Raw genomic sequence first — 121,896 nt, forward strand, 5'->3', positions numbered from 1 at the left:
TCACAGGCTTAGTCTGCCTTTCTTAGAGTATCTCCGCCTCCCAGCCCCACCTTAAAAACAAACCAGCATTCTTGTATTTACCTGCTGCAAATATAGCTGTTGCGAAATCTGTGCTGTAGTGTAATGGACTTCTCCAGACTGTAGTTTGATCCAAGGTCTCTGCAGACCTTCTACACCACAAAGTTAGAACGTTCAGAAAACAACTGGAGCTGCTTGTAGCTTCCCAACAGAGGGCATTCTAGCATGACCATGTATAAAGATCATGTCTAGGAACTCAGAACTGGACTTTCACAGGCAGTGCTTACTGCGAGAGGACTATATATGTAGAGGAAAGAAGAAAGCCCCTGAATGTTGCACTGGCTTGGCTTGCTCTCTTTTTATGCTTAAACATAGAATATGGTGTCAGAAGTGTGCTCATCAGCACCTTCATATGTGTGATGGCTGCATCACATTTCAGTAACCATGTCCATACTGGAGCTGGGCGATTTTTTTCCCCCCTGCATTTTTCAGGGCACTAAAACTACTTGCATATTTTCAAATTCAGGTTGAGTTTGGGAAATAGCTTTGCCTAGAAAAAAAGAGACGAACAAACAATGCAGATGTTTCTAAACATTTTGTTTTGACATTTTCTAAACAAACACTTTAGATATTTTGTTTTGAAAATGTCAATTTGAACTAACGTTCAAAATGGTTTGCTTGACCTAAATTAATTTTTTTTTCCAGATTTTTTTTTTGGTGAGAAAACCCCCAAATTAGTTAGTTTCAGTTCTAAACTGATTTTTTTCATTGAAGCAAAGAATTTAATTATTTGATCCACTCAAATCCACTTCATCCAGTAATCGCTTCAGGGGTTCTGAAACACTGATGGACATGTTTCAAAGTTTGCGAAATTTTAAATCAGAATTTCATTCTGACAATAACAAAAGCCACAGGAAAAAAAATGTTTGCAGAAAATTTGTTTTCCCCTCCATTTTCAACAGGCTCTAGGACGCAGAGCCTTGATTTTAGATGATAGGTAATTATAATAGAGTAATATAACAAAAATATTTTATATAAGTAACATAGTACATATATATTTCAGATACAAAAGAATTCGCATGATGTTGGAGTAATTTTTTTTTCCCTTTCCAAACCTCACAGCTTCTTCTGTATCTTAAATCCCACTTCAGTTTTGTCACCTCATCTTAAAAAATAAAGAGGGAAGAAAAAGAAATGACCAAGGAAGAAAGCTAATGATAATTATTGCAGGCATTGGCATTTCCCTTTCCCCCCTATGACCAGTGGTGTGTTAATGGGCCACTTCACCTTGAAATGTGTGTTAACTACTTATGCTAAATGATCTGTTTCACCTTGTATTTAGCTGTGACACCCTGAGTATCTTTCCAAGACCTAAAGAACAGCTCTGTGTGGTTCGAAAGCATGTCTCTCTCACCAACAGATGTTGGTCCAATAAAAGACATTACCTCACCCACCTTGTCTCTCTCATATCCTGTGGCCGACACGGCTACAACAACACTGCAAACATGCTCCTAAGGCAGATCCATACACAGACATCTGCTGGAAGGGAATTTTGGATATGGAGGGATTTTAAAAGCTAGAATGCTTTAATATGGACAGGAAAAGTGCAAGAGGAAATATACTAGAGGGGTCAGATCTTCAGCTACAGTAAATTGCCATCACTCCAGTGTGGACTGACGACAATTTACACCAGTTGAGGATCTTTCTCAAGGTATATAAAACAATGAATGTCACAGGAAAGGCCAACAAGTGTTTTACAATGCAATCATTGTAAATAAATATTTCTGTATGTAATGTATAAGTACCTTATGGAACCCACTGCTGGAGAATATGGTTGAGACAAATAGTACGATTTTTTTAAAACCAAGGTTAGGCACTCAGAAATAAATATAGCATCTGCAATTATAGCCAGCGGGAATAGCAATTAGAAAGACTTTTTTCAATCCTCATGCTTCAGGGTATAAACTAGCTGGGATCAGGAAGGATTTTGACTCTTGGGTGCTGGTTCACATCCATCTTTAATTTCAGCTACCTTTATAAGCATGTCCCTAGTTTTCTCTCCAAATGTCTCTCTTTAAAATGCTGGCAGGTTTGACTAGTGAAAATTTTCCCTCAAAACTTTTTTGATGGAAAATTGTTTTACTGTCTATTTTCTTCAAAAAAAAATAGAATTAAAAAAAAAACCAAAATGCTCATCTGAATAAAACAAACATTTCTGGAATTTTGGCTGGAAATTTTTTGGGTTTTGGACAATAGAATTATATCCCCTTCCCCTCCCTCCCCCCCAAATAAATACATAGATTTTCCAAAAAGTGTTTGTTTGTTTTTTTAAAGAATTTTGAGGGTTTTGATCTTTTAACAAAAAGTCAAAGTTTTCTGCAGAACCTCCCCCCCACACCCCACCCCTCATTTTCCAACCAGTCTTCTGATAGGTCTACAGCAACTTTTCTGCTTGCAAGGTTTAACACTGCCTTTCTGATTAGGTTTATGGTAAGGGTTTTTTTAGGCACTTGGACCCATTTAAATTGTCCCTTGCAATTTAAATATAGCTTATACAGGAATTATAGCAAAGATTTTCAGATATAGAAATAAAACGAGTATTTGTTAGGAACTATTATACTTTAACTATAGATTAGATACTAGCAGAATCTGCTTGTGCCTATACTAAATACCTAGACCCAAATCCTCAGAGCTATTTAGGCTAGGGTTGCCAATTTTCTAATTGCACAAAACTGAACACCCTAGCCCCGCCCCCTGCCCTGCCCCTTTCCAAGGCCCTGCCCCACCCCACCCCTTCTCTGAGGCCATGCCCACCACTCACTCCTGCCCCCTTCCCTCCATTGCTCACTCTCCCCCACCCTCATTCACTTTCACTGGGCTAGGGCAGGGGGTGGGGTGCTGGAGGGGGTGCGGGGTCTGGGAGGGAGTTAGGGTGTGGGAGGGGGTTCCGACCTGGGGCAGGAGGGTCAGGGTGCGGGCTCCAGCCAGGCAGCACTTACCTCAGGTGGCTCCAGGTCCAGAAGGGCTAAGGCAGGCTTCCTGCCTGCCCTGGCTCCCCACTGCTCATGGAAGCAGCCAGAATGTCCGGCCCCCTAGGATGTTCTCAGCCAATGGGAGCTGCAGAGCTGGCACTCGAGGCAGGGGGCAGTACGCAGAGCTTCCTTGGCCGCCCCTGTGCCTAGGGGTCACAGGGACATGCTGGCCGCTCTCGGGAGCTGCGTGGAACCAGGGCAGGCAGGGCGCCTGCCTTAGCCACACTGACCGGACTTTTAACGGCCCGGTCAGCGGTGCTGACCGGAGCTGCTAGGGTCCCTTTTCGACCAGGTGTTCCGGTCAAAGACCGAATTCCTAGCAACCCTAATTTAGGTTCCTAGCTAATAAAACACAAAAAGGCCCCACTCCTGCAAATGCTGCTGCACCTGTGAAGAGCACCACTGAAATCAACAGAGCTCTGCGTGGGCAGAGTGTAATTAGGGTTTATTTTCAAAGCAGGAGACCCAGCTGCCATGCTGTCTGTTGCGATTATTTTATTTCTGTTGGACCACACAAGCAGCACGCTGTCGTCTCAAACTCTCTGCTGTCCTCCAAATCCCTCTGCTCCATCAGAGCCCTCAACCACAGATGTCTGGAGCAGGGAAGAATCACTCTTGGATCTCGGCAGCACCAGCTTACCCTCCCTGCGCCGTTAACCCCATCCCACCCTGACACCTGTTTGCATAGGACATGCATCCAAATGCTTAGAGAAATAAAAAACAGGCTCAACTCAAACACCCTCTGGGTCCCCTTGCCAGCATCTGCTGGCTGCCAGGCCTTCCCACGTCAGCAGCGTTGATTAATGGGCAATTAAATACCTGGCTTTGTATTTTCTTCTTTTTTTAAAGCAACAAAAATGCCTCCTCAGAGCAGAAGAAACAGGTTTGGATGGTGTCTGAGACCTGATCAGACTTGCAGACGTTGAGCGCTCTCCAGCTTGATGTGGCTTTGTTTCTCCTGGTTCCCACCAATGGGACAGCACGCCATGCATGTTGGCTGTATCTCCTGGTGGTGCTGCTGGGGACACGGCTACACCATAGTCACCAGGTGTTATTACAGCTCATACAGACAGACCTGAGCTAGCTTCATCCAGCTCGCTCAGGTACCGGAGCACTGAAGCTGTTAGAGTATGGGCTTCAGAGCAGGCTAGCGATGCTGGTAATTACCCAGAGTTCCAGGTGGGCTTGTACCCTTCCCCTCCCCCACACACATCCCTGGACCCAATTTGGCAACAGAGATTAAAGCTAGCTCAGGTCTGTCTGCACAAGCTGCAATCAACCCCATGACTGCAGTGCAGACAAACCCTTCGAGACCCTGCTTCAACGAACCAACCCCGCTGGGCTCAGACAGAGAGGGGAGATGCAGCCAGGATGGGCAGGGATGGTGTCCCTAGCCTCTGTTTGCCAGAAGCTGGGAGTGGGTGACAGGTGATGGATCACTTGATGATAACCTGTCTGTTCACTCCCTCTGGGGCACCCGGCATTGGCCACTGTCGGAAGACAGGATACTGGGCTAGATGGATCTTTGGTCTGACCCAGTCAGTATGGCCGCTCTTATGTTCTTATGTTCATCACAATCATCCATAGCTTTTAAGGCCAGAAGGGACCATTATCATCATCTAGTCTCACTTCCTGCATTCCACGGGCCATAGAATGTCACCGACTGCTTTAACTCCATAACACCTGGCTGACTGTCACCGACTGCTTTAACTCCATACGTCTAGAGCGTATCTAGAGTAGGCGGAGTCCTTACCATTTCTATATTATACCCACAGATTGGTAACAGCCTCCTACAATCTCCAGATCTTTATTCCTGCAATTACTTGGTCCTTTTTCACTTGCCAACCTTTGATCTCATTCCTCTATTGCTAATCCTGGTTAGTTAAATGGAAGGTAACCCACTGCATGCTACCAGCAGAGCAGAGTTTCATTCCCCAACTGCCCATTGGTTTTGCACTAGAGGCAGTGATGGAAGCCTTTTTGTTTAGGACTTTTAGCAGCCCAAACGACATATTGTAAAATGGACAGGAGGTAACAATCCAGCACTAACAGAAAGCAAAGCCCTGTCCTGTCCTAACAATAGCTCCTATTAGAGATGCAGTGAGGGCCAGTGGCTGTGTTTTTGCTCCCAGCTCTGGCACTGAGCTGCTGTGTTCTCTGACCAGTGACGGCAAGTCATTTATTGCTGTTGTTTCTCCTCCCGCCCTGTGGCTGCTTTGTCTATTTAGATTCTAAGCGCTTTATCTCTTACTGGGTGTTTAGCATAACAGGGATCTCACAAGGCTTCTTGGGGCGGCAAGAACACACATTTCATCTGTTTGAAACAGTCCCGCAGCTTAACACAGCCTTCCTTTTTTACTTACTACTTTCTTGTTCTGGATCAGCGTAATCACTCATGTCAGCGCAGCTCTAGGAACCATTTTTCACTGTTGCAAAATAAAGACCAAGTGGAGACAGCAATATTGTTGTGTAGGACCTACACAAAACACTGATCACAGCATAAGAACAGTGGGTTTTTTCTTTTAATTAAAATAGTTCTACTACAGAGGACACAGCCTAACAAACTCTCAGAGCATTATAGGAACTTTCGTTCCATATCGAGTCAAGGCACTTACAGTTTTGTTTTGAGTACTGGCAATACAAAAATATGCCCATAAAATCTGCATCCCTTGCTCAAAAATAAACATGTGCTTAAGTATTTTGCTTAATCAAGGACTTAAATTAAGTGGTCATGGTCCCAATCAAATGTGCTATTGGGCACATGTAACTACAGTAGCTGAAGAGCTGGCCCACCTTGTTTTCAATCCTTTATTGCTTCTAATCACCACATGTGGCTCAATACAATATTAGCCCTCTCTTTATTTCTTGCCCTTTGCCAAATATGTTTCAGGTCATAAATAAGGCCTGTTAGAATTTATGAACCAAAGAACAAGACATATTCAGCTCATAACTATATTGGGGAAAATATGATCTCTTCAAAACATGTTTTCTGAATCAGATTTGGTGCAGAGGCTTCTTGGCATTGGTTCTTAAACCTGGAACAGCCCATCTCGTCTATTTTGGGGGCCTTTATTGTGTTTAGGGCACAGCCTGCTTGTTAAAATGAGCCCTCCTGGGAAAGATCAAGCAATAATTTAAATGGGTGAAATTCTCCCTGGGTGGTGGGCCAAGCTGAGGCTTGTTCCTCTGGCAATAACGAACGTGGGAGGCGGACAGAGTTGAAGGCAATAGATTTTGACTGAGCAAAGTGAGAGGCCAGTAGTAAATGCTGAAGCTCTGTTTGACTGGTAGCAACAGAGACCAGTTCCACTCTTGAGCCTCTGGTGCCACACCACCGTAGGTCCCTCCGGAAAGCTGCCCCTCTTTCCCAGTTCCACCCCCCATATTGCAGCCACAGATGAAAGCTCCGTGCTGTCTCTCTGCCCAGAAGTGAATTTCATGCTGTGTGATCAAGGCAATCCAGGACCATAGGCGGACCACAACATGAGGTCCTCCCCTTTGAAGTGGCCAATGAGAGGCACAGGACAGTTCCCACCTCTGAGAGCAGTCGTTGCAGGATGGCTGCAAACTCAGTCTCTGCACCAATTACACTTGGTTTTCCCTTTGCAGGATAGCAATTTATTTTTACATGGGAGCTGAGGTCCCAAAATAACCAGCTGCCTGGGAGCCACCAAAAGTTCTTGTTTCCAATATTCCCCCAACTGGGCCGGTTTATTGCTCCGCACAGTGCAAGACAGCCCTTCAAAGCCCACCGTCCATTTATCCCATAGTGCCCATAGTTCATAACCGTTCCTAACACAGGCCAATGAGACAGCAAGTTACCCCTCTGCTGGTCTTCTCCCCTCAGTCCTTGCCAGCCATCCAGCCCTGGTTCACCAGCCTCTCCTGCTCAGGAAGGTCAACAGACGAGGACTCCCCCTCCCCGTGCTGGTCTCCTATCCTCAGCCCTCCCAGGGAGCTCCCTCCAGACAATTCCTCTCTGCACAACTCCCCACAGGTCTCCATCCACCTGAGCCGGGCTCTTCCTTTTAAGCCCCTCCATGGCAACCTGCCTCATACTCCCCATGTCTCAGTTTAGGCTAAGTCGCTCATTTCCCCCCTTCCTAGTTCCCATGCCTGAGAATCTCCTGACCCCGCCAGGTACTGCCCAGTCCCTCACCAGGCCTGTTCAGTCACAAGCAAACTGGGCCACTCTTTCTTAAAGGAGCTCAGTCACCCTTTGGCACGCTGGCGGGGCAGAATGGCAGGATCTCACACCACAGAGTGGGGTCAGAAGCCATGCTGAATATCTGGCCCTAGATTCCTGTAGGCTGGGATGGAGGGGACACCATGTCCCACGGGGAAGGAATAGCAGCCCTTCACCCCCCAAGTCTGCGGGTGAGGCAGGATTTACCGGTCATGGTGGGTCACAAAATACAAGAAAGGTGAGTAGATTCCTCTGTGGTGGGCCAGCTCCGTGACAGGTGTTCAAATACAAGGGAGTGCCAGGTTTTAATGGAAAAAAAATTAACATGACACAGACAAACCCTGCGGCTGTTCTTGTTCCCGTTTGTGTGTGTGTGTGAGACATGCTGAACTTGCCTTCTCGTGGAGCATGCTTGGCCGCCTCCCTGCATTGCCTCATCCCTGGCCTTGTATGCACATGCACTCCTCTACCGTGCGGAGCAGCTGCAACCGGCTGTGCACAGAGCAGAGAGCGGCACGCAAGCGGGGTGCTCTGGCAGGGTTTGGCTGTTGCCTGGCTAATTGCATTAGCAGTCCTTCCCATTCGCTGCCGCTAATTGGATGGGCCCATCAGGCTGAGCAAGCGGTGCCAAAGTCAGTCTGGTGAGGGCAGCATGAGGGCACAGGTGCCACCCGGCTGACGAGTGCCCTGCGCCACACAGCTTCTGATGCACACCCCACTTAGTCATGTCAGCCATCTCCAGCCTGATCTTAGTGCAGCAGGAATGGATTAACCCTTTGTTGTCCTTGGCCGAGACTAAAATCCTTGCTGCCGCCACACCCACTCCATTTCAAATCAAGAGAGAAACCCTCCCTAGCTCCCTCCCTCACAATCTCCATCTCAGCTTCACTCCACAGCTCTTTCTCTTGCCATCTTACCTCCTGCTCCCTTGCCCCCTTTCTTTCTCAGGTAGCTGATCCCCTTCTAACTAACCCCCACACCCCCCAAGACCCCCCACTCATCAGGGCACTAATATACCATTTTCAGCCATAACATTGGTGACTTTACTGCTGTGTTCTACCCCTTTCCCCTACCCCGTGTCTGTCTGGTTGTCACAGGGTTCATTCATGCCAGGTGGCACCTCCTCCTGGCTATCCTGGGAATTAGCTCTGGCTAGGTGTTGTGGCCTCCTCTGGCAGCGTTCCTCCCATCGTCATCTCGCCCTGTGGCCCCTCTCGCTCCAGGAACCGCATCCGAAGAAGTGGGCTGTAGTCCACGAAAGCTTATGCTCTAATAAATTTGTTAGTCTCTAAGGTGCCACAAGTACTCCTGTTCTTCTTTTTGCGGATACAGACTAACACGGCTGCTACTCTGAAGCCTCCTCTTCGTGACTCGGCCCCTCCGGCCAGGTCATTACATGGTTTCCCCTTCTGGGAGTTACCCAAAATCCTTCTGCACAAACCGGCTTAAGCCGTCTTCTCCAGCACTGCCCTGATGGTGCCACTTCCCCAGTGGCCAGTAGGGGAACCCGGGCCTGCTCATGACTCCAGGTTCCAGTCCAGGGACCCTCAACTCAGCCATTCTGGGCTTTCCTCTCCCAGCCCTCACTGCTCCTTCCCAGGACTGCTTCCAACAACTCCTGGTTCCCCTCCTGGCTCTGGGAATACCATCTCCAAACCCTTCCCAGGGAGTGACTGCTGCCCCCTCTCTGGTGCCAGCCTCCTGGCTTATATAGGCCCCACCTGTTCCTCCTCAGCAGTTAAGTTACAGCCCTCCCTGGCTTCTCCTTTAGGTGCAACCTGAGCAATTAATAGGCCTACCTGGCCACCTCCCCTTCCAGGCCTGTGTGGGATGGACACCCCATCACACTGGTCCATTTAAATTGTAAGCCCTTTGGAGCACTACCACCTACCACTTGGTGTTTGTACAGCACCAAGCACAATGGGGCCCCCATTCTTGGTTGGCCCTTAAGTACAATCGTAATAAAGATGATTAATTATAATAAAAGTTTCTTGCCTTTGCCCCGTGGGGAAGATGTGACATTAGCACTGAATTTTGCAAACCGACTAAGTCTCATGTAAGGATGCACTGCCCCAGTGTCCAAGTGATTAGGGTGGAACCACAGAGAAATATGCACCAGAGCTTAAAAAAGAAAAGGCAAATGTTATGAACAAATCTGATGTCACCCTTTGCCATCCAGCCAGCTGCCCATTAAGAGAGAAATCTTTATTTATTGTTGCCTTGGGGCAGCCAGTTCTTAGGGTGACGTGTCCCTGTTACAGCTGGATGCAGGCTGCAGTGAATCTTCCATGAATATTACCCTATCAAATCTGATCTATTCCCAGCATTGTAGTATCTTGAGCACAACAGCAGCAGCCAAAGAAATGTCATCATCCCTCAGGCCTTCAATGGCCAGGGACCATCCCTCCCTACAGGACTCCAGGGCTAATGAGTAAGTGGACAGCCTTGCTCCCTTCACCTCTAGTGCTCACTGCCTGAAACCACTCTACTGCTAGGGACTTTGTGAGAGGCACCATCTTGGCTGACACACCAGGGACTGAAGCAGGAACTTCCAAAGCTGAGACCATGAGTCTCCACTGCTTGAGCTAAAGAGACTCAGTATCTTAGGTATTTACATCCCCCCCTCCGTAACATCCAATCCCATCACAGTCTTTACTGCATTTAGCCTCACCACCCCCTGTGAAGTAGGGCAGTGCTATTCCCAACTGAGGCACAGAGAAGCTAAGTGACTTGCCCATGGTCACACAGGAAGTCTGTGCAGAGCAAGGACTTAAACCCAGGTCTCCCAACTGCTAGGCTACTGCCCTAACCATTGGCCCTTCCTTCCTCTCACACTGAGAGTTGTCACAGGCTCGTATCCTCTATGGAGCAGGTACTGAGGGGAACACACAACGTGCACTGACCAAGAGAGTAGCTACTTCACTTCAGCTCTGGGCCTGGGAGGCAACCTGTCTCTGAATGACAAAGCAGAGCATGGGGTGGCTGCCTATGCTACACAACAGGTTGTGTTTTCTCTTTTCAGAGCAGCTGCCACAGTCCCAGGTGCGAAGGAGGTCTGGAATACATCCGTGAACTGAGGGGCTGAAGTACTGGCTGAGCCAGCATACCAAGGAAAGTGGATGGAGAGCTCTCAGCAGCCAGGTGGAAGGAGCTTAGTGGGGTCTGGAAAGGGTCATGTATCTCACCTTCCCAGCAGAAATCCCTGTTCTAAATCCTCCAGGAAGATCCAGTCACCCTTAGACCTCTGATCTTCACTATTCCTCAGTTTATCATAGCATGAATTAGGGCTGTCAATTAATCACAGTTAATTGGCGTGATTAACTCAAAACAAATAATTGCGATTAATCACAGCTTTAATCGCACTGTTAAAGAATAGAATACCAATTGAAATGTATTAAATATTTTTGGATGTTTTTCTACATTTTCAAATATATTGATTTCAATTACAACACAGAATACAAAGTGGGCAGTGCTCACTATATTATTTTTTATTAGAAATGTTTGCACTGTAAAAATGATCAAAGAAATAGTGTTTTTCAATTCACCTCATACAAGTACTGGAGTGCATTCTCTTTATCATGGCTCTCTGACAGGGAAGCAAAGGGAAGCCACAAGACAAGAGGAGTCATGCGACAGTATGTTCCGGGTGCCCAGGGCAGCTGGCAGAGAAGTAAATCACTGTGGGACAAGGGGTGGGACTGGGGAAGACCTGACTCCCTACCCTGAACCGGACTCAGCTGCTAGTCCTGGCTGGGCAGGACGGGACTTCCTCTTCCCCTGCCCAGCATCTGGGGCTGGGTCAGACCCACCCCCGCCCCGATTTCTCCCCCAGCTGCAGGAAGCTCTGCAAACTCCCCCCAACCCCACTTGTGCTTCCTGCACCCATCACTCCTCAGCTGCAGGGGGAGAGATCCTTGTACAGGATCCTCATCCACCCAACCCCCATGCATCGAGACCCCCTGATACCCAGACCCACCCACCGATCCTCACCCCCCTGCACCTGGACCACCCCGATAAGCTCCACTCTCTCTGTGCCTGGACCACCCCAACGTGCCACCCACACCCAGATCCCCAGTGAGCCCCAATCAGCTGCACCTGGATCCCCACCCCTCTGAACCCCACTCCCCCAGCATCTGGAGCCTCCACCTGGACCCCCCTGCCAAGCTCTATCCCCCCACATCCAGCCCCCTCAGCTGAGCCCCATTACCATTGCACCCATAACCCCCCAACAAGCCCCTGTCCATCCAGATCCCACCTGTACCCAGATCCCCCACTGAGCCACCCGCACCCAGATTGCCCCACACAGAACCCTCTCAACCCACACCTGGATCCCCCCACACTAAGCCCCTCCACATTCAGATCCTGCCTTGCTGAACCTGCCTGCCCACACCTGGTGCACCTGGCATGGAGGGGCATGGTCCTGGGGTGTTTCTGGGGCAGGCCCGGTCCTTGCGCTGTGTCAGGGTTGGGTGCAGCATCATAGTTAAGTCTATGTCCAGGATGGGGGGAGCTGCACAGTGGTCTCCCACCTCTGTGCAGCCAGTGGCCTGTGCGCCCCAATGCCATGCAGGAGCCTCCACATTTATCTGACAAATAAAATTTGCAGAATTTTAAAATACTGTGTGCAGAATTTTTAATTTTTGGTGCAGAATGCCCTCAGGAGTAAACTCCTGTCTGAAGAGCAGATCCGGACTTTTAAATTTTCTGCGCTGGAGAATCCACCAAAAGCCTTTGTAAATTTTCCTATGATCAGTCCCTCTTGCTGTTAAAAGTGTACACCTTATTTCAATCTCAACGTGTCTAGCTTCAACTTCCAACCATTGGATCTTATTATACCTTTGTCTGCTAGACTGAAGAGCCCATTATCCAATATTGGTTCCCATGGAGAACACAAGCGCCTAGTCAGAGCCCTGTCTCCTCCCAGTCCATCCAGCAAGCTGTTTACCAGTTGTCCTGACAACCATGTACACAGTGTTAAGTTTCATCAGGGTGAAAAAGCAAAAGAGGCTGGAAATGCTATTGAAGGGTTAGGGACAGGGGAGGGGCTAGTGCAGCTGACAAAGGAAATGCTGCTCTGGAAGCAAAAACCCTATGACCTTGGGGAGAAAATTGCCCTGGGGGGCCCCCACTGCTGAAGCCAGTTCTCTTGCAGACCAGGAGATGCCTCCTCTAGGGGCAGTTCTGACATGTCCTGAGCTGCTGCCATCTGACCAGCTTCCAGCACACAAAGCTCCCAGCCTTACCTTGTTTGACCCAAGCAGCTAGCTGATTTTCAGTGTCCTGTGGTTGGGAGGAGAAGCTGCTGACGGAACCGGGTATTTCTTTGACACCATCCTGTTTATTTACAAATAACATATAAAGTGCAGTGTTCAAGGAAACAGAAAGAATTGACACATAACTCACAGCTCCAAGCCTATTTCCAGCCAACACTCTGCCCAAAAGCTCTCTTTAGTGGGACCCTGAGATAGTGCTACCAGTGTTTCTGTGGCTGTGTCCTTGGCTTTCTTCTGCTTTTCACATGACACACCAGCCTTCATGTCAGTTCCCAGGAAAATCCCTTGGGCTACTTAGTTCAGTTTCTACTCAAGCCTTGCGATCTTCCTGTGCTTGGTGATGCTCCTATCGTTTCAGCTCTGTGGTTCTGTAAAGAAGATCATCTGCTTTTTACGCTTACCTTGGATGAATGGGTCTTCTACACACACCAGCTTGGGGCTCCTCTCCACTATAGGACCCTCCCTGCCATAGGAGTTAACCCTGCCACTGCCAATCCCAATTCCTGAACCTTTCTTCAAGCCCTTCCCAGGAAGAGGAAACCCCTCCAAACTCCTCTCTGCTAAGTCTATCCCCTCAGCTGAGCTCCTTATACTGCCTAGCTCTGCCTCCTCTGGCTAGGCGGCCATTGCAGAAGGTTTTGCTTCACACAGAACTGTGACCAGAGCCCTGTGCTTTTTGGTATGACACCTCCACCAGTGGCTGAACTGAGATGCCACGATGATACGTGAAGTATATAATGGGATGGGAGTTATGTATAAAAGAAATATTACCTTAGAACTTTTTTTTTTTTTGACAGCGAATGCTTTTTTGGACCAAAGTGAACATTTTCACAAAAATTTTCCTTCATTTTGGTAAAAATAATATATATCTATATGGACTTTCTAAAGGAAGAATTTTCAGGGAAAAAATTGTTTTGTTTTGGTGGAAGGGAAAAAACAGCATCACTTTTTCAAAAAAATTAATAAACATGCCTCTTTATCCCAGTGCAGGGGGGAGAAAAGTTAAAAGGCACAAGAAAGTTGGGGAACATTCATTTCAAACTTTTCACCTAAAAAATAAACAAAAAAATTTCAACCGAAACAGAAGAAAATATTGTAATTTTTTTCACAAAATATATTACCCCTTTTCCCAACCAGCTCGAGCCCAGACTGAGCTGTGATTGGGTGTGTGTTCTGATTTAATAGCTCTATCACATTGCCCCATGAGTGTGCATTGTGCTCGGTACTGCACAGCCAGAACAAAAGGACGATCCCTAACCCAAAGAGCTTAGTTCAGGGGTGGCCAACCTGTGGCTCCGGAGCCACATGCAGCTCTTCAGAAGTTAATATGCGGCTCCTTGTATAGGCACCAACTCTGTTGCTGGAGCTACAGGCACCAACTTTCCAATGTGCCGGGGGGCGCCCACTGCTCAACCCCTGGCTCTGCCACAGGCTCTGCCCCCACTCCACCCATTCCCGCCCCCTCCCCTGAGCCTGCCGTGCCCAGCTCCTCCCCCCCAGAGCCTCCTGCACGCCATGAAACAGTTGATTGGGAGGTGCAGGGAGGGAGGGGGAGGCACTGATTGGCTGGGCTACCCGTGGGTGGGAGGCTCTGGGAGCGGGGTGGGGGGGAGCTGATGGCGGGGCTGCTGACGTATTACTGTGGCTCTTTGGAAATGTACATTGGTAAATTCTGGCTCCTTCTCAGCCTCAGGTTGGCCACCCCTGGCTTAGTTGATATAAAGAGCGCCATCTGCTGGTGCATAGTGTGCAACATTGTTCATAAATTTGTTGGCCCAATAAAGTTCTCTCAGTTTTGGACCACAGCAAATGGTGTCCTGATCACACCGCACTGAACAGATGGTAAAGTGCTTTGAGATACATGATGGGAAAGTTGGTCCAGGAGACACACCAAGGAACTAGTCAGGGTCAGGGATATGTCAGGAGATTCAGCATTTGTTAGGCCTGGGCTGCTAACAGTCAGTGATTCCTGTAGAGGCCCTGATTGCCTGGGATGAGAGCAGTTCTTGTGTCCCAGCCAGAGCGGTTCTGTTCCATAAGGTCAACAGGGAGCAATGCTGGACATGAAGAACCTGTTTTCAGAGGAACTGACCCCAAAAAGGAGGTCATGGACTCTACCCACTGGGAGAGAAGTCGACTCAGCCTATCTACTGGATCAACCCAATTGGGTCCCCTGCCAGTATCTCTGAGGAAAGAGTCACCATTGTCTTTGCCAACTGAAACTGGCCGCTCCAGCAGCTCAGCGACTGCCCCAAACTGCATTCCACTGCCCCAAACTGCATTCCACTGCCCAACATCATGCTGGAGTGATTGTCCTGCCAGCAGGCACGGACACACATGCGCACACACCCCTCTAGTTCTGGGGCCAGAGCAGCTGAGCTGAAGAAAGAGGCTGGAGGAGTTACATTACGGCCTTAGAACAAACCAGGGGTCACCCAAGTGAAACAAATTGATGGTTACTCAAGGGAAGGGGGATGAGTTTGGATTCTTCCTTGGAAATAATAATTTAGATGAGATATTTGCATCTTATCCCAGCGTGCAGTCCACAGACAGAGCCATATAGACCATAGAGAAACTAACCTTGCAGTTAGCAAAGTTACTGTTGCATTCAGGGCATTTTTAGGACAATTGTTATCACCGTGTTTGGTTTGATTATTTACCCTTTCAACTACCCATTTTGCGCACATTCTTGTGGTAATTGTGCATTTTGGATGCACTGATGCTCACCTAAAGTGTTTGAAAACCTGGTGCTTAAAGTGTCACTGCTAAGCTTAAGAATTAGCACCCTAATCAAGCTGAAAGAGGAAAGTATTTATTTCTTTGAGCTCTTGTTTCAGGCTGTCGGCCCACATCACTGTATCGGTTACACTTGGCTTCCATTTGCATTGAAATGTAGCTGGAGTTTTTTAAGCAAAAGTATGCATTCTGCAGAAGCTGGATGCGTCTTGGGGCTAGATCAAGACCTTAAGCCAGCCAGACCCAGTCCATAGGGAGGGGCCTCAACACCATGCCTCAAGCAAATACAGGAGCAGGTATAAATACATGAAAGGATGGGAGTTGCCTTACCAAGTGTGAGGTCAGTCTAAGGAGACAATTCAGTTAACAGCAGGATACCAAGGGAGGAAAAATAACGTAAGTACTAGTAATTAGAGTGGCCCATTTCAAACAGTTGACAAGAAGGTGTGAGTAACAGTACGGAAAATTACTAGGGTTACCATATTTTAAGTGTCCAAAAAGAGGACACTCCACAGGGCCCTGGCCCCGCCCCAACTCCGCCCCCAGCCCTGCCCCTTCACCGCACCCCGCCCCTTCCTGGCTCTGCCCCAACTCCGCTGCTTCCCGCGAACATTTGATTCATGGGAAGCCTGAAGCAGGCAGGCAGCAGGCAGCAGGTAAGCTGGGGCTGGGGCTGGAGCGGGGAGGTGCGAGGAGGCGCGGCCCAGTCCAGCCCCCCCGTCCGAGTGGCTCCCTTGGGCAGCCGGCCGGCCGGCCCAGGCCAAGAGGCTCTAGCCCCGGCGTCTCCCGCCCGGCTCGGCTCGGACCCTGGGGCGCCGGCCCCCGGCCGAGCACCACCGGTCCCTCCCTCCCTATTTTCCCGGACATGTCCGGCTTTTGGGGATTTCCTCCCGGACGGGGATTTGAGGCCCAAAAAGTCGGACATGTCTGGGAAAATCCGGACGTATGGTAACCCTAAAATTACTATTGGGAAATTAGGTTTAGGTTTTGTAATGATCCAACCACTCCCAGTCTTTATTCAGGCCTAATCTGATGGTATCCAGTTTGCAAATTAATTCCAGTTCTGCAGTTTCACGTTGGAGTCTGTTTTTGAGGGTTTTTTGTTGAAGAATTACCACTTTTAGGTCTATTATTGAGTGACCAGGGAGAATGAAGTGTTCTCCTACTGGTTTTTGAATGTTATGCTTCCTGATGTCAGATTTGTGTCCATTTATTCTTTTGCGTAGAGACTGTCCGGTTTGGCCAATGTACATGGCAGAGGGGCCTGGCTGGTCCTGGGTTGCTGTATCAGCCTTTTGCAGCCACTGGCAGCTGGAGCACGGATCTGACACAGCCAGCCAGCCAGCCAGCCAGCTCAACAGCAAGGCCTCTCTTGCCACTTTGCATCCCCCTGCCAAGCTTTACTAGGCCCCTTCTGGCTGCAGCCACAGCAATAGCCATGTGTGTCTGTGCTGCACTTGGCTGGCCGCTGGAACGACCCTTTTCTCTTATCTATAAGGGCTTTCAAGGACTTCTTTGGAATCCTGAATATTTGGTTTGTTTCTGAGTCCGGGCCTGACTCCAGCCCCAGCCCGTCTCCTCACCAGGCTGAAGCAGTTTCAAGGAGGGCCCATGGCAGTGTCCACAGAGGGCACTGGACCCTTTGCTATGAAACACACACAAAATATCTCTTCTGTATAAACAAGCACAGACATTCCTAACCAAGCAGCCCAGCACAAACACCCCCGATCCTCCGGGGTGGAGGAGCTTTTCCCAGAATCGCTAAGGATATGCTGGACACTTCTTGCTGGTCGCACACCCTCCCCTGCTGCTACCATCATCAGTCACACCTTAGAGCCAGCACCGTTACCTGTGGCCAGAGGTTTGGGAGCAATGCTACAAGCCACCTTAAGCTGGATTTTAAAAAGCATGGAGAAACCCTGGATCCATTTGTAATCACTGGGCACGCAGGTTGCATGGTATTTCTGAAAGGCGCACCCCCCCACCCCCGGAACTGATGCACCCACAAATCACTGGGCATGATTGAGACTTTGGGTGTAAACCTTTTGCAGCTGGAGCTAGGCCTGGCCTGCCCCTACTAGCCTCATTTCAGCTGGGTCTCAGGTTGGACAGTTTGCCTAGTGGTAAGAGCTCTGCCTTCAGTACCCCCACACGGCCCCTCCCACCCACCTGTGCCAAGGCAGCCGGCTCCGCCCTTGCAGGGATGGGGTCTTTCAAGTCACACTAGCATCAGCCACCAGCAGCTTCAGCCTCATAAGCACTCGGCTGGCAGGTTCCTGGGGAAATCGCCCCCCAGCCCACCTCTGGTGTTGTTACGTGGCACTGAGGGGGGGGCTGGGAGTGGGATGCTGAAGCTAACCCAACACCTGAGCAGCCAGAGTGCTGCACAGAAATGTTGTCTAGTGGGCTGCAAGGATGCCCCATGTTCTAATCCCAGGTGTGACACCGACTCCCTCTAGGTCCTGGGGAAAGTGACTTGAGCTCCCCCTGCCTCAGCTTCCCTCTCTGTAAAATAGGGATAACACTGCATCCCAGGTAGCCAGTGCTGCATGTGAGGTTAAAGATCTGCCATAGTCCCCCATAGTGGACTACCAAATGTTGCAAGTTATAGTTTAATCTGTGAAGTGCTTTGAGATCCACTGATGAAAAGCCCTTAGAAATGGGCAAAGAATGATCATTAATTATCCCAGTGTTGGGCACATGGATCAAAAGCGTTTAAAAGAACCTGCCCATTTCATAGGATATTTATGGCAAAAACTTCTGCAACATTCAGACCGTTTGGTCCCTTCTGTGCTGAGACAGAGCTGCGGGAGCAGGACTGGGGTTGTATTTCCCCTCCCATAGCCAGAGCACATGGGACTGAATTGTTTAGAATCTCATAGACTTTGTCAGAAGGGACCATCATGATCATCTAATCTGACCTCCTGCACATCACAGGCCACAGAACCTCCCACTCCTGAAATAGACCCCTAACCTCTGGCTGAGTTACCAAAGTCCTCAAATCATGGTTTAAAGACTTCAAGTTACAGAGAATCCACCATTTACTCTCATTTAAACCTGCAAGTGATCCCTGCCCCCATGCTGCAGAGGAAGGCAAACCCCTCCCGGGTCTCTGCCAAGCTGACCTGAGGGACAATTCCAAATATGGCGATCAGTTAGACCCTGAGCATGTGGGCAAGACCCACCAGGCAGCCCCCTGTGAAATAATTCTCTGTAGTAACTCAGAGCCTTCCCCATAAAGTGTCCCATTACCAGCTGTTGAAGATATTTGCTGCTAGCAGTCACAGATCGGCTACATGCCATTGTAAGTAGTCTAGTCCTACCATCCCCTCCATAAACTTAGTCCCACTCAGTCCTGAAGCCAGTTAGGTTCTCCCTCCCCCCGCCCCCTGCTCTCCTTGGAAGGCTGTTCCAGATGTTCACGCCTCTGATACTTTGTCTAGCCTGTGCTCGACAGACACAGGCCAAAGCCTGGTTTGATGGGACTTGGCCTAACCCACAATACAGGTAGGCTCTTGAATTCAAAGTTCACCACATTCAGATCCAGGGTTTGAGGGTTCAGGTCTATCTCAGCTTTTAAGCTAATTCTGCCAAACAGGGTTTCATCCCCAGGGCATATGGGATGGGACGTGCCTAGTGAACAGGGCCGGCTCTAGGCACCAGCAAACCAAGCACGTGCTTGGGGCAGTACATTTTCAGGGGCAGCATTCCGGCCATCGTTTTTTTTTTTTTTGCTTAGGGTGGCAAAAGCCTAGAGCCGGCCCTGCCAGCAGCAGTGCGGGGGCGGGTTGCCCTGGGAACGCTGTGGTTCGTGTCAGGGAGCAGCACCCGCACCTTGTGGCTGGGTTGAGCGGGCTCCGCGCGTGAGACACTCAGGCTGGGAGCCACCGAGCGGGGGGAGCTGCCTGCAGGTGCCACAGGGCAGCCGCCCCCCAGCGCCGCAGCCGGGGCTGGGCGAAGCGGCCCGAGACGCCTAGGGACTGCGGCAGGGCGGCCAGGAGCAGCAGCAGCAGCGGGGCCATAGTGGGGACCGGTGCCTGGGGCGCTGCCATGTGGGGCCTGCATCCCGCTCTCCGGGGCTCCGCTCCCTCTGGGACTACCCTGCCCTAGCTCCTCAGTCCCCTGCCGGGGCAGTCCCCCAGCTCTGCCTTCCTGGATCCCAGCTGGTCCTGGAGGCAGGAGCCCTGGCTGGAAGGGCCCTGGGCTGAGGCGCGGCCCGGGAGTCCCGCTGCTTACTCCAACCCTGCCAGCGCCGGACCGGCTGGAGATGAGGTGGGAGCGGCTGGAGTCAGCACGGGTCGGGGGAGCCCAGAGCTGGGGAGGCAGGGGCCTGTGTGGGGGGCAGCCAAAATTTTTTTTGCTTGGGGTGGCAAAAAACCTAGAGCTGGCCCTGCTAGTGAAAACAGGTGCCCTGGACTCAGGGCTCAGCTGTAAGGAAGGAAGAGAGAAATGGATCTGCAGAGAGTGAGACTAGACGTATTGATCATTTTTAGGCTGCATATTTCTCTCCATCTGGCTTGGTTCACGGGAGAGGAGACTGGAAAACAACTGGCTCCATCTCTGTTACAATCAGTGATATCCCTTGCCCCCTTTCATAGCATAGAGGGGATATTAATCATGTCCCCACACGATGGCCTGTCTGAAGTTCAAAGACACTTTGGCCTTGCCTACTCTTAGATTCCCCCCCCCCCCCCTCCAAGTTTACCAGTGTGGCTCCTGGCAGCTCGGCGCCAGCCATAGCTGGAAGGGTGAAAAGTCCCTGTGCCTCCCACGTACCACCATACCATCGAAGCCTGCTCTGCATAGGATCAGACAGCATGGTGTGCAAACAGCCCCAAGCTCTCCCACTGGCAGGAGCGCTGGTGGACCATTTTTCAAAATCTTGGTGTAGGCCCAGCCTGTACCCTCCAGCCTTGCTAGACGACAGGGCAGTGTTGGGATGGGGACAGCAGACAACCATGCTGCGAGCCTGTCTCAAGCCCTGGCTGTAGCTGTGGTGCCGACAAACCCTCAGAGCAGAGGCTAGTGGTGTCCTAAAGTCCCCAACAGCTGCAAAGAGCCGGAAGGTGCTGTAAATGCTACTTCATCTTGACTTCCTGCAGGAATGAAGACGCTGCCAGAGTCGGTGCCCAGCCTGCCTGTGGAACAGCCGTGAAGGGGGCGGAGCCTGGCTGATTAGGGGGCCTATAAAAGCGGCCGCCCAGCCAGGCAGCGGCACAGGAGGCAGCAAACAGGGCTGCTAACAGGGGAGTTTGAGTGGGAGTTTCATTGGAGGAGGTGGAAGGGGAGGTAGGAGGGCGCGGTGTCCCGTGTGCTCTGTTTCCCCAGGTGCAGTGGGCAGAGACTACAGCAGCCATGAGCCAAGCAGCGGGGGACACAATGCAGATGATTGCATGTGGAAGCTGCAGTATGTACATGGTGCTAGTGGGGGAGCCTGAACAGAGGTATGTCTGTATGAAGTGCCGCCTAATAGAGCTGCTGGAAGAAAAGATCCGAGTGTTGGAGATGCAGGTAGATGCCCTGGTGGAGTTTAGAAGGGGGTTCGAGCAGCTGATGGAGGAAAGGCAAGGAGGGGCTGAAGGGGAATGCTCAGGGATTCAGGTGGAAGCAGGGGCTAAGGTCTGTGAGGGGGGAATATCAGAGGGAGAACAAGGGCAGTGGAAGCATGTGACCGTGAGAAGCAGGCCAAGGAAAAGGAGGGCTAGTGAAGGGGAAATAGAACTCAGGAACAGGTTTGGGTGTTTGGATAACGAGGAGGGGGGGCAGCAGGTGGTAACTGAAGGTGGGAGGGTGAGGAAGAAGAGAAGAGCAGCTAGTCCAATAGAGAGAGGGGAGGAGTTGATGGAGACAGCACCAAATCTGGGCCCTGGGAGGATACAGGATGGCACAAGGGGGAGTATAAGGGAAAATAGGAATGGACACAGGTTATGACTAGAAGGAACAGAGGATAGATTAGTAGATCGCACTGTCACCAGGCAAAGGCAGGTTTACGTGATTGGGGACTCCTTACTGAGGAGGTTAGACAGGCCTGTGACCAGGGCAGACCCAGAGAACAGAAGGGTGTGCTGTCTACTGGGTGCTAAGTTACGGGATGTGGACCTACGGTTGAAAAGGATCCTAAAAGGAGCAGGTAAGAACCCCTTGATAATCCTTCATGTAGGAACGAATGACACGGCTAGGTTCTCGTTAGAGAGAATCAAGGGAGATTATGCCAGACTGGGGAAGATGCTCAAGGAAATTGAGGCTCAGATCATTTCAGTGGGATTCTGCCTGTTCCTAGAGAAGGGCAGCAAAGGGCTGACAGGATTGTGAGGATAAATAGCTGGCTAAGGGAGTGGTGCTATAAGGAGGGCTTTGGGATGTATGGCCACTGGGAGGCTTTCAGGGACAGACAACTGTTCTCACGGGATGGACTTCACCTGAGTAGGGAAGGAAATAGACTTCTGGGAGGGAGGCTGGCTCATCTCATCAATAGAGCTTTAAACTAGGAATTTGGGGGAGACGGTTGGGAGATGTCCAGTTAATCTCCACGCCAGATTCCAACATTGAAAAGGAGGGTGATGAGATAAGAACAGATATAGCTAGGGGGAAGGGATTGGACATAAGAAGGAGAGGGGGGGATGAACAGTAAGGGGTCCGTACCAAATTGCATAACTAATGGGAGACGGGCTAAACGGCATACATTAAGATGTTTATACACCAATGCGAGAAGCCTAGGTAACAAAATGGAGGAATTGGAGCTCCTGGTCCGAGAAATGAAACCGGATATCGTAGGAATAACCGAAACCTGGTGGAACGGTAGTCATGACTGGAGTACAGGTATGGAAGGGTATGTGCTGTTTAGGAACGACCGGAACAAAGGTAAAGGTGGGGGGGTGGCATTGTATGTCAATAATGAGGTAAGCTGTAAAGAAATAATAACTGATAGAATGGATAAGATGGAGTCTGTCTGGGCAATACTCACACTGGGTAAAAGAACTACTAAAGCCTCCCCTGGGATAGTGCTTGGTGTGTGCTATAGACCGCCGGGATCTACCCTGGATATGGACAGAGAACTATTTAATGTTTTTAGGGAAGTAAATACTAATAGGAACTGTGTAATCATGGGAGACTTTAACTTCCCGGATATAGATTGGGGAACAAATGCTAGTAACAATAATAGGGCTCAGATGTTCCTAGACGTGCTAGCTGATGAATTCCTCCATCAAGTAGTAGCTGAACCAACGAGGAGGGATGCCATTTTAGATTTGGTTTTGGTGAGTAGTGAGGACCTCGTTGAAGAAATGGTTGTAGGGGACAACCTTGGCTCGAGTGATCACGAGCTAATTCAATTTAAACTAAATGGAAGGATTAACAGAATTAAATCAGAGACTAGGGTTTACAATTTCAAAAAGGCTAATTTTAATAAATTAAGGGGACTGGTTAGGGAAGTGGATTGGGCTAACATATTTATGGATCTAAAGGCGGATGGCGCCTGGGATTATTTCAAGTTGAAGTTGCAGGAGCTGTCGGAGGCCTGTATCCCGAGAAAGGGAAAACGGTTAGTAGGCAAGAGATTTAGACCGAACTGGATGAGCGAGCGTCTCAAAGGGGTGATTAAGAAAAAACAGAAAGTGTACAAAGAGTGGAAGAGGGGAGGGATCAGTAAGGAAACCTACCTTATTGAGGTCAGAGCATGTAGAGATGGAGTGAGAAAGGCCAAAAGCCGTGTAGAGTTGGACCTTGCGAGGGGAATTAAAACCAATAGTAAGAGGTTTTATAGTCATATAAATAGGAAGAAAACAAAGAAAGAAGAAGTGGGACCGCTGAAGACTGTAGATGGAGTGGAGATTAAGGATAATCTAGGCATGGCACAATATCTAAACGAATATTTTGCATCGGTCTTTAATGAGGCTAATGAAGGGCGTAGGAATAGTGGCAGCGTGATAGAGGGGAATAAAGGAGGGGGGATTGACATTACCGTATCCAAGGTAGAAGCCAAACTTGAACACCTTAACGGGACTAAATCGGGCGGACCGGATGATCTTCATCCGAGAATATTGAAGGAACTGGCACGAGAAATTGCAAGCCCGTTAGCGATAATTTTTAATGAATCTATAAACTCGGGGGTGGTACCGTTGGACTGGAGAATAGCTAATGTGGTTCCTATTTTCAAGAAAGGGAAAAAAAGTGACCCGGGAAACTACAGGTCGGTTAGTTTAACATCTGTAGTATGCAAGGTCTTGCAAAAAATTTTGAAGGAGAAAGTAGTTAAGGACCTTGAGGTCAATGGCAATTGCGACAAATTACAACATGGTTTTACGAAAGGCAGATCGTGCCAAACCAACCTGATCTCCTTCTTTGAGAAAGTAACAGACTTTTTAGATAAGGGAAATGCGGTGGACCTAATATACCTCGATTTCAGTAAAGCGTTTGACACGGTACCGCAGGAGGAATTATTGGTTAAATTGGAAAAGATGGGGATCGATATGAAAATCCAGAGGTGGATAAGGAACTGGTTAAGGGGGAGACTGCAGCGGGTCATACTGAAAGGTGAACTGTCAGGTTGGAGGGAGGTCACCAGTGGAGTTCCTCAAGGTTCGGTTTTGGGTCCCATTTTATTTAATCTATTTATTACTGACCTCGGAACCAAATGTAGGAGTGGGCTGATAAAGTTTGCGGATGACACAAAGTTGGGAGGTATTGCCAATTCGGAGAAGGATCGGGATATTCTGCAGGGAGACTTGGATGACCTTGTAAATTGGAGTAATAGAACTAGGATGAAATTTAATAGTGAAAAGTGTAAAGTGATGCATTTAGGGATGACTAACAAGAATTTTAGTTATAAGCTGGGGACGCATCGGTTGGAAGTAACAGAGGAGGAGAAAGACCTCGGAGTCCTGGTTGACCGCAGGATGACTATGAGTCGGCAATGTGACGTGGCCGTGAAAAAAGCTAATGCGGTCTTGGGATGCATTAGGCGAGGTATATCTAGTAGGGATAAGGAGGTGCTGCTTCCATTATATAAGGCACTGGTGAGACCTCATTTGGAGTACTGTGTGCAGTTCTGGTCTCCCATGTTTAAAAAGGATGAACTCAAACTGGCACGGGTACAGAGAAGGGCCACTAGGATGATCAGAGGAATGGAAAACCTGTCGTAGGAAAGCAGACTTGAGGAGCTCGGTTTGTTTACCCTAACCAAAAGAAGGCTGAGGGGGGATATGATTGCTCTCTTTAAATATATCAGAGGGATAAATACCAGGGAGGGAGAGGAATTATTTCAGCTCAGTACTAATGTGGACATGAGAACGAATGAATATAAACTGACTGTGGGGAAGTTTAGCCTTGAAATTAGACGAAGGTTTCTAACCATCAGAGGGGTGAAATTTTGGAACAGCCTTCCGAGGGAAACAGTGGGGGCGAAAGACCTCTCTGGCTTTAAGATTAAGCTAGATAACTTTATGGAGGGAATGGTTTGATGGGATAACGTGATTTTAGTCAATTAATCAACAGCGTGCCATCACTGGTAAATAGTATCAATGGTCAATGAGGGTCTGGCTGGAGAATCTTGCCTGCATGCTCAGGGTTCTACTGATCGCCATATTTGGGGTCGGGAAGGAATTTTCCTCCAGGGTAGATTGGCAGAGGCCCTGGAGGTTTTTCGCCTTCCTCCACAGCGTGGGGCCGGGGTCGCTAGCTGGAGGATTCTCTGCGACTTGAAGTCTTTAAATCACAGGATTTGGGGACTTCAACAGCTGAGTCAAGGGAAAGGGGGTGGGTCAGCTTTTGTGGCCTGCATCATGCGGGAGGTCAGACTAGATGATCATAATGGTCCCTTCTGACCTTAAAGTCTATGAGTCTAAGAGCAGCAAGCCCTGCGTTAGGCCGGATTGCCCTGCCATGGCGCAGCCTGCCTTACTGGGCCGGAGGAGACAGGGAAAGGCAGCGGGAGCACATGGGGCTCCTGACACTACAGGACAGGGAGGCCCAGTCTCCACCCCATCAATGCTAGAATGCCCCAGTGGGAGCAGGGGAGGGGGAATTATAGGCAGTCATGTGGGACATGAGATGGGGGTCAGACAGCAGGTAGGTCTCTGTAAAGGGATGGAGGTTGGGCTTGGCCTAGATTGTCCCCAAAGGGGAAGCAGCCAAATCCTCGCGTCTCTGCTCAGGCTGCATTCTCATGGACATCCATGGGAGTTGTAGGTGCTCAATCGTGGGGGCTCCTCTGAATGAGCTGATATCCTAGTGTCGGCAACAGCAGGCCCAAGACCTACCCGGCGTGGAGTGCCCTCAGCTTCCACTGACGTTACTGGGAGAAGCAGAATGAGCCACTTGGTAGAGTCCTGGCCTGGGACTCAGGAGAGCTCTGCCGCTGACCTACTGTGTGACCTTCCCTGCTCTGTGCCTCAGTTTCCCTTCCTAGCCTCCACCTGTCTTGCCTAGTTAGCCTGTAAGCCCTTTGAAGCAGGGACTTGCTTGCTATGTGTATGTTTAGCACCTACCATGACAGTCCTGAGGGAAGCCTCTAGAAAACTACTGTACAATAACTAACAGATGTTCAGTATGTCTCAGGATCAAGGCCTGAAACCAGAAAGGCATTTGGAAATTAAATTCCTGCCCTCTGTGGAAAATGAAGCCATCGGCAGCCTGATCGGGGTGGGGATATTCCGACTTCATTTGAAACTATCAAAGGGGCAGCCAGTTCCCAGGGCCTCTTTCCCAGGGTTTGTGCTGTGCCCAAGGCATGCTAGGACAGGACTTTGGGAGCTTAGTCCATGCTGGGAGGATACTCAGGCAGTGCAGGTGTGATCGATGTGCCCCTAATTTTGGAGTCCCAGTACTTCTATAGAAGTAGATCCCAGCAGCTGGGGATATAAGGGCTAAGATCCCATTGGAAGGAAAAATAAAACGATGTTCCCAAGTTTAAAATACCATTTTATTAATAAAAAACCAACAACAGTACAACAATCAAACTGGATAAGATCACTCAATACACAGGGTCACAACAATCGTCCCATCCAAACCACTTCATCTTCTCTGGGCTGTAGGAGAGCAAGGCCCCAAAAGGAGGTTGGGGGCAGGGGAAGGAGCGATTGCTTGGCCATGCGAACCTACTGCAGGCTTTTGCTTTTCCAATCAGTCTTTCTGTAGGGCTAGGATCTGGCTCGGAGCCACTACTGAACTTACCGTTTGCAGGGTGGGATTGCGTCCGTATGACACATCACTAAAATAATGGACCCAGGGAAAGATAAGGAGCAGCAGCAGAAAGGACGCAGAGATCGAGATCAGCTAAAACAAATCCACAGCGAGCAGGGAAAGAACTAGCCATGAACAGAAAACTCAACCGGAGTTGCAACAACACAGAGCCAGCCAAATCTCCGTTCCCAGCATGTTCCACTGGTGCCATTAACTCTCTGATTGTCAGTTAGTAACAACACACATTAAATGCCACACCAGTAGGGCCAAGAGGATCTCCCGGCGGGGCTGGGAACACAACCCAATTGGAGGTGGGGGAAGAGCGGTTTCGGTTTGATCCAAAAATAAGAGCAAACCCCGAGAATTTGGGGAGCTGATTTACATACCCCCCTCCCCAGATGCCAACAACTAGGGCAAAAGGGTCCTTGACAGAGAACAGCGAGGGGCCAGATTTACAATAAGCACCCCCCAGCTGAAGGCAAGCTCAGTGAGGTGCTTCTCTCAGGGCAGATGATGCCAGAAGCAGCTAGTGGGGCAGGTCTGGGGAAGCAGGTCTGAGCTGCTGGGGGTGGGAGTCCCATTGCAGCGTCTCAGCTGTCTGGGAAGCACCAGACCCAGGAAGCCGGCATGATGCACAGCTGGAAAGGCGAGGGTTTTGAATGGCATCGCACGCCACTTGCACTAAGCATCCATCATTGCAGCCTTCACATCGCCTGCAGCCCACACAAGCCCACGGCACGCGCGCACTTCGTTATAAGTTATTTAATATTTTAAAATAAAATAATAATAATACTTTGCACTTCATAGCACCTTTCATCCGAGGATCTCAAAGCACTTTGCAAACATCAAAGGAAGCCTCACAACACCCCTGTGAGGTAGGTTAAGTATTATTATCCCCATTTGACAGATGGGGGAAACTGAGGCACAGAGAAAAAAATGACTTGCCCAAGGTCACACCGCACATCTGCGGCACAGCTGGGAATAGAACCCAGGAGTCCTGAACCCTGCGTTTCTGCTCTAACCACTAGAGAGCACTGTCTTACCAAGTGAAAGTTGGAGAAAGGCCCAGATCCTCACAGGTGTTTAGGCGCCTAACTCCCATTGATCCTAAATGCCCGGGAGGATCTGGGCCCAAGGAGATCTGCCCCTGTTCAAGCCATTGTCCCATCGCATGCAACTCACATTTGGACCATGACATGTGAAAAGTGTGATCCCCAAAGCTCCAGCCCTCACCCAATTTCCGTGGTGGGACGGGGTAGGATGGGAGTAGTGAGGGCTTTGCTCAGCCTGCACCCACAACCCCATTGTGGCTGGATGTTCCTTCAGCTCAAGTAACCAGCACTGACATTGTTCACAGATGCTGACACTGAATGAGTCATCATTTCAGAGTTAACGGTTCATGGATGGGCGAGGCAGTTCACACCTCTGCGAGCTCTAGTTTCCCGGCCGTGTATCCATTGAGTCAGAGACACAATAGTGGATCAGAAGATGCAGGAGACCTGCTCAACCCCAGCTCACTCAGCCACTGAGCAAGCGCCAGGTTTGCCTCATCCCCCTCCATAGCATTTTCCCTTCTGAGCCGTGTGCAAGCGGAAGCAGAAATTAAGTACCCCCGTTCGGCTTTAAATTGGGAGAAAGTATGGTCTGATTGTTCAGGTGTGCCAACAGACGATGCCCTAAACTGCACCCATCTACACTCCTGCATGCCCTGTCTACAAACATAACCAAGTTTCAAAACACTGCTGGGAAGCCTGATTTGGGCCCGTGTGTGTTGGAAACAGGGTGATTTTGGGAGGGGCTCCAACTTGAGACAGCTTAAAGGGGCTTAGAAGTGCTCAAAACCTGCCCTCCGGAAATCAGGCCCCTTTAAAAGGAGTCTGAAGCTGGTCACCTAAAAATTGAGGCACCCAAAGTGACTTTTGAAAATCTTGACTCGGGTATTTTTGTCCCCACGTGGCACAGAAAAAACCCACGGTTATAATCAGGGCAAGGAACTCAGTTCTAACCGTGGTAAATATCTAGACAAGAACCTGGGGCCTTAACTTTTCCTCCCTCACCTCGGGGTAAAGAGGCAAAAAACCAATCCGCACTGAAGCAAACCATATTTCACAACAGTTTAAACACACCCTGTCTACACTGCAGTAAAAGGCCCATGACACGGCTGCAGCTGGCCTGGGTCAGCTGACTCGGGCTCATGGAGGTCGGGCTGCAGAGCTATACAATTATGGTGTAGACATTAGGGCTGGAGCCTGGGCTCTGAGACCCCACGAGGGGGGTGGGCTCTGAGACTCGGTGCCGCAGGTTTTTATCACAGTGTAGACATACCCAAAGGGCCAAATCCTTTGCCGGCGTAAAACTGTCAGTGGTCTATTGACTTCCATGGAACTACGACCATTGACACCAGCTGAGGATCTGGGCCCAGACTGCCAAGGTATTTAGGGACCTAACGCCCATTGATTTCAATAAGAGTAAAGCACCTAAAGACTTTGGAGGATCTGGGCACTGGCCCGTAGGGCCCAATTGTCTGAGATTCTGAACACCCACAACTCAACTGAAATCCATGGGAGCGGGGGTGGGCTTGGGGACTACTTTGAAAATCAGAGTTCTGGTTATTTTATTTTTCATAGTGTAGACGAGGCAGTGAAGCCTCCAGCAGTTTGTCCTTGCATTCTCTCCTAGCTACTGAATCCACCAGGCAGCTGGTTAGTAGTTTAAGGAGAGGAGGGTGGAATAGAGCAACTGAGCAAGGCTCAGAACCGACTAAGGCATCAATAACACCATCTTTCAATGTTCGTGTATTAGAGCTGGTCACAATTTTTTTGCATCCCAAAAATTTGTGCATGTGCAAAAATTGTTCTGGAAACTTTTCATGAATGTTTTATTTGAAATGTATTGTTTTTCTACTTTTACTTTTCTCCTTCTTTTCTTCTGTCCCCCTTTTTTTCCTCACCCCCTGCCATTTTCAATAGGAATGGGGAAAAAATGAGTTTGTTGAAAAAAGACAAATTAAGGGGCGGGGGAGAGGAATAGTGAAAATAAATGGGTTCATTTTGAGCCTTGCAAAAAGAAAACAATTTCAAAACTTTTTCACAAAACCAGCTCTATTAATAATATAGTCTTGGCTACTAACACCATCTCGGATCATGATATCTGAAGACAATTTGAAGCATCCCATTCTTTCCCATATCATTTGAGTCTGTAGGCAGTCTACAGTTCTCCCTGTCTCAACATTGCCAACCCAAGAGGTCAGTTTCACTTCTGCTTGCAGTCCTTTCACTTCTGGGTTCCCATCCCTGCAATGTTTGGGCTGCAAACACTTCAAGGGAGGGTCTTATTTGTTTAAAGAAATTTTCAAATGTCTACTTCCAAATTCTAAATGTAAATGCTATTTTCTTTAGAATTATATTGTTAAAACTCCATAGAAATAGGTCTATTGCTCTTAAGTTTTGTAAAAGCCTTTTTTATTTATTTATTTGGAGTGGGGGGGGTGGCTGAAATCTAAATTTTGGAACCCCAAACTGTAGTTGACAACTTCTTCCCTTTATAGAGATCATGCCGAGAACCAGGAAAGGGGGATTTGTTTTTATGTAGGATTGAAACTACAGCCTTTTTCCTCCCACCAACCAAAAGATAAAAAACCTCTTTTTAAAAGCAAGACACACACCAATAAAATGCATCTACTTTCCATATTATTCCCATGTAGAAAAACGTCAAACAGTTTTGTACAAATATCTCACAGCTCAAGATTTTAAAATTTCATGGTAAAAATCCCAAAGCAAAGCCTGCCCTGCTCAGACAGAAGGGAGCTAATGTTCCGTTTGACGTCTCTTACCCTCCTCGCTTTCTTGTTGTGCTCTGTTGTGTGTGTGAATGTGTGTGTTTTGCACTGACACTCGGGAAACAGCAGATTGAAGAAATTAAAATCAAAATACACAGCCTGTCAGCTTCCGAGATCTCATCTCAGTATTGCCAACCCTGAGCGTTCAAAAATCATGAGTCAAATCCCCTTCCCCATAAAAAATCATGAGATTGATTTAAAAATCATGAGATTTTTATAAAACAGTTGGGGGGGGCTTTTTTCTCTCTCGGAGCCTTTAGAGGTCACATGTTCAAAGTTTGCTCCACAACCAGGAAGGTCGGAAAAACTTTGCTTTTCAATGAAAGCTGAGATTGTCACCTGAGTCCAGGATCTGCAGCTTTAAGAAAAACACCCAAAACAGCCAGAGTTGGCAACACTGAGGCCACCCAGGTAACAGGAGTGTGGGGGATGGGAAAAGTCCAGGCAGATCTGTGTTCCTGGTAGGCTGAGGATTGAAGTTCGGATGAAATGAATTTACTTCCCCATGGAGCTGCCAGCTGCAAAGTGACCCAAATGGAATTTCAAATACCAGCCCATCTGGAACCACATCCTGCAGTTTCGAACTCTGGAAAGGGCAGCAGGCCCTGTGGGATTTGCCCTCATGCAGGAGGACTTGTTCACACCCTTGGAGGAAGGGGCAATGCCTAGGGAGATCATTTCATAGGGGGGCTGGCCTGCATCAGAGACAGGGCTTGGGATCTTGCTGCACAACCCACAGGCATAGATAGCGGCCACATGCCTTTTCCTTCCCTGCTATGGACTGGCTCCAGGTTCCACAGAGGTGTGAAGGAGCTGCAGTGGGTGGCGAGTTGATCAAAACACAGGCACTCACTTTTGTTTTTGCGGATGGGTGCTCCTCTCCGCCCCCTCCCTCCCATGCGAGTAGCAGGCAGGGCTTCGGGGGGGGGGGGGGGGGAGAGGCCAAGCGAGGGCGGGGCCTCAGGGCGGAGCAGGGGTGGAGCAGGGGGTGGAGCACAGGCGGGGGCCACGGTCCAGGTGCCAGGGCCCACAAAAGATTCCTCAGGACCTGCAGCTGCTGGGCACCCCCTATTTTTTTCAGTGAGTGCTTGAGCCCAGGGGCACCCACAGAATTGGCACCTATGGATCAACAGCCTTCTTAAATGAAAGGGATGCGAGGAAGAAAGAGAATCTGCCCAGTGAAATGCAGTTGGGGGGCCTACATGAACTCAGTGCTGAGATGGATTGGGAAGCAAAGGGGAAATAATGTGATAAGCAGAGCCAGTGGCAGCACCAAACATTTAACGGGACTCCCCAGTCTCTCCCCTTCAGCATATACATCGTGTCAATACCAGGATTGCTGGCAGATTCTTGGCTTTAGCTGGAACACCACATCCCTAGCCCAGGCTGGTGGCAGAATGAGGATCCAGTTTGCCTCATCTTGATGATCTTCTCCTTCCCGGCTCCCTCCCCTCACCAATTCCAGCCACTGCACTCGCCCCCTCTCCCGAGGGCAGCACAGATGCTGTCTGGCAGGTGCACTCCATCCCTGCATTTGCCAAACTCAAATCCATCAGAAAGAAAGATGGAGACACAAAAAGGAGCATCTGGAAAAACATCAGGTTCTTAGCTCCGCCCCTGCAGAAGGGAAGGGGAAAAGTAATTCTTAAAAAACTGTGCACGGACGTATTTCCAGCCCTGTGGCCACCCCGTCAGCCCCCGAAGATCAAGTCCAAAACGATCCAGTACAGAGCCCCGAGTCCACCCAGAGCGCAGCGCCGGCTCAGCCTCTGCAGGCCAGATGAGCAATAGAAAAATGCAACAGTCCGTGTCCAGGCTGCTAGGTTTAAGTTAGAAATGCATCTACTGTCCTATTCCTTGGCCCTGCAGCATGGGCAGAATTCAGGGTCCCCAACCCACCCACCCCTAAAATCAGATAAAATCATCACAGTTCCATGTTCCGCAAAGTTTTCCCTTTTCTTTGTTCCTCGGGCCCTCCCTCCTCAGGTAACACCACAAACCCCTTGTCCTCACATAATGAGGCCTCTTCGTTAACGGCCAGTTACCCACGTGTTCATAAAAGAGAGAGATCAAGCTAAGGCCAGGCGGGCTCTCCAATGCCAGCAGTGCCTCGGGAGCTCAGGGAGTCCAATGGACCAGCTAGGACAAGCCATGTATGACGTGTCGTGGAACAGGAGAGGCGGCAGTGCCAGCTTCACCAGAACAGAGTCCTATTGCATCAGCCCGTTGGTAGGAGACAGCCAGCCCCTAGCCATGAGCCAAACTCCCAATCCAACCCCCAGCAGCAGCCTTCTGCCAGCAGCGATGCCGTCCGGCCAGTCTGATTCGTTCGCCAAGGCCAGGGTCGCGCTGGGACAAGCTGGGGCTGTGCACACACGTGCCGGACATCCTCTGTGTTTCCTGACCCAGGAGGGGGAGGCAATGTGCAAAAAAATCGAAGCCAAATGAGGAGCTGGGTGTCATTTCAAGGAATCCTGGAGCTTTCCAGCCACTGAAGGAAGGGGAGGTGAACAGAAGAGAGGGAGCAGGGCATCTCTCCAGAGCCTCTTTCTAGCCCTCGTGTGCATGGTAGAAGGTCTGCTTTCTCAGGTGTGGGCAGCCACAGGTGCCAAGCTGGCATCCAGCCTGCTGCCAGGCTGAATCAAGCTGGGGACGGTGCCTCCCGTCTCGCAGTCTCTTTGCCGTGGCCGGTGAGGCGGGGGTGGGCGGCCAGGGGCGGTGGAGGAGCTGGAGGCCCCCCTCCCCCCCTCACATCATGATGTGCCGCCGGCGGTGCAGGGCCAGGTGGTCCGAGCGCGAGAAGCTGCGGTCACAGTCCGAGCAGCGGAAGGGCTTGATGCCCGTGTGCTTGCGGAAATGTCGGGTGAGCTCGTCGGAGCGGGCAAACTTCCAGGTGCAGCCTTCCCAGGTGCATTTGTACGGCTTCTCTCCTGCACAGGGAGCAGAGGGGACAGCTCAGTGCTTGGGCACACATCAAACTTCTACCTATTATGGCAGCACCCACCGGCCTCAGTCCAAATCAGGCAGTATCTATTAGGTGCATTATGGTATCACCTATGGCCCTCAGCAGAGATGAGGCATTATTACTTACTAGGGGCATCACAGCAGCACATACAAGCCTTAACCAAGATCAGATATTAAAGCCTGTAGGCTCTTAATTAGTAATAATGCCTGATCTCAGTAATTTATTAGGTGCATTACAGTAGCACCCACAGGCATTTACCCAGATCAGGGCCTCATCCTTGCTACACAGTCACATGGTAAGGACACAGGCCCTGCCTCTTTTTCTCCCGAGAAGCACCAGGAACGTCTGCTCTCTCCTGGCTCTGTTTGAAGACCTCAGGGAGGTACAAGCAATCGGAGTACGCTGTGGCTTGGTGGAAGGGAGGAGGCTTTTGCACCTTTAATAGAAACTTCCCTTCTCCAAAATGTTATTTAGTCATTGACATTAAGCAGGTGTAATAACAACATAAAAAACAATCCACAATAAAAACTGCTATAACCATCTTGGAATGCCTCTGGGCTGGCATTTCCGTCACCTCATGCTGTAGGTTTGCCAGCTGGAGTCTAAACCTGAAGAGGTATCTGAGAGGCTCTGTCAAGACCTAGGCAATCCTCGGCTTGAAGGAGCCATGTACCTCTGCAGAGGGTTGTTATTATTGCTGGCGTAAGAGAGAGGGGGATGAGCTTCCATGAGACAAGGGGCTGGAGGAGTTGCTAGGATACCGGAGGGGCTGCTAGGATACTGGCCTGGGTTGCTAGGATACCTGTGTGGGGGGGAAGAGGATGGGTTGCTAGGATACTGTTATGAGTGTTGTTAGATTATCAGGGCAGAGGTGGGAGTAATAGGACATCGGAGTTAAATGCCCCTCAGCTGCAGGGGTTATGCACATACCACGCAAGCATTTCAGAGCATCCGAGTGCTGTTCACAGCCCCTCTCCCATGGTATGAAACAGGGGTGGGCTGGAGAGCAGGGCGACGTCCTTTTGTATAGAAATGGTTATTTTCAATTATTTAGGAGGTTTAGAACTGTATTTGTTTTCTCTCTCTCCAGCTGGGCTCCTGATACGGAGACAAAGCAGCTTTCAGGTAGGGGGATATGAAAAAGAAACAGTGCTAAGGAACACTTTCAGAATTCCCCACAAAGTTCAAAATACACTGTTTGCTAAAACACATGGCATGATCAATAGATGTAATCGTACCCAAGGGGCTATGGCTGTGTGGACAGAGACCTAGAACTGGACTCAGTTCACTGGGAAGATAATGCATGGAGCAGAGCAACTGGGGTGGCAGGTTTTGCTTGTTAGGGCCAGAGAAATCCAGGACAGAAGAGACCTGTTGATTAGCCATCCCTTGGCCAGTGCAGGAAGGTTCTCTACTCCACGCCCCCCATGGTGCTGTCTATTCAGGTTAGACTCCGTCCCTTCCCTCTATCCCACAGCTCTCCCTGTTGGTTTCAGGAGATACACTCGCATTCTGCCTGCCTTCGCTGAAGGGGGTTCAGTTGAAGAGCGGCTAGTTCTGGATGCTTGCAGAGAGTATCATTAGAAGTTGGAGAGGAAGGCTGGCACTAGCCTGGGCTGTGGCCCAGCCAGCTTCAATTCCCTGCTCTGCCATTGATTTCCTGTGTGACCGTGGGCAAGGTACTTAGCCACTCTGTGCCTCAATTTCCCCCTCTGTACAATGGGGATAACAGCACTGCCCTACAGCGCTCGGGTGCTGTAAAGACAGTGATCTGGTCAGATGCTGCAGTGATGTGGACCAGAGAAATACCTAAGACAGAAAGGATCAAGCAGTACAATCCCTGCCTCAGTCTGACTGGGAGCAGGCAGGCTTTCTAAGTCTTGGCACAAATGGCCTTGTCAGCTTCAGCTGGATTTGCGTGGAGTAATGGTGCCATCTCGTGGTCAGATGGATTATTATAATGCGGTGTTCCTGATGGCTCTCTAAAGGAATGGATCTTTCATCCATGTGCCCCAGGGATTACAGGATAGTGGTCCCAATCCTGCCTTCAGTTACACCCATAAAACCCCATTCAGAGTTTGGGGGACCCCTTGAGCCTACTGAACAACTAATTTGAGGGGGGATCCATCCCCCCTTGAGAGTATGCAGGCTTTCCTGTATGCAGGGATCAGCTGCTGGACTGTGGGGGGCGCTGCCCTGAGATCAGGGCAAGGTAAGGAAATGGATGGATGGCTGAACAGCCCCCTGATTTCTGCAGTCCAGGGAGAAGTGTCCCGAGCAGAGCCTGTCAAGTGGAGGGGATGGAGAGGGTGTGACTCCTCTCGCTGCACTGTACGTAGCCCTATATATTACAGCCTCGCTGGGCAGGACCAGATGCAGCAGCCAGGAGGGACAGCACTGCATTCTCAGAGAGAGAGAGAGAGAGAGAGAGAGAGAGTGTGTCCCCATCTCCCTCCCCCATGAAACAGAGCAGGGATCAGCCTAGGGGGATCATGATCAGCAAAAATAAATCCCCTTCTGAGTCCCAACGGGCTAATGGCCGTGAGCCTCAAAGACATTGATTCCGATAGGACTTAGGTGCCTAAATGCCTTAGAAGATCCAGGACAATATCCCTTCAGTAAGACATGCCATATGTCCCAGTCAGCCTGCTCCAGCTCATCTGGAAGCCCACGGCACCCAGTCACAAAGCTCCTCTAGTCCCCAGGGCATATGAATCTTCTCACCCTCACCCCTCAGCTTTCAAGGCCGCGCATTCAAATCGAATGACGACCCAGCACCTGGAAGCTGTGTCCAGAAGGGAGATGTCTGCCCCCTGGTGGTCATCTGAGAACTACACACCCATGCAAGCAGAGCAAGGACAGAACCATACGCAGAGTGGGTCAGGGCCTGCGCAGACTGTGGGTGGGTTTTTGTGAGCCCGGAGCAGCATGGCTCCTTTCACAATTAACCCTGAGGGCTGGCAGCTGGAATTGACTTCTAATTAAAAAGCTCCCCACCAGTGCAGTCTGGAGAAGGTTGCACATGGCTCACAGCTTCCCAAACTGAGAACCCTGGACTGGAGTCACTGGGCATTCGGGCTCTCTCGGCTACAGGACATGGCCCTGCGCCCACCAAGCCAGGCACACAGAGAGGCACGAAGCCAAGGTGGAGAGGAGCTCAGGGTCTTGGAGATGCAGGGCATGATCACAGAGGAGTCCCAGAAACGCTGAACTAGGGCATATCTGGTTTCGTAGGAGGACTTGGTGGGGGTCTCAGCCGTGCTGTCTCTGAGGCTGGAGAGCTCACAAAATGAGCAGGGCTGCTGGCCTTTTAAGAGAAGTCCTTTCTCCAAACAGTTCACTAGCCATTGGAGTTAAGCCAAGGTGAACAAAAATAAGCCAAACTGAGTTGTGAGTTCCCTGTTACCCCACAGCACTGCCCACCCTCTGCCTCCTCTGGGGATCCCAGCCCAAGTGCACTGTGTAGGAAGGGACACGTCAGCTCCCAGTGTGGCTATCTTTGTGCTGGTACCCAACTACCCCTGCCCTGGTGGGGCAGGGAATCTCAATCCATCAGACACTGCCACTCATGGATTGTACTGGAGCCAATTCAGCGCTGGTGCAAGGTCAGCCCTGCAGCAGCCCCTCCACTGAGCAGAGTCAGCACGGGCCCTGGCAGGGCAAGGTTCTGCCCTGCTGACCTTATCCTGTCTCTAGCAGTAAGGGGACCTCAGCGTCCACAGCCCAGCCATGCCTTGGTCTCTGCCATGGTGAGCAGAAAGGCCGTGGGGGGCGATGGGCCTGTGTGGGACTCGTCGTCCTCCCCCACAGCACCGAGGTCCCCCGGTTGGGCGGTGGGACGGTTCTGGGGTGTAGCCACCCTGGGCTGGCAGCAGTGTGCCACAGGCTGCCCCGCCCAGCCCTACCTGTATGTATCCTCCTGTGTGCTTTGAGGTGGGAGCTTTTCGTGTACACCTTGTTGCAGCCCTCGAAGTCACACTGGTGAATCCGCCTCTTCTTCAAGTCGGGGGACTCAGCCCGCTGCATCCGGGCCACAGGCGACCGCGACCTGGGCAGGGGGAGACAGCAGTGTCACCCAGCGCTGGGTTCCTGGGGGCCCCACCCTCTCCCTCTGGGCTGGCACAGCCCCTTGCAGCAGAGTAGGCCTGACTCGTGGCAACCAGGGAACCATCCCCCCACCCTAGGGCTGGCCTTACCCATTGTGGGGGTGGAATCTGGCTATGGTAGGTATCACCATGCCAGTGCCCTGGGCAGTCATTTATGAAGCAGCTTTGTGCAGCCTCATCAACGTGGGGGAGGGAAAGCTGATACTCACTCCCTCCCCTGCTGGGAGGTGCCCATCGTCATTAGAGGCGGATGTGACGTTGGAATGCTGAGACCCGAGGGCAGTGATGCTGCCAGGGCACCCCCATCATTGCTGCTGCAGGGTCCTGGCAGAGGAGGGACAGGCCCAATAGGCAAGCTCTGCTTCCTCCGCCCCCCAGCCCCGTGCTACGCAGACGCCAACCCCAGCGCTAGCACCAAGAAGTGGGCCCACCCTAGCCATAGTCCAGGGCAGTGTGTGGCTGCCACTCACTCTCTCTGCAGGTCCTGGAAGGGGGCTGAGCTGCTCTCTGTGACGCTGTCCTCGCTGTCGCTGTTCATCTCCAGGGGGTACATGGAGCTGGGGTCAATTTTCACTGGGGAGGAAAGAGACCCACTGAAACCAGAGACAGACCCAGAGCCACGTCCCCTTGCTCTGTCCCCAGCTCCGCCCAGGGACCAAAAGCCACTGCACCATGGGATAACGCTCCCCTCCCTGACCCAGAACCCACAGGGTCCTTCCCCTGGGCTGCAGGGATTGGTTGCCTCACCCCTGCCCAGAGCTGTCAGTGACATTGGCCCCCCCAGCACCAGAGCTCTGAGCCCCCTCTGAACCCACGTCTCCTGCCCCTTGCCCAGTCACAGGGTTATGAGCCAGCAGCACAAGAGAGCTGCCTGGCATGGCAGGGGGATGGCACTGGATGGGGTGCGGGGGACTGGACAGACAGGGCAATTGGGGCAGTGGGGAAGGTTCCCAGCCTGAGCCCACAGCACTACATGCAGCCCCAGAGCCCAGCTCACCCCAGCTCCGGGGAAAAACCTGCTGATCTGTCCAGTGGGAGGCAGCACCCCAAGCTAGCAGTGGGTTGGCAGCATCTCAGCCCCCACCAGACACTCGTAGTGGGCTGAGACAGGCCTACCCTTGCTCTGAGGGGACAGCGGGGCCTTCAACACGTCCAGCACAGGAGGCGGTCACAGAGCTGGACAGGGTCCGGCTTGCATCCCAGAGCAGGATACCTGGCACAGCTGATGGGGTTGGAGGAGGGGGTTGGCAGCCTGAGCAGGGATGGGGCACAACAGTTCTCCCCCGCCCCATCCCTGAGATCCAGATCCAAACCCCACGACCCAGGTCCAGCCTCACCACCTTATCCCCTCCCCACCCCCTGGGCAAGGCACTGGAGCGTAGGTGCAGCCATCATAAAGACTCCCCCTTCCCCTGCTCCTGGTTCATTTCAGCTACTCCCGCCCCCCACTTCCACACGTGTCCCTGGCCAGAGGGGAACCAGCCAGGGCCTCCAACAGGAAGCGCCTGGGAGTTCTTTGCTTGCCGGATGGGAGGCAGGAAGTGCTGGGAGTGGGGGGAGCCAGTCTAACTGGAACCAGAGCAGCCTTGGAGCCAGCCGCGCGGGGGGGGGGGGGGGGGGCCTGGGAGGAGAGGTCAAGACCCCACCCTGCGGCGAGGGAGAAGACAGCCTGCCAAACTGCCCCCCTTCCCCCACTCCCCAGGATGGAGGGCAGACAGACAGCCTCCTCCCATGACTGACTCACGGCAACTCGACCGCAGAGCCAGGCGGCTCCCCGGCACTGGGGGGGCCTGCCCCCACACAGTCCCCTCAGGCAGAAATCCCAGCTCTGCCATGCAGCTCCAAGCAGTGTGGGAAAGAGACAGGCGCTGAGCCCAAGGTGATGGGCGCAGCATGAGAACTGGAACAGATGCGGGGGAGTGGGGCCTGCCAGGCAGTTGTGAGGGGTGGCTGATCCCCTTCCCCCAGCTGGGAACCACCCAACACCTACCAGTTCTGATCAGCTAGCTGGGAATCAAACCCACCCCCAACACACACAGAGCTGGGACTCATCCCAATCCCACCCCCTCCCCAGCCTCTGACAGGAATCACACCCATCCCCCGAACAGAGAGCTAGGATCCCGCCCAACCCACTGTGTGTGTGTGGGGGGGGGGGGGGGGGGGGGAGGAGGAGGAGAGAGAGAAAGACAGGGAAACTCCCTTCCTCCAATAGGAAACATGTTCACCTCCCAACTGGCAAAACTCCCCTCCCTCCCCCAAACAGGAACACCACCCTGCCCCTAACATACTTAGCCAGGAAATAGCCCATTCAGCACCTCCCCTCCATCCTCCGCAGGTGGTCCTGAATTCTGGGTATCCAGTTTCACAGGGCCCTGTTGGACCCGCTAAGGGGCCCCAAGCCAGGTTCCCAAGCACTGAGGCAACCAGAGTCAAGGACCACCTTTGAAAGTGTGGCTGCAAACCCACCCCTTTCCTGCAACTGGGGAGCACCCCTTGTCCCTCCCGACCAGTCCCAGGCACACTGAAGTGCTCCTGCCAGGAGCTGAGTGCCACCCCATATCCCCAGAGAGCAGCTCCAGGGCAGCCAGGGCTCTCAAAGAACAGGGAAGAAGTCAACTGAGCCAGGCTTTTAGGGAGAACCTCCCGCACACACACTCCCCCACCACCACCATCAGCTGGCAGGGCAGGGGGGAAATCTGAGATGGGACTCACACAGACACCCAGGGCTCTGGCCAGAGAGGGGCCAGCGGAGCAGATCCCAACTACGCTAGTGCAGCCAGGACACCCAACAGCCTCTCTGATTGCCGGGCCGGGCTGCGCCTTCCCAAGCACACACTGCATTTCCTGGGAAGTGACTGAGCACCCGGCACGGCTGACACAAACAAGCCCGGCTGGAACATGGAGTTAGACACCCAGCCCTGCTCCCAGGGAGTGGCTCCCTCTTGCCTGGTTTGAACTCAGAGCCCGTGGAGAAGGAACAGCCCACCTGCCACTACCACAACTGGTCACTTGGGGTCAGGGGAGCATCATGCAGCATCATGCACCTATAGGCGAAGCAAGGAGGCAAGGTGTTTGCCCGCTGGGCACCACATGATGCCTGCCCATTGCAGCAATGCCGGCACGCCAGGCTTCCTCCCACACCCAGACAGATGGGCTTCATCACGCTCTGGGAGCGGAGCCAACAGGACCTTATGAAGCCCTGGCTTGGCTGCTGCCTTATGACGCTAGCCCTTGTGAAAGGTACCAGATGGACAGCTCTGCCATGGAACTGGGTCAGCGGCAGGGCAATCTTCCCACATGGTACCTTCAGCCAACGTGCTTCAGCCCTGCCCAAGAAGGATCCCACCTCCAGGGGTCCAGTCTCCATGGTCCAATCTGTCCGTAGCTGGGCCAGTTCTGGGATCCCTCCACGGCTCTGACAATACCCCTCAAATCCCAAACTGCTGCTTCACCCTGGGCTCCCCAAGCCTGACCCACAACCCCCCTCTCCCATCTCTCAGTGGTTCCTGCTCTGGGCTCCCCTACTCACCGACCTCTGCTGACGCTCCTCAAATCCTGACCCACAGCCCCGCACACACAGCTCTGCCAACACTCCTCAATCCCAACCCACAGCCCCGGGAAGGGGAAGTGAGCCCTTACCGGATCCGGCGTTCTTGCCATCGCCGCCGATGAGGGGCACGGTGATGGCAGCGGTGACCCCGTCTGTGGGCATTGTGGTGTAGACCACGGGTAGGGACTGCACCACCACTGGGATGGTCTGCAAGTTGCCCATCTTGCTGGGCAGGTTGACTGAGGGGATTGTGTGGATGACGTGCAGGATCTGCTGGCCCCCGCTGCCCTGCGTGGAGGCCAGGATGGAGCCAGGAGACAGCACAGCGGGGATGGCGGAAGAAGAGCCCAGCCCCGTGGGTGACATGGAGACCACGGGGGCCTGGATGGGCGGTGCCACCAGCATGGGCGAGGACCTGATGGAGGAGGGCAGCAGGGTGGAGGACTGCAGCGACACCTTGGGCTTGTTGAGTGACAGGTCCACTGGCTCAGCCTGGGGCTGGTTGCAGTCGCTGGCCAGCAGCTCTTCAGGGGGCTCTGTCTTGATGTCGGTCAGCAGCACCGGGGGATCTATGGAGCTGTCCTCCAGCAGCGATGAGGAGCTCATCTTGGGCAGCACCTTACTCTGGACTGAGCCTGCAGCCTGGGAGAGACAAGAGATCAACAATGAGGGCACTGGGGCGTGGACTGAGTGAGGCCAGCACATGGCACTTCCCAAGCCCTCCACTGGGAGGCACTGCAGCAACTGGGAAGGGGGAAACTGCTCCACATCCTGGGAGGGAGGGAAATCCCAGTGTCCCCCATTTTACTCATGGGGAAATTGAGGCACAGAAAGGGGGAAGCGACTTTCCCAAGGTCACCCAGCAGATCTAGGAACTGAACCCAAGTCTCCAGATTCCCAAGCTGGTTCCCCATCCACTTGGCCCCACTGCCCAGCATGACATAAGCTCCACCCAGCAGGGCCAAGGGGCTCTCGGGAAATGCATCCCAGCATTATAGCTAGTCATAGACAGAGACACACAGGGCGCTGGCTCTGCGCGGGGGGGGATGGTGAGGTAGCTGGAGCCAACCACTTCTTCCAGGTAATTTCGCTGGCAGATCGCTAGCGTCTCCCCCTGGTGCTGACTCACTGCACAGGGACAGGAGGGAGCTGGACTGCAGCCATCAGACACACAGCAGAGCTCAGCCTCCCAACACCCATCTGTCCAGGTACTGCCTTGGCCCTCCTCTCTGCAGCATCGGAACACCTGGGGAGGCAGAGGCCATCACCCCCGTCTTAGAGATAGGGAAACTGAGGCACAAAGGACCAGTGAAGGTTTCCTGTTGGTCACAATGAATCACTGGCAAAGCTGGGAGGGAGCGCCGGAGTCCTGGCTCCCAGTGCTGTGCTCAGACCACACTGTGGGCATGGGCATCTCACTGCCAGCGCCACGCTGGATTAGAAGGGGGAGCAGATGCCGGAGACATTCACCCTGCCGTGTTACGACGCAGCCCCAGACATGCCTTGGCATGGGCGGAAGAACCTTTGCATTAACCCTTGTGCTTCCGGAAGGCTTGCATTACCCCCATGCCCACCAACATACTTGACCTCCCTCAGGAATGCGGCATGGGAAACAGCAGCCTTCAAGGGGTAAACTTGAGAAATTCCTATTCTGGCTTTTTCTGCATTTCGTTTTTAAAAGGAAAGAACCCCCGCCCCGCCAGTTCCAATGGAATGATCCTTCCAATGCACCCAGCCAGTCTGGCGTCCTCTCAGTCAGGGGATGGGACGCAACCGCAAGAGTCATTCGCTGCGTGTGTGCCTGTGTTCATGCAGGGAAGGGATCCCAGATTGAGGGGGAGGGGGGACAAGGAGTGAATCTGGGTCATGGGATGAGCCATTTGGAACTTGAGCATTGGGACCAGGAGCCAGCCGGGTGGAGCAGCCACACAGAGCTGGCGGAGGGCCAATAGACTTTAGGCTCCCGATGTGAGTCAATGATTCTCTCTTGCACTCACTGCTTCAAAGCACTTGCTAAAACACTCGACAAACACTCCACAGATGCTGCTCCAGGTGCCACTTTACCGAGCTTCCTGGTGTGGGGAGAAAAGGCAGGAGAGGAGGGGAGAGGGATGACTTCAATCTGCAGCCAGACCCTCCCTCCCCTGCCACTGTAGAGCAGACGAGGGGGCGGGGAGAGGAAGCACAGCGCCAGGCAGCTCCGAAGCCCTGGCCTTTGAGATCAACGTGCTGGACACGCTGACTAAAGGCAATCAGAAAACGAGACTCCCCGCCCACCCGCCGATGCAGCCTGGTTCCCCGGCTAGGCCTGCTGCAGGGTGTGGGGGTGGCTCCACAACTCTCTCCAGTAGGGAGACTGCCACATGCTGCAACATGCAATCAGCTCATTTTATACAACGCCTCTGTCACAATCCAGGCCAACTGCACCTGTAGCCAGGGCCCCCACCTGTTAAACTCCTTAGCCATCCCCACTCTTGGGTGCAGACCCGCATCTCGCTCCCTCCTGGCCAGGGTTTTCCAGGCTGCACAGCTCCCTGCCTGCACTGGGATATTCTGAGCAAGCCAGACTGCCTGAACAAGCCAGCATCTGCTCTTTGCTGGCAATTCCAGCTCTTCGGAGAACAAGCAATCACAAGCTACCATGCAGCTCTAAGCAAGCACATTTATTCTTAAGGTGAAAGTATCACAGAGACCACGTTTTAAAAACAGTAAAGAACCTATACACATGCTTACCAGAGCTCACCCCCAACTCCAAGAAGGGCTCTGGTAGGGATTAGCCCTTCAAACCCCAACACAAGGTTTTTCCTGTGGTTACAAGTGTACAACAGTCTCAATCAGAACCAGAACAGTTCAGTCTGTCCTTTGATCTTAGCCTCATGTAACAGGTGATCAGCAGACAGAGGTCCACCCATTGCAAAAGACTGGGATTGTGCATAACCGGGAGTAGGAAATTTGTATTCATCTCCCCCTAGAAATTTCCCAGCAAAACCACTTAATTCGTGTCTGCCACATTGTTCAGTATAGTCCTTGGATTATCCAGGCCCATAATAATACTTAACCTTTGCAACTCCTAGAAGAGACTCAAACGGTACTTGAACTTAATCCAATAAGGTTTTTCCAAGGATACTACAGGAAACTGCCATGTGTGTCACAGCCTCTCATCCCAAAGGGCCCCACTATACACAGGCAGAAAATGCAGCCACTTCTGGGGTTCAGAGTAGCAGTCAATGAAAATGCAGCACAAAGAGATGGGAAGAGAGAACAGAAGTGTGTTACCAAGGCTATAGGGGCAACCACAGAAGGCCAGGGAATTCTGAATATCATGCAGAGCGGAAAGGACCCAGGTGACGAAGGTCTCATCTGAAAAAAATTCCACCCAACCCAGCAAAACGTGGTGGAACGCCACTGATGCACCTGGGAAGTTTAGTTTGGCTGACTTGACTCTGCCAGGATCTGAACCAACCACAGAAGGGAAACAAAGCAGTTCACACTTGATGCTTCAATCAGTAAGTCATCCCTTCAGTGCTGAGTTAGCCACTGGAGTGACTGACACGGACGAGCAACATTCGGGATGGGTGCTGCACTGCACACCTCTACATAGCTGCATCTTATGCCGTAAGCATCCAGAAGAGGCTGCCTAGCCTAGTGCTTAGCTATTTGATGAGTAGGACAAGAAAAGGGTGATTTTTCAGTTTCCCCACAAGCTGCTCTCTGGAACGCTCTAGGTGTGATTGCTGAGCGCTATTGGACACCTTCCACTCCCAGTGACCTTCAGCCATCAGCCTGTGGGTTATGTAACACTGCGGGAGTAAGGCTAGCACGAGTGTGGATTTTGTTTAAAGGGCAGCTAGCGTCAGAGAGTCATTCGCTCCTTGAGTCAGATCTGCTTCTGACACAAACAAGTTGCTATTCCTGTTTGCTCGGCAAAGCCAAGACAGCGGCCTGCATTCTAGTCAACCTCGTGTATCATCAACACCATTGCAGCCGATTGCAGCTCCCGGCTCGCCGTACAGCAGAGAAGATGAGTGGATTTTCTGATCCCAGGCCTGGTGGTTAGAAATGTCATCTCCTGACATGCCAAGCTGATGGAGAACCCCTTGGGAGGCCAGGGAGCAACAGAGAGACCGGGGGAGCAGAGACAATGATTAACAACATGTCGCTTCTGACTGGAGCATTTGTTGGCACCAGCTTGGGACCAATGTGCAACGCCAATATGCCAAGTGTGGGCTAAGGATCGCACCTGGTCATCACAGTGCTGGCTACCCGTAGGTGAGGGTAGCCTGGGAACTGGACTCCAGATACCCTCTTCACTGGGGGGATGGAGGATCTTGTGCTATGGGGCTCTCCTAAGCCCCACTGGAACGGTACCCAGGTTGGTCTGCTTCTGCCCAAGATAGAAAAGAGGGTGCCAAATCGTAGGCACCTAGCGCTACTGGTCTCTCAAGGGCTGAGCACTCTCAACTCCCACTGACTTGAATGGCAGCAAGAAACACTCAGCACCTCCCAGGATCAAGCCACAGAGCCCTAAGGCTCCAGGGCAGCCTGTAAAGAAGGCAGGAACATACTGAGAGCGTCCAAGAATGAGCTGTAACACCATGGACGAGGGCTCCCAGGCCCAGCCACCCCATCCACGGAGTCACACTGCTCCCAGTTCAAGCCAGCAGGGGAGAGGGAGGTGGTGTTATTTTCTGGTTGGTGCAGATGGGCTTGGAGTCAGGACTCCTGGGTTCTATCCCTGCCTCAGTGAGTCATTGTGTGACTCACTCTGTGCCTCAGTTTCCCCACCTGTAAAATGGGTCAGGTGATACTCAGCTGCCTGTCAGGAGGTGGCATGAGGTTTAATTAACATTTGGGAAATGCTTTGAGGCCCTCAGCTGGAAATGCAGGTATGTCTGTTTCCACAGAGCAATCTAATCCCATGATTCCCTATGCGGTGACACGGAAATACCAGGCACTTCCATTGGAGGACAGCACTCTTCATAAACACTCATTGACCCGCCCCTCTCCACACCCCTGGCATACACTGACACGCCCCATCTGCCTTTTACACACATGGTAACCAAGGCACAGAGAGGTGACTGACAAGCCAAGGTCACACGGCGACTCCAGGGCAGATCTGGGAATACAGCCCAGGCTTCCCACTCCCAGCCTGGGCCCTAACCACAGCCCGGGCCCTAACCACAGCCCCGCCCCGCCCAAAACAGCAGACATCCCTGAAGCACAGTCCTCAGGACACTTCTCCCTTGATTTCTGATGTGTCGTCTGGTCCTGTTCAGCGGGAGTGGGTCGGCGGGGGGGGGGGGGGGGGGGGGATGAGGGAGGAAGCTTGGCAGAGGGATTACGCTCAGTAAATCCTCTGTATGGACGGATGCACTCCCTCCCCAAAGCATGGACAGATTCGGGACAGCAGCAGTAACGTGGGGCACAGATCAAGGCTCCTCCATCCTGCTTGCTGGCTTTTCCAGCAGTAGCAACTCACTCCCAGCCCTTTGGCAGAGGCTGAACTGCAAAGGAAGAACCAGAGGGACAGAACAAGGAGTAATGGTCTCAAGTTGCAGTGGGGGAGGTCTAGGTTGGATATTAGGAAACACTATTTCACTAGGAGGGTGGTGAAGCACTGGAATGGGTTACCTAGGGAGGTGGTGGAATCTCCTTCCTTAGAGGTTTTTAAGGTCAGGCTTGACAAAGCCCTGGCTGGGATGATTTAGTTGGGAATTGGTCCTGCTTTGAGCAGGGGGTTGGACTAGATGACCTCCTGAGGTCCCTTCCAACCCTGATATTCTATGATTCTATGAGGTGGGAAAGGGTAACACTGGGAGAGGGAGGGAGATGGAGACAACCCGTGCTCAGCTGGGAGGTGGCACAGAATGGCTTGACACTAGGGAGGAAGGAGTCCTGGGGGCTTGGAGGAGGTGATTCAAGAAGGAGGCGCTGGGATTTTATGCCACAGGGAACGTTAAATAATGGGCACAAACCTGCCTCCCCCTGAACACCACACGCTATTGGCAGCCTCAGCAGAAGCATGGTGACGCCCTGGAGATGGAGCTCCCCTCTAGATCAGGGTGGGCAGGGAGGAGCCAGCGTCGCCCAGCCTGTCCCCGTTCTGGGGATACAGAGGCCTCCAGCGCTGGCACCTGGGGGCCTTTCACCAGCACTGCTGCATTCAGTTTTGAAAGAACAGCTCTTCCCCCTCCCTTTGCCTAGCAATGCCCCTCAGCCAAGTGCAGTCTAGAACCAGCCCTGACAGTAGCCAGGGAAATGTATTCTCTGCCTGACCCAGGAGTCCAAGTGCTGAGAGCTTACCAGAAGAGCTGGGTGCCCTGGATCCGAGCCAGAGAACCCAACTGCCCCCCACTTGAGGCAGGACCAGGCTACTGAAGACCAGGGCCTGCTAGTAGATCTCCATGGTTAACATGGCATGATGCTAGCAGGGCCCCAGAAGTGTCCTGATTAGGGCATTTCTGTGCCATGAGTGCAGCTGGCCTGGTTCATCTCATGGCAGGCTGGTACCTGCATTGCAGGGCCTTAGGAACGTGAAAGGTCTCCTAATGAACCTCAGTCCTAACTCGTATCACCCCTTACTATTCCAGTCCTGCGCTTCTTTGCCTCGCACTGCTGTCCACTGCCCCTCAATCCCAACCCACAGCCCCCACTCCCATCTCACCCCAGCCCTGGTGGTCCTGGGCTCCCCACAGATAGCTCTTTGCCGCCACTTGTTCTAGACTAGCTGGTTGGGAGTTCAGGTCCAGTCCTGACCCCTATGCAGCTCACTCCAGACAAGACCCCCTGCCATTCAACACCCGAGCCTCTGGATCAGAACCTGGGAACCGGGCCAGTCTGGAGAGTGGCTTTGCAGGGACTGTGACGAGGCTGCCACGGTGGATTTCATGCAGTACCTCAGCTAGGATGTGAGCCTTGATCTCTGAAGGCAGAAAGCCAGGGCACTGACCCACCGCCTCAGACTGTAGTGCAGGCCCCGAGCAAGGGGCAGATGGCTGTGTGCGCACCTTCGGAGCAATGGAGGGGGGGGGTCTGCATCATACAAACACCAGCCCCACTCCTATGCAGCCAGACTCCTGCCCCACTGGCTCTGGATGCCAGCCCGCCCTGGGCATTGTGTTCCATTGCAGGGCCTGGGCTGGGGAGAGGCAGCAGATGGAGCTCACGCATGCTGAGCCTCCACTGGGGAATGGGCGGCGGAGTGGGAGGGAGAGAAGGAACAAAAAGCCCCCCCAGCACACCCCCAAGGCATAGAACAGGCCTGCAGGTTGCCATGAGAACTAGATCACGGCTGAGCCCAGTGAGCAGCTCACATGTCCACACTCCATTCCCCTGCAGAACAGCCAGAGGTCACTGGGGCAGATCCAACCCCTCCCTCTCAGTTCCACCAAGCACCCAGCTTGTCGGCCCTGTGGTTACAACTTAGGGCTGCAGGGGGGAACCTGTCCCCAGCCCGAAGGGTTAAAGGACATGGCCAATCACAGCCCAGAGCAGCAAGGGTGAGCTAGTGGGGTGCTCAGCTGCCCCCTGGCAGCAATCAGGGGGTCCCTGGGTGGACCAAGGGGGAGCTGGGCTCAGAACTCTGGGCTCTTTTCTGAGGCTCCCATAAACATTTACTTGGCTGCTTCCAAAGTAACCTCAGCCATGCGGTGTGGGGGGGCCCCCCAACAGACCAGGGTTGCCACCCCCTTCTTATAGGCAGCCACAGCGTCCCAAGGCTGGGCACACTGGCTTCGAGTACAAGACGAACTGGCTGGGGCCTGCAGCCTGCACGTGGGCCAAGCCCCAGAGAGGCGGATGGGGAGAGCGCTGGATCGGTTCATCGTCCCTGCAGGCCCAAGAGATGGGCCAGTGGGGTTGGCCCTCAAGGAGACGACCCTCATGGAGCTTGCGGGACGTTTGCCAGTCGCTGGCTGTGAGGGGGTGCTGCGATGAGAGAGGATGAGGGCTCCCGCCCAGGCTTATTCGACTCCTAGGAGAGGGGCACCCAGCTGCCCCTCCCACAGTAGATACAAGAGCAGTGATATCCCCTCCCTGCTCACTAGGGGGTGCCCATATGTCTCCCCCACAAGATTCAGTGGGGCAGTCAGCGCTGTGTGTCTCTGGAGCTGCGAGGGGGCCCCACAGCCCGGCTACGTGACACAGAGATGCCCTCCGCAGTGGGCGGGTCTGGCTGGCAAGAGGGGAGTGGGGAGAGGTGGGAGTTCACTATCTGATTCTAGGCAAAGCTGTGCTGAGCATCTCCCTGGGGGCGATTGCTTACCAGTCTGCTGAGGAACACAAGAGAGCCACACCCAGCCCCTGGCCAGCAGGATGGGGACTGCCCACGGGATGTCAGGGATCTGGGGGGGGATTATCCTCAGGCACAACATTAACCCTTCAGGCACAGGGGTGAGTTGCACCATAAGGTGGCTCGGTTGTGAGGGGAGGTCACCGTCCCAGGGAAGAAGGGGTCTGCAGCCAGGAGGCTGGATTGGGAGCTGGGGGTGGAACTGGTTTTACCCCCAGCTTGGCTGAGAACCAGGAAGCAGCAGGGACTCAGTGGCGGCAGAAGTTGTCACCACCTAGCATAGAGCCCAGGAGCGCTGGCAGCTGATGCCCAGGTGGGGGGAGGAGCAGGATGCGTGCCAGCCACCCAAAAGCTTGCAAGGGCTGTGGGCATGGCTGGGAGGGGAGGCATGGCCAGGGGAGCCAGAGGCTCAGATGCAGCCCTGTCTTCAGATCGCAAATGGGCGGGCGGTGAGGGTGGGCACTGGGATGAGACGGTCAAACTCACACCCTAGCCCTGCCCTGACTTCAAGTGCATGAACCGCCCTCCCCCAATCCCTGTCACTGTCACCTCCACGCGCCCAGGATCCTGGCCATACAGGCCACTGCTCTGGATAGGTGCAGTGTCCTGGGCAATTCTGATGCGCTGCCTGGCCGCGGCCCAAGCCCTTGCAGCCGGCCTGGTGACAAAACAAATCCTTCCTTTGGCAGGCAAGCTGAGGCGGGCCCAACCCACGGCTGTCACTCCCTGAGCAGAGCCACCCACACAGAGATCCTGTTGAGAGCCCGCCTGGCTGCTTGCCTCTCCCCTCCCCCTCCCTCTCCCTCTGGCAGCCACGTTAGCCCCACTGGCTATGTGCAGCCCCAGGCTCCACTCAGGGCGTCAGCCAGGCTAGGGATTAGCTGTGCTCTGCAGGCCTTGCCTCCCCCCAGCAGTTACAGACAGAGCTGGGCTTGAATCCCAGGGGGGTTTAAAGCCCCCCGGTTCAAGCCACCCACCCCCAGTCCACAGACTGGCTGATCCACCCCACAGAGCCCTTCCCCGCCACAGCCTATCCGACACCCCTTGAGATTTATGGCCTCATTCAGCCATCCCTCTGCTTCCCTTCCCATCTGCTTTCCACACCCAGGCAGAGCACAGATTTCCCTTTGATCCAGGCCCCCCAGCTCCCCACAAGCCTTTCATCTCCCAGCCAGCCCTGCCTCTCCTGTCAGTCCCGCTCTGCGCGGTGCAGGTGTCTCTGACAAAACCATCCACAACAGTTGCTGTCAGGCCTTTCGCTTCACATCCTTCTCCAAAACCAGATACCAGGATGGGATTCCACAGAGCATCCCCCGTCCCCTCCCTGTTAACTCCTTCCTGCACACACTGCTCTGCACATCACTGAGCAAGCTGCCCCACGCTGCTCTCTGTCCCCTCTACCGCCAGGGGCTCAGTGCATCACCCCCACCAGCCTCCAAGTTGGAGAGAACAGAGGCTGGGTCCAAGAGTGGAAGCAAGCTGTTGTAGTCAATCAGGCATTACTGCTCTGGGCCACCAGGGACAGCACACGGCCAATGCAGGCCAACTCTCAGTGGAACAGCAAGGGGCCACCATTGAAAGGATCAGCATGAAATATACAAAGAGCAGTGGGGACAAGGGGTGTGTGTGTGTGAGGAGTTACGGATTGAGTCTGGGGCAAAGGGGCAGTCAGGCTCGTTCTGTTCGACCCAGGCAGAATCCAGACACAGAGCAGATCTACCTACGCAAAGCGAAGTTGGCAGTAGCAGAGCCTTTCAAGACCCAGTGGTACGAGCTGTTAACGCTTAGGAAGCTTACTTAACACAAACATATGTGAATAGGATTTTGTGAGTTTAAGTTCTAAGGGTATTTCTTTCCCCTTGAGCAGTGAGTGAATTTAAAAATTCCCTGGCTGGGATTCCAAATATCGAAGCTTTGGGCTACGGTCAGAGGGAAACAGACTGGAGAGGGAACGTGAAACTGACCAGCCCTGTTCCAAAGTGCTTGATGGTTGAAATTGAAGCCAGCTGCCTCAGCCATTAAAAGGAAATCCATGTTTAAAGCTATTTTGTTGCAAATCATCTAACCTGTTAGCAGGAATACCAGGAGCATAGGAAGTGCCAGACTGGATCAGACCAATGAGTCCACCCAGCCCGGTATCCTGTCTCTGACAGTAACCAGTAATGGATGCTTCAGAGAGATGTGCAAGATACCCCGCAAGAGACAGTTATGGGAGAACGTGCCTCTACATGATATTTTCTCCCAGCCCCCGCGGTTATGCTCTGAAACAGGAGGGTTTAGATCCCACTCTACAGTTTATTGAAGGAAGTTTTTTTTTTTTTAAACCACCGTCCCGTAAGAAAAAAAAGAAAAAGAAAAAAGGAGTGATGGCCCCAACTGGCTACCACTGGAGTCAACGGAAGATTGGGCACAGATGTCAAAAGGAAGCTGAATTGAGCCCCCAAAAGAGCATGTGCTCTCCAGTTAAGGCAGAGCTATTCACTGCCTCGTGGTGCACAGATCCCTGTGGGGATTAGGTGATGTGCGAGAACCAAGGTATGCTGGTTTGACATTTCCTTGCAATCACCTGGAAATCCAGCAAGAATGGCTGCGCATGCGTGGCTGCGGAACAGCAGCCTAGGTCAGCTAAATCTGAAATCATCAGCCTCCTCAGCCGCGAGCACCATCTCCCACCCCACCTGCGGCTCAGCGCAGCAGGAGAGGGGTTAGATAGGAAGTTGCCATGGGCTACAAGTAGCTGTAGCTTTCAACCAGCAAGTGGGATGCACGTGCCAGAAACCATCAGTTTTTAACCACTAGGGGACTCCAAAGCAGCATAGGAATCCTGCAGCCCTCCCCTGGGGGCCTCTGATTTAGGGGTACCATTCCCTGGTTATTGACCCAAATGGCCAGGCTGTGTTTGAGCACCACTACCGGATGTAGTCAGAACTGCCCAAGTGTGTGTCATAGTCCCTAGACATTATCAGCAAAAGGAGATTCTCCTTGAGCTCCCTGGTAGTGGTCTGTGCTGTTGGAGTATCACAGTCGCTACCAATTAGTCACAGCACGTGGCCCTGGGAGGCTGTGGAACAGGACTCTTAATTTCTAGACAACACAGGCTTATTATAACAGTCCTCAGCCCGCCACTGAGCAAGCTGTGTCCCCACAGCCCCAGAAATGGAGGACTGGGAACCTGTCCTCGAGCCCCAGGTCAGGAACCCAGCAGGCTCCTTTGAAGGGAAGGATCACCTACAAACCTGCCTCAACCTCCCTGGGAAAGTGTGAATGGGGAGCCCAATGCCCCTCAAATGAGCGAGAAGGGGAACTGCTTTTAACGTTCGATCAGTCGCAAATGAACAGCAACGGACCCCAGACCCAATCCCTGACGCAGCAGCCGGGAGGCACGGAGGGGGGCAACGCAAAGGGCTGCCAGCCAGGCTTCTGTCCAGCAAACAGGAGCTCACCTGGCATGAAGAGCGTCTGGAAATCCCTGTGCGGTCAACACCATGTTATCCTGCTGTTGTGCTGCCTCACTGCATTGCCATGTGGCCCTGTGACTCCATGGGACCGGGGTCCAGCTGTCCCCTTCAGCAGTGACCCACAGTGCACTATGCAACGCAGCAGTTAGCAAACAGCCCCAGGGCTCTGTCTGCACTAGCAGCCAGAAAGATGCAAGTGCCTAAGCTATATTAGGGCTCCTATCATTGCTACCTCTGGGGGATTTGAACCGGGTGTTAGCAACGGTGGGGAATTCGGAGCACAGACGCTTAGTGTGGACAGAGCCAACAGAGCACATTGATCCCATGGGCAAGATACAGAGACCCCATAGAAAACCCATCTAGAAGGACCCCCACAAGATGTCCTACAACAGCTGGTAGCAAACTAGCAGCCCAGTCCAGCCTTCCAACCAGCACCAGCTTCAATGACCTTACCATGAGGCTAATCGTCACCCCAGGTTCCAAGAAGGGCAAGGAGGCCTCACAGGAGGGAGATCCCAGGCTCCCAGCACCAAGGGTCAAAGGTCATGGGAACCAAGCGAAGGGATGCATTCAGAAGTGGCTCCAAAGCAGGAAACATCACGAGCACTCTCAGATCCCAGGGATCAGCAGACATGGAGATGCCAGGAAACTACAAGCCAAGATGCAGCAAAGCCCTTTATACTGGAGGCTAACAACACTGGGAGGCCAGCAATTTCCACCAAAACATTCCACAGGCCTGGCACAAACGCACCACAGGTCCTGAGCATCAATGCGGGGCTTGAAATCCAGTCTGCAGAATCCTAGCAGTGTATTTATATAGGATTACCATACGTCCAGATTTTCCCGGACATGTCCGGCTTATTGGTCCTCAAATCCCCGTCCGTGAGGAATTTCCAAAAAGCCGAACATGTCCGGGAAAATAGGGAGGCATGGTAAGGGGACCTCGAGTGCGAGTGGCTGCAGCAAAACTAACAACTCCCCCGATCTGCCAGGGCACAGAGGCGGCGGGCAGCATCCGAGAGCGCAGCCGCCTCCTCCCCGGGCTCCAACTTTCCCAGCTCCCGCTGCTCTCCACCGCGGCAGGGGCCGAAGCAACTTCCCCAGCGCAGCAGCAGCCAGAGCCTGGGGGGCGGGAGGGAGGAGGGGGAATGCGGGGTGCTCAGGGGAGGGGGCAGAGTTGGGGCAGGGACTTTGGGGAAGGGGTTGGAATGGGGTCGGGGGAAGGGGCGGAGTTGGGATGGGGCCAGGGCCCCCATGTAGTGTCCTCTTTTTTCAGTGTTGAAATACGGTAACCCTAATCTATAACATGCTCATTGCTGGGGTATCCGAGCTCAGCCGAGATGAGAGTTTCCTAGTTCATTCTCGCTATTTCCTTGGGGACGCAGGAGGCGGATCCATGCACAGCAGAGAAGAGCACACTAGACCTGACACAGAGCCAAACCTTCTGTCCCACACCCATGCACTTCAAAGCCCTGACTCCTTCCTAAAGCAAGAGATGAGGCCCATAGAATGGAATTGCCTCTCCAGTCTGCTTCAGCAGCACCTTTCACCTTCCCCCACCCTCACACACAAACAGCACCAAGGGGGGGGGAAAAACATAGGAGCTGCATTAACATACTATGCCCCAAAACTCCCTATGAGACGGAGGATTCGCACCGCCTGCAACAACAGCCTCATTCCCCACATTCCCTCTCACTGGCATCCAGTAGAGATTCAGGCATCACGCTCAAAGCCACAGAAGCTTACATTTCTTTAGTGCTCGTCCCCAAGGGCCATTCCACACACAGAATGCAGCCACCTCTGGAGTGAAACGTGGCCACTGTTCAACAGCAACATTCAACAAGAGTTCAGGACAGGAAGTGCCGGAACAGAGAGTGTCAGATCATCCAGTCTGACCCGCTGTATATCACATCAAGCCCAATACCCAGAATTCAACCGAAGTACTGCAGCCCATGGGCAGAAAACAGGAGGGACCAATGTGCACCAATGCCGAGGCCCCTGCAATGGCAGGGAGTTAAGTAAGATCTGCCCCGATGATCCTAGCAATTGCCCAACAATCCCATATCCAGTTGAAACTGCTGGGGAAATGTAGGGAGACACTATGTAGCTGTGGTTAGCAAAACTGGAATAAACCCCCGTGTTAGGGTTAGTATGATGGGATTTGTAATTCTGGGGTTGGACTGACCATCCCAGTATCTCTGCCAAGTTTTCATCTGATGCTCCAAAATTTCAATTTGCACTAAAGTAAGTAAGGCCATGTCTAGACAGCAAAGGCTGCACTGATTAATCAATTGTAGCCTAACCACTGCATCCGCCTAATGTGTGCACACTTCAATCAGTTTACACTTGGTTTGAGTCGAGTTAGCACAGGCCTAGTCTACACTAGAAAATTGGGTCGGCATAACTACATCAATCAGGAATGTGTAAAATCCACACCATAGTTATCCCAGTGTAGACAGCACTAGGCTACTGCCATCTCTCCTGATGGGAGTGTCTACAGCCGCGCAATGGTTTAAGTGTGGACATGCCCTATGTCTGCAGAGAGCCTGAGACAATAGCTCTGAGAGCTGTGAACTGCCCCATTCCCCTCAATGGTGTTGGAACTCTGATGGCCCAGGAATGATCATTTAAAGGGCAGCACTGTTAGCTACAGAGGAAGCTTCCTGCTAGTTGTTAGCAGCCCAGCCAAAGACACTTGGGGGGTCCCGAATCAGCAGAACTCAGAGCCCCGAGGTCCCTATGGATTTCTTTGTCTGGTTTTCCTTGACTCAGCAGTAACCAGATTTGCAGAGGACACCAAAGTGGAGGGGGAAGTGCATATGGGAACCTGGAGAGATTGGAGCAGCAGGGGTTTCAGGCAACATGGGGAGATTTGGTTACTAACGAATGCAAAGCTCCTGGCCCCCAGAGAAGAGATAAACACAAGGGGGCGGGAGGGGAGGGAAATGTATCCAAACAGCTGCACCCATTGCTTTAAGGCGAGTTTATTTTCATCCTGTCCTCTTAGCACTGTCCTGACATTGCCTTTCCATGTAATCAGGTGCTAGTCGAGTTCTGGTGGAGAAGCTGTGGAGGCCACAATGGGATGACACTCAGCATTAGGAGTAGTTCATAAAACACAAAGGGCTCAAGACTCTGCCTTGGGAAACAGCTTTGCACAGACCCAGCATTCGGCTCCACAGCAGGCTCAGCTTACCTACCACGGGGGAGAGGGCATGGGAAAGGCCTGGCAGGCTTTCAGTGACAACGCTGGAGCCTCAAGCCCTCCGTGTCTCCATGGCACAGGGACAGCTCAGGCTTCCCATATACCAGTCCCGGCTGAAGTTCTGACCTAGAGAGACTGCACTGGGCTCCACCACTGCTGCCAGCTGGGAACACCTGGCCCCATTTCCCACCCGGCTCAGCAGAGATCCACCAGCTGCTGATGGATCTCCGTTCCACCTAACCAGGACAGGACAAACTCTAATGACCATGGGGAGAGAGGCCCCAATCCCATCCCTGACCAAACCATAGCCAAGGACACACTTTCTTTGGGACTCAAAGCAGATGGGAATGGCTTCTGGTGGAGCTGGGGACTCAGCGCGGAGCCCAGAAGGGCTCTGGTGGGAAGGGGAGATCTGAAGTCGGGAGACTTCACACATGGCCAGTCCCACAGGGGCACCGCAGATCCTCCCCCTAACCCCATCCTCATCCTCAATGATCTCACAAGTGAGAACAGACACAGGACATAAATAACAGCCCAGCATTGCTTGTGTATACTCCCAGGAGGGCCCTTCCAAGGGCTCCCCAGACTGGCCTGTCCGGCTGGGGGGCAGCACAGAGAAGGGCTTCTTGGGAGCAGTTAGGGGTATCACTCAGGAGAAAAAAGCATTCTTTTATCCCCTCCTTCCCAAGGGCTTTAGCAGCAGGGAGGTCCCTGACTCTTTCTACACCAGGGGCATCCAACATGCAGCCCGCAGGCCAGATCCAGCCCTCGTGCAGTATTGGTGTGGCCCACATGAAGCATATTCAGACTGTGCAGAATTGTGGGGTTCATTTAAAGTATGTTTCTAGCCCTCCTGGCTGCAGAGAGAAAATGGGGCCCGAGTGCACAGAGAAGGCACAAGGTCTGCCTGAGTCTGCAGACAGCCTTAAACAATAACTCCAAGGGGTGAACAGCCCTGCCCCCTACTAATCTCACTGGGGTGTCAGCTTTAAGGCTGAATGACAACACTCTACGTCAATATTCGCTATTCCACTGCCGGATGGAACGGGAAATGGGGGGGGGGGGGGGAGTGGTGCCCTCCAGAGGTGGGAACTGGGAGCTGCTGCAGGGAAGGAAATGCAGAAGGGAAAACAGGAGAGGGCGAGGGAAAGAAAAAGAGACAAAGGGGCAGTGGCAGCGCTCTGATGGGGAGCAGATCCCCCACTGCGTGATGCACAATGCAACAATAACCATGTGAGGCTGCGAGTCCCCCTTGGTCTCTGTGCAAACCTCCCATCCACACTGGGGGACCCCTGCAGAGGGAGGTGTGTACATATCCTGGACCATAACAAAACCTGGAATCCAGCCCAAACACCCCTTCTCCCTGCCAGGCCTCCCTCCTGCTGCTGCCACCCAGTGTCAGCTGAGGGCATCAGGCTCTTAAAGAGCAGGGGAGGCGAGTGGGTGCGGCACACCTTCCTCCTCCTCCCCTCCTTAAAGGAGCAGTGCACAAGCCACAAATTGTTCTCCCATCTGCTCCTTAAAGGTCCCCCATGTCCCAGCCCTCTCTTAAAGGGGCAGTGCACCCTGCTGCCTCTGGCCTTGCAGACCCCTGGAGGTCTTTCTGCTTTGGCCTCCCATGCACCGGCTTTGGGGGAGGAGACAGGCGCACACCCATCCCCCTCTCTGCACACACCCGCCCGCCCTCGGAGTCCAAAGGAGACTGAGACTCAGAGCCCTCCAGAGCTGAGCAAGGCAAAGCTGCCCCACCCCCATCCCATGGCTTTAAGGCCCAGTGGGCACCCCCCTCCTCTCCAGGGCTGCTATGGCAGAGTGGGGAAGGAATAACTGGGGCCATGCCCAGGACTGGTGCATGTGTGAATGGTGGGGAGATAAAGGCTGTTAAAAAGGAGAAGGGCAGGATTGGGGATGTACCCGGCGAGGGCTTGGATGAAATGGGGGGCTTGGGGAAGATATCCTGACCCCCCAGGAAGTAGCTCGCTTACACCATGCAGCCCTGGAGCACAAGAGTGGAAAATGCCACCCCAGCATTGCCACCTGCCCCAAGGGGAGCATCACGGCCCCCAGCCAGAGAACCATCCAGCCACTTACCGCCCAGCCGGCGCGCGGTGGGCTCCTCCGGTACTGCACGGCGCTCATGCTGTCTGCGGGGAGGATCATACTCCTGAGCCGGGCTCCAGACGGCTGCCCCTCACCACGCGCGAGGTCTGCACGACGCTCTTGTTCCTGGCAGCTGGGAGCAGGCAAAGGAGATGGGATACCAGCCCGGGCGGGTGCAGTCACTGTCTTCCTGCAAAACCCAGTGCTCTGCCAACTGGCGGTCAGGGCGAGTCTCCCGTTCTCCCTCACCTCCTCCGGCCTGTACGCCTGGCAACTTGGCACACTGTCGAGGTCCCTAGATCCTCAGCCAAGTCTCTGCCCCACACGCCTCTCCGGTGAATGGAAGAACGAGGAAGGGGAATTTAAAAAAAAAAAAAAAGGAGAGATGTGGCCGATAGCGGCTCCTTATTATCAATACACGTTCACGTTGGGGTCTGCACAGGCCCACGCCTTCAGCCTTCCACAGAGACGCACACCCGTGAAGCAGTCAGAGAGCTCTGCTCCTCCACAGAGGAGTCTCTCTCTGAATAAAGAGCTGCCTGCTGCTGGTGTGTCTAGCCTGCCAGTCCTGAGCTGTGAGGTGTGAATAGTCTGACAGCTCCACCCTGGCCTGACCCTGGGTGGAGCTCCTTAAAAGGGACGGGCTGCAGAGAGGAGAGGGAAGGGAGGGGCTGAGTGCCAAGCCAAGCCTGCGGCTGTCGGCTCCTCCCCTGCCGCCAAAGCATGTCAGTTCGCCCGTCCCCAGGTGGGGAGGCCTCGCGGAGCAGCTTTCGGCTCCTTCCCCCAGCCTCCATCCCTTGGCACCCACGCAGGAGCCGCAGCAAAGTGGGTCGTTCCGCCAGTGAGCACCCGGCGTTTCGGAAGCCAGGAAGGGGCAGGCAGGGAAAGGCAGCCTGACAACTGGTTGCAATATTTAGACACAATGCTCGCCATGGCAACGGCGAGTGCGCGAGATCCAGCAAGGACGGGGAGGTCATGGTGTGCTCCCCGCAAGGGGACAGACAGGGGAGGGGATTGACAGGGGGAATAATCAAAGTCTCCCCTTAAAAGAGATAGATCTGCTGCACACTGTCCCCCAGGGAAAGGGGGGAACCTGTAGGTCTGCAGCCTCCCCTCCTAGCAGAAAGGCAGTCCAATGCATGTCTGGCTAGGAGATTCCCCTCAGGGCTTGTGCTAAGGGGGGGATGGCCCTGGGACACCCCCAACATTCCCTTCCAACCACGTGCAGGCCATGCACACCAGGCCGGAGTGGGGCAAGAGAGAGATTCACACATGCAAACCCTCCCCTTTAACCGCGGCTAAGACCCCAAAAGGCAGGAGCCCTGAAGGGTCCCTGTGGGATGGGGTGATGAGGGAACTCCCCCCAGTCCACCCTTCCCTGAAGCCTGTGGCAGGGGAGAGGGCCCAATAGCAGACAGCATTGAGCCAGCACCATTTCTAATTGACTTACACCAAGGAAGCTTCTTAAGAGGCAGGACTGCAGTGTCTTAAAATCAAACAGCTGGGGCTGCCTGCCTCAGCGGAGCAGACAGCTTATGCCAACCCGTTGGGCATGCAGCCTGCCTCCCAGCCGAGAGTCGGCTACCAAAGGCTACTGCCCAGCCCACCCAAATCAGCCGGATTTTCGGGCCTGTCTGTGCTACAAGCACAACAGCATTGCCAGCTGGCAACGCTCCTTTGACCCGACCGCGACACGCACAGCTTGAGAGAGTTGCTTCTGCCTGGCACCCATGGCTGAGCCGTGCTGGCAGCAGGGCATGCTGGGAAAGTCTGGGCCGCACTGTCCCTGCGCCTGCAAAGCACCCCTGGGCTGCCTAGTGCACACAGCAGGGAGGGAGGGAGGAAGAGCCGAGCTGGTGGCATAGGTACCGTTAGGGGGGGTCTGTTCCCAGCACAAATGGACAGTGGGCCAAGCTGGAAGCCAAGGATGCGCCAAGCTGAGGCAGCTGGCAAGGGGGATACAGGGTGGAAACTGGGACAGCAAATACTTGTGTGCACACAAGCTACATCTGGGAGGTGATCACATCCCAAACAGATACAGGCTCGGAACTCTGTAGGGAAGACAATGCCTCTCCCGCCCACCCCACACACCTCCCTAGGCTGAACGCTCCTGAGACACCCCACTGCACCTAACTACAACCCCCCCCACACACTGCACTGACACCCCCCACACACCACCACACTGAACCCTCGACACCCCGTTCCACCTACTTGCAATGCCCTCTTTGCACTGACACACCCCCTACAACAGCACCATGCTGAACCCCCCTGACACCCCACTGCACCTCCCTACAAACACCCCCTCACTGCACTGACACCCCCCCACCACAGCACCACGCTGAACCCGACACCCCATTGCACCTCCCTACAACACCCCCGCTGCAGACACACCCCCTACAACAGCACCATGTTGAACCCCCCCCCATGCCCCACTGAACCTCCCTACACCACCCCACATTGCACTGACACCCCCCCACCTACCCCCACGCTGATATTCCCCTGGCATCTCACTGCACCTCTATTCCACACAATCTCACTGCACCTGCATACACTGACCTCTCCCCAAAGCCCATGCCCTCATAACCCCTCCCCATTACACCCACACCCTGCTCCACCCCCACTCTCCCAGGCTCCAGCGCCCCTGCTGCTATCTAGTTTTAACCCCTGCCATGCCACCCTGGCCTGAGGCCGGCTCAGTGACTTGGCTCCAAAGGCAGCATCTGCCCCTCCCGATGGGCTGAAAGAGGCAGATGGGGGTGGTAGGCAAGGGTTAAACCAAGCATGGCCTAACGCAGAGCAGCTGAGAGGTGTGGAGCCAGACACTGCGCTGGGGGGCCCTGGCTGCTGCTGCTGACAGGGCTATTTCTCCAGCCCAGGCTGGCTCCAGCAGAGCCCTGCCCAGGCTCTGGGGTGGGCGAGGCAGGGGAACGAAAGGCCTCCCTGACTCCACCCTCCCAGCTCCCAAGCTGAACAAACAAAACCCTCTGGAGCTCCAGCTGGGCAGGAGGCTTGGGGTGGGGGAAGGCAGAATAGAGAGGAGCCTGTGTTCCCCCGGCACCGCTATTCACCCACGTCACCAGGGCTGGCGCAGCGGCTCTGGCCTGGAACGCCAGCGCAGCCCCGGCAGCCGCCTCCTGCGGAACCAGGCACCACTCGGCTGGGCCAGGGCCATGCCGGGCCCACAAAGGGCACAGCACGGGGCCAGAGCTGTGCGAGTGGCAACGGCTGGAGCAGCACCCAAACCGGCCCTAGATCCTGGCTTCCCCGATCCAGGGCCAGGCTGCTGGACGGCGAAGGGCCAGCTGAGAAGCCTGGGGTCTTTGGAAGCAGCGGATTTGGTTGGGGGCCCATCTCTAGTGACAAGGAGAAATAAATCCCATAGCTGCTGACATGAGAGGTTGGGGTGGGTGGGGAAGAGTAGGAGACGGGGGGCTGGAGTTCCATTCCTTGCTTATTCTGCCAGCTGGGCAACTAGGTCTCCAATAGAAAGGCCACACAACACACCTCTTTCTGCTTCTCTTGGCAGACAGCCAGGGCCAGCCATATGGGGAGTAGAAGCTGGTGGTCTCAGGAGGCATTGAGCAGCGAGGGATAAAATCGGATCCAAAGATGCAGTGGGCATTACTTCCCACTGACAGGTCACTCTGTTCCCTTGTGATCTCTTTAACTAGAAAATGCCTGGCCCATGGGGCAATGCCCATTCCCAAACCAACAACCCCTCCATGTCACCAACCCACTGCCATGTGCTCCCGGGGACGACGCTTAGCAATGGCTCCACCCTGGAGCTGAAACTTTCTAGAGCAGGCAACCTGAACAGGCAAAGACAGCGCTGCCATGCAGACAGTGCCACCCCAGGTTATTGGGCAACCAAAGACATCATCCCACCAATGCCAAGAGCACCAATTGCCACCGAGGCCAGCACAATGACTACATTCTATCCTCAGAGGTATTTCGGATCTATTTCAATGTCTCGCCAGCCGAGCTGGCAGGGAGAAATTGGTTCGGGCAGCAACCCCACCTCTGTACCATGGCGAGGCTGGGCTAAGGGGGAATCCCAAAGCTTCCATTGGGCGTGTGAAAATCCCCACTCCAAATTCTTCTTCTGGCACCCTGCACTCGAGACTCAGTGGGTGCCCCCGTCCACCAGCCCTGATGGCCATGGCAGCTGAGCAGATCAGTGGTCACAGACCAGGGCTCTCATCAGACTGCCCCAAAGTCCTACTGGCCACAGGCTGCCACGGGGGAGCTCTGAAAAGGGCGAGGAGCCCTTGGCCACTTCAGGCTTTAGACACATGATCATCTCCATGATTTTGGGGGGCATTAGGAACCCAACCCAAAGGCTGGGAGCTACCTCGATATGCTTGGAAAGCAGATTTGTTCTGGTTTATGTAGGATCAGGCTATTTAGATCACGGATGCCTCCTTCCCCCAAGCCAGCCACAGGTAATCAGACTGAACCTAGATTTAAAGTTATCCAGTTTCCTAAAGACAAAAGGCCTTGGCTTGGCTGAGTTTAGGTCAGGCACAACTACCACGAGCCATCTATGCCCCAGCAGCTTCCCATGATTGGGCCTACTTCATTCCTGTGAGTGCCCAGAGTCCCTGCAGAGACACGGGGGAGGGAATTCACCCGTACCCAAATGGAGCCCTTCTGAGCATCTCCAGACTAATCATGAGGGAACTCATAGCATGCACACGGCCCCACCCTCTTCCCCAGCAAATGGGCGTGATCAGCTTTTCTGCTCTGCAGAGCTCCCATCCCCACTAGAATGGGCACTCTCTGACCCCACCCTGCTCGTAAATGGGTGTGGGCACATTGAAAGCTCTGGGCATGTCCTCATCCATACCCGCGACTGGGCGTATTCCCCTCCCCGCCCTGCTACACCCTCCCGGGAATGGACACGGGCACATCTTGCACGCAATCCCAAGTGGGGCTCATTTCCTACACACCCTCCCCCCCCCACTCAACCGCAAGCAAGGGGTGCAAGACAAGACTATGCTGAGATGAAGAGTCACTGACACCAGCTGCTGTGGCCCTTAAACAACCCACACCCAAGGAAGGGCTCGGGGCCGAATCCCTGTCCTGCATTATCGTCTTGGCCCATGAAGTGCTGAGATGTGTGCAGCCGGGGTTCCCTGCCAGGTCGAGGCTGCTTCATCTATGTCTGCTGCAGGAGCTCCAAATCCACCCAAGAGGGGCCTACGGCTACAAAGAGGGACCCCCAGCAAACCCTCCTGCCATCTTAGCCCTAACCCATTGCTGAAGTGGGGCCATCAGCCGAGTAACTGGCATCCTGAGCCCTTACACAGCTCTGCCCCGGCCCTCAATCCCGCCCTGCACCCTCCCTGCTATCCCAGCTCTGGGGAGCCACTGCTCGAATCACGAGCTGCAACACATCCCGCTCGGGCTGGGAAATATGCTTGGACATGCACCGAGAGCCACGGAGCGGCATGTTTTAAATAAACTGGAATAAGTAAATACTCCTGTGCAGAGACTAAAATCATATTAATCAATAGGAAACACCCCCAGGGAGTCTGATCCTATAACAGCTGGCCCATTAAGACATCTTCTTGATGGGCTCCATATCCCTCTTAGTAAAGAAGCAGACTCACTGGGGTTCTAACCCCAGGCACTCCCCATGTCTCAGTTTCCCCCATCTCTAAAATGGAACAGTGACACTGTGACCCTTCCTTGGCAACATGCTTTGAGATCCTCACATGGCTGGGACCCTTGGAGCACATCATCAGAGTAACTTCCCCTCTAACATGTGTTCTCAGGCTGTAGTGAAGCCTCCCAGGACTGCAGCTTGCCCAGCTCTAGCAGAGCTAGGGCATCAGTGCTTTTATCACCATGCCACCCATTTCTGGCAGTGGATCTAAGCGTAAAGATGCCCAGGCCCCATCTGTGCTGGGCCGAGTGCTCCCCAAGGACTCTGGCATGGAGTAGGCTTGTGTGACCATTCAAATATCTGCTCTGCCCAAGCAGAGATCCTCCCACCCCCTCTGCAGCAGCATCTCTGTACAGAGCAGGGCACATTCCAGTTGCTCTCTTGCCCCTCCAGACAGCGGGGGAGGGGCCCTGGCAGCACAAGCTCCCCACCCTAGGGTGACCAGACAACAAATGTGAAAAATCGGGATGGGGGTGGGAGGTAATAGGAGCCTATATAAGAAAAAGATCCAAAAATTGGGACTGTCCCTATAAAATCGTGACATCTGGTCACCCTACCACACCCTCACCTTTGCTTGAGGTCAGTGGCCAATTCCCATCCTGCTCCCACTGAGCCGTGGGCACACCCACTTCCTGCACCTCCCAGCCCCCACCAATCCTTGCGGAGCCCCATCCCTCCTGATCTCCTGTCCCCCGGGTGGGGGTGGGGAGAGTGCTGAAAGGGATGAAAGCACATTCCTCTTTTGGGGGAGGTTCATTAGCTTCATGCTGGGCTTACTATGTGTGCCCATCTATGGGGACTATAGGGAGGGGGCCTGGCCACTTAATGAGGGAAGCCTATAGCATCCATACATCCCACCGGCCAGGCAAAGGGCCTTTGTGGGGAATCGTCCCTGAGGCTGTGTTCATTAGTTTTACAAACAGCTTTCCAAGGCAGTCACGCCTGCGTGCACTTCCCATCTACGGAGGCATCAGGGGTCCCCATCTCACACAGATCCCCGGCTCACCTGCCACTAGCCGAAATGGCATCAAACCCACGCAAAGGGCCTAAGCTAGAGAAGTGGTTTTAGATCAGGGGTAGTCAATTATTTTTTGTCAAGGTACAGTCAAGGTCCAGACTCCAGAGAAAATAATAATTTAAAAAATGATAATAAGTAAAAAAAAAAATGTCAGGGTACGTTCAAAAGCGTCTGGCAGTCTGCTTATTGATGACCCCAGTTTTAGATGCAGTTTAGCCCCCTACTTCATGATGTGTGCCGCATCCTTAGCTGGTGGCGCCATGTTTAAAACACAGCTAGCTCCCCAACTCTCTTTCTAGGCCAGCGTGCACGCTCCTAATCCACCCCATCACCCCCCACCCCATGCAGGGCTGCACTGGTGAAAACGTCCCCTTTAACATGCCCTTTTGCTCTGGGCCATTAGCGCTTTCCAGACAACTGGGCCCAATAAGGCTAGTTAGGGAGGAGCCCACTGCTGCATAGGCATCGTAAGACTGGCAATGCCACAGGGAGCATCCCTGGCAGTGTGCAAGCAAGCCAGACACACTCAACCACATCCCACCCCCCTACGGACACTGGCCTGCACCTCCAACACCCATGCCCCTCCTTTGGGTGGCCTGCCTTTGTTTCCTTTTGTTGCCTCTGTTTTCCACCACCACCACCACCCACAGCACTGCTCAGACCTCCTGAGCAATTTTCAGCCAACAAGACAGGGACATCACTGTCCACCCTTCTGCCAGCCACTCCCCACTGCCTCAGAACAGCATCCTGTACCCAGCGGAAAAAAACAGCCCACAGGAAAAACACTGCCAACCCCACCCTCTGGGATAACCTTACACAAGGGCACAGGCCAACAGAGGTTGTATCTATCCTCAGGACCATGCTGGCTGTAGCATTACAGGGGTGACACCTGCTTTAACTCAGCATGGGCCAGTCCTACATGCTGCCTGACACAGACCCCGACCCCCTGCACCCTAGCAGAGTGGATTTCTTTGCCAAAGGTGCTGCATCATGGGATGAAAAATGGGGATTATCCCATAGGGCAGCACCTCCATTGTCTTCCTCAATTGCCACCTAGTCAATAGCTCAAAGATTATGGATCAATTAAAGGAAGGGAACAAGGCAAAATGTGATCCTGCCTCAGCAAATCAGAACGCTTAGAATGCTAAGGGTGTGACACATAACCTATCTAGATGTTAATCCAAGGGCTTTTCTGTCTGCCCAGGTGGCTGCTGTCCAACAGAAAAGGCCCTTCTGAATGGGATGGGGTTATCATCCCTCAGTGCTGAAGACCAGAACCATGTGGGTGCTATTGCTGAGCACTGAGTCACAGCTCTGGTCATTACAGTGACCTTAGACCTCACTCATTACTCCAGAGCACTGGGAGATGCCTGAAACTTGGTTCTGCCCTATATTTCAGGATATGTCTACACTATGGAGATTATACCAGCATAGCTATGTCGGCATAGCTACACCAGCATAACCCCATAGCGTGTAGATGCTTCCAACACCAGAGAGAGTGTTTCCACTACTGTAGGAACACTACCTCCCTGCATAACGGTAGCATTCTTCCATTGATGGGGGGTTTTAAGCCTAGGCCAGGCCTTAAGGTTGTGTGTGGGACTACTCCTCAACATCTACTGCCCCACCCCAAGAGGGTTCTCAGCTCCCTGAGTGCACTGTACCCCAGGATAGTTAAAGCTATATAACTTGCTAGTGTAAGGGTTTGTCTGCAGAGGAGTTATACCAGTCTAAGGCCTTGGCTACACTGGCGCTGTACAGCGCTGCAACTTGCTGCGCTCAGGGGTGTGAAAACGTCCCCCCCGCCCCCCGAGCGCAGCAAGTGCAGCGCTGTAAAGCGCCAGTGTAATCAGCGCCTGCAGCGCTGCACGTTCGCTCGCAGTGCTGCAAGCTACTCCCCTCAGAGAGGTGGAGTACATACAGCGCTGCGAGAGCTCTCTCGCTTCACAAATTCCCAAGTGTAGCCAAGGCCTGACAGTCTAACTAGACAGTTCTAGTTATACATCAGCATGACACCCCCGATCCCCTTGTGGATACTAGGTGGTATCAGAGGGGCCTTTTTCCAGGTTAGCCACTGTTGCTTTGGAAGGGTTTAAGTGAAACCAGAAGAAGGAGACTCTGATAATGATAGTGTCCACCCGGGTGTTAGACTGGTGTGACTACAGGAGTTGAAATTCACACCTTATCTTACACCACTATAATATCCCGTGTGGACAAATCCTAAGGGACAGCCTACGTTCCCGCTCGTTTCCAGGGCAAACTTCAGAGGGGAGAGTGAAACGCTCCTGCCGCCTTAAACCAGCCTTGAAGGAAGAGGCTGCAGATCCAGGCTCCAAGACACCATGGGGTTCCTTAGCACGTGAACTATAAAACCAAAAGGGGGGGGGGAGCACACTGCCATGGGAGCAGCAGTGCCCCACTAAGGCATCACTTCTTAAGTGGCAGCCCCTCTCATCCCACCTTTGCTTATTCCCAGTAGGCCAGGCCATTCTTCATCTCCTCCACAGCACAGACTTTTCCCATGATCTCAGACTCCCTACCCCTCCCCTTTCAGCACCTGTGGGCTCTTCCTCCAGAATGGGAGGATCTCAGCACAGCCTCCTTCCCCCCATGCCCAATCCAGCCTTGTCCTCATTGACAGCCACCCGTTGAGGTGCTTTATCTCTTATCTAGGATCCCTCCCCCTGCTGCTGGATTTCCAGCTGGGCCCCACCTGGCAGCATTTTTGTCAGGTCTAGGGGGAGGGACTGCTCAGGCTTTTACCCAGAGGGCTGTAAGGGGGCCTGGCAGCTAGGGAACTGAATGGCTGTGGGGGATGGTCTGGCTAGGGGCAGTGGGAGAGAACCTACAATTGTGAGGAGGGGCGGGGCGGGGCTGGGCTGGGGCTACTGTCCAGAGAGAAGAGAAAGGGTTAAACTGCAGGAGGCAGGATGCGTGTAGGGGGAGGGGACCAGCAGTTGGGAGCAGGGAGGGAGGGGAGACTAGGGTTAATGTACAGCACAGCCTCTGCCTGATATCGATCTCCTGGGGGGGTTTACACCTGTAGAACTGCACTGGCAAACAGTGGAGTCGCTCCTGATTTACACCGGGGCCCAGAGAGGAGAGCCAGGGCCTCCCACTGTATGGAAAGAGGGCTGCTCTGATGCTTCTGCCCAGCTCAGTGCAGAGCCAGAGAGATGGAGGCTGAGCCATGGCAGCAGGCAAGGGTCAGGAAACAGCTGCCTTCACGGCTGCCCTCTCCCTGACCGGACGGAGAAAGGGCAGCTCCCACTGATCCCCTCCCCAGCTGAGCCGGACAGAGGCCCCAAGCAGGTTTCCCCCATGGAGCCAGAGGGCAGGCGTTAGACCCCCTTTATTTGTTCAGCCTACGTCACAGAGATGCTGCTCTGTAACTTCTTATACTGACGAGCCAAGCTGAGCTCCCTGCACCTCCCAAGGCAGCATTACCTTGGAGGGCCTCCAGCCACTGGGGGGGGGGGGGGGAGGGGCAGCCCCTGCTGCCCCACATCCCTGCCCCTGAAGCGCAGATCTTACAAACACTGTGGCGCTAGGGCCACCACGCAGGGCTCTGGGCGCCTCGCCGGCTGCGTTTCCGCTCGGGGATGAAATCCGGTTGAACTTCCTCTGACTCCTGCTCTAAGGCTGCGGAGTTGCTCTTGTGACTCCAGCAGAGAGTGGGGATCGGGTGAGCGCTCAGCGGTTACAGCAACAGCAAACAAAAGACTCATTTTCTCCGGGTTCAGTGGCAGTCGAAACCAACCCCTACCTCCCCCTCTTTGCTGGGCATCTGCGCTGCCTCTCAAAAGGCTCAGTTTCCATCAGCAACCCCCCACCGCCACCACCCACCCCTTCAGTGGGGAACCTCTCCTGCAGCCAAACGCCCGCCCCACCCCATTATGCCCGGCTGAGCCAGCTCAGGCCCAGCCTGATTTGCTGCTCTCTGAAAGGTCTGTCGAGGCTGACCCCAGGCAGTTTCCACTGGCAGGTCCAGGAGGACCTTTCACGGCTGGAGGGAGAGAATGCAGCTGAGCAGTCACTGGCTAACCTAGTCTGCATCCAGATCCTTTATCCCGTGGCTAGTGTAGCCAGCTCCCCCATGCTCAGCTTGGCCAGGGCTGCTCAGCTGTTAGCTACCCAGGTGGCAGTGGGGCAAAGATGGTTCTTTCCATCAAGCTTCTCAAAAAAGGGCATGGACTTTTTTTTATGGCTCCAGATGGTACTGCAAACCCACCAATGGCCTCCAAAAGACACAGGGCAACACTGGAGACCAACCCCCTTTGTCTTTTGCTGCTTGACGATGAAGGAGGCCTGGAAGGGTCTTTGCAATGAAAAACTCTTGCTTTCCAACGTCCCCATTTTCACCGGAGGATCAGTGAAATCTTCCCCACCCCCACTTCCATCTCTTATCCCTCTGCACTGCTGGTGACAGCGGCCCTGGTTGGAAGGGGTAATCCAGACACAGAAGTGCGGGTAGGAAATAATCCCACTTCATGGCAACTAGGCCAAGCGCTAGGCTTTGTCCGCCTTGCTGATGCCAATCTGCCACGGTCTCCCATGGGGTTTGCATGCCCCACTAGCACAAAGGGTCTGTTCAAGGAAGCCAAAAGGCCACTTTTCATCATCAAGGACCACCTCAGCACAGGTGGATTTCAGGTAAGCCGCCCTCTGCCAGGACTCCCCAGGCCACGACCACCTACAGCCAAAACCAAGCTCGTTAGAGCCGGGCACTGGGATCCAGGACACCTGGGTCCTACTTCCTGCTCTGCAAACAACTCTCAGTGTGACCTCAGGCAAGTCACTTCCGCCCTCAGTCCCAGTGTCTCCCCCACCCTCACTCCACAAATCTAGAACATCAGGAAAAAAAACAACACTAACCTGCCTCGCTAAAGCACAGTGAAAGCCTAGGAGGAAAGGACCGAGATTGGCGCAGGAAGGAGCCTCCTTGGCACCAGAAGGCTTCAAACGTGATCTCCTTCAGCACGGGCTGGGAGAGCCGTGTCTGAGCTGCCAGACACTATTCTACAGTGGTCTCCAAGCACAGACTGGGCTTGCCCATGCTGGTGCTCCTAGAACCCCAGCAGGAATTGATGCTTTCACAGCCATAGCCAGCAGCCACCTCCCTTGGAGCCCCACCAGGCTGTGCTACATCAGAGAAGACAAACGCAGCTTCTCCTTAGAAAGAGTAACAACCCCAGACAGGTGGTGAGACCTAGGGCCCAGGTCTAGTCATAGGCTGCCTTACCTCCATTGCCTGGGGGGTTCCTGCTCCTTGCTGCGGGGCTGGAGGGGATCAGGATCGAGCCTGGAGCATTGGGGCACTGTATTTATTAGAGGTAAAAGGGAGCCACCCAATGGGAAGACACCCACCCGCTCTCCATTACTGGCTGTCTTTAGTACTGCAAATGGATGCTTTTCCCTTCATCCTGGATGTAGTTTCAGCTCTGCATCCCCAAACCGAATACTTCTTTGGAGAGGCCCCTGGGTCGCCCCCCACAACACCATCCGCACGGCCTAGGGCGTGGGTGGGCTGCGCTGTTCGCAAGCTGGATCCGGCCTATTGCCCTGTGCCTCCCACCCCGACGCATACCCTGCTGCAGGGCCCCCGCAGCCAAGGAAAGCAGCAGAACATGGCTGTTCTCCCCTGGCTCCCTGCCTGGGGCAGGCCCCCCTCATCCTGTGGAAGCCAGAAACTGGCGTGACTTAAATGAAATGAGATTGAGTTGAGAAGGTAGGAAATTCACTCCCTGGAGAACAAGCAGCCCCCGGCCTTCAGAAACAGAGCGGAGACATCACATGGGAATGGAGTGGGGTCAGGCCTGACGGGCAAAGGGGGAGCCAGGGGGAATGGGCAGCCGAGTCACAGGGACATGGAACAAGGGTTAGAGATGCAGGGAAAAATGGAGCAGGGACCAGAGATGCCAGCGGCAACCGGGACCCAGTGCAGTCGGGTCACAGGGCAGGGCCAGTCAAAGGGGCACCTGGAACATGAGCAACTGTAACAGGACTCCCATCTAACTGCAGCCCTTGGGAGCCAGGCCCAGATCCTCAGGTATTTAGGCACCTAACTTCTGAGTCAGATGCCCGGGCTGAGGACCTGGGCCCCTGAGGCTCAGCCCCAGCACCCCTCCATTAGCCTTCACGTTAGAGGGAGGTTCTTGATTTGCTCCAGACCAAACACCTCCAGTAATTGGCGAAATCTAACTGGATTAGAGGGGGGCGCTGGGTAAAAATGTCTGTAAATGGCTAGGAATTAATTGGATACAGTCTAGTAATCGGATTGTTGGGCTGTAACCGCCCCGCCTGCTCTGCAGAGCCGCTCCCTGGCTTCCTCCCTGCCCACCCCCGCCCATCCCCTCCCTGGGGGGGGAAATCGGGCAAGGAAGCTGCTGCAATGCCTGTGGTGAGGGCCCCTCCCTCTCCCACTAAAGAGTCAAAGGCTCCCTGTGTGGAGGGGAGGGCGCCAGCCTCACGCCATTCCGGCACAGGGGACCGAGCCGTGGGAAAGCAGCCATCTGACTCCCCTCCTGGCTCCATTGGGGCCTCGCCTCTATTCCCGGGCACAGCTGGGAGCTGCAGATATCTGGGCAGCCCTCACGGATTTCATGAGAGCCAGGCTGTGCTCTGCAGAAAGGAGACACACCCTGCCTCTTAAACGTCCACACCTTCTGCAGGAATTTCCTCCCAGCTCAGCCTCTCCCTCCCTCCTCCGCAAGCAAAACCCCTCTCGCACACCACCAAGGGATGCCCTTTACCTCTTCGATTTTAGTTAGTGCCAGGGAGGGCAGAAGATGGGTGCAAGAGGCAATCTTGGCACAGCTAACACCCCCCAGCACACCCCAACGCAGCCTCCGCTGGGCCAGATCCTCAGCTGGGTAAAGGAGCATTGCTCCCTTGAAGTCAGCTAGCACCAATTTACAGCAGCTGAGCATCTGGGTCACAACAACAAAAATATCATCCAACAAAACAGAGAGAGACTGTCCTCGATCCTGCCAGAACCAGGCCGCTAAGACGTAAGAGGGCAGAATTTGGTGACATATTTTATTAAGACATCTCCTTATGTGTAGAATTAATGCCACTTTAGATTATAGCAAACTAGGGAGTCTACTCTGTAGCATTGGTGTAGCCATGTTGGTCCCAGGATGTTAGAGACACAAAGTGGGAGAGGTAATATCTTTGACTTGACCAAGGTCTGTCTCTCTCACCAACAGAAATTGGTCCATTCGAAGATATTGCCTCCCCCACCTTGTGGCTCCAATATTTAGACAGTTTGTTTACGTCTTGCAGTTCAAGCAGCCCAGGCAATGAAAATAAGCTTGTCAGTTTCACGTTGCTACACACTAGACCAGTGGTCCCCAACCTTTTTCGTCTTGCGGGCACCAGACGATGAGCCACCGCGGACCGTGGCCAGCGGACGAGCATCCGCCAAAATGCCACCGAGAAGCAGCAACGTCAATAGGCGTCGCTGCCGAAATGCCACCGAAAATCGATGCTCGTCCGCCAGCCAGTACGCGGGCGCACATAGATGCCCCGGCGGGCGCCTGCGGGCACTGCGTTGCGGATCACTACATTAGACTGCTGCAAGACCCCAATTTTTATTGTTTTCAATAAGTGGCCCTTTGAATGTTGAGAAACTAAGTCACAGAGACATTTCTAGTGATGGTCAGTCTTGAAACAACTTGTTTTTACAAGACCTAACTTTGGGGTTAAATTTGGGATGTTAACATGTGCTGGCTAACCCCCCTTCCAAATCCTGCCCTAGACACCTGAGGGCTTGTCTACATGGGGGAATTGACCTGACGAGTTACTGTGTAAAGTTCTCAAGGGAGTCACTTTATTCCAGAATATAGTTAGTACACTTCCAAAGCAGAGTAATTATTCTGGATACAGTCATTTATTCTAGAACAGACTGTCCCCATGTGGAGCTATTCTAGAAGAGGTATTCTGGTCAATTTCCTCCTCACTGATGTCTGGGGGAGGTTTGCTCAAAGATCAAGAGTAGAATAGTCTCCATGTAGTCAGCATACCCTGAGTTCCTTTTCTTCCCCCCAACCCCATACTCCTTTCTTCGTTTCTCTCCCTCTTCCCCATCTTTTGATCATTTTGGTTCTTCCCTCTTCATTTCCCTCCCTGCAGCAACTCCCAATTCCATCTCCGCCCCTACTCTATTACAGGCTTCACGCACACTCCTGTCCATTGCTAAAATGATCAGCAATTAATGCTTGTGCCAAATTTACATAATTAGGTTCCAGAGTTAACATTCCAACTACAATTACTGGAGGCAGGGGAATTCTCCGCTCCGGGTCACTGCTTCAGGCTGTCTGCAGACTCAGGCAGACATCACTGCCATCAGTTTATACTTGGCTCCACGTTTAGAAGATTCTGTTTCTAACCTCAATGTCTAGAAACGTACTTTAAAAAAAAATTTAAAAAATTTAAAAAAAGGGCTTAGATTTCAAGAAGCTGAACGTGCCACGTAGGCCACATAAATACATCAAGCAAGACAGGTGGACACCCCTGCTATAAAGAAATCAGTTAACCCAGAGGTGGGCAAATTACGGCCCGCGGGCCTGTCCTGCCTGGCCCTTGAGCTCCCGGACAGGGAGGCTAGCCCCTGGTCCCTCCCTCGCTGTCCCCCCTCCCCTGCAGCGGGCAGCGTTCTGGGCAGCGGGGCTGCGTGCTCCTGCAGGGCAGCGCAGCAGCATGTCTGGCTCCAGCCAAGAGGCGTGGCTGCCAGACATGCTGCTCTGAGCGGCATGGTAAGGGAGCCGGGGCTGGGTCCCGGGGGGCAGTCAGGGGACAGGGAGCAGGGGGATTGGATGGGGCGGAGGTTCTGGGGGGCAGTCAGGGGATGGGGAATGGGGTTGGATAAGCGTGGGAGTCCAGAGGGGCCTGTCAGGGAGCGGAGGTGTGGATAGGGGTTGGGGCAGTCAGGGGACAGGGAACAGGGGGGAAAATGCAGCCACCTCTAGGGTGGGGGAAACATAACAGCTGTTTAACAGCCACACAAACTCTGCACAACAGGTTAGAACAGGAAGTGAACAATGCTCCTGCCATGTTGATTGAATAGGAGCAAGCAGAACATAGTTCAACCAGTGGAACACAGCTAACACCTCTGTGAGATTATATGTATGCACCCCCACCCACTAGTCCTCACACAGAGTTTATCATTCATGGCTGTGGAGTAACTCAGAGCACAAGCAAAGCTTAGGACTCACAGCTGTGCTGGACAGCGAATCCAAGTGTCACTTTGGGCCACTCATTCCTTTGGTCCAGTGGTGCACGAACAAGGACCATGCTGGGAGCTTGCTAGGAGCCTCTGGGAGGTGCCTAATTTGCATTGTCATTTACACAGACTTAATCATGGTGGCAGAGAGCAAACCCACTTCTGGGGCTGCAGGAGAAAGGACGTCCATGAGCAGAATGCCAACGCCACTCTGAAACCAGTAGATATATGAAGGGGAAAGGAGTGTGGGCCAGTGACTAGGGCACTGGATGGATGTGCAGCACTCAGCACAGTGGGGCCTCTAGGCCCTACTAGAATACAAATAATCATCATAAAGATGTTAATTAGTGAAATTTAGTAATACTCTTCTCCCTGTTCCCCCGCACTCTCCGGGGTTGGCCACTTTTATTTCCTGTGATTTGTCCTGTCTGCACCAAGTCCCATGTAAAATCACATAGATTATCTAATGTGTTTTAACCAATTTGAAAACACAACGGTTTTCCCTAGCCCATACATGCCCTTGACTGTGTGTCTGTGCTGTGCACTCAGTCATCTGAGAATGTAAGGCCAAATCTCAGACAATGGCTGGCAGCCCCCCGACCAGGTCCTCCCCCCAGTGCCTCCCGTCCACTGTGATCAGCTGTTCCGTGGCATGCAGGAGGCACTGGGGGGGAGGGGGAGGAGCAAGGGTTGGGCGCACTTGGGGGAGGGGCAGAATGGGGCAGGGTGGGAGCACCCCCTGGCAACTTAGAAAGACAGCGCCTTTGATGGCAGGGGCCCTAGGGTGACCAGATGTCCCGATTTTATAGGGACAGTCCCGATTTTTGGGTCTTTTTCTTATATAGGCTCCTATTACCCCCCACCCCCTGTCCCGATTTTTCACATTTGCTGTCTGGTCACCCTAAGGGGCCCAGACTGCTCAGGGGGCCAGATGTCTTCCCTGGTTCTAGTGACTGCTGCTCCACCCTCTGTTGGAGACTGTCTGCAGGCTCAGGCAGAGGTCACTGCATCAGTTATATTCTTCCCTCCCTCCCCTCCCCCAAGAGTAATTGTGCCAGGCTCTCCTCAGATTCAGGCAGACATCACTGTGTCAATTACATCACCGTCAGGTTTTAAAGATTCACTTTGCAAATAGGAGAGCTAGAAAACAAAACAAAACAAAAAACAAAAAAAGAAAGCCAGGATTCTGACCGGACTGTGTGATAGACCTGGAAACAGGTCTATAGAGTCTCAATCTGGCCCCAAGGTTTCCCTTCCCAAGGCTCAGATCAGAGCAGCATTAAGTCAGTCAATTCCAGCTGAACTTTGGCCTTAGCTACTTTGGCTCCAGCTGGGAAGGAGGGCTGCAGCCAATCTGAACAGGCATGCTTTGTCCTTTTGGACTGCTGATCAAGTGAACCTGGTGCTCAGACAAAATCCTGCAGGGCGATGGGAAAGCCTGATCCTCAGTACAAAGGGTTAACGGAGGCTGCAGTGAGCCAGGAAACAGAGACAAAGAATGTGCCCAAATAAAAGGGGGGAACTCAATACCTGGATGGCAAACCAGAGTGAGAAAGAGTGTGCCGCCTGCCCCGCTATGCCAGTGCAATACCACTAGATGGGTTGTTGGCAGCCAAGACCAGACCTGACACTTCTGCATCTTACAGCACGAGCCTCAACTGCCTGAGCTAAGAGACCCAGCTCTGCTACCCACACTGTAGTTGGCTCATCACCCTCTGTATGGGGCCCAGCCATCACCGGAGAGGGACAGAGGGCCACACTGAGCGGGCAGGGGCTGTGCCTCATCAAACCCTTCCCAGCCTCTCCTCTTTCCACCTGCCCCGGCACCACACCATGCTGCAACGCACCTCCCAGCATCCCACTATAAGGCACCACACTACCCAGCCACCTGGCTGCAGTTCCAGGTTTACAATGGCGCCAATGGCTCCATGGAGCCGGGCTGATGCTCAGAAGGGGCCCCAGCCTGTTCCACTTGCACTGGGTCCTGAGACCCCATCAGCCCGCTGGCTCCGCCCCCCCCCCCCCCCCATCATTTGCTCCTCAGGCCGAGGGATCCTCTCCACCGCCTGGCCCCACCTGCCGGCTCCTCTCAGCTCCCTGGCTGGACCCAGTGCACCTCCGGCTCTGGGCAGTCTCTGCTTCCCATCACCTGTGGCACCTCATCTGTCTCCCCAGAGCTGAGCTGCCTGGGACTGGTGCAGAAGCCTGGGCAGTCTCAGCCAGGTGCGGATGGGGGGCGGGGCAGATGACAGTGTGGGGGGGCTTGCCTGGGCCCCTCCAGGCAAGTGCGTCTTGAGAGAGCCCGGCCAGGGCAGGCCTTGGCCTGGCTGATCGTGCCACTCCCAAGGGGCCGGAGCGATTCCCGGCCCTGGGACCAGCCTTGGCTGCGCTGCCAGCTCAGCCCGGCAGACTGGGTGTGGCCGTGAGGCAGGGGCTGAGGAGTGGGTCTCTAGGGGGTGCTGGGCTGGGAGGTGGCGGGGAAGATGTGTGTGTTGAGGCACTAGGCAGCGGGGGTTCTGTGGGGGGTGCTGGGCAATTGTGGTGGGGCTGTGGGCAGGGGGGCACTGGGCAAGGGTGGTGTTGTGCAGGGTGCTATGCATATGTGGGGGGGTGCTGGACATAGTAAGTCCAGGGGGGCTCTGGCCACAGGGAATTGGGGGGAGGGGTTCCGGTGTTGGGGGGGGGGGGCTGTGTGGCACTGCATGGGCCCGCCCCTGAGGGAAAGGGGCACGCTGGCAGCACAGGGCCGGCCGGGCCACTATGCATCTGGCAACTGCTGGTTTGTAAATGGTGCCCTCGCCAGGGCAGGCTCTACCATTTTTGCCACCCCCAGCAAAAAAAGCTGCCCGAACTGCTAAAGCAAAAAAACCCAACCACTCAGACTGTGCTGCCCCAAGAATAGACGGAATGTTGCCCCTTAGCATGTGCCGCCCCAGGCACGTGCTTTCTCCACTGGTGCCAGGAGCCGGCCCTGGCCCTCCATGGGCCGGGGCAGAGCGGGGCCACCCCTGCCATGCCATGCTCCATTGCCTCTGGCTGGCCCCTCGCTCTGGGGACTGACATCCCTGCAACATGCTCCATTGCCTCCATGGGGGCCCACAAATATATTTGGCGCCGGGCCCACAAAAGGTTAATCTGGCCCTGCCTGGCTGACCCCGCTATTAGGAACCCCTCATCAGGGGGCCCAGGCCCACTCCATCCATGCCTCACTCCCCCATGGGAGGTTGTTCATAACCGCCTCTGCTGAGACGGCAACTCTGGAAGGGGCTAGGGATCCCTCAGGAGCGAGCACCTTCTGCGCCCGGGTTGGGAGCTGGAGCTGGGCCAGGCCTCAGGGACAGGCAGGGAAAGGGTGTTTTACCCCCCTGTGGTTGGAAGCTGCCACGGCTCATGTTGCCCTGCCCCCCTCCAGCCCCAGGGACAGCAGCATGGGGTGTTCCAGAGAGAGACTGGGAGCCAAGCATAGCCTAGCCCTGGGAGGATGGAAATCCCAAACAGGGGAGGGGGACCTGTATGCAGTAGAACAATGCTCCCACTAGTCCCACAGTGATTATCCCCAGACTCCCTGGCTTTCTGGGACACCTAGACATCCTCGCAGCCATGAGAATTAAAGCTGGAAGGGGGTGGGGGAAGATATACGTCTTTTGGGGGAATGGGGGAGAAACCCCTACAATGCTGGCAACCTGCATACAACCAAATCACCTACAGACCAGGGAGCAGAGTGTGAAACTGACCAGCCTGGCTTCCGAGTCACACCCCAGCACAGAGCAAGCTGGGACCCGCACACAAGCCGGCCAGCCTGCCCTGTGCTCCTGCAGACGGAGGGGAACGGCATGGTGGAGGTTTTAAAATCCCTCTCTCCAATTTTTATCACGATGGTGTCACTTTAAATACGTTCTTTTTATAGCTTTTTCCGCAGGCAGTGGCGGGGGGAGGGAGGCGGGGAAGGGCGTTGGTGTCATGGCAGCAGAGCTTAACCCATCTACATACAGGCCACTCCACCCAGCCACCACCCACCCCCACCAGCCAAGCCTGCCCTTCCCATTAGATTAGAGGAGGGATGGGTAATTTGGCTTGAAACTCCTGTCATTTTCCCCTACAGTTTAGGGCTTGATAAGTGCCGGCACCTCACCCAAACCCACACTCCTTTCTGGACGAGCCTGGGGCCTACACAGTACCATGTAGACAGCTCAGGGGTCAATCCCCAAGCCCTGAGAGGAGCTATCTCCACTCCTAGGGCAGCTGCCCAAGGAGATAAAGGAGCCCTGGCCCCGAAGATCCCCCCACCAGGCAATGCATGTTAGGTGTGTTAGGTGGACTGAGAGGGCCCGAGGGAGGGAAATAAAGGGGGGGGGCGCAGTGTAAATTAAAGTGGGGAGGGTTCTTGAGGCAGGGCTGAGAACCCATCGCCACCCCCGCATGCCGTAGGAGGCAAACAGCAGCCACAATCCTAGCCCAGCTGGGCAGTTCAGCTACTGTCACAAGAGCCCCCTCAATCCCTGGGGCACAAGAGACTTCAAGGGCAAGGTAATGATTCACACGGCAAGGTCCCCAAGAGCATGCTGGGAGAGGAGAGTCAGAGAATGGGACAGCCACCAGAGACAGTCTATGCCCCATTCCCGCCCAACCTGCTCTCCACACTGCCCCCTGCTGGGCTTGGCTTTGTCAAAGCAACATGAAGATACCAGCATGTGGCTCTAGCCTGCTCCCCAGACACAGCTGCAAGGCTTCCTCTCTCAGGGCTGCTCAGCCCACCCCTAAATCTTCTCTCCCCTAGTAACCCAGAGTGGGAGGGGGGTTCATGAGGTACCTCCCTCAGAATTCGCACGTGCTAACAAAGTGGGGGGCTGACAGCCTGCTACAGCCAGTGTGATAGCAGAGGAAGTGTTGGGATTTCAGATTACCGTCCCCTGGAAGGTACAAGACAGGCCAGCCCTCACCCCACCCCCAAACTAGCATGAGTGCCTGTTTAAACACTGCCCTCCAGGGCCCAGTCAGCATCACGATGCTGTGTCAGCACATGGAAACTCGAACATCAGGATGCTCACCAGCTCTGGAGCACCTCGCCAAGACGGTTTCCCACTCCCCCGGGTCTGGCTGCCCCCGCCTTACCCTCAGCCACTCCCATCCAAGCACCTCAAGGTGCTGCACAAAACCCTGCACTGTGGGCAAGCACCACTGTCCCAGTTCCCCCGAGGGGGAAACTGAGGCACGGAGAGGGGACGGTCACACACCAGAGCCAGAAATTGAACCCAGACACACAGACTCCCAACCCTGCCCTTAGACATCCAGACCACCCTTCTCCCCCCAAAGTCCCACCCATCCAGCAGCTGCCCCATCACTGGCCCAGTGGGGTGCACTCGCTCATGTGCCAGCAATGCCCCTCTGCCATGTACATTGGCCAAACCGGACAGTCTCTACACAAAAGATTTAATGGACACAAATCTGACATCAGGAATCATAATACTCAAAAACCAGTGGGCGAACACTTTAACCTGTCTGGTCATTCAATGACAGACCTGCGGGTGGCTATCTTACAACAGAAAAACTTCAAAAACAGACTCCAAGGAGAGACTGCTGAGCTGGAATTGATATGCAAACTAGATACAATCAATTTAGAATTGAATAAGGACTGGGAATGGCTGAGCCATTACAAACACTGAATCTATCTCCCCTTGTAAGTATTCTCACACTTCTTATCAAACTGTCTGTACTGGGCTATCCTGATTATCACTTCTAAAGTTTTTTTTCCCCACTTACTTAATTGGCCTCTCAGAATTGGTAAGACAACTCCCACCTGTTCATGCTCTCTGTATGTGTGTATATATATATATATCTCCTCAATATATGTTCCATTCTATATGCATCCGAAGAAGTGGGCTGTAGCCCACGAAAGCTTATGGTCTAATAAATTTGTTAGTCTCTAAGGTGCCACAAGTACTCCTGTTCTTTTTTCCAGGGGAGAGGTTCAGGAATGCAAGCAGAGGCAGATTAGGCTAAATCGGGCAAGAGGTAAGTGTGGGGTGTGGAGCCACCCCGCCTTACGGACACACCCGCCTCACCACCTCTCCATAACCCTGGACACAACGCTGCCAGCAGTGGAAAAACACACCGAGTTGCTGCTTCCCAACCCAACCCGGCCGCTGCAGGCTGCGAGCACTACCCAGGGCTGCCTCTGCATGCCAGGCCTTGCAAAGGAGTCGCGCCTGCACATGGTTGCCTGCGGGGGCAGGCCTTCCAGCTGGTGCTTGCAATCAATAGGGGAAGAGGCAGGGGAAACAGGAACAGAGATGGAGGGCATGGGGGAGCGGGGAGAAAAGAGATCTCTGAACTATCAGAGGCATTCCAGTCTCTGGATCAGTCATCTTAAAGAGGACCTGCCCTTTTCTGCTCATTTTTGATGGGCAGTGGGGGGAAGGGAATTAAAAAAGTTCCCATTTGAAATTCTGGTCCTGCCTACCCTCAGAGACCGTGGAGTCTGGAGATCTAGTGAAGCGATGACATCACAAGAGCCATCACCAAGCGAGGAGATGGGATTGTTGGCCGGACTTTTTCTAAACCATGCGTTGGCTTATATTTAATTCCAATGCCTAATAAACATTGTGGAGAAAGGAGTATTTGTTAAAGATCTAACATCTCTGCCCCTTCAAAGGGGAAGGTGGGGGGAAGTGATCTAACAATAAACATCCCTGAGGCCACTCCAACACATCACCCAAGACCATAACGAATATTCCAAATTGTTCTGAAGGGGGGAAAAAAAGCAAGAAAGAAAAAAATGGACAGCCCAAATTGAGGCCTTCTTTCAACACTATAAGGAAAAGGAAAAACTGGGCTTGTGCTCCCTGCCCTGCAAAATGCTTCGCAGGTTCCCTCTAAGTTTCCCTCTCCCCTCCCTCCATCTAATGATCCACTATTATGTGGCCTGCACATAGGTACGCTGGACAACCGGGGGAGATCAGAGCCCCAGCCACAATAGGTCTGTTCAAGATAAAACAGCTCAGGCACAAAACAAGTGATATTAAGAAGCACACAGAGTGGATGCTGCACGCTTTACTCCCCCCAAAACGATGGACTCATCAACACAAGCCCACGTCTTACCTTGCTCCGCCATCGGGTCAAGTGATCCTCTCCAGCCAAGTAAGGAGGGGCGCCAGAGCTGGCTTAGTGTATATAGCATCACAGTGTACCTGGTGCCTACAGCCCAGGGAGAGGGGTTACAGCCACACAGCCCATCCCCTGGGGTAGCCCCTACTACATGACATGCCACCTCTAATGTTTCTGGTGCCGCACCCTTTGTGAACGGACCCCCATGCACTCTCTAGATCTCCCACAGCACGGCTGCTTCTCTGTCTCCCCCAAACCCTCAACAGTAGATATGTCAGCGAGAGAGCATCAGGGGGGTGTTTTTTGACAGTCAGGGATGTGAAAAGTTTTATCGACAAAAGGCCTGGTGTAGACATAGTAGGGTTACCATTCGTCCGGATTTACCCGGACATGTCCTCCTTTTTGTGCTAAAAATAGCGTCCGGGGGGAATTTGTAAAGCACTCACAATGTCCGGGATTTCCCCCTCCCCCGGCAGAGCAGAGCGAGCGGCTGGGAGGGCTGCAGGGAAGTCCCGGGCTGGACTCAGGAGCAGCTGTAGAGGAGCCGGATCCGCCCTGCATTCTGAGCCGGCAGCTCCCTTGCAGCCCAGTCCGGCAGCACTGTGCAGGGCCAGGGACCGGGTTTTGTTGTGCAGGGCCAGGGATCGGGTTTTGTTGTGCTGGGGAGCTCAGCCACGTGTCCGGCTCGGCTGCACAGAGCCCAACACTCTGTTCTGAGCAGCAGGGTAAGGAGGTCAGGGGGCAGGAAGGTTCTGGAGGTGGCAGTCAAGAAACGGGGGGGGCTTTTGGGGGGGAGTGGAGAAAGTTTTGGGCAGTCAGGGTACAGGTAGGGGGTAGGGTCCTGGGGGGCAGTTGGGGGGGGTCTTAGGAGGGGGCAGTTAGGGGACAAGGAACAGGGAGTCTTAGGTAGGGGGTGGGGTTCTGGAGGGCAGTTAGGAGCAGGGGTCCCAGGAGGGGACAGTCAGGGGACAAGGAGCGGGGGAGTGTTTGGGAGTTCTGGGGGGGGGGCTGTCAGGTGGCAGGGGTGGGGAGATGGATCGGAGCAGTCAGGGGACAGGGAGCAGAGGGGTTTAGATGGGTTGGGAGTTCTGGGGGGGGGCTGTCAGGGGGTGGGGAGTGGTTGGATGGGGCGTGGGAGTCCCAGGGGTCTGTCTGGGGGTGGGGGTGTGGATAAGGGTTGGGGCAGTCAGGGGACAAGAGGCAGGGAGGCTTAGATAGGGAGTGGAGTCCTGGGGGGCAGTTAGGGGCAGGGGTCCCAGGAGGGGGCAGTCAGGGGACAAGGAACGGGGGGAGGGTTGGGGGTTCTGGGGGGGCGGGAAGTGGGAGGGGCAGGGGCGGGGCTAGGGCGGGGCTCCTCCCGTCCTCTTTTTTTCTTGCTGAAATATGGTAACCCTAAGACATAGCCACAAACATTTTCTTTTCCAGCGTCCCCAATACAAGACAGCAATTCCCCCAAACTACCAGGGATCAGCCAGAGACAGCTCAGCAGAGCACAGGGAGGAAAAAAGCCATGCTGAGAGACAGACGAGGCATCGGGCTAGAGCCACCTGCCAGAGGGGCTCAAGCCCAAACTCAGCATAACCCCCTCTCGGGAAGGGGGGAGCGCTTGTACCTGCTGAAGACAGACACCCACAGTCTTTTTCCTGCACTACTGTCCATTCTTCCCCAGAGGTCCTAGCTGTGCTGCATCTCATTCCATTACCTGCCCCATGGCCTGATCCAGAGGTGCTGGGCACCCGTGTCCCTAGGCTTAAGGAGCTGAGGGCACTCAGTTGGAGCAGCACTCTACACAGGTTCTCCTTTGTGGGCAACCTCTAATGACCAGCTGGTGCATTATCCACGGGGTGGTGACGGGGTGTCGCCAGGCAGCAGGATGAGGGGCACCTCTCTGGGGCTTCACCACAACACAGTGGCATTTGTCACCATGGCACTGGGGCGGTGGTCGCACAATAGGCAGCTGTAAGTGCCTGAGCGGGGGTGGGGATCGAGGGATCAGCCAGCGGGCGTGCCCGTTTCAGGCTGCCAGCTGCACCTTGGCTCCCTCACAGCCCAGGCGTGGCTGAGCCGAGCGGCAGTGCAAGCTCCCAGCCACACAGAGCAGCTGGCATGGGACTCCTTTTATCCCACCCTCTTGGTGCTTTGCAAACGAACAGCTGGTAACCCAGATCAAATGGTATCCCTGGGATACAGATGGGGCAACTGAGGCTCGTATCTGGGCGGTGTTTTGCCCAAAGTCACTTAGCAGGCCAATAGCAGAGCTGGGAATAGAATGCAGGGGTCCCAACTCCTAGTTCTCTCCTCCAGCTAGCAGACACGCTCCCTCCCAGAAAAGCGAAGTGATGCCAGGTCTCCTGGCTCTAACCACGAGCCAATATTCCCTCCCAGAGCCAGTAAAGAACCCAGGGCTCTGAATCCTTGCTCTACCCTGCTAGCGAACATTCTCCCACCAGAACTAATGCACAGGATCTCCCCATGAGACCCCACTCCTTCCACTGGGCTCTCACCTCTGAAATCTCCCAGGAAAAGGGGGCAGAGGGGCTACTGCCATTCATTTTGCAGCTTCCCCCCAACCTCCTTTTTTTTTTTTTAAATTTGGATGACTACGACTGGACTCAACATAACAACAGCCGGGGGGAAGAGGGTGGACAGTGTGGGGGGAGCACGTCTGTCTGTCCAGAAAGGAAGAGATGGGGCCCCCTGTGTGCGTGACTATGGGCACAGATGGGGGGAGCAAGTGTGTGACGCGGGGGAGGGGGACGTCACCAGGACAACAGGAGTGGAAGGAGAGCCAGAGTCACATGGCTCAGGCCTTATCACTTTGGGGTCAGCAAGAGGTGTAGGCTGGAGACAAAGTGCCCAAGGTGCCTTGGAGGGGGCGGGGAGGAGGGGAAGGGGCTGAGGCAGGGGTTTCCCTGACAGCCACACTGGCGGTGCAGGGCTCCCACATTCCAGCTGCCCCTGGGGACAGACCAGCACCAGGGCTGAGATCCTCAGGACCCACTCTGCCCCTGCACCCCTCGAATCAGCAGCCACCTGCAGCCTGGGCTGACCTCCCTCCAGCTTTCCATGGGGGAGGCTGCTCTGGTGCCTCACTCACTTACCCCAGGACTGGCTTGCTGGAGGCAGCCTCCCCACTCCCACCACACAGGCTCCTGGGTAAAAGCTCAGCTCCCAGAGGCCAGAGGGCAGGACCCCTGGGACCCACACCCGCAGTAGGATCTGGGCAGGCGCCAGGACAGCTCAGGTGACTGCAGCTACTTCTTTCATTTGAAAACTGGGGGAGCTGGATGCACATGGAGCCGAGGGGCTGAGCAGAGGCCAGCAGACAGGGCTAGCTTCCCCCCTGCACTGCTCTGCCGGTGCCCCTCACCCCCGACCCGCAGCCCCCCTGTATCCCACCCAGAGGTACCTCAGGGTTATTTTGTAATGCAGACAATCTGCCAAAAGAGACAAAAATGCAGCCAACAAAACTTGCGCCACCTGCGATCTGATCTGAATTTAAACCCAGGGTCTCCAAAGGCCCTCCCTTGTACCACCCCGCCCCCTAGGGTCCCTGGAGACCAGGGCACAGGCAGTGCAGTCCGAGGAGGTCCTGTGGTGGATTTCAACCATGCATTTCTACAGCCCTGCACAGACCTCCCAGGCCCCCTCTCTCCCCCTCCTCCTCCCCTCCCTGTAGCCAGGGCCAGCTCCAAGCCCTGGGGCTCTAGCTTCCAGGAGCTCTCATGGCAGATGGAGCTCTGGCCCCTTCCCCCCAGCTTTATTTCTGGGAGGCCCTGATTACTCCAGCATCCCTTCCTTCCCTGCAGCCTGACATCTGTGCTGGGCTGCCGCCTTAACCCCCAGATGCCTGGGCTGCCCGAGGCTAGAACCGTGCAGTGCGACCATGCACAAGGTGGCAGGAGAATCTACCCAGGCCAGGCCTGGGGCTGGCTGCCTGGGCCAGCTGGGGACCGGTTCTCTGGAATGCTCAGCGAGGGAGCGGGGGGAAGCTCAGCCTTGCTTGATTGTAACCACATTGCAGCTTGCTTCTGGAACAGCGCTCAACGGTCTAGTCCTGGGCTACGAGAGGCTGGCTCAGGGAAGGGGGAGATGTGGCGGTGGGGCCTAGGGACTTCTGCGTCCCTGGGGCTGCACTAAGGGCAGGGGGAGCAACTCAGACTACTCAACAGCAGGCCCTTGCCCCAGAGGGAAATCCCAGCTGCCCTTGACCAAGGTGCCAGCCAAGGCGTAGCAGCAATGAATGGGGGCCCCAGGGATGCACGTGACCCCAGAACTCGAAGGGGGAGGAGCCAAGATATCATCTGCTCCCCACGGGCCAATCCCCCAGCTGCCCCTTGTGGCTCCCATGCCTGATGCCATGTGTCCTTCCACCTTGATCTCAGCCACTAATGCACCAGCCCAGGAAGGGTTAAGGGAAGACACAGAGGGGACTGTGGGAAGCAGAAGCGTGGGCACCTTGCCCAGCACTGCTCCCTCCATGCCAACACCGCCTGGAGTGAAGTTCAAGGATCCCCCATCCCTCCGGGTGGCTCCAGGGCTGAGCAGGGCAGGTGGTGCCCAATCCAGGGCAGGGGGCATGGCCCCCAAAGCTGGCAACTTGGCATAGTGAGGACTCCTGGCCCCAAGGCGTCTGCCAGCCCCTCTAGATGGCAAAGCCATAGCCAATGGGAGGCCTGGTTTGGGCCCTGGACAATAGAAGCCAGCTCAGTCCTGCACCAGTGACCTGTCTACATCCCCACAGCACCCTTCGCCCCAGAGCGCAAGTGGGGGGATGCCTCCAACACGGAGCAGCTCCAGGCGCCGTACCAGCCTGCCAGGGTTCAGGGAGGGGGAAGAGGACAAGGGTCAGTTTAGATGAAAGGAGAGAGATCCCGCACAGGGCATGACAGCCTCCCATGGGAAGGGGCTCCCTTGAGTTGCTGACACTGGTCAGGAGAACAGGCTGTAGGGCACAACCCTTCCCAGCTCTGCTTTCCATGGTGTCTACACCAGGGTTCAGTGCCATCTCATAGTGCCACGTTCTCCCACTGCAGCCCGCAGGGCAGGTGTGCTGCTGCAATCCCCCAGCATAAACAGGCAAAGGCCGGATTGACTCTTCCAGCGCAGGTCTTAGCCCACTTTCAAGCAGGGGTATGGAGAACAGGCGCACAACAACGGGACGCTCAGGAGTGCAGGCTCTAAGAATGATCGCTCGACACGTTGGCTTACGGAGAGGTTGGGGGTCTGGTCGAGGAATCCAGGAACACAGATCTCTGGCTCAAAGCGGGGTCTACATCGTCGGCCCCAGCCCCTGCACAGAGGGATTAGGGACACAGCACTCCACGCAATGGCATCATCTCCAAGTTCACCCATGGGACGTCTCAGCCAGGAAGGCTCCACAGAATGGAGCAGGGGGGTGAACATGGGGGATAGGAGGAGCACCCCTGAGAATCTGCCCACACACCAGCCGTGGTATTTCAGATCTAAGTGTTGGGGGCCAAGAACCCCTGATTTAGGGGGTGAGGGAGATGCATGCACCCTGACAGCCCATCTGATTGAGGGGATGGGAAGCGGTTCAGAAAGCCATACCTCTCCCTGGGGCCTGGCACCACCACCAAGTCTCAGTGACTCAGGGGATGCTCCCCATCTGGGGGGTGGGAAGAGGCAAGTGCCCTCCAGATGGAATTTTCCAGCTGGGCTCTAGACAGAAAGGGACAAGCCACTCTCTCCCTCTATCCTCCTGCCACTGGCAGCTCCCAGCCCCAGCAGCTCAACCTGCCAGGGCCTCAGGCTCCAGGCAGCACCTGCTTCTCCTCATTACATGCAGAGGAGAGTCCCCTGGGAGTGGCAGGCCTGCCCAGACCTGGGGCTTTCAGATGTCAGGCTAGGTGGGGCAGATTAACGACTCCACTGACCCGAACCCAGGGAGGAGACATCTGCTCCTCCCTCAGCATCTCTGGGTCAGGACTCCCGTATCCCTCTGTCTGTCCAGCCATCTCAGGAGAACTCCCCCCACATACGGGAATATTCCCTCCCCTACCTCTGTGGCAAAGCAACGTTGTCATCTCCCTCCGTGCACGTGGGGGGGCTGATTCCCAGGAACATTCAGACCCCTCTGTGTCACTCTGGCAGAAGAAGGGGGTGAAAACAGCCTGCTGAGATACCCCTCCCCACCTGGTGTGTGTGGCCTCCCCAGATAGTGTAGTGCTGGCAAAAGGGCCCAGCTCCCAGGCCCTGGTGTGGCTAGAGTACACTGCACTGCAGCTGTTCTCTGCTTCCCACAGACCATAGGGAGCAGAGCAGGAGTTGGAGCAGCCTTGAGGCTGCTCTGACTTTATGGCCCACAACGTAGGTTAGCAATTCAGCCCCGCATACAGGGAGCGGCAAGGTGGCTTACAGCCACTGTAACTCCTCACCGTTACCACCCCCTGCACAGGAATGGGGAAGCAGAGAATCAGGCCCAGCAGTATCTCTCTTCCCCTCCTCTTGTTCATTTTGCCCCTGTGACTGAGGAGCACTGGCGTCGCCCTCTGACCCGCACTGACCCTCAAAGGTGAGCTGTTCTAGGGCTGGAGCAGCCAAGGCAGGTTCATGCAGCCCCTCTGGCATTGGGGCTGGGGGGTGGATGTGTGGCTAGATGGCAGCGTGACCAGAACTACTCCAGGATTCAAGTCCTGACTCACTGGCTCGGGCCCCATCCCTGATTACAGGGGAGAGTGAGGCCTGACTGGCTGGATTTCCTTTCCCGGCACCACAAGAACTGCTGGATTGAGCCACCTCTGTGCTGGCCGACATGCCGGGAAGACGGTGCCATAGAGGCCACGTGACAGTCCCTGGAAGACTGCGCCAGGACACTGCACAGAGAAAGGACTGAGCCAAGTACCTGGGGTTCAGGCAGAATTGTTTCTCCTGGGGGCAAACCTGGTGCTACAGCAGGATGGCCCTTGACATGGGGCCCCACAGCTGCAGGGTCTCCAAAAAGACCCTACTGCAGGAGGATGGGTGCTGAAAACACCCAGTTCAGGGCAGTTATACAGAACAGGAGGCACTTGGCCCTGCCAGCGTGCTGGGATCCAGGGCTAATGGGTGCGGGGGCTAAAGCGGGGGGAGCCAGTCACTCAGATGCAGTGACCGACAGGGCAAGGGGCCCGACCGGTGATGGAGGGAGGTTTTGGGGAAATCGGTGTTTCAGCATGTCCTCATAGAAGGTCCCTTCTAAGGTGCCATGTGGGCTTCCCCACCGAGCTCTGCTGATGCCTCTTAATCCCAACCTGAAGCCCCCTCCGTGATCCCAGCCCTGGGCTCTCCCAACACCCGCAGTTCTGCTGATGCTCCTCACTCCTGACCTACAGCCCCCCCCAATCCTTCACTATTCTGCAGACACTGTTTTCTACTCTGGTTGGCTCAGCCCTTGCATATTTGATACCAGATGTCACTGCAGAATGCAAGTCAAGAAACATTAGACCTCATTAAAACTCAACCTGCCCCGCTGCTGGGTGTGGTGCGAGTTCTGTAGGGCATTCTGCCCATGCACCTTCATCCTGACCTGCAGCCTCCTCTGCTACTCCAGTCATGGGCTCCCCCTCAGGGGTACCGATGCCCCTCAATCCTGAGGCACATCTTCTCCGCTGTTCTACTCCTGGACTCCTTTCCTCCCCAGACACACAGTTCTGCCAACGACCCACTGCAGCCGGACCTGCTAGCTCAGCCTTGGGCTCCTCCCTCCCCCAGCTCTGCCGATGCTCCTCAATCCTGGCCTGCAGCCACTCCTGCTATTCAGCCCTGGCGCTTCTCAAGCCTGCCAACTATGCCCAACTCTCCGCCTGCCCAAACATGCCCCTCCAGCACTATGCCGAGCACAGCAGACGCCCTGCACGTGACACTCCCAGCACCGTGACTCCCCAGGCCCCAGAGCACAACCTGGAGAGGAGCACAACTCAGGAGATGCCAGCTTTGCCAACGTCTTGCTCCCAGAGCACTGCCCTGCCTCTCCCACCAGGCCCACCCTCCCCTGCCCCAGCGCGTGGGAGGCAAGGCCCATCTGGAGCACTTGGCCCCAAATCATCCCTACTGCCACAATGCTGGCAGGGAAACTGAGGCACCGAGAGGCTATGGGACTCTACCAAGGTCACAGTGCAAGTCAGTGGCAGGAACAAACCCAGCTCTCCCAACTCATAATCCACTGATCCAACAGGGACAGACCGGGGTCCCCGAGCCCTGGTCCCCTGCTCGGATCACTAGCCCATGCTCATTGGGAGTGCCACCTCACAGAGTTACCCTGCATTTCACCCCATAGTCAGTCCCTCCCCACTCCCAGCTCCATCAGTACGTGGCACTTCCCAGCTATGCCACAAACGACCAATTGGGTAATTACAGGGCTCAGAGACACACAGCTATTTAATGGGGTTTCCATCTGCCAGCAGTGGTGCACGCAGAAATGGCCACAGAACACCTGGAGCACGTGCCGGCTGCATGCAGCAGGAGGCCAGCAGGTACCCGAGCTCCCTGCTGCTCCCTGCAGGGACAAGCCCAGGAATAGATCAGCTTTAGAAACATGGGGCTTCACACACATGGCTAGAACAGCCACTCATCCCACTGCAACACATATCCCTACCCCCTGTGAACAGGCAGGGCCGTGAACGCAGCACCCCATCCTCTTGAAATATTCATGGCTGAAAGGGATCTGTTGGCTATTATATACCAGCTGTGAGGGGGACGGAGGTCCTGCAGGCCACAGTGGTGGAGTAGAATAGCAGGGCTCTCGAAGCACTGTGCTGTGCAGGGTGTCAGGCCTAGCATAGAAGGGGGGCTACAGATCAGAGGTGCACAGGCCAAGTTCCCTGCCTAAAGGTGACTGCACCCAGCAGCATGTGTTCAAGGGCTGATATTGCTGCAGGCTGCCCTGGCATTCTGCAATAACACCAGGTATCAAATATGCAAGAGCTGAGCCAAGTGTCCCGCAGGTCTGAGGGGAGCCGGCACTGCCCGTCCTGCCAAAACCCCTCACCGGTTTCTCCATCCCCAATCTACGTGCCCAAAGAGCCCAAATGCTCCCAGGGGTCAGAGCAAATGGCTCTAGGGAGGACGGGGGGGAGCTCTGCCCTCGCCAAGCACAGAACCTGCATCCCTCCCTAAAATACAAGCCCCTCAACTGCAAGGCAGCAACAAAACTGCAGGGACTTCAGCTCAGATCCAGAGATGGGTACTGTTCTGCTGGTCATAAAGCATGTGCTAGATCCACAGCTGGTGTAAGCTAGTGTAGCTCCATCGACTGCCAATGGAGCGCTCCTGACTGGCCCTGGCCCATAGGTCTAGAGGCACCGCAGGCGACCCTGGAAGTCTTACCCGTTTTAAGGCAGAGGAAGGAAATTTACCAAAAACCAAACCCTGCTGGGTGATCTGCCCTTCAAATTAACCTAATGCTGTGCCCCATTCTCTAGCCCCCCAAAGCACTTTACGCACATGAATTAAGTCCTTACCACACCTTCCCTGCCCTCTACATAGTGTCAGCAATGTTTGTTATTGAGATGGGGGAACTGAGGTACGGAGGCCAAGGTCGACATTTTTGTGCCTACTCATTCAGTGTCCCCTTTCTTTGGGGGAAGGCACCAGGGATCAATTTTCAGGGGTACTCGGCCCCTGAACATCCATCCAACGTCAGGTGCTCAGCACTGCAGAAGAATCAGGCTGCTGGGAGCTTAGGGTGGGGCACCCCGAGCCAGCGTCTGCTCAGAATTAGCAGCCACTTTTGAAAGTTTTGGCCTAAGTGATCCAGTGGCAGAGCTAGGAACAGAATCCAGGTGCCCTACCTCAGACGCCTGCTCCAAGCAAGGAACAGATCCCAGGCATCCTATTAGCCTCCCCTCCCCACCAGCTGCCCCTGCCCTATACTGTAAGACTGGCCCTGGGATTCCAACCGCCCCTGCTGCAGCCCTACAAACAAGAGGGGAACTCCCCCCATTTCCTGCATGTCTCACGTAAACAAACCCTGGCCCTGGGTTCAGATGCGAGCAGTAAGGTACGGTATCCAGCTGTTCACAATGGACACACAGCCCTTTGGAAGGGAAGAGAGGGGCACTTCCGATTTAAATCTGCAAAGGGATGGCTGGCATAGGGAACAGAATAATGGTCCCCAGGAAAACAAGCATTTGCCAAAAGCCTCCACGCTCAGATATCCCCCTGAGCCTCAGGGTAGAGGGTGACACTGTGGTCTGAGCAAAGGGTGTCTCTTCAAGGCCAGACATTAAGGTATGCAGGAAAAAATGGGAGGGGAATCTGGTGGTTGGAACTGGGGGTGGGATCAGGATTCCTGCCTTTGATTCCCAGCTCTGGCACTGACTCTCTGGGCGGCCTTGGGCAAGTCATGGCACATCTCTGTGCCTCAGTTTCCCCTGTACAGCGGGGACAATGAGCTGGCCAGCCAATAGGTAGGAATCTATTTTTAGTAAGGCGTTTGGGAGGGGATGCTGGGCTGGAGGCTGCCTGGGAAGTGCCCATGATCTCCTGCCCATTTTCAGGCAAACGAGCTTGACGGCATCTTTTCGGTAAGCAGCATCACCAGGACATGCAGCTCCCCCTTGCTGTACTCTCCTGCACCAGGTCCTGGTTGGGTCTGGCTATGGAGAATGCCTCTCTCCCCTTCCACTCCACCCCACCCCTGCTTAAACAGAGGCTCTATAGAAACTCAAGGCATGAGCTTCGAAGTGACAGAGCTGTTCACCAGCAGGAGGAGGGTTTTAAAGGGCCAGCAGCAACTGTCGCCTCCGCAGGCCTGGCCCCTGTGAGACTACCTCCCACTGCCACGCCTGGTGCTTTAAGAGCTGGATTTGTGCCCACCCTGAGAATGTGTCAGGGAGGAGAGTTCCCAGCCCTGTACTGGGCAGGACGGGCTGGTGGGTCTCAGGCAGAAGCACAGCGACACTGCAGTCGGGATCCCCCCTAGTTCCCCCCAGCTCACAGCTGTGACCTTCCAAGCCTGTCACAAGACCCCGCCTCCTGCTCCATGGGAAACTAACCCTATTCTTAAAGGCACAGGGGCCCCGTTTCCTTAACCCAGGTTAGCTGGCCGGGTGGGGAGGGGGTTAGGGGGCCACAGGAGGTGGTCACCGAGCAAAAGGTGGCTGTCACCACGATTGCAATGCACCTGCATGCTGTGATGTGCTGCAATGAATCAGGAACGTGCTATCTGTGCCGATGATGTGTCTGTACAGCGCCTAGCACAATGGGATCTCAGTCCATGCACTGGGGCTCCTACATAGGATGGCAATGCAAATAAGTATGGGCGAGTCCCTGTGTCCAACTCACTAGCAGCAGGATAATGGGGTTTGGGGTGGGGTGAGGGGCTGGTTAAAGCCAAAACAGATGAGGGGGAGGGATCAGAAGGCTCAGAGCTCTTCACCAGCAGGTCATGCTTTGAAGCCAGCCCAAACCAAGAACTGTCACCGTCCATGGCTTACTGAGGGCCTGAAACCCAGAGAGACGTGTGGGAGGGATCTCAGTCCAGTTCTTAGTGGGCAGGTATCTATAACCCACTGTCCCCTCCTATGGCGGCCAGGGTGTGAATGCCCCAGGGAGACCAAGGACCCCCAGAGAAGGGCTGAGCACGTCAGCAAGTGCTTTTGGGCATCTGGAACCTCATGCCAGATCACTGCCATGGAAAGAAGCCCACTGATGGGCTAAGAAGCTCAGCCTTCATGCCCACCAGCCCCATGTGGGCTGGGATGAGAGTGCCAGGCCTGGCTGCTCCTTGCTAGTGCATGGCCCATCCCAGACTCCAGAGCCAGCAAGAATTTCTGCAGAGCCAGGGTGCAAGGTGGCCTCTGGCAGAAGTGGCTGATGGGGCCACGTTCCCCAGAGCAGCAGTCACAGAGCTAACCCTGGGCTGGGGATGTAAACAGTTGCAAACAAACAGATCTTTCAAGCAGGAAAAGACCAGGGCGCTCAGTCTCAATACCAGAGGGGAACCAGCCAGACGGCCTGTGGGGAGTGGGAAGGAGAAGAATGGGATTTCTCACCAGTGGCACCGAATGGCCCTTTGCCCCAGCAGCTGGCAGGTGCTGGGATTCACCAGGAAAGGCCTGCCCATGACCCACGTTAACATCCCACGGCCCCAGGGCGAGGACAGTGCAGCTCAGCAACCCAATGAGCACCCAGTGGCTGTACTGCCCTGGGCAGGAATCCCGCAGAGGACAGTGCCCAGCAAGGCACACAATCCTTCCGCAGCACAAGCTGGGAGGGCCATGGGGAGAGTCACTCCCTTGTCACCGCTGGGAAAACGCCCCAGGCCAGGGGGCTGATCCCCTTCAGGGCAGGGGGGAGGGCAAAGCAAAGGCGGATCAGGTGGGCCAGCAGGGACCATCTGGCACTTAGCCACTCTAGAGAGGAGTGAAGGAGCAGCTACCAAGGAAGAAACCAGCCCAGCTCATGTTTGGGACTCCAGAGAGGAGGCAGGGAAGGGGACAGAGAGCTGCTGAGATGCCCAGAGCAGGTGGGCGGTGGGGGACAGACCCAGCTCAAGAGGAATTTCAGGGAGAGAAGAGACAGGAGTTTGCATAGTTCAGTGGTGGCTGAAATACCAACCCACCCCGGCGTTATGCTCCCCTCCCAGAGTTGACAGCAGGTGCTTTGTGCATGGGCGGGGCAAAGAGAGAATTCCTGGGTAGACAGTTTCTTGGAACTGCCAGGGCTGTAGGTAGGTTCCCCCTCCATGAGCTAGGAACGCCCCGGCCAACATGCCACCTGCAGAGGAGCAGGCAGCTGGCAGGCTCTAGAGCAAGAGACAGGGCAACTTTCCATTCCCAGCACACACAGCCAGGCTCTGGAGGCTGAGTGGCAGCTCCCCTCAGCTGCCAACTCAACACCAGAGTTCAGATGCAAGAGGGAAATGACCCCTTAGAAGGACTGGACAGATCTCCGCCTCTCTCTCCAACGCCCAGCCAGGGCACGTGGGAGGGAACTGTCAAAAGGACCAAGCATAGCCACGGGAGCCAGAACTCCTGGGTACTAGTTCCAACCCTGCTACTGACTCCTGCAGCCTTGGGCAAGTCACTTAATCCCGGTCACATGCCCCATCGGTAAAGTGGGCACAACAATCTTCACCTTCCTGACAACAGGGGGCTAGCAGACTGAATGTGTTCCTAATTTTGGCTGGGAATGCCATAGCCAATGGGAGCTGCAGAGCCAGCGATCGGAGCGGTGCCTGGTGGCATCGCGTGGAACACGCCTGGCCGCCCCTCCACCTAGGAGTGGAGCGACATGCTGCTGTTTCCTGGGAGTCGCGTGGACTTCCGTCCCCGGGAAATGCTGGGGCCGTTGGAGGTCAGCACCACCCGAAGCCCACACCCGTTTCCGTGCCCCAACCCCCTGCCCCTGCCTCCCTCCCAGAGCCTGCACCCCATACCCGCTCCCACACCGCAACCCCATGCCCCAACCCTGAGCCCCCTCCTGCACCCCAAACCCCTCATCCTCGGCCCCACCCCAGAGCCCCCACCCCCAGCCGGAGCTTCACCCCCTCCTGCACCCCAACCCCCCTGCCCCAGCCCAGAGCCCCCTCCCACACTCCAAACCCCTTGGCCCCGTCCCAGCCCCCTCCTGCATCCCAAACCCCTCATTTCTGGCCCCACCCTAGAGCCTGCACTCCCAGCCAGAGCCCTCACCCCTTGCCGTACTCCAAACTCCTGCCCCAGCCCAGTGAAAATGAGCAAGTGAGCGAGGTTGGGGGAGAGCAAGCAATGGAGGGAGGGGGGATGGAATGAGCAGGAGGGGGCCTTGGGGAAAGGGGCAGGGCAGGGGTGCAGCAAGGTGTTGGGTTTTCTTCAATTAGAAAGTTGGCAGCCCTAGCACAGTGAGAGCACGCTGCACTGCCGTTCTAGGAGTGAGATGGGCGAGATGGAGGGAGCCCTTATGTGCCCCCAGAATAATACTTGGGGGACAAACATCTGGCTGATAGTTCCCAAAAGTGACTTGTAGTTTTGGGGGCCTCAGGGTTAGGAGACCCCTCAAAGAGGCCAGATTTCCAGAGGGCGGGTGCTCAGCACGGTCTGAAAATCAATTCCCCCACCCCCACCCCAGGTGTCTCAAGCTGGGCCCCCCAAAATCATCAGCCAGCCACACAAATCTCAACCTTTCAGTGTCCAGGCTGATGTGGAGACCCCCAGTGTGGAATCCTCTCTGCGAGCAGCACTGCGTGGTCGCAATAGCAACAGCATCAGCGCAGCTTCCCAGCTCAGGTCCCTCTTTGGGCAGCTGTTCATCGGGGGGAGGGGGGGGGGAAGGAAGAGAAGGGGGTGTCGAGACTTTTTTTCTGGACGCAGGGGGGGGGGGGGGGGAAGAGAGAGGCTGAAACAAGAGTCAGCGATGAGAAGGTACCAGAGGAAAGAGACCAAAGATTATGATGAAGGGAGCGGCAAAAGCTTAGAGAGCAGAGATCCCTTCTAGGGCTCCCTAAACAGGGTCATTAATAGCTTAGGGATGGGTGCCTCCCAAATACCCCTCAGGATGGATGGCTAGAATAGGAGCATCATTAAGATAGATGCAGAGTTCTCCTCAAGTCTCGGGGTAGGGCCATTGACTGACACTGGTCAATTAGTTAATTGTTATTTTGTTAGTGAATCCACCATGGATTAATCTTGGTCTATGGATCCATGGTGCACACTTTAGAAATTGAAAGCAGCTCTGTTCATTTACTGCCCCCCCCCCCCCCCAATCACCTAATATAACACAATCCAGACACCAGTAGATGTCCCACAGCACAAAACCACAGAGCTCCTGCCCAGTGAGCTCCCCTGGCACCCCCAACAGCTACATCAGCCCATGTCCCACCAGCCACCTCTGCAGGAGAACCCATGAACGTCCTTGGGGCTGACAGCCCAGCACCATGCATGGGGACAGTCACCTGCACAAAGGCCAGCTCCAGTGCCATGGAACATTGTGTCAGTAACACCACTACAGGACCTGCTGTCCCACAGGCTCTAGGGAGCAGTGACGCACTCACTAGACGCAAGCCGTTGCAGGGAGACTTCATTGGACATATTATAAAGCTTAAAGGCTCAGATGAAACTGGATTGATCTGGACCGAGGCTCCAGCAGATGTGCCATATGTATCGCCCAACAGGAGGTCCCCGCTACCCCGATTTAATGCATACTGGGCTTTTCAGACTGGCTCATCATGGCACCTTCTCTAGCTGTCTAGACTCCTGGTCAGCACCCACAATTTATATCCTTGCACTGGGTCTGAAAAATGAGCAGCTGCCAGGGGGAATGGAGGCACCGGTTTATTACACTCCATACTGCATTAGTACACAAGGAAGGGCAGTGTTTAGAGCAACTGTTCCATTTGTCGACAAGAACTGGTTAGGGGTTAGATCCAATGTGCAGACTGTACCTATGGCCCCTGCTGCTCCCGTGATGCAAGACCGCTTAACTGGTGTCCTCCCTAGTCTTTTGGGGTATGGGAGAGAATGAAGGTGGGCATCTCAGGACTCAAGAGGTGAAACAGCAGGTGTCTCGGTGTCCCATTAACCCCAAACACCACATGGCAATAATGATTCCATTTATAAATTCCAAAGGCCTCAACTCACTTCCCAGCTGTACACAATGGCACTAGTGAAATGCAGCCACCTATGGAGTAAGAGGTCACACAGCACCTATGGGGATGGGGAGGGGAGGTTTGGAGAAAGACCCCCAGGGCAAACCATCTTAGGCTAGTCGGCTCAGAGCGCCAAACCAGTTTAACTAACTGGTCTGATTCTAAACTGGCACAGATCCTTGTATGGACACCTATATTGCTTTAAATGTGGCTTCTAAACTAAATTGATCTGAAAGCTAAATTGCATAAGAGACAAGGAGGGTGAGGTAATATCTTTTATTGGACCAACTTCAGTTGGTGAGAGACAAGCTTTTGAGCTTACACAGAGCTCTTCTTTAGGATGGGGTTTATTGACATAAGCAAAGAGTGTCCACAGAAAGGTTTGCAGCATGGGAATTAAAAAGATCTTTGAACCAGTTTCTGGTTCTCTTATGTATGCAGATGTGGCCCTTGGAAGTGTGTCCCGGGAGCTTAACTATCCACCCAGGGACTTCTGTTTATCAGGAATCACTAAAGACTCAGAGTCAGCCACATGGGGTCCAGTTTATCAGCCCGAAAAGGAAGAGGCAGCCCTGCTGGGATCGGAACCTGTGACACCAGCAAATTCCAAACCTGCTGCTTAGACCACTACACCGACCCCCAGGGCCAGGAACGGAGAAGGGTCTGCGAGGGTTGAGTCGCTGTGTTTGCAGCACAGACAGCCTGGAACCTCCCTATCCTCACACACCCTACAGATGTGTGCATGGTGTTGCACATACACCACATACCATCATCCATCCAATGTGGGGCAAGAATGCCCAACATCACCCTTCCAGCAGGGCTGGCCAAGCCTTGGCTGACACCCATAGGAAGTTTGTGGAGACAGGCCACATAGGGTATGCGTACACTGCAAAGAACACCCACAGCAATGAGGCTCCAAGCCCAGGTTAACTGACTTAGGCTCATGCTACGGGGCTAAAAATAGCAGTGTAGAGGTTCCGGCTCAGGCTGGCGCCCAGGCCCTGAGACCCTCCCTATCAACAGGTGTCAGAGCCCGGGCTCCAACTAGAGTGGGAACGCCTACACTGATGTTTTTAGCCCTATCACGTGAGCCCTATGAGCCAAAGTGAGTCAGCCCGGACTCAGACTCGCTGCCATAGGGCTTTTTTTTTGCAGTGTAGACATACCTATAGAGTCATCTCAGGGACTTCCATGACACTGCACTCTGCTATAGCCCCTCCCATTAGAGCAGATACAGGTGTGACGCTGGCACACCAGGTAATGCTGGAGAGTATTCAGGTCAGTTCACTTGCATATTAGTGTAGATCCAAATGAGTGTAAATGTAAAAGTGTATTCAGATGTTTAAACCTCATGAAAACTAGTGGAATGTTACTTGCATTGTTTTCACTCATCTGTTCGTGTTATAATGTAGTAGCAAACATTTTACCCTAGAGGAAATGTATCCTGTTTGCACTAAAGCATAGCCCCATCTAAAAGCTGTCCCCCTGCTGTGATGCATCCTTTCCCAAACAAAGCTCCCGCTGGGATCCACTCCTATTTCTCCATAACAGATTCCTTCACTGGATCAGCCCCCCACACTGGTACCAAAAAACCATGAGGAGCTATCGTAAAATCACCTGTGCTGGCAGAGAGGGCTCAGGGCTGGGGGAGAGGGGAGGAAGAGAGTTTAGGCTCAGAAAGAGGTTGTTTGCTTCATAGTCATACCCAGGATCCACTCTTAATATTTACAGCTCTTCCCACAACTGCAGAGAAAGTTTTCCTAGCTAGGTGGCTACGGCCAGCGATGCAGAGGCACCAACAGGGCCTGCGGCTGCACTGTACTGAGGGATGCAATTCACGGCAAAAACTGGGGCAGACTCCACTGGAGTAAAACCAGATGCCCTAGGACTGGAATATGAAGGCCTCTGAATGTCTCAGCACCTCTGTTCTCTACTATATGGCCATGTGATCTAAGGACTCGTCCCACAAAGGGGACAAAGTGATCAGTAACAAGCCACGACTTGCAGCTGCTCCATGCAGCGAGTCTCTTCCTACATGCCAGTAGCCAGGCTGCGTGGTGTTTTCATGCCTTTAATTCCACCTCTTTGGCCCAGGAGAGTCGTTATTCCTCACTCTCGTGTACTGGTAGTGAGACAGGATGAGGTGGCAGCAGAGAACACCACTCCATCCACAAGATCTGCTACCATCGATGGCTGTGCTAAGGAAAGGTGGGCCCAGGTGTGTTGTGTGAAACGCATATGAACTCTCCTCCCACTCATGGCAACAGGTCATCAATGGAAGACAGGGAAAATCAAAGCCTCTATGAACAGATCATGAGCTTGCAACTGGTGTCTGACAGGTCCAGACATAGGCCATAAGGATTGATGGGCAACCCGGTGGGCTGGAGTTTTGAGGGGGATATATCACCCAGTGACTAAGACAGAATTTGCACAAGAGATGCTATAAACTATAAAAGTTATATTATAACAGTCCTGTGTGGGCTGGGTGGGGTGAGACTGGGGAGGCGAGAGCTTCTAAACCAAAGTTCTCACCACTGCAGGGGCATTAGCAACCTGAGAGCCCTTTCACAGCAGGGTGGATTTGCCCTGGTTTCCTTAACCAAAATGTGGGCATGGTTGAAGAGCCACCCCAGCAGCAGGTGCCTGTGAGATGGGGGGGGGAGGGTGTCTTTGGAGATGAGAGGCACAATATACACCGGAACAGCTGATTATCCAAAACAGAAAGCGAGATCGCCCTCCCCCATGAGCACATATGTGTTACACAGCCGTACACGCCTGCAAACCACAGGACGCTGTCTCTCACCCCATGCACTCCCACCCCCACCTCACACACTCATGGGAGGATGCATTTGCGGGGACTTCCTCACCCCACGCAGGAAGTGAAACCTGAACACCGGGGAGCAGCGTCAAAAACCACCTCCGGACCCGGAAGGAGGCAGACTTAGAGGCGCTGCGATCTCTACGGCCTTAGGACAACTGCTCTGCATGACATCAGCGGTGAGGACGAGGGACCCGGCCACTGCGTGGAATGGCTCAGCCCAGTGCATGCTGGGTCTGGAGAACTGAACCCCCTCAGCATCAACGTAGTGGGAGACCTGGGAGGTGAGGAACACTCAAGCCCCACCAGGAATCAGAGGTGAAGCTGGAGAATACCTGCCCCACTGGCGATGGAGGAGCAAGAGTCCCTGCTCCTCTGGCAATGGGAGAGGCCAGTGGGGAAGCTGCCCGACTCATCTGGCAGTAGTTTGCTGTGAGGGACGGGCTCTTTCCTGATCCAGATTCAGGACAGTGGTGGTGCTGAAGTTTAATCAAGGGACAGGCACTGAAGAGGCCTGAGCCCTGGATCCTGGAGGAGAAGATCAAATCCCAGGCACAGCAGTGTCTGTGCATGGGGAAGTTAGATACTGGGAGAAACTAGAGGTGAAATGCAGGGAGTGCCCAGTAGGGTTGGCACCAGTGTGGTTAGTACAAGGCAGGACCTGCTGCAGTTGATGTGTCTGGGCACATCATAAGAACGGCCATACTGGGTCAGACCAGAGGTCCCTTTAGCCCAGTAATCTGTCTTCCAACAGTGGCCAATGCCTGGTGTCCCAGAGGAAATGAACAGAACAGGTAATCATCAGGTGATCCATCCCCTGTTGCCCACTCCCAGCCCCCGGCAAACAGAGGTTAGGGACACCATCCCTCCCATCCTGGCTAATAGCCATTGATGGATCTATCCCCCATGAATTTATCTAGTTCTTTTTTGAACCCTGTTACAGTCTTGGCCTTCACAACATCCTCTGGCAAAGAGTTCCACAGATTGACAGTGCATTGTGTGAAAAAAATACTTCCTTTTGTTTGTTTTAAACCTGCTAACTATTAATTTTGTGTGGTGACCTAGTTCTTGTGTTATGAGAAGTAAATAACACTTCCTTATTTACTTTCTCCACACCTGTCATGATTTTATAGACCTCTACCATATCCCCCCTTAGCCATCTCTTTTCTAAGATGAAAAAGTCCCCGCCTTATTCATCTCTCCTCATATGGCAGCCGTTCCATACCCCTAATCATTTTGGTTTCCCTTTTCCGAACCTTTTCCAGTTCCAATATATCTTTTTTGAGATGGGGTGACCACATCTGCACGCAGCATTCAAGATGTGGGCGTACCATGGATTTATATAGAAGCAATATGATATTTCTTGTTTTATTATCTATTCCTTTCTTAATGATTCCCAACATTCTGCTTGCTTTTTTGACTGCTGCTGCACGTTGAGTGGATGTTTTCAGAGAACTATCTGCAATGACTCCAAGATCTCTTTCTTGAGTGATAACAGCTAATTTAGACCCCATCATTTTGTATGCATAGCTGGGATTATGTTTTCCAATGTGCATTACTTTGCATTTATCAACATTGAATTTTGTCTGCCATCTTTGATGCCCAGTCACGCAGTTTTGTGAGATCCCTTTGTAGCTCTTCACAGTCTGCTTTGGATTTAACTATCTTGAGTAGTTTTGTATCATCTGCAAATTTTGCCACATCACTGTTTACTCCTTTTTCCAGATCATTTATGACTACATTGAACAGCACAGGTCCAGACCCCTGGAGGACACCACTATTTCCCTCTCTCCATTCTGAAAACTGAGCATTTATTCCTACCCTTTTATTTCCTATCTTTAAACCAGTTACTGATCCATGAGAGGACCTTCCCTCTTATCCCATGACAGTTTATTTTGCTTAAGAGCCTTTGGTGAGGGACCTTGTCAAAGGCTTTTTGAAAGTCTAAGTTCACTCTATCCACTGGATCACCCTGGTCCACATGCTTGTTGTGTTGACCCCCTCAAAGAATTCTAGTAGATTGGTGGGGCAGGATTTCCCTTTACAAAAGCCATGCTGACTCTTCTCCAAGAAATAGTGTTCATCTACGTATCTGATAATTCTATTCTTTACTATAGTTTCAACCAATCTGCCTGGTACTGAAGTTAGGCTTACCAGCCTCTAATTGCTGGGAATCTCTCTGGAGCCTTTTTTTAAAATTGGCATCCCATTAGCTATCCTCCGGGCATTGTCACTGAAGAGCAGAGCTTGGGGTTCAGGCTCCCAGTTGACACCCCCTGGTCTCTGGAAGGGGGGGTGGCAGATGTCAGAAGGACAGGAACAGAGAGGAGGCGGGGAAGATTTGGGATGTGGTTTGCGGAGGTGGCTGCTGCCCAACGGGAGCGCTAGAGATGGTGTCAGATGCAAAGCAGCAAGGGAGGACCCTGGGGAGAAGCCTCAGGAAGAGGGACACGAGAACCAGATTTCCTCGCAGGCAGAGCTATGAAGGCCAAAGTGCAGGCTGTACAGGGGATAGCGAGCACCAGGAAGGGCTCAGGAATGGCAGAGCAGGTGCCTGAGGGAGCCAGCTGGAAGGAGGAGCAGGTGTGGATGGGGAGACAGCACACAGATGGTTTGGGCCAGTGATGGGGACAGACACATACAATATGACCAAAGCAAAAGAGAGAGTGGGGGCATTGGAGTAAGGAGGAGTGGACATGATGCGGGTGGCTAAGGGAACTGAAGGAGGAGTGGGGATCAGCAGGGACTACCATGGGCTCAGCACTTGTAGTTTGGTGCCAGGATTCCTTTCCAAGGGAAGCTGCAGCGGCACTGAAAGGAGGGAGGGGACAGGCAGGTTCCAAGGAGATAAAGAGGTCACAGAATATTGGCTCACGGCACAGTGTGGCGAGGCAGAAGGGAAGGTTACAGGCTCCGCAGAGGGAGGAGACCTCAGTTGTTCAGCTCCCGGGAGAGGACCCAATATTCACGTACTCATAGTGTATGGTCCACACAGGCCAAAGGTGAGGGATAGGTGCTGTGAGTGGAGGGCTATGCACTCAGGAGAGGTTACACCCTAGGAGCAGCAATTAAAAGCATGATCAACTGAGCAGAGAGGGCATTAAGGACAAGGGAATGCTAAAGAAGCCGGATTAATATAGGGATGAGGGCTGATCTGGGGCAGAGATAAGGGGAGATGGAGGCGTGTCCTGGTAAGACCACATGCAGAACAAAGGCAGGGTAGGGAGGTGATCCCAGGGAATGTGCTCCTGAAGGGAGTTAAAGTCGGAGTTAAGATTATGGGCTACTGAGGTATGGACGATTTTAGTGTAATTGATTGTGTGATTATACTACACACAACATGGCTAATGTAGGGCTATGAAGAACTGTTTACAGAAAACAAATTAGCAACATATTGAACCTTTCTTTCCCTAAAATCTGACTAGACTAATTTAACACATGTTAATGTCACATCTGCAAATCCTAGTCTAAACACTGCTTATATTACCCTGGTAAAATGGCCTAGGTTACAAATTAAATCATTCATTGCATCACAAAAGTCCCCAGTTCAGATCAGGGCCCCATTGTATGAGAGAGTCCCCACCCCAGAGAGTTTACAATCTAAACAGACAAGCCAAAGGAAGTATTATCCCCATTTTACAGATGGGTAGACTGAGGCACAGATATTAAGTGACTTGGGGTCACTCAGGGAATCTGAAATTAGAACTTGGATGTGCCAGTCCAGTGGTTAAACCATCACACAACCCTTCCTTCTTCCACTGTTGGTTTTCTATTAGTGCTCTACTTGGGACCAGACCAATCGGTTGTCTTCTCAGGTAGTCATGCACTCTATGGTATCTCTCGTCCAGCACTTTGCAATTCTGGTCCAGCATTACCATCCCATTTTACTGGTAGGTAAACTGAGGTGCGGGGAGGGGAAGTGACTCACACAGCAAGCTTTCAGCAGAACCCAATTGGCAAGCACTTTGGCAAAGTGTGAGGCACAGAGAAGCCAGCAGGAGTTACGTGTGATCTGAGCAGGAGCAGATCTGATCAGGATTTGTACAGTGCCAATAAACACAGCGTCTCACCACTGCCAGGTGACTTTGTAGAAGGAAACCACACGCTAAGAATGCTCCGGGTCAGCTGGCTGGGGGGCACTGGCCCAGCAATGGTGGTACCTGGAAGGGACAATTTTAGCTATGAAACAACATTAGGTACCTTGATGCAAGGCCACACACAGGAGGAAAGCACAGCCGCCCCACAGCCCTGCATGACTTCTGAGACCATGCCTGGAGGGGGGCAGGGGGAACAAGGCCAGGAGTTGCTCCCCCGTTTCCAGAATTCAGGCGGAGCAGGGAGGAGGAGGAGGGGAGGGGAGGAAGCCAGGCTGCCAGTTGCGGAAGCTGAGCGGTTGTTGTGCCCAGAGCCGGGCCCACAGGCGAGAGGAAGGCAAACATGCTGCAGGGCTGTGCAATGAGCAGCTGCTGTTTGGTGGTGGTGGGTATTGGATTTTGTGTTTGTTTGGCCTAATCCTCTGACCCGGTCGGCTGCTACACCTCCTGAACCTGGGACCGTTGTGCAACGCTAGCTGGGGGGCCTGTGCTGGGCTGCGGCACAGAGACGCAGCTGGGTGTGGTTAGCAGGTTACCACACCCCTGCCCAGCGGCAGGGCCCCTCAGCAGCCCAGCCCTGCTAATCCCCAGCTGGGAGGAGAGGGCGGGAGCACGGGGCCCAGGCAGGTGCTCTCCTGGGGACGGTTTCTTTTGGCTCCAGAGCCACAGAAAATCTGCCTTTTTTTTGGTCCCAAAAAGACAGCTGGGGAGGAGGTGGAGGGGAGAGAGCAGCCTGGGCTCAACGCTGACAGCTGGGGAGGGGGTGGGGAGGATGGCACAGCGGACACAGACCCAGGGCTGGCAGGATAAGCAGCAGCTCACACGCGTCTGCCTGACAGACCCCAAGAGTGGCTGCAGAAGCAGAGAGGGGCGCTCACCCCCGGTGCAGGGCCTGGGGTTGAGTGGGAAACAGCAGCGGCACAAGGGAGAGGGGAAGCCCCCAGTTTATACCCATCTCTGGGGCGGTAAGGAGCAGGAGGCTAAGCCCACTTGGCCCAATCAGATCAGAGCAGCTGCCCCCCCATCCCTCCTGATTCTGACCAGAGGAAGGGGCAGCCTCCAGCCCACCAGGTGTCAAATCCCTCTCTGAGCCAGCAGGATGTGCCCTAAAGCACAAGGGTTGGGAAGAGGCCAGGTTGAAGTTAGCGGAGCCCTAGCAAGAGGTCCTCAATGAAAATCCTAGGAGACCCTACATCAGGGGTTCTCAAACTGGGGGTTGGGACTCCTCAGGGGGTTGTGAGCTGTCAAAATCCACCCCAAACCCTGCTTTGCCTCCAGCATTTATAATGGTGTTAAATATATAAAAAAGTGTTTTTAATTTAGGGGGGGGGGTCTCACTCAGAGGCTTGCTATGTGAAAGGGGTCACCAGTAAAAAAGTTTGAGAGCCACTGGGGTACATCATCATACAGCACAGCTGGCAGGGTACACGTCCCCAGGTGACACCCAGCTCCTTGATCCCTCTGCCAAGACAGCCAGCAAGGGGTTAACCATGAGGCAGACACCTCTCCACAGCAGACTGGGCGGAGGCCACCAAATCCATCCCCACACCCCCAGCCACAGCAACTTGGTGGGCTCAGGCTGGCACAACCTAGTATTGAATGACCCTCTGTCCCTTTTCTAATCCCCTGGGTCCTTCGCTCCTGGGTCGAACAACTCCAGAAACCCTGCTGAGGCCATTACGTTTGGCTGGGATCTCACACCAACATGGGGGGATTTTGGAGATGACCCGAACTGCAAGGCTGGGATCTAGGCTACACACACACCCACACACGGATACAGCTCTGCTCAAAGGGTCAGACCCGCCGAGATCCTGGCCCCAATATTTCACAGAGGCAACGAACCCAGCTGGATTGGTACACCCAGCCCTGCCCCAGAGTGGCACTGGGAGCTCTAGCGCCCCCTGCTGGCCAGCAGGAAGCACCTCTTCACTCCATGCCAAAGCTCCTGCAGCATGAAGTGCTTTGTTGTAAAGGGGCGGGCACGGTGGCAAGAGCCAGAGCACAGTGAAGCAGCCTCCCCGCTGGGGCTCCCCTTCGCCAAGGACATCTGCAAGCCCCACGGGGGCCTGCTGCAAGTTCTCAATGTCACACAGGCTGCGTACGCCTATAAACAGCTCAGGCAGAGGCTGGCAAAGGCCCTGGAGTAGCCCGCTGCAGACAGGCCCAGAGATAGTCACGGGTGTGCAGCATAGGAATCATGTACACTTGGTACCGGGGATAGAGTTTGGCCTTCTTTCAGGGAGGCGTCACAGGGTTGGGACATTAATCATTGTTATTTACTTGTGTCGCAGACACACCTAGATGCTCCCAGCTAAGATCAGGGCCTCATTGTGCAGAACACTGTACCTGCTGGCAGCGTAAGAGACATCCCCACCCCATAGAGCTTACAGTCCATACAGACAGGACATGGGAGGAGAAACGGAGGCACAGAGAGGTGACGTTACTTGCCTAAAGTCACCCAGCAGGCGCAGCTAGGATAAGAACCCATGTCTCCTGAATCTCCGCCATATCCTCTAGCCCTGGGGGTTGCGAAGTTATTACATGGGGGGTCACGAGCTATCAGCCTCCACCCCAAATCCCACTTTGCCTCCAGCATTTAGAATAGTGTCAAATATATAAAAAAGTGCTTTTAATTTATAAGGGGTGGTCACACTCAGAGGCTTCCTATGTGAAAGGGGTCACCAGTACAAAAGTTTGAGAACCCCTGCCCTAGCCACTGGGCCACATCAGCTCTTGATTCGGGGGGGGGGGCGGGGGGAAATGTGCTTAGGAAAGCAAATATTTTATGCTACTTCCATTGCTTCCTGCATCTGACCTGGCTGAAAGAGCTGCTGTCTTGGGAGCAGAAGCATTTCCAAGCCCAGCCAGACACCGAGCAGCAGAGATGAATACTGTGGGACCCTCTTGCCTAGTGGGTTTGGAAGCTAGCAGGCCTGGTTCTGCCAAGTACTCACTCTACAGCCTGGGAGAAGTTTCTTCCCCTCGTTGTGCCTCGGTTTCCTCATCTGTAACATGGGGATAGTCATGTTTTGTAACGTGCTTTGCGATCCCGAAATGAAGGTGGGCAAAGTTCATGAACAGAGAAGTTCATGGAGTTTATTTATTCCCCCTCCTAGGTTTGAACTGGGTTCAGTCTGGGTTTGAAGCGATGGGGCAGAGGGGCGGGGGGTAGGGATATTTGGAATCCAACTAATCCACCCTGCCTTTCCCCATTCTGGAGCCAGGTGGCCTTTGCCCAGTGCCTCAGTACAGAGGGCCCGGGCACAGTCATGCTGTCCAGTGCTGGACAGTTACCAAGTCCTGTAGGTTTCATTTGATGGCAGGAGGAAAAATACGCCAGGCTAAGCCTGGTGTTAACGCTCCACCTCTCTGCAAAGCACCTTCCCATGAGCATTCCCCCTGAGTGGCTGGAAACGGGAAGAAACCATTCTGCCCAGGAACATCCACCTACGCCTCTGCCACAGACAGAGCAGAGGTTACCCAGTCATCTTTGAAATGTGACAGCTTGTCCATGGTGACCGTCCTGCTCAGCAAGGCCTTGCTGAGACTAAGGTTTGGGAGGCATTATATGTGTTTACCTGACTAACACGTGTGTTAAAAGGCACATTGCCTTGTCTACACATGTTGGCTGACACCTTCCCAATCCTAGCCTAAACACAGGTCTTCACTGCACATGTAACTCAACTGATCCGCAGCCAGGTTAGCCCAGCGTGGTGCAAGCCCCTCCATAGCAAAGGCCCACCCACCTACCACGTTCTCCCTGTTCCTGCACTCGCCCATGTGAGTCATGGCCCATGGTGCTCCGTGCTGAGACACTCCAGGATTCTTTCCCAGGCAATTGTGGGAGACTTTGTCCGTCCTCCGGGGAGAACTGTACCAGCACCTAAGTGATTTTTGCTTGTGTCGTCACTGCAAAGAGGGCAGGGTCCAGCCCAAGTTAAACTTAAACCAGGTTCTATCCCCCAGCTGGGTCAGCAAACTGGGGCTTAAAGCACCGCCACACCCAAGTCAGAGGTTTTCTATGTGGACTGTAGTGGAGGGAAAGGGTCTGAACTAAAATCCAGGTAAGAGTCCAGGTTAACTATGTAATGAAGACATCCCTAAGAGACCAACCAGCACCTTTGCTGAAGCTTAAGCTCAACCTAATTTCTTTCTGGAGTGCCAGCCTATTGGAGAGTGCTAATGGTGGGTGGAGACCAGCTGTCCTGCAGAGCGATATCCTATAGCCACAGCTCAGGGACAGAGCAGCAGGGGCAAGGCAGGCTACCCGCCAACGCGCCTCAACTAGAGCTGGGTCCGGATTTGCCACGGAACACTGACAAAAACTGGAAGGTTTTCATTTCGTTCAGGGGATTTTCCAACTAATCAAAACATTCACAACATGTCTAAATTTCCCTTTCAATTTGGGGCCTGTCTTCCCCTTCCCCCCAGAGGGAACCCCCTGCCCCACATGCTGCTAAGAATGAATGAGAGGGCATTTCAACAGTAACATCCCCAAAAGCCACTCTGCTCTCCAGGACCCCAAGAGCTTCTCCTCGCGTCTAAGGAGACAGAATATCTCCAGCAGGACCTGCAAGCTCCATCTGATTTGCCTTCAAATGGTTACGGCCTCCCTAACCTGATCATTCTGCAGTACAGTGTTGGTACTACTTCGACTGAGTTCTTTGGGGGAAGGGACTGTCTTTTGTTCCATGTCCATGACTGGGGCTCCTAGGAACTACAGAAAACCAAAATAAATATTAGTCTAGTAAACGCAGCCAACATCAGTGCCTCATTGTGCTACGTGCTGTACAAACCTAGTGTCAGGCAGTTCCTGCCTCAAAAAGAGCCGACAATCCAGATGCTGAGACACTACAGTGATGAACACAGTATAAGAACCTATACAGAACAGAATCTAAGATGACAAGACAGAACGGGAGAAAGGGATACAACCACAAGCAGAAGATGGGGACCTGAGGCATGACGAGATTAAGTGATTTACATAGAATATATAGAATATTAGGGTTGGAAGGGACCTCAGGAGGTCATCTAGTCCAACCCCCTGCTCAAAGCAGGACCAATCCCCAGACAGAGCCACTCTCCAATAGGCTGGCACTCCAGAAAGAAATTAGGTTGAGCTTAAGAACCCTAAGTGGCCCCCTTTACCCAAGGTCACACCGGATCTGTGTATTTATATACCAGCGTCTCCAAAACAGAAAAAGAAGACACCATTTTGGGGTGACAGAGCAAAAAAGCATATGCAACCACTGCTGCGTTACAGCAAACTAATGGCCAGGACCTAGGTCCTGTAGACACGACTGATGCACAGGGATTGTGGAGTTCAGCATGCACCAGCTAGGAATGGCTGGAAGGGGCAGGGAATCCCCGAGAATGAGACAGGGCAGCACAGAGAGAAAACCCAGCCACAGAGCACCGTTCCCCTTCGGTGATCTCTGGCAAAGCCAAGGTGCTCCCTTCGCTCCAGCCCCAGTCAGCACGCACTGGGCCCTATGGACACACACTGGTATGTCTCAACAAGAGCCCTTTTGTTGAGGGGCAGAGGCTAATTCCATTCAGCTCCCTTAAAAAAAAAAAAAAAAAAAAAAAGGACCCGGAGCAAACAGGGCAGCAGGCTTAGAGCAGAGATCGGATTTCCCAGGACAGCATGTTCTGTGTTACCCTGCATGCCAGCAAGGGATCCTGGGGTCGTGAACTCCAGCCCACTCCGACAAGGACACACTGCGGGGAGTCGGAGGGCAGGGTCCGAGGTGGGCTGCTCCAGCCAGTGAAGATCAATGCTTCAAGGAGAATCGGGGCTCACGTGGGGAGCCCAATGGGTGGAGGGGAGGGAAGGAGCAACAAGCTTAGAAGAAACAGCTGGAAATCTTTATGTCGTCCATGGAGGCTGCACTGGCCAAGACCAGCCGTCATTGGCCAGTGACGGTCACGTAGAACATAGCATCACATGGGTCAGACACAAGCTTCCTGTTTGTTCACTTTGGCCATGGCCTGGGACCCATGCCAAACTGTTCCCTCCAGGAGGAGGTAGTTTGGATTTGGCCTGAACCAGGGAGTTTCGCACCTGTTTTAAACCTGCATAAGCCACACCAGAGCAAGATCTATATATCACCAATGCAGTGGTTTCACTAAGAGTTTGACCTGCAGAAGTTACATTGGTGCAAAAATCCATAGCACAGGCAAGCCCTAAGTGACCCAAGCTTAAGGCATGGCATGCAGAGACTCCCAGGAGCCACAGGTTCTATTCCCCACAAGGTCAGTTCAGCTCTTAGTCCTTCTGAAACCTATATGCACATTACACAAGTGAGACCTCAAAAAGCTTGGGATGCCCTGAACAGGAGGCCAGCACATCCAAGATGAACAGCTGTGTAAGAGTATTTGCCCCCAGGCCCTTGTCCACACATTTTCCACTGCCATTTCCCCAAGCTTCCATAATATTTACACATTTCCAGTGTGCCCATCCCCATGGCACTTGGGCACCAGACTCCATCCCAGAAGTGGCTGCACAGTGAGATACAAAGCAATTCTTGGATATAATGAGCGTGAAATGTTTTAGGAGGAAGTGGCTACATTTCTAGTGCCATGGTATGTAGCAGGTATAGCTCAACATCCACAGACTGCAAAGGAGCCATGCAGAGAAGAGGTTAAAAAAAATACAAGCTCAGGATCTCAGTTCCTAAAGCCTACAGAGGCTGGGCATGTCCCAGAAGGCATACCTCAGAGGAAGAATTATAGCCTAGATGTTGTAGCAAACATCAACTCCAGTTCATGCAGCCACAGATCCAGATGGCTAGGAGGTACCTGCCTTGGGAGGAGTAGCCAGCAGTTCAACAAAGGTTCTCATACCAGCTTCCCTCTCCTGCCTACATGAGGCTAGGCAAGACTGCATCTAGCAATCTAATTCTTAAACAAGTAGCTCAGCCTTGAGAGTGGTCTCATTTGGGATGATCTCCTTAATTTAAATCAGTGTTTCTCAAACTGGGGTCGCCACTTGTGATGGGAAAGCCCATGGCGGGCCGGGCCGGTTTGTTTACCTGCCCCGTCCGCAGGTCCGGCCGATCGTGGCTCCCACTGGCCGCGGTTCACTGCTGCAGGCCAATGGGAGCTGCTGGAAGCGGCGGCCAGTATGTCCCACGGCCCACGCTGCTTCCAACAGCCCCCATTGGCCCGGAGCAGCGAACCGCGGCCAGTGGGAGCCGCGATCAGCCAGACCTGCAGACAGGGCAGGTAAACAAACCGGCCCGGCCCGCCAGGGGCTTTCCCTACACAAGCGACGACCCCAGTTTGAGAAACACTGATTTAAATCCATTCAAGCCAATGACGACTTCCACGTGCATTTACACTCGCCAGGAATGAATCCATAGGTATGGTGCTACGGGCACAGGGTTTTTCAAAAGGTTTATCTGTTGCAAACATGTGCCAGTTTTACAATGCAGCCCCTGGCAGCACAGATCAAGATGGAGCATTGCTTGTTGGAACGTGTAGTCTCCAGGGTTTGTAATGCTATTGAAGAGACCCGGGAAAATTGGGCTTATGCCCTTGTTTTGCTTCTTTAGAAGGAGAAGGGTAGATATTAGACATTCAGGTCTTGTCTATCCCAGAAAGCCTCTGTGATAGAGAAGTACAAAAACAGTCCCATCACACGAATCCACAAAGTGAAAGTTGAGCAACAGAGAGGAAGAGACTGAGCAATGTTTAAATCTCTGGAATTTTTTTTTTTTTAAACTACCTGTTTAACTCCAATGCCTATCACACGTGGAAGAAAAGATTCAGCTCCTCTGAACTCAAAATAGACATCTCCAAGCAACCTATTCCCCTCCCCGCCCCCGCACCATGAGTCCTCCAGAAAAACTAAGAGAATCTAGATTTGACAGTCTCAATATTACAAACATTTTATTTATATATATAAATAAATAAATAAAATAAAATAACCTGTCACAATTCAGAGTGACTGCACCTGTGTCCCCCCTCCATGGTCGCTTGAGGGCACCCACTCTAGGTTCCTGGCCACCCAGGCATCACCTCTCTTAGGCAGAGAAGTATGTCCCTCCCCTCCTGACTGGGGTTTTTCCAGGTTGCACAGTTCCCTACCTACAATGTGTTATTCCCAGAAAGCCAACCTGCCTAATCAGGCCAGCGTCCACACTTTGCTTTCTCTGCAGAGGCTATGAACAGTGTAATTGCCCTCGGTTATGTGCCCTACACAGCTCTTTCTAACCGAGCACGTTTATTCTTAAGGTGAAAGCATTACAGAGACAATGTATTAAAAACAGTAAAAGAATCTACATGTATGTTAATCATCCCCAACTCTTTTCAGAGTAACAGCCGTGTTAGTCTGTATCCGCAAAAAGAAGAACAGGAGTACTTGTGGCACCTTAGAGACTAACAAATTTATTAGAGCATAAGCTTTCGTGGACTACAGCCCACTTCTTCGGATGCATATAGAATGGAACATATATTGAGGAGATATATATACACACATACAGAGAGCATAAACAGGTGGGAGTTGTCTTACCAACTCTGAGAGGCCAATTCTCTTAATTAATTGGCCTCTCAGAGTTGGTAAGACAACTCCCACCTGTTTATGCTCTCTGTATGTGTGTATATATATCTCCTCAATATATGTTCCATTCTATATGCATCCGAAGAAGTGGGCTGTAGTCCACGAAAGCTTATGCTCTAATAAATTTGTTAGTCTCTAAGGTGCCACAAGTACTCCTGTTCTTCTTTATCCCCAACTCTAACACAGGTCCTTCAAACCCCACCAAGGAGTTTTCCCTGTGGTTACAAGATCAGAATGGTTTTAGCTCAGAACTAGCACCCCCATGAATCTTTCTTTCATTCAGCTTTGGCCTTCAATCTTCAGATTCCAGAGCCAGGTAATCAGCAGGCAGTGGACCCCTCCTCAGGAATTAGCTTCAAAAGGTTAGGCATTTGCCTAACCAGAGGTGAAAATACACATTCGCTTCCCCTCCCACTAGAGATTCCCAGGCAAACCACTTGACACTGTCCAAAAGTCCATTCTTGTCTGGCCTATAGTCCTCTGACGTTCCTAACACTTCCCAGGGCTCACATCCCATCTGCCCCCTCAAGAGGTTACATACAATCCCAGCCCACATTCATATATCAACTTTGTATTTAATATACTGGACTCCACAGATACTTTAATTCAGTAAGGTTTTTCAAGGACATTTCACTCCCTGTCACAGTACCTTTTAGGACTTCTTCAGAGAGATTAAAAAAGGGCACCCAATCGATCTTTGAAGAAAACCTCTGAAAAAAACAAGGGAGCTGGAATTGGCTCTATTTCTATTAACTGAAAGGCTTTCCTTGGGTTTCTGTCACTGGGGGAAATGACTGGGCAGCCCTGCTAAATGAGAGCCATTACTTGTATCTAAGCAGCACCCAACTGCCCCCCTAGCCACTGTACAGACACAGTGAGTGACAGTTTTGCCTCAAAAGCACAGAGAAGGAAGGTGACTTGCCCAAGGTCACACTGCAGTTCAGTGGCAGATTTGGGAATAGAACCCAGGTCAAGTTCTAGTCCACTGCCCCAACCACTAGACCATACTATCTCCCAAATGAGCCCTTTCACAGATAGAAACACTGTCGAGGTAAATAAAATCGGGCACTCATTTTAAGGCTAACCTAGCTCCTCAAAACACCAACTTAAAAGCCTCAGTTCTGCCCTGTTTGCCAATGGCATTCTGGGAATTAGAATCAAATTCCTATGGAGGGGATTTCATTAAGCAAGCCACATCCTCTTGCAGCCATGCTTCATGATGCTTAGAAGTCAGAGAGCAAGATCTGAGTCTCTGCAGCTGACAGTGAAGACTAATAAATGCATATTTAGAGAGTGGGATTCGGAATGCAGGAGGCCAGTACCAACCAACCAGACTGGGAGACATGTCCATCCCAGCATATCAACTGGAAGGATGCTTGACAGTCAGATTGGGGAAAACAGACAGTGTAAAACATGGAAGGATTAGAGTAGAAAAAGAATGGATAAGACACCTGACCAGATTGGTATGACCAAGGAAAGAAGGAGGGTTAAAACCAATGGAGGTTACAGGTGCCACTGGGAAACATCCAGGCAGATAACATGACTAGAGAGCAGGTCATCTGTGACCATCCTAGCACAGCTCCACTGACAGTAGCAACTGTGGGAAACTAGTATAGACCAGCCACCTCCTTGCTACCACCACAGCACCTATCACTGCCTAGAGCAGATTCGTCAAGGATTGGAGAGGACCAGGGCAATGACAACCTCACGAGTGTGAAAGGCAAGTAACTGAGGGGAGGCGATCAGCAGAGGTTTTACAGCCTTGTTTTTTGTTGACTCCCATTAAACTTCTATGCCCAATTAATATTCTAGAGAAAAAGTATTTGTGAAAGATTAAACATCCACGATGTGTTCAATGAAGATGGAATAGAGCCCATCTCTGAGATCTCCCAACAAGTCCTCCAGCAAACCCAGGGAAGCTGTACAGGTAAAAATAAAATGAACAGGATTTAAAATACATACAGCTTGCTGACGTCCTTCTTCCATCAAAAAAGCTGCAAAAAAACCCCAAAAAAGGCATGAGCCCAATATTTTATTTCTTTCATAATCTTTTACAAGTCACCTTTTAATTAACCCAACAAATACAGCGCTATACACCAAGAGCCAACTATGCACAGAAATGTACCTGTTCCAGTCAAACCAGGGAATCTGGGTCACTGAAACCAACTCTGGTAACACCCATTCTAAACCCTAGTAGCAAGTCCCTCATTCAAACCCAGGATGCTACAGTGGAATGTCTTCAGAGGTGTATATGTGAATTACAAAGGGTGGGATGACAGGTGTGACTGGGCTAGGACGACTGGTGCAAACAAGACACACATCCATAATGATCACAAAAGACACCATCAAGTATCTGATATGCTGGCAAGCAGGCTCAGCAGTCCGGATTCCAGTTTTGTGCTCTCCAGCGATTAAGACTGCTCTGGATATAGATTTCTTTGGTTCCTGTTTACACTAGTTCCACCTGTCCCTAACTGGGAGCTGAAGCACTGTGGACCAGAAGGACCGCAGAAGTCCGAATCCCTGTGCAACCTGAGGCAAATCACAATCTCTCTGTGCCTACTTATACAGTTGTGGTGAAGCACCCAGACCCAAATAGTACCAAGAGGTGATCCTCAGCACCCCTTGAAGCGTTACCATCCACAGGGACCTGAGGCACACAGAGACGGACTTGCTCTCACAGAGAGTCTGTGGCAGAGCTGTGAATGGACCCGAGATCTCCTGAATCCCAGTGCAAGGGCTCTACTCCTCTGTGAAATGGAGATAATGATACTTGCCCCTGAGATCATAAAGGCTGCATCAGGAGTTTAGACTTCTCTTTCAACACACTGTTAGAACTAGGATGGAACATCATCTTCAGATGCATGAGTCGAGAACAGGCACCATGCTCTTCTTCTAAGGAGGAAGGCTTCCCACCTCTGATCCCATTCAAATCTTCTGTGTACAAACTCCCTCTCCCCACCCAGGTGATGGAAGAATTCCAAGAAGTTAACCCTAAAACTAAAGTTTCAGCACTGTCTATAATGTGCTTACACAACACCTTCATCATCTAATACTTAATTAAATTATGTTGCCCAATCAGCCCCCTGGCAAGGAGGTAACGATTGTCCCTATTTTATGGATAGAGAAACTGTGGTACAGAGAGGATATGTGACTTGCTCCTAGATCTCAGTCCAACCACTAGACCACATGTCTAGCTAAGAAGGTCTGAACTCATGTTGACCCCAACTGTGGAACTATACAACATTGCAAGTACCGGCACACACACGGCTGTATGGGTCTCCAGTTTTCTGAACACATTCCAGGATTTGGAACAAAGACTGTAAACCAAGACTTCCAAAAGTGACTAGTGATTCTGGGAGCCCAGCTGAAAGGGGACTGATTTTCAGAGGGCAGGTGGCTCAGCGTTTTCCAAGAGACTCAAGTTGGTGACCCAAAAACCACTAGTCACTTTTGAAAATCTGGACCTAAGCTCTCCAGAACATGGACCAGGCACTGATTGGCAGCATGTAGACATAACATGTTCTCTACTAATGTCTCAGTACTTTTCCCACCAGTGTTTAGCCAAGAGAGACGTGCCTAGAGTCCACATTTATTCACACATGTACGTCAGGTTTTTTCCCCCCCATCTTTCAACTGACATCCTTTAAACTGCTATCCCCAGGCCTCAATACAGAGGATGCAGAGAGCCAGCTCTCTGAAAGATATACCATTGAGATGCACCTGTTCCATATGCACCACTCTCCCTCAACTCAGCTTGGCTCCATCTCCAAGACCGGGGCACCTGACTTTGCCAGCATCACTGCCACACTCTGCAATGACCCAGACTGAAAGCTAACTCGTGCAATAGCCATCTACACCAAGAGGGCAAGTGGCCACCACCCTGTGCTCCTGAAATTCTGTGCCCAGACACCCTAGCCAGACTAACTCATGCCCCCAGGGTGCCAGGCCAGGCCACTGCCCAGATCAATAAGCGACCCACGCACACGCTTTACCGCATTGCACTCCAAAAGCAAACAAGAGGCAGACACATAGGTGCCTAGCAGTCAGGAAGCACTTAAACCACGCGACGCACGGTTAATCTGTCTCCTAAATCTGCAGCTCAAACGGTGGGAGGGCAGGGAACGTGGCAGGGCGCACCCCCCACTTCACAGTGAACCCCAAATCACCCCTGGGGCAGAGGGAGACTTTACCCTGCAGGGCAGGCCCAGCAATGTCACTGACTGCAAGGAAAGATCTCACGCTGCACCAACGGAGCTTCCACTCCCTCTCCCCTGCTTCTGGAATGACTTTCCAACCAGCGCAACCTACTTCTCCCTCCTTCCCTCCCAAGCGATGCACTACCCCTTTAAGAGGCCAGGCAAGATGGAGCCCTTGCCTTGTCCACTGCATTAAAAAAAAATCCCCAAACCAAACCCCCTTTGCAGCGCCCCGATCCGCAGGACTGAGAGCGCGGGGCGGTAGAGGCTCCCGTGCCTTGGCTGGGTGTGCACAGTCCTCCCCCGCTCCCCAGGGGACACTGAGGCTTGCAAGCAGCCCCCACTCCCGCTGATCTGCAAGAAAGAGGCTGTTTCCTAAGGTGGATCCTCCCCCTCCACCCTGTGACCACATGGGGGGGGGGGGAACCACAGACAAAATGAAAGGGACTTACTTTCTCTTTCTGCTCCTCGGAGTGCATCTCCTCCTGCTCCCCCTGGGCTTGCTCGGGGGGGTCCTCCCTCTGCCTCCCCGTGGGCTCGGGCAGGCACGGGGCGAGCTCTGGGTGCTTAGCTGTGCTGAAGGGAGGGGAGGGTGGAGTAGGTGGGTGGGGGAGGCTCTGGGCTTCTTGGAAAGGCTCTGCTCCCACTCAGCCTTCCTCCTCTTCCCCCTCTCCTCTTCCTCGCCTTGTGTTTGCTGATGGCGGGGGTGGGGGGGGCAATGTTGTTTTTTCCCCCCTCTCTCTCTTTTCGTTTTCACCAGCTGCCTGTCCCTGACCCCACCCAGCAGCTCCACCCCATCCACTGCTACATGCCCTGTCAATCACCAGCCCCTTTAAAGCTGCAATGCACAACTTGGGCTCCCCCGTGGGCTTATTTGGCCGCCCCCACGGCCAATGCCCAGCGCTATCCGCATAGGCTGCAGGACCCTCCCGAGGCGAGTGGAAGGAGCCCCCACCCCTTCCCCTGATCGCCTCTGTAGGGGGTGATTCCTTGGGGTGGGGGAGCTGCATGGATGGAGCTGCTACTCCCTCCCTGACTCCACCTACCTCCTGTGCACAAGTCGGACTGAGCGGCTCGGCAACACCCTAGCAGCTAGTTCTCCTCTTTCAGTTTCATCGGGCTGGTGAACGCGGCTCCCACTGAATTTGGGGGGCGGGTGGGTCCCCAAGGCTACACCGTCCTCCTCCCCCCACGCCCACTTCTGAGCCCAGAGACTTTCCACCGCTGAGCCTAGATCAGGACAATGAACTCTGCTCCCACGCCCTTTGGGGAACTGGGTGTCCAAGGAGAGCCCCTCGCCCCGATCTGGGTCGTTAACAGAGCGCACTTCTCAAGGGGGGAGGGGGCATGTGCGACGGAGCAGAAGCCAGGGCTGGGTGGGAGGAGCAGGAAGCTGGTCTGTGCCCAGCTCATGGGTGGTGTCTGCAAACTCCAGGGCGGGGCCGTTGTTTTCCAGCCCTTTAGCTCCATCTGCTTCTCCTGCGTTCCAACAGCCCGGCTGCTCGCTCACACCTTGCTAGCTTGGGAGCTGCTCTCTGTAGAGCGGCTGGATGGCAGCGATTCCCAATGGCTCCCTCCAGCCCAGTGGGTTGGTGCGGTATGGCCCATGCAACCTTGTGCCCTCACGCTAGCTAAATAAATTGCCTAGATCGCATGGGTTTTTTATCTCCCCCCCCATGCAAAAATTGCTTTGCCTCCCCTGAGTGCTCTTATAGATGTGACTGTTCTTGGCTAAGCTAGATATATGGTCTTTTATTAGTCTTTCTGCTGGAGCAGACAGTTCAACTGAGACATCCCTGGCAGATGATTCACTTGCCATTAGATCTGCAGAGGAATAATAGGGACAGTTGCACCAAGCACCTCGATCTATCTCCTATATGAAGGACAGAGGGAATTAATGCCCTGTGGGCTAAAAGCTGGGTTTCTAGTTAAAGATGTACTAAGACTAAGGCTTCTCCTGCAGCTCTTTGATTTCCATGGTAGCCCCTTTCAGCAGAGGGCACTTTGCAGGTGTTCCTTTCACCTGTCTCTGGGGTGCATCCTGGTGGCTATTTGAAAGCAAGCTCCATGCAAAACCGTTGTCTCAGGCAGGAGACAACCGAGCCCCTGAAACGGCAGGTGGCACTTGACTCAAGTGGCATGTAACTACCGAAACTGGAATCCATCCAGCACACAATGGAGGATCTGGGTGCTAATTGCCCAGGGATCATTATTAGCCACTGAGGACACCTCAATTCTACATCTCAGAAAGGTGGCAGAAGCACCACCCCCCTGACACCATTAGCCAGACATTGGTATCATCCTCATAGTATCTGAGCCATGCACAGTCAATGGATTTTATTCTCCCAACTCCCCTGGAGGTGGATTAATCTCCTTTCACAGATTGGGAGCTGAACCACAGAAAGGGGAAGACCAGGGGAGTTTCCCTCAGAAGTCTCCCATCTAGCCAAGAGGAGGGCTTACCCCAGCCCAGGAGGTATGACAGCATGCCTTTGAGGTAGAACATACAGCACTGGTTCTCAAACTTTTGTACTGGTGACCCCTTTCACATAGCAATCCTCTGCATGCGACCCCCCCTTATAAATTCAAAACACTTTTTTATATATTTTACATATTTTTTATATATTAACACCATTATAAATGCTGGAGGCAAAGCGGGGTTTGGGGTGGAGGCTGACAGCTTGTGCCCCTCCATGTAATAATCTTGCGACCCTCTGTGGGGTCCTGACCCCCAGTTTGAGAGCCCCTGACATACAGGGAATGCCCACCCAGATCAGATGAGACAGGTCCTCTTGGGGCATGGGATTACTTTCGACAAAGGGTAAGTGGGGGGCACTTATTTCCATCTTGGGTGGGATAGTCCTTCCTCCGCATGGCCACCCCTGCAAGTTATCCGGTGACCTCTCCACACCTCCCTCTGGATCTGGCCCCTCCACCCTCCATCACTGCTGATGTCACAGGTTCCCAGGGCTCTGAAGACTGCTCTCCTTCCCCAGCCAGCTGGCTTGCCTGCATGGACAGACAGCTGGCAATGGCTCTGAGGAGGAGGCTGCCCACAGGAAGTGGCAGGAGAGGGGACCCATCTGCCCCTTCTGTTCTGTGACCACCTCTGTCCTTTTGAGGAGGTGTCCAGGGATGAAACTGCAGGGCTCAGGAATGTCCGATTGGTCCACAGCCCCAGCTTCCTGCCCACCCCCCCTGACCTACTGGTGTCTGGATACTGGGTGGAAGGGTGGAGCATTCTCTCTCTGTCTCATTGGTGTCTGGATCCTGGGTAAACAGGTGCAAGCTCAGCTGGGTTGCTTCCCCTGTCCTCCTGGCATCTGGCTCCTGAGTAGAGGGGGGAAGGAGTTCTCACCCTGTCCCACTGGTGCAACAGATGTGGCTGCTGACAGTGCAGTTTCTGGCTCCTGGGGCTGGGAAGGGAAGCTGGCCTCACCCCTAGGAACAGTTCTTTCTCATGGCTGGGCGGGGAGGCAGCTGGGGCCCTTGAGCCCCTGGGTGGAGTGAGGGGAGGGGGCTCATTGTTGCCATGGATACGTTTCTCAAGTCACATTTCATTACAAAGGGTGTTTCCAGCATCTGAAACTCGCACTAAGAGAAGCCAGGAGAGCTCGGGGAACCGGCCAGGCGAGCAAACACCCTGGGCCTTTGGAGATATGCTTGTTCAGTTGCTTTTCTAAGGAAGTTTGCAAGAGTGGTGAGGGCTTAAAGGGGCACTGTCAGGCTGAACAGCATATAGATCTGTCCATGCTCTGCACTGCTGTCAATCATGGTGCTGTGTGCAAAGCACTCAGAAGTAGGAGCAGGCTATGTCAGGACCAGCCACTGCTAGTAATTAAGCCCAACACACTTTAAACTCCTCTACCTCGCTCTTCTCACTCCTGCCATGAGTTTACTCTTTGTAGCTGCTCGGCTGGGATGCGGAAGCCAGACAGGGCTGTATGGTCAGTTTCACTTCCAGTTTCACCCTCTGGTGAACTCAGAACATATTACAGACCTGTGGGAACTCAGCTCCCCCTTTCTCTTGGTGTGGTCAGTGGGGAAACTGAGGCTCAGAGGAGCAGGCAAGCTATTCTCCCCAGGTCACACCGGGAGCTCATCTCACTTTATGGTGACCAGGCTCTAACAGGCTGTGTTGTCTGGGTTTATGACACAGCAGGAGAAAATGTTTTTAACCCCACAAACTGTTGTATTTTTTCTTGTAATTTCATAGACTCATAGAATTTCAGATGGGAAGGAACCTGATCATCTAGTCTGACCTCCTGCATAACACAGGCCAGAGAACTTGACACAAGTAATTCCTCTATCAAGCCTTTCATATAAAGATTTGCATTCAGTGGCCGTATACTATGGAGTCAGTCATTGGCTATAGGACACAGAACCTTTCACCTCCAGATCACTGGTTCAACTGCTGCCCTGGGCAATAGAGAGTGGAGACCTAAAGACGTGACCATCTAGCAGCGGCTTGGAGTTTATGTAAAATGATCTGGGACAGGTGACTCCATAACAAAATTACTGGCACTAAGGAGTTCTCTTGGTACGCCAGTAGAGAGGCCAAGGAGTGAATGGGCCATGGATATTGGGTGGAAGCATTGGCACCAACACTGCACTATTGCTAAGTGGACCAGACGCTTAATGCAGCATATTGCCCTTGGACTCCATTGAAACTTTGGTTGCATTACATCCAAATCCTCCTGCCTGGGGTAATTAACAGGCCACTCCTTCACCCAGATCTCCACTGATGCGGACTTCGTCTGCCAGGACAATAAGGCAGAGCGCTAACTAGCCAGAAGACCTCCCCTTCAGCATGCAAAAGGGAGTCATTGGATGCATGAACCACTGAACTGCAGCCACTTCTGGAGGTGGAGCATAGCAGCACAGCAATGACACTCCATGGTTTTCAGGAGGGGAAATAAATAAAAAATCCTCCAGGTAAAACTGAAGGGGGAATCTCAGCTCAACAGAAGTAATAATCACACACAGAATCTAGGCAGGACAATGGTATTACCTACACCACAGGTTTATGAAAAGTGCCCTGGGGTCTATTGAGATCACAGTCACAGGGGGCATGGTTGAAGACCTTAGTTGGGAGGTTCCATTTAGCACACTCCCTGATTGTGGGGTACCCTGTGTTCATCTGTTGCCTGCTCATCTGACGGCTCCCCTCTTTGGGCACGTGTGTCTGACAAAGGCAGGCCAGCTCAGATGGGCCAGGCCTGCAATGGGCAGAGTAACAAGTGGACTGAAATGGCTTTGAAGGAGGAAAGTTCCTCTACTGCTCTTGGGTGGGTCTCTGTAATCTGTGCTACCTTCCGAATCCCCCCATGCAGCCATAACAGTAAGTAGAGTGCATGATATTTGCAGGTTGATCAAACATGGGTCTGGAGTGAGAGACTCCCCTTTCCTTCTAGCCTGTCCCCCCAGATCAGTATCTTGTGTTCTTGGCCTGCTGATCCAGCCGTGTTTGTGAGGGCAGCATCCTAGCAGCAACAGTGGGATGAGCTAGACTTGGAGATGTCACATCCAGATTCCTGATTGGGAACAACCAAAGAAGATCTTGGCCCTTAGTGAAGCCATCCCAGGTTTTACACTAAGCCTGGTGTAGGATGATATGGGATTTGGGGGGGGTCCATGCTGTGGGGATAGCCAGGATTAATAAAGCTCATGACTCAAGTCACAGATTTGTGGAGTTCCCACAAAGCCTAG

At 53.4% G+C, this 121,896-nt stretch overlaps 1 protein-coding gene across 3 annotated transcripts; it reads right to left on the reverse strand.

Moving 5' to 3' along the window:
- Positions 1 to 26,141: 26,141 nt before the first annotated feature.
- Positions 26,142 to 119,198, reverse strand: KLF8 (KLF transcription factor 8). Of its 3 annotated transcripts, none has more exons than XM_042853343.2 (6): positions 116,640 to 119,198; positions 57,927 to 58,068; positions 40,972 to 41,524; positions 37,803 to 37,905; positions 37,132 to 37,274; positions 26,142 to 33,191 (listed from the first exon to the last, which is right to left on the reverse strand). In XM_042853343.2, the coding sequence occupies exons 2-6, from the start codon at positions 57,993 to 57,995 to the stop codon at positions 33,010 to 33,012; spliced, it is 1,050 nt and encodes a 349-aa protein (XP_042709277.2). In that variant the 5' UTR covers positions 57,996 to 58,068; positions 116,640 to 119,198; the 3' UTR covers positions 26,142 to 33,009. The 3 variants fall into 3 exon arrangements, with proteins under 3 accessions (XP_042709277.2, XP_005313435.1, XP_005313433.1); XM_005313378.4 differs by lacking the exon at positions 57,927 to 58,068 and adding an exon at positions 103,405 to 103,494; XM_005313376.4 differs by lacking the exon at positions 57,927 to 58,068.
- Positions 119,199 to 121,896: the final 2,698 nt, after the last annotated feature.

The sequence above is a fragment of the Chrysemys picta genome, chromosome 9 (genome assembly GCF_011386835.1).
Source record: "Chrysemys picta bellii isolate R12L10 chromosome 9, ASM1138683v2, whole genome shotgun sequence".
Lineage (NCBI taxonomy): Eukaryota > Metazoa > Chordata > Testudines > Emydidae > Chrysemys > Chrysemys picta.

Coding starts and splice junctions, on each gene's coding strand:
- KLF8 (XM_042853343.2), bottom strand. CDS start 57,995: ATGATCCTCCCCGCAGACAGCATGAGCGCCGTGCAGTACCGGAGGAGC. Junction 37,275..37,802: donor TTCCAGGACCTGCAGAGAGA/GTGAGTGGCAGC, acceptor CCCCCTGCCCAG/GTCGCGGTCGCCTGTGGCCC. Junction 33,192..37,131: donor ACACAGGAGGATACATACAG/GTAGGGCTGGGC, acceptor CTCCCTGTGCAG/GAGAGAAGCCGTACAAATGC.